At 33.5% G+C, this 144,179-nt stretch overlaps 1 protein-coding gene across 1 annotated transcript; it reads right to left on the bottom strand.

Moving 5' to 3' along the window:
* Positions 1–60,968: 60,968 nt before the first annotated feature.
* Positions 60,969–62,529, bottom strand: LOC120170104 (protein CDI-like). The gene is made up of 2 exons (XM_039178122.1): positions 62,344–62,529; positions 60,969–61,998 (listed from the first exon to the last, which is right to left on the bottom strand). The coding sequence occupies exon 2, from the start codon at positions 61,969–61,971 to the stop codon at positions 61,207–61,209; it is 765 nt and encodes a 254-aa protein (XP_039034053.1). The 5' UTR covers positions 61,972–61,998; positions 62,344–62,529; the 3' UTR covers positions 60,969–61,206.
* Positions 62,530–144,179: the final 81,650 nt, after the last annotated feature.

Genomic DNA, 144,179 nt, shown 5'->3' with positions numbered 1-144,179 from the left:
TTTAGAAATTTCTTTTATTTAATTAAGATAATTTATGTTCTTATTTTCTATGGTAAGATTTATTTTCTTTTAAATTGTGTATCTAGTATTAATTAAAAGGATACTATAGTTTTCTTTTTAGGGTTTTTTAGAGGCCTACAAATAGGTACTCATCTTTTGTAATTGAGAAGAAAAAAGAGGTAGAAAAGAAGAGCCACCAAAAAATTGTAGTTTGAAAATAGAAGCAATAAAAGATGAGTGCCTTACGAGTCCTAGATTTTGCTTTCTTTGAGGTTTCTCAATGGAAACTGATGGTAGATCTTGAAGGGGAAATGAAGTTTGTTTCTTTTTTTATTTTCCTTTTACAAGCGACTCCAGGACTTGATCTGAATCCCTTAGGAGATCTGTGAGCTTTCAGTGGGTATGGACTATTTACCATCGCAATCCTCCATATTTTACATGAAAATTCATTTTAGTCCTTTTTTTGTTTACTTTCACTCCATTTATTTTGAATTGTTTTTCTATTTAATCATTCTTTCTTTTATTTAGAATTTCTTTTTACTTTAAGCAAGTTCCTTAATTTTAATTACATCACATTTAATTTTTTTATTTCCGTTTAATTTATTTTAATTTTATTGTTCAACACGAACCAAATGACCTTAGTGGTTAAGTGATTGTTGTTATCTCTTGATGTCCTAAGTTCGAGCATCATGTATGTTAGAGGTATAAGTGTTCATTGTCAAATGGTTGAAAGTTTATGGATACATACTACCTTGTATTTACATAAATTTATAAATAAGTTTTCCGTATAATTTCTTAATTTATATTTTTTCATTCCTAATTTTATTATGATTTGAAAACTTTATTTTTCAATTGTTTTTTTTTAATTTCCTTTTTTTTCCATTTTCAGTTTACTTGAAGGCTAGAGAACGCCGGGATTTCATTTATTTTGAATTTATTATTTTATTAATTATTTTATGTTTTCTTTCTTTTTAATCAATATAATAAAATTTAATCTTTTTATTTTAAATTAATTTTATTTCATTTATTTACTTTTTAAATATTTGTATTTATGTTTTTTCATACTTATTGTGTGTGCTTTTTATATTTCGTACATTTATATTATTTTCTAATACTAATTTTATTTATGTTTTTATGTATGCTTTTTTTTTTATATTGGTACCCATGACTCTTTTATCGTGTGTTTGCATATTAGAACTAATTTTTTTAAATCCCTAATTTATTAAATTTTCAGTGATAAATTCTAAAAAGGTAAGTAATTCATATATTTTCTTTAAATTTTGACTTGAACTTTAATTTTTGCTATTAAGACAACTTATAATTGTGTTTGCATCGAAAGAGCGATGTACAGGTGTCCATCTTTTTCCACATGTAATCCACCCTCGAATACTTCCAAGTGAATCTCTTGTAAGATGCAGATTCAATAAAAAGTAAAATTTAGGTATTCGACCTTACTTAACCTAAGAATGTTGGTGACGACTCAAAAACATGAATAACTCACTTATTCCGTTAATATCCTAGGTTCCTAGGATGTATATTTAAACATAATTGATTTTTTGATCGAATATGATGGTATATTTCATTTCAATTAAATTTTTGAGTGAATATTTAATCTTTAAGATAAATTTTTTAAAATTTAAGAAATTATTAGTTATTAAAATATTCGTAAGAATGATTAAATATAGGAACATTATAAAAAATTAAAATGAAATAAAAATTAAAAGAAATAAAAAGTTATATGTCACACCCCAAAATATATCCTAAAAGTTTTGGTACATTTGGCAAAGTTTAGAACTCGTGGATTAAATTATAAAATTTAGAAAAATTTTGGTTAATTTTTTTAGTTTTAGGAATTTAAGAGACTAGATAGATAAAATTCTCAGTCTAGGATGATTAATCGTTGAAAAAATTAGAGTTAGTGCATATTTCGTGAAACTTTGTCATTCAAGAGATCGAACTCTAAAATTTTACATTTTATGATATGCTTAATAAGAAAAGACATAATAGAAATTTAGGGCCTAAAGGGATTCAAACTCCCGTCCAACTTTGGAGGACATCTTGCACGTCTTTCAACTAGTGATTGTCCTTGTGAAGGAAGAGCATTGCATGGTGGTTTTAAACATTCCTAGTTATAAAAACTCTAGCTTATATATATATATACACTTTTTAGGTAGTTAAGGGGCTTTTTAGATCCGAACATTTCCTCCTTTGCTCTAATTCATTAGAAATGTATATACGAGGGGTGTTAAAAACTCAACGCATGGATCCTCGGTTGGGAACTCAAGGTGACAACAGATTGGCTTGGAACAATCATTAGAGATCACCTTGTAAGGAGAATAATATTCTTTTCCGATATATACCAAGGATTATGAGTGTTGCTGTATAGATCTAGGCTCTTAGGCACGAAATATAACATGTTTTGAGCTTAGCATAGATAAACTAGTAACAGAAGAACCTACAATTGTTATTAGTTTAATTTCTAATTATAAACACTCTAATTTAATTTTGTGTAGATTTATTAATGATTGGATGCTCATATCCCGGGTCCAACATCAAGCCCTGTTCTACGTTTTCGAAGAGATAGTAATAGGTGTGCCGGCGCAATTCGCAAGAATGCGACCTAATTGTACAATTCCATGTTCCTTGTGTAGTTCTATTTCCAGCACTTTATTTTGTCTTGTACTAAAGCTCTTACCTAACATTCTAATGTTGTAAGAGATGATGTTGATAGATAATTGTTTCGTACTTTTCCTCAATCTATAATATTTCACTTCTATATAAAAAGAACAACATAATTTTGGCTATGTGATAGGATTGAAGTAACTAGTAACATATTTGCATTCAATACTCTATTTTGTAGATGTTCTAGAGATAGACATAGAAATGTTGAACCGTTGTTTACAATTTTAATTTATCTTAAATTTATATAATTTTGGTCACTTTTGTCAACAAATTTTATTTGTTAACGACAGGATGCGAAGATATGGTAACAAAATAAAAAATACCAAAATTTTAAACAATTTTAAAAGATAACCAAAATGAAGTTTGCCAATGTATCATTATTGTTATATGTAATTTTTATGTTAGTGTTGATCATGTTTCTCTTTCATCATCAATAAAGATGTTTGTTTGCATCTATAGCATTTTTTCAAGTAATTTGATTGAGTATCTAACTCTTTCCTTGAATTATCATATTTTATTTTTAAATGTTTAATGTGTCCTTTGATGGTCGTATGGAAAATAATTTATTGATGTAATTTAATTTATTATCATTTTATAGACTTTATTTATTGGAATCCACCGCCAAAATGGAAAGAAAAATATTATTTTTTGTGGAAAAAGATTGTTAGTAACCTATGAAGCAACAATGCGGTTGGCAAATTTCCTATCTTAGAGCTCTCTTACTTCACGTTGCCAAACATCAACCACCGCCATGTCCACACTCGCCATTGCTCTTATATTCTTCATCGAACGAAGAATTCAATTGAATCAACGTCAACAATAATTAAGAGAAGGGTCGTTTTTGTAACTCAATGAATCGAAGCGAGTCAATGGAGAAAAGAATCAGTGCTTAGAAGTATTGGTTTACAGTTTCTTTTGTTCAATGGAATTCAAGGATTAGATTTATTGAATTAATTTAAAATTAGGAGCAAATTCATAAAAAGTGTAACTAATGAGGATTAAATGTATAATTATATCAATTTTATTAAGAACCATGTCACCCCTCCGTTAAAAATTAATGACATATGGCTTGATTGGTAATAACTAAATAATTAAGTGGTCTAATTAATAAAATTAAAAGAACAATTATTAAAATAAAAAAAAACAATAATTAAATAATCATAGATATAATTTACACTAATTAAATAATCATAGATATAATTTACCCTATCTTTTTATAAATTCAGATAAAAATTATTTTATATTAATATTTACATATTTCTAATATACAAAGTCTCACTCAAGAAAAATTCATCTCAATGAACATTTGCTAGCAAAAGTTCATATCCATAACACATAACAAAGCTCTCAAGGGAGGTTAACAAACGGCGCAAAAGAATATTAATGAAGTTTTAACTATTAATAACAATTAAATTTATCGAATAAAAAAGAAAATATAAATAAATTATTGTTTTTAGTGAGTTAATAAATTATGAAATTCAATCTTATTACAATAATAAAAGTCACCCCTATTTATAGATTTTAGTAGTAATTGGATTGTTGCCACGTTAACATTTTAGCCATTTTACATTATAAATATCAAAATTCTTCTAATAGATAATTCTAGACATAATATTAAATAATACAAATATCCAAATTATTTTATGGATATTTCTAGACATCTACTCTTTCTATATTAATCTAGAATATTCTCAATATATATCTCCTAAATGACAATTATATATTTACCAAGAAGTTGTATTGGATTTCAACAACAATATTCAATCAACTTTATTTTCAACTATTTGATATTTTAGTCCCTAAATTTAACATGATCATGCCAAAATGCATTAAATATCTCATAAACTATCATATAACATGCTTAAAATGAAGTATAACATGTCTCAAATCTAAGTATATAACACATATATCCACCATGTCTCACAATATATCATCATTAAAATGTATTTCTCCAATTGTTTTAAAACTCAATTTTCATCCCTGTTTCATTCATGTCAGTAATTTTGAGTATTCAAAATTACCAATAGCTCTAGAAATTTGGGTGATAATTTTTACAGTTGCGTTAATAGAAAATTCAGAGAATGGTACACTTGTTTTTGGCTTTTTTTCCTTGTGGAACTCCTTATTCTCCCTCAGTGCTTTTTTCTAGATCCTCAATAAGCTTGTGAATTTTATCATTTGATGTCTTTTGGGAAAACTTAGAATGTATTACAACCTTATATTGTGCCACTCACACCTCTTTCAACTATCATTTGAGCCTCGTGGTTGACTTCTTCATCTTTAACTCAACATATGGAAATGTCATTATTAATTAATTCATGCTTATAGTTTCACGAATAAACTATACACACTAACAACAATTTATAAAAATAAGATATAAAAATAGATAAAATACGCATCATCAAATTAACAATATATCTTATTAATTACCTAATCCGATCTTCATGTAATTTTTTTACCAGCTCCTTAAGTTCAAGTATTTCTTACTAGGAGCGACCTTTCTAAGAAGCATCATCTTCATTTTGGCGACATATAGTTGCCTCTTTCTATCACATGAATATTATCACACACTAACACAAATCCCTACTTTACACTAAGTTCTAAAAAGAAAACACTAACCTTTAATTCAACAAACATTTCATCAGAATACGTCCCACCATTTTGTGCAAATGACAGTCAGTGGTGAAACTTAACATTATTTTTTGTGGGGTCATTTTAAAAAATTGAGCAAAATAATAATATTAATAACGCCTATGATATTTTCTTGAGAAAATAGATAATTAGAGGAATAGATTTGATATTGTTGAAAACATTTTGATGTTTCGATATAACAAATAAAGAGTAAATGAATTTTAAGATTTTATATTCAATTTCAAAATTTAATATTTGATTAATATAATTGAATATAAAAAATATTACTCCAAGTTTTCAAATGTCAATTTTAATCCTTACTTAAGTGCAAAATTGTGTTTCAATCTTAAAATTATTTTTGAAACAATTTCTACAAAGTATTTCGAACCATAATCGAGCCAAAAAGAATTTTTATAAAGGGAGGTACCGATACACTCCTAGATGTACCAATACACCCAAATTTCAAATGAAATAAGGGTAACGATACATAGCCGATGTACCGATACACTTCAGGCTCTGAAAAACATCGAATGTAGTTAGTGTACCGATACCCCTGGGAGGTACCGATACACTTGGTCAAATAACGGTCGAAATATTTGAATTTTACACTGAGTGTACCGATACCCTTTGATGATGTACCTATACACCTACACTCCCAATAGATGTTTTAAATGGAAAACAAACCACAACGGCTCTATTGACTTCACCAATGATCCCCAACGTTCAGAATCAATTCAAGGTGTATTTAAACAGGTTCTGAAGCCATTGATCAACAAGAATTAAGAGAGAATAAAAGAGAAAGCATCAAACCTCAAGTTTGAGAAATTCAAGCCTATTTTCCATTCAATATTCATTTTGTTTTCAAGAACACTATTTATGCTCAATTGTATTCATATTTGAGTGTTCTTTTCTTTGTTCTAGAATTGTGTAAACATCTTGCATGGAGCGGTTTTTTTGTAAGTTTGCGAAATTTGTAATTTTCTCTTTGGGAGAGAGTGTTCTCAAGAATTTGAGGTATAATTCTTGAGGAAGTTGTAAGTTTACTCTTTGTCCTTAAAAGAAAGACAAATTAGTGAATTTGTTGAAAATCCTTAGTGTGGATAACTAAGGTAGTGGACGTAGACTTTGGTTGATAAAGTCGAACCACTCTAAACCGCTGTGCAAATATTTTCAATTTTCTGCAAAAGTTTCCACCGAAATTTTTATTGTCAATTCACCCCCTCTTGGTTGATTCATCTGATCAATTAACTCAATAATTGGTATCAGAGCTACACTCATTTGAAGGTTTTACCACCTCTTAAGTCGATTTGGAAAGAGTTATATCAATATTCAAGTCATCAATGGCCTCTACATCAAACTTCGACTTCGTTCTTGAGTCCTTGCCCGTCAACAAGCCTCCTTTCTTTAATGGAGCTAACTATACTTATTGGAAGAATACGATGAGGTAATTCATTCAAGCTAGTGACATGAGAGCATGGAAAATTATGATGAACGGATATTCTAAACCATCCACATATCCAAATTTGTGGAGTGAAGAAGAGACAAGAATGTTCTAGCTCAACTCAAAGGCTATTCATATTCTTTTCTGCACACTTGGACCAGATGAATACGGGAGAGTTCCATCTTGTACAATAACCAATGAGATATGGGATAAACTACAAGTCACTCATGAATGCACCAACGAGGTAAAATAATCCAAAATTAGTCTTCTAACTCATAGCTTTGAAGGTTTCAGGATGAAACAGGATGAAGACATCAAAGCTATGACGTATCAATTCCCAATGATTGTCAACGGCCTTAAGGCATTTGGAGAAATCATTCCAAATGAAAAGCTTGTGAGGAAGATAATTTATTCTCTTCCAAAAGCTTGGCAATCAAAGAAGACGGCGATTATCGAAGCTAAAGACCTAAAGTCTTTAACTCTCAATGTTCTTATTGGTTCTCTTCTCACGCATGAAATGATGATTTAAGATGAGGTAGACCTCGAGATGAAGGACGAGACAAAGAAGGAGATGGAGAAAAAGAAGAACGTTGAAGTTGCTCTCAAATCCAAAAAGATGAGAGTGATTCTGATGATGATGACGATGATGAAGAAATGACATTATTTACCAAACGGTTTAGAAAATTAATGAATCCCAATAGAGGAAGAAAATTCAAATGAAATGAAGGCTTCAAAAATGAACCAAAGGAGAAGGCCTATCATTTTCTATGAATGTAAAAAGCCCGGGCATGTCAAATATGATTGCCCGCAATTAAAGAAGAAGGGTTAATCAAAGGAGAAGCACAAGGCACATGTGGCTACTTGGAGTGATGATGATGAATCATCAAATGAAGAGGAACAAGAAGTAGTGAACCTGTGCTTGATGGCCAATGGGGAAGACTCTCAGGTAACCTCTAACTCATTTGATTTAGAAGATTATTATTTTGATGAGTTATTAGAGGAATATATTGGGTTGGGTTCGGATTATGAGAAATTATTTTCAAAATATAAGAAAGATATTTCAAAATTCAAAAAAAAAATCTCATTTCCAAGACCAACAATGATCTTGAAAGTAAAATTAAAGAATTGCAAATCAAAATCAAAGATTTTGAAAGGAAAATTTCTGATTTGTATAATTTACTTTCAAGATTCAACGATGATCATCAAAAAGAAATTCATGATCTTAAAACTTCTTTCAATAAAGTTGGACCAAAACGTTTTGAAAAATGAGAAGGTTCAAAATCCAACTATATTAGAAAGATTTTTAAAAACTACAATCATAGAGGTCTCCATAGAACCTCTAATGGAAAAATCGTTAGAAGTATATGGGTCCCTAAAGGACTCAATACTACTAAAGATAAGGATATCCTAAACAAATGGATACCTAAGGGGACTATGATTTTAGATACTAATGAGTATGGACCCAAAAGAATTTGGGTACCAAATATAAAAAATTAATCTATGTTTGTAGGAAAAGGAGAATTGCTACAAGGCACAAAATACAAGTTCAAATTCATGGTTCCTTGATAGTGGATGCTCAAGACACATGACCGGAGACAAGATTCGGGTTATAGAGCTTAACGACAAAAATGGAGGAGTGGTAACATTTGGTGACAACTCAGAAGTTACATTGAAGGTATAGGTACTATAACTAATACCTCTTCCATACAAATAGAAAAAATATTATATGTGAATGGGTTAAAGCATAATCTATTGAGTATTAGTCAATTATGGGATAAAGGATACAATAAATATGACTAATTTGTGCCTAGTTGCTAAGGATGAACATGATAGTTGGTTATGGCATAGGAGACTAGAACACACTAGCATGAGTGTTTTAGAAAGACTAGTTCAAGGAGATTTAGTAAGAGGGTTGCCAAAGATAAAATTTGATAAAGATAAAATCTGTGATGCATGCTCAAAAGGAAAACAAAAGAAAGTTTCCTTTAAATACATTAATGATGTATCCACTAGTAGAGTATTACAATTGATCCATAAAGATCTTTTTGGGCCAATTAGGACTACTAGTTTGAGTGGAAAACAATATTGTTTTGTATTGGTAGATGACTATTCTAGATATACTTGGGTTCTATTCTTAAGTACTAAAGATGAAGCATTAGAAAATTTCATCACGTTTTCAAAAGTAATCCAAAGCGAAAAAGGTTACTCCATTTCTAGTGTTAGGAGTGATCATGGTACTGAATTTGAAAATCTTGGATTTACTGAGTTTTTTAATTCTAATGGAATTAGCCATAATTTTTCAACACCTAGAACCCCTCAACAAAATGGAGTTGTTGAGAAGAAAAATTGAACTTTAGAAGAAATGGCTATAACCATGCTTTGTGAAAGCAATTTGCCAAAATATTTTTGGGCGGAAGCCACAAATACCGCTTGTTATGTAATGAATCGAGTAATGATTAGGCCTATTTTGAAGAAAACTCCATATGAAATTTTCAAAAATAAAAAGCCTAACATTAGTTATTTTCATCCATTTGGATGTAAATGTTTTGTTTTAAACAACGGTAAAGACAATCTTGGCAAATTTGATGCTAAAAGTGATGAAGAATTTTTTTTGGGTTATTCCTTAAATTCTAAAGCTTATCGAGTATTTCATAAAAGAACTTTTGTGGTAGAAGAGTCTATATATGTTATTTTCGATGATAATCCCCTTACGAGAAAGGATTCTTGTGTTGATGATGACATAGGTATTGTAAATGCACATGACGTTGGAGAACCATCATCAAAGGAAGAAGTGAAAGATGAGGAAACTCAAGATGCTCTCGAGAATCCAACCATTGAAGAAAGGGAAATCACATACCCAAGAGAATTTAACTATGTCAAGGATGGTGAAATTTTAGGTGATCCATCACAAGGGGTAACTACTCGATCTTCTCTTAGGAACATATGTAATTGTGTTGCATTTATCTCATGCATAGTACCTAAGAATATTCAAGAAGCATTAGATGATGAATATTGTATTATGGCTATGCAAGAAGAGTTAAATCAAGTTGAGAGAAGTAAAGTATGAACATTAGTTGAAAGGCCTAGTAATAAATATATTGTAGGTACTAAATGGGTGTTTAAGAACAATCTAGATGAGAGTGGTAATATAGTGAGGAACAAGGCTAGACTTGTTGCTCAAAGGCTATACTTAAGAAGAGGGAATTGATTATGATGAAACATATGCTCCCGTAGCTAGGATGGAAGCAATAAGAATGTTATTAGCATTTTCATATTTCAATGAATTTAAATTATATCAAATGGACGTTAAAAGTGCATTTTTAAATAGTTTTATAAAAGAAGAAGTGTATGTGGAACAAACTTTTGGTTTTGAAGATTCAAAATTTCCAAATCATGTTTTTAAATTGACAAAAGCTCTCTATGGTTTAAAACACGCTCCTAGAGCTTGGTATGAAATATTGTCAAATTTTTTAATTGAAAAAGATTTTTTAAAAGGGAAGGTTGACACTATAGTGTTTTTAAAGCAAAAAGGTAAAGATTTATTAGTAGTTCAAATTTATGTTGATGATATAATATTTGGTTCTACTGATGATGCTCTTTGCCAAGAATTTTCTAAGCTAATGAAGAGTGAATTTGAGATGAGCATGATTGGGGAGCTTTCATTTTTCTTGGGGCTCCAAATCAAGCAAAGAAAAGATGTCATCTTCATCAATCAAGCAAAGTACATCAAGGATATGCTCAAGAAGTTTGGATTGGAAAATGTCAAACCCCAAACTACTCCAATAAGCTCATCTACAAAGTTTGAAAAAGATAAAGGAGATAAATATGTAGATGTTAAACTTTATAGGTCTATGATTGGCTCTTTGCTTTATCTAACCGCAAGTTGACCAGACATTATGTTTAGTGTTTGCTTATGTGCTAGATTTAAATCATGCCCTAAGGAATCAAATCTAAAAGCCATTAAGAGAATCTTTATATACCTTAAGGACACTCATAGTTTAGGACTTTGGTATCTTAGAGACTCAAGCTTTAGCTTGCATGCCTTCTCTAATGCGGATTATAGAGGATGCAAAATAGATAGGTAAAACACCTCCAGTACTTGTCAATTCCTAGGAAATATGCTAATTTCATGGTTTTCAAAGAAACAAAATAGTGTTGCATTATCTACCACTGAAGCGGTATGCATTTCAGCCGGTAGCTGTTGCGCACAAGTTTTATGGATGAAACAACAACTTTTAGATTATGGAATTGAAGTTTGTACCATTCCTATCAAGTGTGACAATACTAGTGCTATTTGTCTCACTAAAAATCCCATCCAGCACTCTAAAACTAAGCACATTGAAATTAGACATCATTTCATTAGAGATCATGTCACTAAAGGCGATATAGTTCTAGAATTTGTTGATACTTTTCATCAAATAGCTGATATTTTTACAAAACCTTTAGATACAGAAAGATTTTGGACACTTAGGAGAGAATTAGGTTTAAATGGCCTATCTTGACTTAGTGTTTAAAATAATTTTAGCACTTTTAATTAGCGAATGAAAAATGCTTATAAAAATAACACTTTTGATTGCATTCTTTGCTAATAGTTAGGGGGAGTTTATGATCTTTAGTGAAAATTAATAATATGTTCAAATAAAAATTTAAGGATAGATTTTATTGATTGAACGTTGTTAATTTTCGTGATATGAGTTGCCAATACCACTAGAAGTGATTAATTTTGCATGTTGAGTGTTTTAAAGCAGATTTTTGACATTTTTGGTCACCAGGTATCGATATTTGTCACCGAGGTACTGATACCCCCTTGCTATGTATCGATACACCTTGAATGTGCACCGATACATTCCTTGAATGTGTATCAATACCCCTCACGTGGGTAATGATACCCCTGTTGGGTTTAGGCTTTAAATCCCTAAAATTTCATTTTGCCAAACCCCCAAAACTAAAACTCTCATCGCCGTTCGCCCCTCAACTCACCCAAATCTCCATTTTTTCTTAAATCAATGAAATCAAGTCGGAATTAACTCAATTTTCAACTTCTAAACCTGCTACAATTATTAAAATCATGCAAACAACGTCACATTCCACTCAAATCCGGATTTTCAAAGGTAATTTTTTTAAAACCACTATTTTATTGAGTTTTGAACATAGGACTAGTTTTAGTTAGTTCTAGTTCGAAATAGATATCGAGAATTGCTTATATTTTGGTTGTAAACTAAAATCTACAACAAATTTCAACAAAAACAAAAATTTCTTCAAAAATTTTTTATTTTCGAAATAAAAAAATCGTTTTGTTTTTAAATTGTTGTTTTTGATTTAATTATGTTGTTTTGAAAACTATATAATGATTTTCAAACTTAATTTTCAAAAAGTTTTCAAAATTGCCCATTAGGATTATTTTTAGAGAACCTTGAAATATTGAGGACTCATATTGAGTTTTGGGATTGATATTATTGCATACATGTGTTTTTAAAATTGCAAGTATCATTATCCCATTCCAATTTAATCTGTCTCATTCAAAACGACCTAGGACTTCATTTAGTCGGTCAAACCAACCTCCAAACCGACCTCCTATTCCACCTCCTAATCCAAACCCAAATGATCCCGAGATGACAATTAGAAATTCCTGTTTTAACGAACCTAGTCGTTGGGCAAACCTCTACACTAGGTTTGTTGACCTATTTGAGTCATATAATATTCGGGAAGAACGTATCCCTTCTATTCAAGCTATGATCGATATGAAATTTCAATATCTTCATACCCTCAAATCTTGGAAACTTATAAACATTTTCAGCTTAAATCTATCGTTTATCACCAACTCGTCCGCATTTTCTATTCCAATGCGGTTTGTGTCCAAAACGAGTCTAAAACTGTCACTATTAGTATTCGGTCTTATCTCCTAGGCCAATACATTCATATTGAATTTGACTCAATCGCTAGGACATTTGGTCTAGATAATGATGGTTTAGATAACAAGAGAGAAGTTGTGGCTACCCGTTATAGAGCCAAGGCTAGTGCGAGTACCTTGTCAGATCACCACGAGCATTTTCTTCATTTGATAATCTCTTGGTGATTTAGACCATCCAGAGGTAGATACTCCACCCTTAGAGCTTTAGATTTATGGTGGATACATTGTATCCAACATAATAAGAAAATAAACTTGCCACAAATTATTTTTGTTGAACTAGTTGAAACCGTAAACAACGTCCCATCTAAACACGTAGAAACCTTAGTTTACGGTTGTATTCTTAGTAATTTCTTTATCAAATCCAATCTTAGGGTCCAACTTGATGTAGCCACCCCTCTTAAAAGCCAAATAAATCTCAAAACTTTAAAAAAAAATTGGGATGGTCCGGGGATAAAGATCAATGGGTTCGATCAACCCAGAAAACACCGGGCTCTAGTTCTTCATGAGTTGCACCGGCACCGGTTGCTGATGATCCAGAACTTGAAGAGCTTCTTCGGGATGTCGATGATCCCGTTAACCTAGATGAGGACGAGCTGGTCCAGCAAGATAGTCAGATGCCTCCATACTTTTGCTCATTCATGAAGACATTTGACCTAAGGTTTGCATCCATAGAGTCCCACTTAACCGCTATGAGGGTTCAACAATTGGAGAACCAACGGTAGATGTGAGCTAACCATGAAGCAATGAACGAAAGACTCAATGCGCTCACACTAGAAATGGCTACTCTACGAGCACATTTTCCTCCTCCCGACCCACCAATGGATGATTGAACCTTTTTCTTGCTTGTTTTCTTATGTTGAATTTTAACTTATTGTTAAAACATTTTGAATGTTTTGGATTTGTGTGTTTTGGATTTTGGATATGTTTGTTTGAATGGTTTGAATGTTTAATTTGAACTTCATGTTTATATTGATTTCATTGATTTTTGCATCATTTACATTTTAGTTGAAATATGACCAATTACCATTACACATTTATGAATATTGCTTATGGACTAATGGCTAACCATTCTCTTGATTGTGATCTTAGCAAGCTAATGTTATATCTATATTAATCAATTGGCTATTTGCTTTAAAACCTTGTTTAAACGTTCTTATATAGTCTTTTTGATTTAACAAAAAGAGGTAGAATATAGTAAGGAGTAGTAATTTTCAAAATTGATTTCAAAAATAATTTTCAAAAATAAAATCTTAAAATTACTAAAATGTTTTGTTATATCAAAAAGGGGGAGATTGTTAAAAACATTTTGATGTTTCGATATAACAAATAAAGAGTAAATAAATTTTAAGATTTTATATTCGATTTCAAAAATTAATATTCGATTAATATAATAGAATATCAAAAATATTACTCCAAGTTTTCAAATGTCAATTTTAATCCTTACTTAAGTGTAAAATTGTGTTTCAATCTTAAAATATTTTTGAAATAATTTTTACAAAGTATTTCGAACCATAATCGAGCCAAAAAGAATTTTTATAAAGGGAGGTACCGATACACTCCTAGATGTACCGATACACCCAAATTTCGAATGAAACAAAGGTACCAATACATAGCCGATGTACCGATACACTCTAGGCTCTGAAAAACATCGAATGTAATTAGTGTACCGATACCCCTGGGAGTACCCATACACTTGATCAAATAACGGTCGAACTATTTGAATTTTACACTGAGTGTACTGATACACCTACGCTCCCAACATATATTTTAAATGGAAAACATACCACAACGGCTCTATTGACTTCACCAAAGATCCCCAACGTTCAGAATCAATCCAAGGTGTATTTAAACAAGTTTTGAAGCCACTGATCAACAAGAATTAAGAGAGAATAAAAGAGAAAGCATCAAACCTCAAGTTTGAGAAATTCAAGCTTATTTTCCATTAAATATTCATTTTGCTTTTAAGAACACTATTTGTGCTCAATTGTATTCATATTTGAGTGTTCTTTTCTTTGTTCTAGAATTGTGCAAACATCTTGCCTTGAGAGGTTTTTCTGTAAGTTTGCGAAATTTGTAATTTTCTCTTTGGGAGAGAGTGTTCTCAAGAATTTGGGGTATAATTCTTGAGAGAGCTGTAAGGTTACTCTTTGTCCTTAAAAGAAAGACAAATTATTGAATTTGTGGAAAATCCTTAGTGTGGATAGCTAAGGTAGTGGACGTAGACTTTGGTTGATAAATTCAAACCACTATAAATCGCTGTGCAAATATTTTTAATTTCCTGCAAAAGCTTCCACCGAAATTTTTATTGCCAATTCACCCCCTCTTGGTCGATTCATCCAATCAATTAACTCAATAGATATGGACCTATATTAATTGGATATTCCTACATTAACTAACGAAACTGATGATCATGTTTTCTAAAATAAAGATTAAGGTTTTCAACCTCAACAACAGGTGACATAGGAGGAGTGTGTGTGTGAGCGTGCACGTGGATGTGTGTATGTGTAATTTTTTTAAAGATCAAAATTCATGAACCCACATAATATATATATATATCATAAATATTTATTGAATTAAAAATATTTTTAAAAAATTTATCTTCAATTGAGATGAAACACTTTATAATTTTATTGAAGTAATCAACTCAAAGAAGATGGACAATTCAAAGAAGATCAACAACCAAAGAGGGAAATATAATAATTTTTTTATTTTGAAATAAAAAAAAAGAAAAAGGAATTTAGTTATTAATTTTTTTAATAAATAATATTTAATTAGTTTCCAAATTCTAAAGTAATATACATATTGTTTTGAGGCAACTAACTTTTTTATTAAGTAGAGAGGTATTATATTTATAAAACAAATATAGAGATTAAAACACACACAAGGTGAGATAATATGAGTATAATTGACTACTCGACCAATTAATAGATCTCTAGGAGGGCCAAAATTAATATATATATATATATATATATATATATATATATATATATATATATAATATTTTTGGGGGCTACGACCTCCGCTAGTCTTAAAGGTGTTCCCAAACTTTTGGGAAAAACCTTTTACAACTAGTCTTGCATTATACCTTTGTAGATCCATCCGGTCTAAAACTTTTTTTTAAAGACCCATCTATTAGTGATAGGTTTATAACCTTTAGGCAAGTCTACTAACTCCAAAGTATGATTAGACAAAATGGATTCTAATTTATCCTTAATAGCATCTCTCTAAAAACTAGCATCAATAGAACTAATAGCTTCATCATATGTTTTTGGATCTTCATCTATTAAAAATGCATTAGTTATAGAATCACTAATTGAGTCTAAATCATCATTATCAATTATGAAAGAAGTAAGGAAGTCAGGTCCAAAACTAGTTGCTACCTTTTGTCTTTTACTTCTCCTAGGTTCATCATCATTTTGATCATCTATAGATGTTTTCCTAGAAGAAGAAACATTCTCATCTAATTTCATGTCATAATTATTGTATTTTTAAGAGGGAAAACATTTTTAAAGAATAATGTATCTCTAGATTCACATATCGAATAATCATGCAAGAGCATAAATCTGTAGCACTATTTGAAGCTTAACCAATAAACACAACAATAATAGTTTTAGACCCAATATTGTTCATTTTAAAAGCAGGCAACCATCAATTTTTCTAGGCACCCCCACAATTTTAGATAACTTAAATTAGGAGCATGAAATTTCTACAATTCATATGGGGTACAATCTAACATTTTATGAGGCATTCTATTAAGGACATGATTAGCAGAAAGTACAAAATCCCCCCACATATTATCAGATAAACCAGAGCTAAGCAAAAGAGTGTTTATCATTTATTTTAAAGTTTTATTCTTTCTTTCAGCTATACCATTTTGTTATAGAGTGTAAGGGGCAAAAAGATCATGGATAATGTCTTCTTTCTCACAAATTTATTTAAGAAGATTAACCGTATATTCTCCTCCTTATCGGATTTAATTCGTTTTATTCTTTTATCAAGTTGGTTTTCTACTTCTTCTTTATACACTAAAAAGATCTTTTCTACTTCATCTTTGGACTTCAAGAGATAAACTTTAGAAAATCTAGAGTAATCATCAACAAAAATGAAATAATATCTTTTTTTACCTTTATTTTATGTATTTTTAATCTCTTCTAAATCTATATGATCTAACTTTAAAAGTTTAGTTTGTCTAGAAGTAACAGATTTGAAGGGAGGTCTAGAATGCTTTGCTTCAACACATATTTCACATTTATTAAAATTGATTTCATCTAGATTAAGAAGCATGCTCATTTGTTTTAACATTTTTAAAGAGTGAAGGTTTACATGACCTAATCTAGCATGCCACATATCATAAGTATCAATGGTATAAGCAAAAGTAGATGTCTTATTCATAACATTAGCCATAGTTTCAATAAAAAAGAGCCCCCCACATAAATACCCTTTCCCCACATAATCACCATTACAAGATAATACAATCTTATCAGATTCAAGTACTAACTTAATTCCTACCTTATTCAAGAGTCTGCCACTAATAAGATTTCTACGTAGCGCATGAACATACAAAACATTATGTAGAGCTAGAGTTTTTCTAGAAGTAAGTTAAAGTAAGATCTTTCTTTTATCGAGTACTTCTGAACTGCTGGAGTTTCCCATGTAGACTTGTTCACATTTATCTACATCTTCAAACTCGGTGACCATTTCTTTCTTGGCATAAAAATGTTTGGAAGCAACTCACCGGGTTGTTTAACTTATGTTTGGTTCAGTAATTTTTGAATTTGGTTGTAATTTTTGAATTTGGTTGCCTTCTTTTGTTGAGAGTTACTTTTCTTCTTCGGGTTAGATGTATTCCTGAATCTGTTATGATTTGTACCATAGGAAGATTCCACGATATTAGCCTTTAAAAATAATTCATTTAAAAGAACATAATCCTTATCTTTTAGACGATTCTCTTATTCTATTTTCATGTGGCAAATAAGCTCTTCCAAGGACATGTTTTATTTCTTATGCTTCAAAATATTTTGATAGTCAAACCATAACTTGGGTAGTTTTTCGATCAACACATTCGCCTAAAGATTCTTACATATTTTCATCTGTTTAGCTATGATGTCAGAGACAAGCCTTTCATAGACATGCACGTGGTCCATGATGGGTTAATCGTCAGAAATTTGAAAATTTAACCATTCTTTGACGACATCTTCTTAATTCTGACATCATCTGCTCCATACTTCTTTTGTAGACTATCTCAGATGGACTTGGTAGATTTGTCTTTAACAAACAAGTTAAAGAGGTTGTTATCCATGTGACTAATCATATGACCTCTTATTAGTTTGTTATCCTTCTCGTGTTTGGCTTTGGTTGCATCATCTTGGGAATGGCAAGAGCTTTTTCATTTTCATCGATGGCGGGGGCATCACATAAGACATAATCAACCTCTAATTGCTCAAATAAATCATCATCCTTTGTGACCAAAGATGGTAGTTGGTTCTGTTCAACTGTTCAAGTTTGGATAAGTCAGGGATGAACTTGTTTATGAAAGCCACGTGTTTATAGTAAGTATAAATTGGTTCTATATTGTTGGGAAAATAACTTACTGCAAAATGAAAGATTAGCACTCACTGGAAAAATAAATTTGATAAATAAATAAATACCAAGTAATTCTACTGTGTCGTGTAGTCACTGCCTTAGAAACAATTTCGTCTGGACTAGCGTAATCCCTAAAATAGATGTTGCCCCCAAGGTTAACACAATTTTCAAAATTTCTTACAACCAAAATAAGGAAGTGAAACTCTGAATAGTGTTGCTCTTTTTGGAGGAAAGGAAAATATTTTATCCGGAATAAATACTATCGGAAAAAAAATATGAAAGAACATCGAAAAGAAAAAACTTCACTATGCTTGTGAAAGAGAAAATATAGAAGAAGAGAGGAGAATGAAAAAATGAGTGAGTTGAAAATAAAAGAGAGAGTCCCCTTTTATAACTAAAAATAAAGGGTATTTAGGTAAAGATGTAAAAAGAAAAATTAGCAAAAATCTCTCAAAATCTCAAAATTTAAAATTCAAATAAAATTGATTATATTTCTTTGTGACACACACTCAACAAACGTAACAAGTCACTTCTCACGTACCATTGTCAGTATTGGGAAGCCGTGGACTCCAGCTTCATCATAAACTTCTTGAATCTGCAAGTATTCAATTTGCTGAACAAAAGATTTTAACATTTCGGTCAAGGAAACCAAAAAAAGTAAATTTTTAAAATTGAGGCTAATTTTTCTCGTTATTCTCCTCAAATAATTTGATATGATTATTTTTTAAAGATATGATGATATGAAATATACACCCCTTTTTATTTTATCTTTTTAGATGTGTAATTGTTTTTTAATTATTTGAGATTTATATGTCATGACCGACATTTTTAAGAGCATATGTTACATTAAACTATTTAATAAAATTAAAAAATAGCTTAAATGAACTTTTTTTAGAAATAAGAATTTGACGAATGGATTAAACTAGAAAAAATAAATAATGCATAGACCCTACTACGTAATTTGACCAAACTAAGATAATACCATTCCAAGACTAATATACACGCACGATCACATATAAAGAAAAACCCGTCAATACCAAGGCTAAAAGCGTCATTTAACTGCTCTATTTTTTTCCCTCCCTACTCCTAAGCAATTTCCAGTCTTCCTATTGTAAAAAAACTTTCAAATAATAAAAACTTCTAAATTATACTACGCACTACTTGATCCAATGCACAGGTATTTAAATCATGGTTGTGATCACATTTTCGGTTATGTTACGGTCACATTTTCAGTTGTGATGTGTTTATTGTGATTGTAGACGTAGCGGACACTATTATGAAGATTGTAGGTATCATGATCATGCAATAACGGTATTAGATGATACAATTTTTGTTATTGCAGTCGCGGACTGCTATTTAAATACGTGTCAGTGAACATTAACAAACAACCTTCCAAAAACCACCATCACAGTCCCCCACCGCTACCGTCAGGCGACTCACTGCCGTTCTCTGCCGCCAATACCATTAGACCTCGACCTGACGATCGTGTCAGCCAAGCATATGAAAAACTTCAAATGGCAAGACAATGATCTAAAGCCCTACGCAGACTTCTCGATCGATCCATACCAATGTCTCTCGACTAGCTCCAATGATTTCGGCTCGGCCAGACAAGTCTGGAATGAGCGTTTCGGCCTTTACCTTGTTGTTCCTCTCCATGATGTCGTTTTGACACTCGAGATCTTCCACTCCAAACCAGTGTTTCAAATAGCGGGACGCAAACGAAATAGCATCTGTTATTTCACTGTCGTGCCGTCATCCGAAATCGATATTGAAGAATTTAGCGGTGGGCAACGGATTTGCATAGATAGCAGTCCGTCGCGTCCGCGATTTAACAGGTAACGGTAAATAACGCCGATAACGGAACGTTATTACTGTTTTTCAACTGTTATTGCAAAAAAAAGCTTAAAAGAGTTGGAATTCTCACCCAAAAAGCAACTGAGAAAAAAACTTACGACCGAGTTTATTGTCGCACAGTGACATCACCGAAGAATATGGTCGAGTGGACGCTCGATGAAATTCTGTGAAAATGAAAGGTTGAGAATGGAGAGATTTGGAGAATTCACAGAAAAGTTGAGAATGGGGAGATTTGGACTTGGAGAGAATTAGACGATGGAGAGAATTAGAGAGGAGAACATCTAGAATTTTCTTTTAACATGTTATGTTTGAGTTTTAACTCAAAAAACAAAAGGTAATAGTTTGGGCCGTCCACTCCCACTCTCATTTCCTCCCTTTTTTTATTTTATTTTTTAAATAATTTCTAAAATATATTTTGAAGGATATGTTAATTTGTTATATTATCTTTTAGAATTTATAATTTAATCCTTACTTTAGAATGTAAACTTTTGTTTATGCAGTTACTATTTCGAAATAAACACAAGATATTCAACACTTCACAAGCACAAAGAGCTTGGAATCAAATAAATTCGAGTAAATAAATAATTAAATTATTTACTTTATATTATTTAATTATATTATACATCTTATTTCTTTTAAATAATAATGTATTCACAATGTCATCGTTAATTAATTATATTATTATATCATCAATTTTTTAAAGTCTTCTATTTCATTAAACAATATTATATATATTCAATTTCACTTAGAAAACATTTTAAAAATCATTAAAATTAATTTCTTATAATTATAATTATTTTTATTATGTTTTAAGATAAATTGTGCGAAATTTAAAAAAATTCACGACCGCGACACCCGCAGTGAATGTGATGGCATCCGTTGTCCGAAACCGTGATAAACGCGACGCAACCGAAAACGTGACCGCGAACGCTAATTGATACCCTGCTCCAAACCATCTGATACTCTGAAGCCTTGGGTGGCTTCCCTCTGGGTCGAACTCAAGTACTTACTCGACTTGGATGACAGTTTCAAGCTCCGAATGAAACTTGGGATCCGAGAATGTCCCCTTTCTCCTCCTCACCAATTCGTTCATACTATCTATTATTACACAATTGTCCCTCCTCGACATAGATACATTTTTCCACCATAAGTTTCTCTTCCCCTGACGCATCCTCCGCTAACAATGCCTTATTCTAACCCACACCCCCCCCCCGACGGTTATTACCCCGACCATTACTACTCCGCCCCGCCCCCGCTCATACCTCAGCGTCCCTTCTTCGAACGAGCTTCCAGCTGTGGCACCCCATCGGCAATGATGATGGGTTTTTTAAGGCGATGGTGATGGTGATGAGGGTTATGATGATCATGGATTATATTAATAAATGTGTATATAATTTGTGATCTGATAATAGGATTGTGTTTTTAATGTTTGGACTAAAATGATCAAAGAAAAAGTTAACTGAGAATAACTCTGTTCAAGGGTGAACTTCTAAAATTTTAGAAAGTAACGACCTTATAAAATTTTATAAAGTGACTAAAACAGATTTTTAATAAAAAATACATAGAAAAATTTAAAATATATGGTAATAATAAATTTTCAAATGGGCATCTACCCCACCCGTCCCTAGGAATGGTGATAGGACTCGAATCCGACGGGTTTCTAATATATTTAAGAATAATTATAATGATATCACTCTATATATTATTTTTTCAATTAAATCACATTCTTTATTGAATAAAAATAATATTTTATTATTATTTCGAGTCGGGTCGGGTCGGGTGAAGGATATAAAATTTTCGGGTCGGATCGGGTTGGCCTAAACCCGACCCATGCCCGTCCCCCTCGGTCCATCCCCGACTCTGTTGATGTATATTATATTCTAATTTTTCTGCTACAAGATACTTTAAAGTCTCGACATTCGTTGTAAGTTTTATGTTTAACTTTTTGTGTTTTTGTTAGTTAATTGTTGAATGGTTTATGGCTTATTGAATATGATCGTTGGTGATTGAACTAGAAAATTAGGATTAGCACTCTGTATTTCATTAATTGCTTGCTTCATCGAGCTTTGCAGGATAATGGTTGAAAAAAATTTATCTGTATTGTTGAACCGTATGCATTTATAAGCTTATGGTAGAATGCTACATTCATGTGATTTATGTATGTTTTATACTTTAAAAATCATGCTGATAGCTTTTGTTTGGAGGGGGAAATAGGTTATTGAGCTGAATTAGGAACTATAATACTGCCCGTAACACCTTATTCGGGTTTAGTTTGCCATGTTTTTTATGTCAAACACAAAGGAGGGGTAATCTGTTCTTTTCATTCTACGTGTTGCATTCTATGCCCGTTTAACTAAGTAGGAAAGGCTGAAGGTGTTGATGCTTTTGAATGAGATGCATGGTAGTCGCTGCAGTTATTATAGAAGATAAGAAAAAACTTAAATGTGACTAATTTATATAGTAGTTAGTTTTAAATGATGCACCCAGGCACGAAGGATTATTGTAAATTAGAAGTAAGGGTCACGCGCATTTCGTAAACGAGGCGCAAATTTTCGTCTTTAAAAACTTATAAATTAATTCGGGAGAATATCCATACCCATTACCCACTGGTTTACTCCTAAAGCACTTAATCTCCTGCCCCGCACTCTATTCCTTGGCTATTTCTTGTGCCCTCCTCAAGAGTCATGACCCATTTTTACCATTCACAAAACCCTTCGCTATTGCTTGTGCCCTCGTCAAGAGTCGTGACCCATTTCTACCATTCACAAAACCCTAATTTCTAAAACATCTCAATTATATTGTTCTCGTCTTCAACATCAAAAATACCTTTGTTAAATTTGAGATTATGTGATGTAATTAAAAATGGATTTTTAATGCATCTAAAACTTGGTTTTCTAAGTAATAACCGGTTGCTTTTGTACAAATGCAATTCCGTTCTCTATGCTGGCCTTCAGTTATGGCTTAAAAGCTTCTGGTGCCTTGTCTTCATACTCAGATAACCCTATGGGGTTAGATGGAATCAAAGCTTCAACCCCATTCTTGATTCTAGATGCAAAGAATGGAAGATCGGTCAAATCTGATTGCACGAAAGAGCAATTATAGATGTCACCATCTCCTTCCAAAGTATAAATTGATGATTCAATGAATATTGTGGTTGCAAAGGCCATGGATAGGTGACAAATCTTGCACCTGCCTTTGCCTCCACAATCATAAATGGTCATCACGTGGAACAATTCTTCTAACACACAACTAAACAAAAAAATGGTGAGGGATGCTTATCCTTAAGGCGTTAGAAACAGTGCGCCTTTTCAAAAAGTTACAAAAGCACGCGCCTATGTGGGCTTTTGATTCCTTCGCTTGTTTTTCTGGAGGCATTTTTTATGGACCCACGTGCTTGCTGCGCTTTAGGTGCATCTAGGTACACTTTTTTTTAACAATTTCTACATAGGAGTAAGGGGAATTGAAATTTTATTCCTAATGAATATCGAACTCACAACTTAAGAGAGAAAAAAGTGTTTATTGAGAATTTTTAACCATTTGTTTTAGAGATTATTAACCCACTTAGAATAGTGATAGGATTCCCGGTTGACACATTCAACTTCGTCACTTGTCTCACTCCACCATGGATGGCTAGTTAACACATTCGGCTTCATTACTTGTCTCACTTCACCATGGATGCCTAATATTGAAAACCATTATTGTCCCTGTGGATGTTAGATATGGTAAAAATATCGAAAACTAATAAGGAAAAAAATACAAAATATATAATCTCTTTTTTTAGTTCACAGAATACAAAGCAATATATTAATTAAAAAAACTTTTTCTATTATAATGCGTATCAAACTCAGGACATGGATCGTCACTGGATTATTACTGGGAGTTCTTAACTAAAATAGTTAATTATAATATTACATACACATTTGGTTAATAAAAAGACTACAAAATTAAGAAGATTAAATCATATTAAGTTGGTTTATAAAGATTAAATTTCAAATGAGAGTAGTAAGGGACCAAAATCAAAATTTGTGCATGTTCAAATGAAGAATTTTATGGGTGGTGAGGTCCACAATACCCACGCTCGTTTTATTTAGTCGTTTACTCAATTTTTTTTTTTACTTATCTTTGGTTTCTCTTTTATTTTTATTATTATCAGCTAGATCTAAAACCAAATACATCAATGATATTATTGAATATGTAACAAAGAAGTTGATGAATAGCTATTCTAGAAGTGTTTCTGAAGAATTTGTCGTAATAGATGATCATAAAAAGAAGATTTTGGAGCTAATTGAGAAAAATAAAAGTCGGTTAATAGGACTATGGGGAATGGGTGGTATAGGCAAAACCACCCTTGCTGATGCTGTTTATAAGGAAGCATCTACCACGTTTGAAGGTTGTTACTTTCTTCAAAATGTTACAGAGAAAATAGAAAAACAATGGAAGGAATATGTGCGAAATGAACTTCTTTCCAAACTTTTAAAGGACAAAGAAATTTGTATAGACACCCCTTCGATTGGGTACCCCTTCGTATAGATTTCTATGCATGATATGCTTGAAGAGATGGGTAAGGACATTGTTTGTCAAGAACCAAAAGACCCTGGAAAACGCAATAGGTTATTAATTTCTAAAGACGTGTATCAAGTGCTCAAATATAATAAAGTAAGTTACTTGTATTTATATTCATTTGGCCCTTTCATATGCTTTAATGAGATGTCCTGTGGTTCAATAGCACACAAATATATATACATTGACACAGGGTTAGACTGTCGGCTAGTTGGTCCATGCAACCCTTAGTCACTTTGCTCAGTTGTTGGGCGCTAAGTCAGCCTCGAAACCTATGCGTGGTTGTTTAGTTTGTTGCAGAAGTAAACACAATGAGATATATGAACGAAAATATAAGATGCACTAGGATATTTGGTTGGAAAGTTGGGTTTTATTCACAATAAGGAATATGTACAATGAGGGTGGGGAAGCCTCCTTTTATAATGAAAATCCCCTTACAATCCATGACTAAGTCTACTTCTATTCCAACTACAAGTACATTCCTACTATAGTTGAAAGTCTAAAGTTGGAATCATACTTAAACAAGGAAGGTGACTTTGTCCCTTTTCAAGAGAGGGCTAGACTTGGCTTGGAGAGTGCCTAAGTCACAACTAGTCAGGCTTTGCCTGGTTCTAGTTCGGGCATTGGCGCGCCCCATGGTGGGTCTTAGTGCGGGCTTGGCGTGCCCCTTGGTAGGTCTTGGTGCGGGCATCTTGGTATGCCCTGGTGCGTCTTGATTTGTGTTAGTGTGGGTTGGATTCGTCCTCATGTTTGCGGTTAGTTACATTCTCCCCCACTAGTTCTAGTAACACCCTCTTCGCTTGGCTGGAATGAAATTGGTTGATCTTGTATTTGAATTGCCATAGGACTTCAGCAGGTTCTCAATTTCCCTCGCTTTTGGGAAGTCACTTCCATGGACGAGGTATTAGTGCCTTATTTTGTGACCCACTTGGTGAATGGCTTATTAGGCGTGGATGGCTTGAACTTCTTTTTTATAAGAGACTTTCATTCCAACTAGGGATCGATGTGAAATTCCTCAATCAGGATCATCCTTGTCTTGATGAAAGGGTTTAGTAGGCTCACGCGTAACACAGGGTAAGCTCTGATGGTTGGTGGTAATTCTAACCTATAGGCCATGGTCCCTACTCACTTCACGATTCAAAATGGCCCCTCGTATCTTCACATAAGTCCTTTATGTTTGTCTTGGTTGCGCAAGATGTATGTGAGTTTGGAAAGGACTAGGTGTCATTCTTGGAAATTTATGTCCCTTTAGTTTTTATCCATCCATTTCGTAGTCTGTTTCCCTAGTTTGTGTAGGCATGCTCAGGCTAAGTCATGGATGTTTTTACATTTCTTCGCAAATCGATAAGTTGATGGATTGGGTCCTTGGTACCCAGTCAAGACTGCGTTGGATATAAGTGGTTGTTGTTTGGTTACAATCTCGAATGGACTCTAGTCGATTGCTTCGCTTGTTTTCAAGTTGTAGGAGAATTGTACAACATCTAATAGCTTTTTAACCAATCATGTTGTGTAGCACTTACATAGTGCCTAAGGTAAATCTCTATGAGGGCATTTACTCTTTCAGATTGCCCATCGATTTGTGGGTGAAATTTAGTTGAAAAGTTCAAGCTTGATCCTATCAATTTAAATTGTTTGGTCCAAAATCTGCTCGTGAACTGAGTCTCTTGGTTGTTGATGTTTTTTTTTGATGCTCTAATACTTTACCACGTGTTTGAGGAACATGCAAGCTGCTTCCTCGACTGGGCATACTTTGAATGCTGGAATAAATGTTCTATACTTATAGAACTTATCAACCACCTCTATGATGCTTGATAGTCTATCTAAGTGTGGAAGTCCAACGATAAAGTCTATGGAGATACTCTCCCATGGCCGCTTGAGAATCGGCAAAGGTTGTAACAATCTTGATGGTTTCTTCATTTCTATATTGTCTTGTTGGCATACAATGCATGTTTTTACGTAGACCTTTATATCTTCGTTCAGGTGTGGCCAATAGTAATCTTCTGTTAACAAGGCCATTCTTCGATGGATCCCTAGATGTCCTACCCACTTGGAATCGTGGCATTCCATAATGAGATCTTTACGTAGCTTCCCAAACTTGGGCACAAGGAGACGGTGCCCTCGGGCGTATATCAGTTCTCCCTCGAGCCAAAACCTTCTGGTAGGCTAAAGACATAGATGTTTTTCCTTCGGCTTAAGGAATTAGCGACACAATTTACTTTTCCTGACTTGTGTTCAATGAATAAATCAAATTCGGCAAGTAATTCTTGTCAATGAGCTTGTTTAGGGGGCAACTTCTTTTTGGTCAAGAAGTAAATATTTGCTATGTTATCAGTGAACACTATGAACTTTGATCCAAGTATGTAGTGTTACAGCGGTCATCTCTTTCTCATAGACTGAGTATCTCTTCTCAGTCTCGTTGAGTCTATAACTTTCATAAACAATTGGATGTTCTTCTTGCATGAGGACTCCCCTGATGGAAACAACATATGCATCGATGTGAATCTCAAAAGGTTTGTTGTACTCTAGTAGACATAGCACTGGCTCACTCACTAGGGTGAGCTTGATCTTGTCAAAGGCCTCTTGGCACTTCTGGTCCCAAACCCATGGCTTTTCTTTCTTAAGCAATTCGGTTAAGACTGTTGCGATCGTTGAATAACCCTTAATGAATCTTCGATAGTAATTGGCCAACCCTATGAAGGATTTTAATTATGTTACCTTGGCTTGTGGCTTTAAATCTTCAATGGCTCATATCTTGCCCCTATCAATCTGGATCATACCATCTCCTATGATATGGCCTAAGAAGTGAACTTTCTTTTGGGAAAATGAGCACTTCTCTTATTTGATGAATAGTTTATTTTCTCATAGGACTTGGAATACTTGTCTCAGGTGTTGGACATATTCTTTCAGTGTCTTGTTATAGATCACAATATCATTAAGGTAGAAAACAATGAATCAATCAAGGAAAAGTTGTAGTACCTTGTTCAGGAGGGTACAAAATGTTGCAGGTGTGTTCATGAGGTCAAAGGGCATCACAAGGAATTCGTATGAGTCGTAGCGTGTGACACATGTTGTATTTGGTTCATCCCCTTCCAAAATTCTAACTTGATAATACCCTGACCTAAGGTCTAACTTGGTGAACCACCTCACATCGTTAATTTGATTGAACAAGTTTACAATGAGGGGGATCGAGTACTTATTCTTCACGGTGTGCTTGTTTAGGGCTTGGTAGTCTATACACATTCAGAGTGACCCATAATGTTCCTTTTGAAATAGTACTAGTGCTCTATAAGGTTCCTTCGAAGGTCTGATGTAGCCTGCATCAAGGAGTTCCTTCAATTTTCTACGTAACTATTCTAATTCTGGTGGAGTCATTCGATAGGTGCCTTGGCAGGTAGTTTCGCGTTTGGAAGGAGTTCTATCTTATAGTCCACTTCTCTTTTTGATGGTAATTCCTGGGTAGTTCGAGAGGCATTATGTCATTGAATTCAATCAATACTTGTCTCACTTCGCATGTGACTTCTTCGGTTACAACTTGTGTCTCACTTACTAGGGCTGCCAAGAAGGTCAACTCCTTCTTGTGCATGGTCTTAGAGAATTATATTGCGGATATAACCTTGGCTCCCACTTCGAGTTCTCGGGTAACTAGGAAAATGTCAAAATGGTCTATTCCCGAGGGGAAAAGGGGTGGTCCCACTTCAAAAATGATCTTTGGAATGACTTGTTTGTGATAAAATATGGTTCGCGTAGTCACCACCAATCCTTGATTAGGGTGTGATTGGGCACCCAAAAATATATTTTCCATTTTAATAAAATATTAATTTTAATTAAAACGACAAACTTGCGGTGTGCGTTACCAAAATTTGAGTTCAGGAGTTGGTTACTTGTGGCGAAGGATTAGCACCCCCACAACGCCCTAAATCGATACCTAGTCGATTAATTAATTGTCTTTGCAACAAAATGTACAACTTTGAGTCTAATTTAATTTAAGATCCCCTAAAATAATGTTCTTCGAAATTTTGGATGAAAGATAATAATATCAAATTATTTCCTATCGAGAAGAGCTGATCTATCATACTTCGAAGCAATAGATTCTTACTCCAATCGAAATAAAGAAATATTAAAATTCCATTCTAAATTTCAAAATAATTTTAGAGTGAAAACAATTATATTTAATTATTTCCAATCGAGAATAAATGACCTTTTGTTCATTAAAACAATCATTTATTACCCTTAATTGAAATAAAAAATATTACTATCTTGTCTTAAAACTCAATATCGATTTAAATTTTTTTATTTTGAAAACCAATTGGAAAACACATGCAAAAGTAAAACAAATTAAAATCCTATCAAGCAATTGATTAATTATTTATTTTACCAATATTTAATGAGAACAAGGATATTCAATTAATTAAATATGTCGATCCGAGACCTTAGATTCGATCTAACAGTCTTTTCTCGATGAATTTAATTAAAAGAATACGGTCTTTTCCTTAATCCTTAAATTTTAAAAAAGGATTTGATTTAATTGGTGTCACTTAAAGGGATAGACTTTCATTTTAAAATTATCGAAAGTAACTTTCTTATACGTTAAGACAGTTACTTTACGACAATATTAAAGCGATCGAATATTACCCTTAATCAATTTATATTGATTAGAGTCAAGTGATGCTGATGAGGGTATCGTGTAGGATTAATTAAGACTAAAATGAATTAAAATACAAACAACATGCAAAAATTTAAAATAAAAATAAAAGTAGGACTAAAACATAAATTATTAAATTATCATACCAAAATTGAAATAAAATAAAATATGCTAGGGAGTAAAATGAACATTAATCATATTAAATGCTAAAATTGCAAATAATAGAAATAAATAAAACAAGGGGACTATATTAAAATAAATTAAAATCATGGGGCCGAATTAAAATAAATGAAAACATATATTAAGGCTCGAAATATAAACATGCAAAAGTATAGAGGGCTACAAAGAAAATATCCCTAAAAATAAATATTAGGCATAAAAGGGTAAATTATAGAAAAATTCCCTCAAGGGACTAATATGCAAAATCACATTAAAATTATGGGGACTAAACTGATATTGGACCAAAAAAGCTAAGGCACACATAAAATGGCTAAATAGCATGTTAGGTCCCTACATGTGACCATTTTGTAAAACACACGTGAAAATGAGGGATTTATGATATAATTTACCCCGAAATTAGTCCTATGTATATACACCAATATTTTTTTTTATTTTCATCAAAACATAAAAAAAAGGAGGAAGAGAGAAAACTCTCCCAACTAGGTTCGGTCGGTCCACTGCCGGCCACCATGAACCACCGCGGCCGCCGCTCACGGTGGTCGAAAATCCCAAATCGAACCAAAATGACCCCTAAGCCTAGATCTACAACCCTAGACAAATATATAAGCCTAAAAACTACCTAAAAGACCCTATAACCCCAAAATCGAGCCTCGACCCCTAAGTTTCTCTGCTTCCGTGACCGGCGAAGTTGAATCGGCTCCCCTCCAGCTATCTCCTTAAGGTAATAAATCTTCCCTTATTCTCTCTATTTTAGTTACATGCAAGATTTTTTATTTTATTTTATTTATTATTTTCGAAACCAACCAAAAAAATAAAAGTAAATAATAATAAAAATTATACCTCACATTTTTTTATGTTATTGCTTCGTATTCTCTCTGGAAAAATAAAAAATGAGGGAACCCTATTTACATTATTTCCTTCGGGTTTTATACCCGTTTTACATTACTAAAAATAGTAATCTGACATTGCTTCTATTTTTGTGTTTGATGATGGCTGCTTCATGTGGGATGGACTGGTGGGGACGTGGAGCACTGGCAGTGGACCGTTGGAACCACTTCAGGAGATTGACACGAGCGGTGGCGCTGGTAGACTATGGCAAAGGGCTTCTAGAAACCCTAACTAGTTTGCACCCCAAACGGGTCTCAAGTTGGGTTGCTGGAATTGAGTATGGATTTGTCTTTGGGCTCCGGGTTTTGGGTTATGTTAATGGACCCGATTTTGGGCACTAGTTTGTTGGGTCGAATAAGTCTTTTTTGTAATTGGGCTCAACAGGGTTTTGTTGTAACCTATAAATGAATAATAATAATAATAATAATAAGTTAATAATAATAATAATTATTATTATTATTATTATTATAATGATATATTAAAACACGGGACGAAAAATGAGTGTCGACAGCTACCTCTCCTTGCCCATTCTTATGTCAACAAGAATATGGCAAAGACGAAAAGATAATGCATTTTTTACCCGGTTAACTTTGTGGTTTGAAATATGATAAGGGATCCATTCCGTTGTCACTTAGGGAATATCAGATCAGTGGATGTTGATCCATTCCACTGTCCTTCAGGGAAGATTAAATCAGGGTAGACTTATTCTGCTGTCACTCAGGGAATATCAAATATTCAATGAGAGGGATTTGTTCCGCTTTTTCTGAAGAAAATATCAGATTTGGGAGGAGAGGTGATTCATTCTGCCGTTCTTCAGGGAAAATTGAATCAAGGTAGACTTGTTCCGCTGTCACTCAGGGAATATCAAATCTTGGAAAATAGAGACATGTTCTGCTTACTCTGAAGGGAATATCAGATCTGGGGGAGTTGATCCATTCCGCTGTCACTCAAGGAAGATTTAATCGGGGCAGACTTGTTCCACTGTCACTCAGAGAATATCAAATCTTGGAAAAGAGAGACTTGTTACACTTACTCTGAAGGGAATATCAGATCTAGGGGAGTTGATCAATTTCGATGTCACTCAGGGAAGATTGAATCGGGGCAGACTTGTTCCATTGTCACTCAGGGAATATCAAATCTTAGAAAAGAGAGACCTGATCATTCCACTATCATTTAGGTAATATTGAATCGGGCCAGACTTCTTCCGTTGTCACTCAGGGAATATAAAATCTTATAAAAGAGAGACTTGTTCCGCTTACTCTGAAGAGAATATCAGATCTGGGGGAGTTGATTCATTCCACTGTCACTCAGGGAAGATTGAATCGGGGCAGTCACTCAGGGAATATCAAATCTTGAAAAAGATAGACATGTTCCGCTTACTCTGAAGGGAATATCAGATATGAGGGAGTTGATCCATTCCGCTGTCACTCAGGGAAGATTGAATCTTGAATGAGAGGGATTTATTTTGCTTCTTCTGAAGGGAATATCATATATGGAGGAGTTGATCCATTGAATCGGGGCAGAATTGTTCTGCTATCACTCAAGGAATATCAAATCTTGGAAAAGAGGGACATGTGAAAACATCCTATCTAAATATATTATAGATGGCCCGAAGGACCTATCATCTTACTCGAAAGACTTACAGATGACGTGAAAGATTTAAGCGTCACGCTCGAAAGACTTACTGATGGCCCGAAGGACTTATAGATTTTGGAAATAGTTTACTATGTAAGAAACCTTTCTTACTTTTCAAAAATTTCAAATCTTAGATTTAAATGAGAAACATTTCTCATATTTTGATATATATGTGAAAACATCCTACCCAAAGGTCTTATGGATGGCCCGAAAGACTTATAAATTTTGGAAATAGTTTACCAGGTAAGAAACCTTTCTTACTTATCAAAATTTTCAATTTTCAAATTTGAATGAGAAACCTTTCTCATTCCATTATTTACTTATAAAACAACTTAATGGTTGGGGAACATGCCCCACTTCAAAGTAATGTTTCCTCTGTGGATTGGGCCCACCTTGTTCTTCAGGCTCTACTTCCTTAAACATTATTCCCTGTATTTAAGATTCGAATTTTAGCTTCCATTTGTTGGGATTTTGGTATCATGAATCTTTTCTTTTCCTTGGAAGATCTGTAAAAAAAATAATACATTTATGTGTGAAATGTGAATGCAATGTAATATATTTTTTATTTTATGCAAATGATGTTCTCGTGCATGCATAAATGCTGATTCAATTTTTCTTTAACTCCAAAGTGGAAAACCAAGTCTTATTTCTCTTGATCATTCTTCTCTATGGTTTACTCAGATATCGGTGTAGCAGCTTACAACTCCTGGTGATCTACCCAATCATCTTGTCTGTAGGTCTTCTTTACCCCTCATCTGTATTAGTCTTAGAAGAGATGCTTCATTTCTTATTGTGATCAGCAATATGATCTTCAAGTCCCATTCTGACTTTTGGCTCAAAGACGCTATCAGAATTATTGTTCGGGACTCTTTCATTAATTGATGTTTGATAGATTTGCTTTACAAGGTAAGCTCTGCTCATATCCAGGGTTTTCCCCTAACGCTTCAAGTTGTGAGACACGTTCTCAATGTCTCATTAGTTTGAATCTTGTTATCTCTACGTGATTTGGGTTTCTGGTCATGCCTCAAAGTGGGTATTTTCATGGCTCCTCCCTACTTAGGTACCAAAATTCATCATTGACTAGTCGCATTCTTGCACTTTTTCTCTATGTTGGGATATGCCCTTTCAAACAAAATGATGATTTTCTTCTTGACGGGTTACCGACAATGTCAAAAGGAAGTGTTACAAGTTCTATCCTCTAGTCCTTCTGATCTCTCAGACAATTTGCTATCAAGATTGTGGAATGCTTCATGTTCTTGCATCATTTATTCTTTTTCCCCAATAGAGACAGAATGGGCCTCACATGTTTCAAGGACCTTTCACATTTGAGATTGTCCTGTTTGAATATGTTTTTCTCCTTTCCTTTTATTTTAGAAATCAAAGAATGAAATAAATTTGTAAAGGATTGTTCTTTAATTTAGGCTTACAATCGAATCAAATCATAAACATGAGTTCAATGAATATTAAACAATTCAACTACTCTTTTAATTTTTTAGAGAACAAAAAATAATAGCCCATCGGCAAGAGTCAAAATTACTAACAAATTTAAAGTATAGGTTGATTCTAAAAGGTAAGGTCTCTCAGGTTGGCCTTTTTATTATAACATATCTGGCTCTTTGGGCGTTCACTGACTCAAGGAATTGGTTGTTATGCTCATCTTCTAGATATACTCATTGGTTCCAAACTCTCGTGGACATATTTGGGATGTGCGGTGCTTCATCAAGAGGTTTGTAAGACCGCCTCTTATGTCATAGTTGCACAATTTAATATATGAGTCACCCTTTCAGGTTTTCAACACGAATCCTTCTTTGGCTTCGAGACTTTATTCAAAATTTTACGTCTTGAACCCCCCCTTTTATTATTTTTCCTATCATGCATTAAAAAATTTAGAAAACAATTTTTTTGTAAATAAAATTAACCCTAAGGTGTGGAATGAAATATGAAGATAGTCTCTCCACTTAGAAATCCATGTATGATTAGATAGGACTTTTCATGCACGTAACGTAGGATAGGGGTCACGATTATTAATGAAATGGATAAATAGGCCCAAACAAGTTTTTAAGGGTAATTGAACCCAAGATCAAATCATTCTGATGCCTTCAATTTTGTCTTGTTTGACTTGAATCTGCTTGCTACTTGTCTTTTATTTTCTTTTGTTTTTTCTAGATCCCTCTAGACTGCCCATTTTTGGGTTTTGACCCTATAGTTCATCTCCATCTTATTATATCTTTATTATTTCTCACTATTCTTGTTGGATCTGGATCTTTGAAACGTTTGCACTTAATCAACCTTGTGGCTTGAGGCTCAATGAGTCAATCATCTTGAAATACTTGATTTATTTTTCTATTTTTTCTCTTTTTCTTTTCTCTTTTTCTTTTCTTTTTTCTTCTTTTTTTCTTCTTTTATTCTTCTTTTCTTTCTTTTTCTTTTCTTTTTCTCTTTTTCCTTTTTTTATGAATTTATTGGATGAGTATAGGATTCCAATTGCTTTTAGCACCTTCTTGTCCTCTTTAATTCTTGTATTTGGGAATTCTTTCGTTATTCTCGACTGGATTTGATCTCTGAGCACTTTGTATTTGATCTACCTTGCGGTTCCTTGTTATTCCACTTTATTTCACGGAGACTTGCCCCTAAAACTGGATTGACAATCTTTACTCTTGTAAGCATATATCCTTCACATTGCCCTCCAATGTGGAGGGTGATCCTTGGTTAGGGTTGTATCAGAAGAAAAATAATTCATGATCAAATGGGGACAACAAGGGATATATTTTCTCTTTTTGTGGAGGGTAAATGAAAAAAGGTCGTTCATCATTTCATACACATAAATCTTTACAAAAAGAGGTATCCTAGGGGGATGAATATTCATGATTAACTTTTATTTACACGAAAACAATGTAATTAATGCATGATAGAATTATTTAAATCATTCCTGTTATTTCTTCTTCTTCTTGCTTCTATCCTGTCCCAATTGTTCGAGCTTCTCTTCAAAAAGTTGATCCATGATGTCCCATCTTGTCTCTTCTTGTAGGAAGATTCATGGACAAATGAAAATTTTGCACTTGAGGCCTTATGGTTTTATTGGTATAGAAATGCTGGTTTTGTATCTGAAAAGAAAAATATATGACTTTAAAGTCGTGTATATGGAGAAAGGTAGTGTTATAAAAAGATCGACTCTTCCCGAGAAGGTAAAAATATGAATTTGGTGTAAAGGTGTGACTTTGGACTGTCATATAAATGTAGTGTCAAAATTTGGTTTTGGTGGTGACCTTGAATTATTTAAGGTAAAAAAATCGAGTAATTGTATTTTTGGTTTTGGAAGGGATATGAAAGGTCTAATTCTGCCACTTGCCAAAGATCTATAATTCTTGAAAAATGAAAAGAATCCTTAATTAATTTGATAATCAATGAACTACAGATTAAAAATTTGATTCATTGCTCATAACCTTAAAAAGTAGAAAAAGTTCAATCACCATAATATTTAAAAGAAAGAAAGAACAAAAACAAACTCAAACAAGACAGTGCAAGTGAAATAGAGCTCCATGATGGATGAAATGAGCTATTCCTAATTAGGATGCCCCATTACTAATCAGTCATGTGGGTGATTGGCTAGATCTTTAGGGCTATTATAATCTAATACCCCACTGGCTCATTAAAAGACCATGTCTCTGAACAGATCAAATTCTGTAAGTTGCTCTTCAGTACCTACAGTTCTTAGTAGTATGCCTCAAACTTCATATCTACTTCTCTTCTTTAGGCACGAATGAGCTGGCTTCAATTTACCTTCAGCATTTCTGTCACAAGATTCTTCGCGAGTTACCACCAAGATCCGTGATTAATGTATATTAAGATGCAATATATATTATGCCATGTAATCTTTTTATTAATATTGATGATTTGTTAATGAATGTGAAAAAAGATGACTATTAATGAATAAAATGCAATGCGAAAAGTAAATGCGATGTTGATGCAATATAAATGCAATGCAAGGTGTTGATTCTGGAATGATTCCTTAGAACAACTTTTTATATTCGAAACGAAGTTTGATTACAAGGCTTAAACATATCATAGATAAATCTAAGTTATCTCTCCTAATTGTTGGATGTGCCTTAGTAAATCCAGGATCCTATGAGATTCTTCAGTCTCGGGCTCCAACCAAGCGCTGAGCCACTCCTTGAGCATGTTGTAGGTAGCTCGCGATAGGATCACTTTGACGGTCATTGATGTGTGTACCTAGTCAGATCTGAGCCAATCTGCAAACTGCCTCCATTTGTTAGCTGAGACTGCTCAGACCATCTCAGAACATCTGCATCGTTTTCTACCTCTTTTGAATCTTTTGTTCCATATTACTAGCCTTCTATATGGATATCAGTCAAGGATTAACACCATGGGATGAATAATGCAATGCAATGCAAAATGGTAACAAAATTAAATAAAAAGATAAGAGAAAATTAGTTAGTAATGATAAATGAATTAATCGGATATAATTATAATTTGTTAATAAAACCTACTCCACATGTGGTCTACCCAATCATGCTTTAGTAGATCCTACCTAGACACGATTTCTATCCACATGCTTTGTTTTTAGAACATCCTAACCTCATGTCATCTAGTTTGTATGCTTATTTGAGAAATTAAACCTAACCGCATGATCTCTAGTTTGCATTCATTTATTCGAGAATCAGAATTACACTAGAACAATTAAAAAGCTTAAACAAGTTTTTCCTTGTGTACTCTTCTCACGTGATCATGTGATCTGGGTAAGGCTCTATCAAGGTTCTAAGTTTACTATATGTCGGGTTCAGTTCTAAAGTAAGAGGTCATCGAATTATCCTTGTCGGTGCCCCCTTGGGCTACTGAACGTTAAATCCTGGCCCATCACAAGCTTTCAGATCAAGTTCAATTCGATGGGACACACCTACAGAGGTGAAAACCATCACGAGGACCATAACGCGTGAGCCCAGGAGCGATTCACTATCCCAAACGGAGGTGAAAACCACACAAGGGAGTAGCTTCTCACTCCTACTTAAATAGGACGGAGCAGGGTTTTAGCTCATGTTCTGCAAATGCAATTGTGCAATATGTGAAGAAAAGCAAAAACAAAGTAGACAACAATAAACAGAAAACTCAAAATCTTGAACAATTATTTACTCTGAAAACACCAACAAACAAGTTAGTACAACTATTTAGTAGTTAATCCAATTATAAGCACTCATTTAAACCAAACGGGGGATCAAAAACCAAATTAGAGCGAACTTGTAATTTTTATTTGCAAAGACAATTTATTAATCAACTAATGGCCTGACTCTCTAAAAAAGGTCCCCAGCGGAGTCGTCAAGATGTCGAAACGGTCTTTTCCTGGAGGGGAAAAAGGTGGTCCCACTTCGAAAATATCTTTGGAACAACTTATTTGTGATAAAACATGGTTCGCGGAGTCACCACCAATCCTTAATTAGGGTGTGATTAGGCACCCAAAAAATATTTGTCATTTTAATAAAATATTAATTTTAATTAAAACAACAAACTTGCGGTCTGCATTACCAAAATTTGAGTTTGGGAGTCGATTACGTGTGGGGAAGTATTAGCACCCTCACAACACCCTAAATCGATACCTAGTCGATTAATTAATTGTCTTTGCAATAAAATGTACAAGTTCGAGTCTTATTTAATTTAAAATCCCCTAAATAACGTTCTTCAAAATTTTGGATGAAAGATAATAATATTTTATTATTTCCTATCGAGAAGAACTGATCTATCGTACCTTGGAGCAATCGATTATTACTCTAATCGAAATAAAGAAATATTAAAATTTCATTCTAAATTTCAAAATAATTTTAAGAGTAAAAACAATAATATTTAATTATTTTCAATCGAGAATAAATGACCTTTTGCTCATTAAAACATTCATTTATGACCCCTAATTGAAATAAAAAATATTACCATCTCGTCTTAAAACTCAATATCGATTCAAATGTTTTTATTTTGAAAACCTATAAGAAAACACATGCAAAAGTAAAACAAATTAAAAGCCTATCAAGCAATTGATTAATTAATTATTTTACCAATATTTAGGCAGAATAAGGATATTCAATTAATTAAATATCTCGAGACGATACCTTATATTCGATCTAACAGTCTTTTCTCGATGAATTTAATTAAAAGAACACAGTCTTTTTCTCAATCCTCAAATTTTAAATATATATTTGATTTAATTGGTGTCACTTAACGGGATAGACTTTCGTTTTAAAATTATAGAAAGTAACTTTCTTATACGTTAAGACAGTTACTTTACGACAATATTAAAGCGATCAAATATTACCCTTAATCAATTTATACTGATTCAAGTCAAGTGATGCTGATGAGGGTATCATATAAGATTAATTAGGACTAAAATGAATTAAAATGAAAGTAACATGCAAAAATTTAAAATAAAAAAAAAGTAGGACTAAAACATAAATTATTAAATTATCATGCCAAAATTGAAATAAAATAAAATATGCAAGGGACTAAAATGAACATTAATCATACTAAATGCTAAAATTGCAAATAATAGAAATAAATAAAACAAGGACACTAAATTAAAAAAAATAAATCATGGGGCTGAATTAAAATAAATGAAAACATATATTAAGGCTCGAAATATAAACATGCAAATGTATAGGTGGCTACAAAGAAAATATCCCTAAAAAATAAATATAAGGCATAAAAAAGGTAAATTGCAAAAACAATCTCTGAAGGGACTAATATGAAAAAAGGTGCTAAAATTAGTGGGACTAAACTAATATTAGACCAAAAAAGCTAAGGTACGCATAAAAATGGCTAAATAGCATGTTCGGTCCCTACAGGTGACCATTTTGTAAAACATGCGTGAAATATGATGGATTTATGATGTAATTTACCCCGAAATTAGTCCTATATATACCAATAGTTTGTTTTTTCTCATTTTCATCAAAACTTAAAAAATTGAGAGAGGGAGAAAGGGAGAGAGAAAACTCTCCTAACTAAGTTTGGCCGACCCATTGTCGGCCAGCACAAACCACTGTCGGCCTCCGTCCGACCGTGATGTACGGTGGCCGAAAATCCCAAATCGAACCAAAATGACCCTTAAACCTAGATCTATAACCCTATACAAATATATAAGCCTAAAAACTACCTAAAAGACCCTAAACAGCCCCAAAATTAAGCCTCGACCCCTCAATTTCTGTGACCGGCGAAGTTGAATCGGCTCCCCTCCAACTATCTCCTTAAGGTAATAGATCTACCCTTATTCTCTCTATTTTATTTATATGCTAGCTTTTTTATTTTTTTTATTTATTATTTCCGAAACCAACCGAAAAAATAAAAGTAAATAATAAAAAAATTATACCTCAAAATTTTGATGTTATTACTTTGTTTTCTCTTTGGAAAATTCCAAAGAGGGGAACCCCATTTATATTATTTCCTCCGGGTTTTATACCCGTTTTACATTACTAAAAATAATGATCTGACATTGCTTCTATTTTTTGTGTTTGATGATGGTTGCTTCAAATGGGATGGACTGGTGGCGACGTGGAGCATTGGCAGTACCCCGTCGGAACCGCTTCAAGGGATTGGTACGAGCGGCAACACTGGCAAACTATGAAAGAGGAATTCTGGAAACCCAAACGGGTCTCGGGTTGGGTTGTTGAAATTGAGTCTGGATTTGTTTTTGGGCTTCGAGTTTTGGGTTATGTAAATGGGCTTCAGGTTTTGGGCACTGGTTTGTTAGGCTGAATGAGCCTTTTTTGTAATTGGGCTCGGTCAGGTTTTGTTGTAACCTGTAAATGAATAATAATAATAATGATAATAAGTTAATAATAATAATATTGATAATATTAATAATAATTATAATGATATATTAAAAGACGGGACAAAAAATGAATGTCGACAGACAATGCATTGATGCTTCGGATCAAAGATGCATAATTAATCGGCAAAGGAGATGGGGAAGACATTGATTCGATCGAGAAAAGTTAACTCAAGTACCACATCGAAGTAATCAAGGGGATTACTTTGATGGCTTCTTTACTAGTCCAGCTTATGATATTGATTTCAACTCCTTTTGTGACCCCAACAATTGGAACTTCCTTGACATTCACAGTTTTGATAAAGCCACTTACCACTTTCTATGTGAAGGTAAAGTCGTTTTTACGACTTGGTTGGACATTAATAGTTGTGATGAATCGGTGTCCACAAGTGCACTCAATTTTTGCCCCTTAATGGAGATGCTATGAACATCGATCTTTTTTTTCTTTCGACCCTTCTTGACTTCCATGGTGGTGATGATGGATCCAAGTTTGAGAGTCTCTGATTCTTCTTCTTCTTTTTCCCCATCGATTTTCTCGATGGCAGAAAGTTGATTTTTTGTGGGCAATCCCCAGCCAAGTACCATGGACCCTTGCAATTGTAGCATTTGATGGATTGTTTGTCCTTTTTTCCTGGTTGGGTTTTGCTGCTTGATGACTTTCCAAGGCCACTTGAGCCTTAGTCAAATTTTCCTTTGAATGACTTTTCTTTATCTCGACCATTACCTTTGGATTTATGTTTTGATTTAGAGGAATCATGTTTTCGAACCCAAGTTTTATGATGGATTCGGAACTTGTCAACGCTTTGCAGAGATCCTTAACCCCTCGATGTTCCAACTCATTCTTCGCCATCCATGAAAGTTAAGAACCCATCCTCTTTTCTTATACTCGAGACTTGTAGGCTTAACTCAACAAATTGTCAAACATGTTCCCTTAGCGTACCTTCTTATCTAAGACACCTTAACTTTGATCGTGCCTCATTCTTGGCATGAAGAGGGTAAAATTGTTCTTTAAACTCGGCTTGAAATTCTGCCCAAGTTCCAATGGTGGTGACACCACATTTCATATTGAAGCACTTACGTTGCCACCATAAGAGTGCAATATCAGTTAAGTAAATAGAAGCAATGTTTATCTTTTCAATATCGTCATCGATACCTATGGCTTGAAAGTATTGATCCATGTCCCACATAAAGTTTCCAACCTCTTTAGCCGACCTAATCCCTTTAAACTTTTATTGTTTATGGACATCGGCTTGGCCTTTGGGTGCATTGGACAACATGATTCTAGACACGACAACTTTGTTCAAGGCCACCTCGATCTTAAGTTTGCTCAATCTCCTTATCTAGGTATTAAATCTTGGTCCCAGAACCCTGGTTCCTAAGTTCCTTGACCTCTTACCTTAGAGACAGGATCTAGGCTTCAACGGCATCATCTTTATTGGGAACTCTTTGCATCGAATCCGTTAAGTGAAGCCTTAACCTCCTCCTGGATGCTCTCTAAGGTTTCAAGCTTCTCGAGATCAAGTGATCCTAGTTTTTCAAGATCAATGGATTCAAACTGATCCAATACCTCTTTGGTCTCCCTTGCGGAGTTTTGAAGTTTGGTGATCTTACCTTAGAGCGATGCGATGATATCCTTCAATGTTCCTCACTTCTTCTTTGCATTTTGAGTCACAACCCCTTTGGGTGCTACTACCTCGCTATGTTGTGGAGCCATATTGTCCATTCACGAACTCATTCTGATACCACTTGACACGAAGCTGGTCCGTACAACCCTTAGTTGCTTTGCTCGGTTACTAGGTGTTAAGTCAGGCCCAAACCCTAAGTGTAGTTACTTAGTTTGTTGCGGAAGTAAACATAATGAGATATATGATTGAAAATATAAGATGCACGAAGATATTTGACTGGAAAGCTGAATTTATTCACAATAAGGCATATGTACAATGAGGGTGGGGAGGCCTCATTTTATAATAAAAATCCTCTTATAATTCATGACTAAGTCTACTTCTATTCTAGCTACAAGTACATTCCTACTCTAGTTGAAAGTCAAAAGATGGAATCCTACTTAAACAAAGAATGTGGCTTTGTCCCTTTTCAAGGGAGGGTCGGACTTGGCTTGGAGAGGGCCCAAGTCACGGTCGATCAGGCTTTGGTCGGTTCCTGTGCGGGCTTGGGGCGCCCCCTGGGGGGTCTTGGTGCGGGCTTAGCGCACCCCCTAGGGCATATTGGTGTGCCTTGGTTGACCTTGATGTGCGCTAGTGTGGATTATTCTCGCTCTTATGGTATTGGGACCATCGGCGCACCCCATGGCGCAGCGGAAACAAAACTCAACGGTCTCACCAGTGATCCAAGTAAGAAAAATTGAAATCGGGAGGAAGGGATGGGAATACTTACAGTGGATTCCTTGAAAAATAGCAATGACAACAACGAATACTGGTGGTGTAGATCGGTTCGAATCGTAAGCCTCCACGAAATCACGTCTCGACCTCTACTCAGTTCACCCGATTGAGAGCAATAATTTTCTTCCCCAAAACCGTTTTGAGAGAAAAACGGTTAAAAGTTTTGTGTGTGTGTTCTAAAATGGATGCTAGACCTAACATACCCTTTTATAGCCAAGTTACTCTAATCATATTAGGGTTTTATTATTTCAAATTAATTAAATCTATATTTAATTAATTGGAATTTAATAATCCTTTTATATCCAAGTTATCCTAAACATATTAGAGATTTTATTATTTCAAATTAATTAAATTTATATTTAATTAATTGAAATTAAATATTCAGGATTATTAAAACATATATCTAATTAACTCTAGATATATATTTAAGTAACGTACAACAAATTGTGCATCTTTGCTCGTTTCATTCCTAGGGTGTGACCCTGTAGGTTCTTGTAACGTTAGCAGTAATTATTAGAATAATTCTAGTATTACATACAATGAGTGACATCTAGCAATATATCATTATCACCTAAGTTATAAGAAAATATGATTCGACATATCATCTTGGTGATTAACACTTTTATGTATTACATCATTATGTCCTTTATATCTAGAATAGGCACAAGTCTTGGAATAGTTACACTTGTATAGCCCATCTATTGTTTCTTGATATCTAGAGTATACTTTAATTAACGAATAGTTTATGATATCTCATATCAACTTATTCGAGCATGGCCATGCGTTTCTAGTCTTACTCAATCAAGTGGCATGTGATATATTTCCTATTATGTACGAAGGACAAATTCTATCTTAATCATACATACCCACTACATATATTGAGATATATTCAATAACAGTCTTTATAGAGCAACCAGTTACGGAGCTTGTTTAGCTGCATCAAAACATACAACAATATATGTTGGGATAGTATTGATCTCAAGTCTGAGGATCATACATATAGTCATCACCATGAGCAATGTTATGACTGTCATATAATAATCCAAGACATATGCTCATGGTGGGTCTGTCTAATACATTGTTCTCTAACAATATAATCATGTATCAATTTTGACATCTCTATGTCAATGACAACTCGTTGTCATCAATCAATAACATGTTAGTCTTAACGTATTATTATTGTCCATGCCCATAATAACACTTGACTAGGGATCTTTTAATAATAACAATTATGTCATTATATGGACTTTATTATCTTCCAGTTTATGTTAAACACATATATATAACTGAAAATAATAGTGGCAATGCCTTTATTCAATAAAATCGATAAATACAAGTATTATTACAATCATCATATGATTGGTCTTTGGGCATACTCTAACAATCTCCCACTAGCACTAAGACTAATCACTCACATATTTAATACCGAGTGACTCAGTGTGACGATCATGCCTCTGTTATGTAAGAGGCTTCGTCAAGGGATCAACAATGTTGTCATCCATATATACAAGACATATTTCCACATCTCCTCGATAAATGATCTCTCAAATGAGATGAAAGCGCCTAAGAATATGTTTGGATCATTGATGAGATCTTGGTTCCTTTTCTTGTGCAATGGCTCTATTATTGTCACAACGGAGTTCTACAGCATCTGATATGCTAGGAACAACCCCTAATTCTGATATGAACTTCTTGATCCAAACAACCTCTTTTGCTGCTTCACTGGCTGCAATGTATTCAGCCTCTTTTGTAGAATCAGCTACTGTGTCTTGCTTCGAACATTTCCAGCTCACAGCACCTCCATTAAGACAAAACACAAAACCCGATTGTGATCGTGAGTCATCCTTGTCAGTTTGGAAGCTGGAATCAGTATAACCTTTTATACTAAGCTCTTCCTCCCCTCCATAGACAAGAAATTTATCCTTAGTTATTCTTAAGTACTTAAGGATATTTTTAACCGCAACCCAGTGATTTTCACAAGGGTTTGTTTGATACTGACTTGTCATGCTTAGAGCATACGATACATCTGGTCAAGTACATATCATGGCATACATTATAGAACCAATAGCCGAAGCATATGTAATCTTATTCATTCGTTCTCTTTCTAGTGGAGTTGAAGGACACATTTCTTTAGAAAGAGAAATGTCATGTCTCATAGGCAAAAAATCCTTTCTTGGATTCTTTCATACTGAACCTTTTTAGCACTTTGTCTATATATGTACTTTGGCTCAGACCTAGAAGTCGTCTTGATCTATCTCTATAGATCTTAACTCCTAAGATATACGCTACCTCACCCAAATCTTTTATAGAAAAATAACTACTTAACCAAGTCTTAACAAACTGTAAAGTAGCTATATCATTTCCTATGATGAGTATGTCGTCTACATACAAGATTAAGAAAGAAACAATGCTCCCACTAGCCTTCTTATAAACACAAGGCTCATCTTCATTTCTGATAAAACCAAACTCTTTGATTGCATCATTGAAACGAAGATTCCAGCTTCGAGAAGCTTGATTTAGTCCATAAATAAACCTTTGTAGCTTAAAAACCTTTCCAGTATTTCCTGGAAAGACAAAACCTTCTCGTTGTGTCATATACACATCCTCTTCAAGTTTTCCGTTAAGGAAAGCGGTTTTGACATCCATTTGATAGATTTCATAATCATGGAATGCAGCTATTGCGATCAAGATCTGGATAGACTTAAACATAGCTACAGGGGAGAATGTTTCGTCATAGTCTATACCATGAACTTATTCAAAACCTTTAGCAACTAATCGCCCCTTGTATGTTTGTACATTACCATCTATGTCGGTTTTCTTCTTGAAAACCCATTTACACCTTATAGGTTTGACCCCTTCAGGTGGTTCAACCAAAGTCCATACTTGGTTTACTGACATGGAATCCATCTCAGATCTCATGGCTGCAAGCCATTTCTCAGAGTCTGGGCTAGAAGTTGCCTCTTGATAAGTTCTAAGCTCATCTTGATCCATAAGAAGAACATCTCCATGTGTCGTAATGACAAATCATAATCTCTCAGGTGCATGATGTTCTATTGTGGATCTACGTAGTGGTTGTGTTTCTAAATATGTTGAATGCTCCTTAACAACTTGTGAAACATGGTCAACTTCAGGTTCATTTATCTGTTTCTCTTGAACTTCTCCAAGTTCAATATTTCTACCCTTCCCTTTCTTTGAGAGAAATTCTCTTTTGAGAAAAACTCCTGTTCGAGCAACAAAAACTTTGTTCTCGTTAGGGTTGAAGAAATAGTATCCCTTAGTTTCTTTAGGATATCCAACAAATATACACTTATGAGATTTAGGTTCGAGCTTTGTAGACATCTGATGTTTTACATAGGCTTCACAACCCTAAATCTTCATAAAAGACATACTGGGACGTTTCCCAGCCCATCTCTCGTATGGTGTCTTTTGAACCAATTTAGATGGAACATGATTTAGTGTGAAAGCGGTTGTTTCAAGTGCATGTCCCCAAAAAAAAGTTAGAAGATCACTATGACTCATCATCGATCGAACCATGTCTAACAGTGTTCGATTCCTTCTTTCAAAAACTCCATTCCACTGCGGTGTACCAGGTGGTGTAAGCTGTGAGACAATCCCACATTCTTTTAGGAGTTCATCAAACTATATGCTAAAGTATTATCCACCTCGATCTGATCGAAGTGCCTTAATGCTCTTTCCTAGTTGATTTTGTACTTCATTTTTAAATTCCTTAAACTTTTCAAAGGCTTCAGATTTATGGAACATAAGATAAATATACCCATACCAACTGAAGTCATTGATAAAAGTAATGAAGTAATGGAATCCACCTCTGGATTGTGTATTCAATTGTCCACATACATCACTATGTATCAACCCCAATAAATCACTTGCTCGCTCACCTTTACTATTAAAATGAGCTTTAGTCATTTTACCCAACAAGCAAGATTCGCATACATCATATTGTTCAAAAACAAATGAATCTAAGAATCCATCTTTATGGAGTTTTGATATGCGTTTCTCACTTATATGGCCTAAACGACAATGCCAAAGATAAGTTTGATTCGAGTCATTTGTTTTTGATCTATTAGTATTTATGTTATAAATGGTGTTTTCTTGATCCAAAATATAGAGACCATTAACCAATTGTGCCAAACCATAAAAAACACTATTGAGATAAAAAAAACAACAACAATTATTCTTAATAATAATCTCAAAACCAATCTTGTCTAAACAAGAAATAGAAACAATGTTCTTTGTCAAACTAGGCACATAATAACAATCCTCTAAATTTAAATCAAGTTCACTAGGCAAAGATAAAACATATGTCCCTATACATAATACAGCAACTCTTGCTCCATTTCTCAATCGTAGGTCCACGTCTCCTTTAGCCAGATTTCTTCTCTTTTACAGTCCCTGTATAGAAGTACAAATATGAGAACCATAACCGGTATCTAATACCCAAGAAGTATATGTTGACAAATTAACATCAAAACATAAATACCTGAAACAAAAGTTTCGTTTGCTTTTGCCTTCTTGACCTCTTCAAGGTAAATAAGACAGTTTCTCTTCCAGTGTCCGATCTTATCGCAATGGAAACATTTTCCTTCTTTGCTAACTCCCCCTTTGGGTTTCAATGCATTTTTCCCTTTTGGTTTGGTCTTACCATTACCCTTAGACTTTTCCACTATCTTTTTCTTTCCCTTTCCTTTATCCTTGTGGACCATCAGAATGGGCTTAGGTCCAACTTTTTCATGTTACTTTCAGCAGTTCGTAACATGCCAAGTAACTATGGTAAAGTCTTGTTAATTTCATTCATGTTGAAATTAAGGACAAATTGGCTAAAGCTATCTGGCAACGATTGTAGGATAACATCGGTAGCTAATTCATCTTTGAGAGAAAATCCCAGCTTTTCCAATGTTTAGATGTAGCCCATCATCTTGATGACATGAGCTCCTACAAGATTTCCCTCTGCCATTTTGCATTGAAATAGAGCTTTAGAGGTCTCATATATTCCTTGACGTGCTTGCCCTTCATATATTTCTTTGAGATTTTGAATCATCTCATATACAACCATGTCCTCATGTTGCTTCTGAAGCTCAAGAGTCATGGTGGCAAGCATTAGACATCCAACATCTAACATATCATCCATATGTTTCTTGAATTTGTCTTTGTAAGCTTTTGAAGCATTAGATGTCGGTTCATCAGGAACAGGTTCCTCAATGACATATTTCTTCCTTTCCTATTTGAGAACAATTCTCAAATTATGAAACCAGTCAAGGAAGTTTATACCATTAAATTTATCCTTCTCAAGGAGTGATCACAGTGATAAAGTATTGTTTGCCATTAAATCTACAACAATGGAATTTTAAAGTAAGTAAATTTACCGAATTAAAATTTATAAATAGGACTTTATTTACAAATTACTCCCACTATTTTATTCAAAATTAAAAACCCTCTTTGTTTTAATTTCGGAAAAATTCAACGAAAATGTTTCTAGTGGGTGAGGATCCATAATACATCAATTTCCTAAATTAGCTTTGGCTTTTCTTTTAGGATAGTGATTATTTAGATAAGTAACACTTGACTAGTTACATCTCATGTAACTCCTCATTTTGATGAACAACTTTTGTTCAAGTCATCACATGACTTATCCAAATATTTAACCTCTAGGTTTCTAATAATATTAGAATAACCTAGCTAAGTTATTACCAATATTTCAACCGGTGAATATCACTTGCTTATTCTTTGCGTTTAACCAAGATAGATTTATGTGCCAATGCTTTGGCAAAGCCCACACAATATCGATCAAAGCCTTAACGAGGGTAAATATTGGATGGTTAAGTTAACTTAGATTATAAAGAGGGATTTGCGTAATTATCTCATCATTGTTCATTTTAATATTAGGCCCTTTTTAATCTCATCAATACTTATTTTTATTTTATCATTTGATGCATTGCATACATAACAAATATAGTAATAAATAAGATGCAATGGTTATAGCCCAAAATAATGACTAAGGTGGCCCATCCCAAGCCAATGGGCATCTTCTCGCCATTCTTCTGCTCCTTGTGAATCTTCATAGGTTTACAATTTTAAAATAAACTCGTTTTACATACGAGGGAGTAAGATGAGAAGAGAAATACAAAAGAGATATAGAAAGGCACGGCTCACAGACTGTATTTCAAATAAAACCATTATAAAGTGAACAAGGGCTACAACATGCATGTCAAACACCTTGCAAAACAAACATATCATATATATATATATATACACGTTCTTACGCCTTTGTTCAAAAAAACTTTTAATAAGGGCCTTCAATTTGTACTTCTGTTTCCATGGAAAAACTTCACAATTTGATAACAGTTATCAACAGAATCGTGCTTTTGGGATTTTCAATCTCGAAGGTTTTTTGCATCGGAACAACCATTGTTCCACTTCCAAACGCGATCTGCTATCGCACTCCCACAGATCATCCAACAACAAATCGATTGAAAAACATATTAACAAATTAACATATTAATCTTTGCGGTTATCGATTCGAACAATAATATCAGCATATTTACCGAAATCGATAAAACTAGAACATGCATCTCATACATATCGCATCAACCAAATATTTAACCCAAATTCAGATCGTACAAGTGGCTTCGATGCCACTGTTGGGACCGTCGGCGCACCCCATGGCGCAGCGGAAACAAAACTCGACGGTCTCACCAGCAATCCAAGTACGAAAAACTGAAATCGGGAGGAAAGGATGCGAATACTTACAGCGGGTTCCTTGAAAAACAACAAGGACAACAGTGAATACTTGTGGTGTAGATCGGTTCGAATCGTAAGCCTCCACGAAATCACGTCCCGGCCTCTACTCAATTCACCCGATTTAGAGCAATAATTTTCTTCCCCAAAACCGTTTTGAGAGAAAAACAGCTAAAGGTTTTGTGTGTGTGTTCTAAAACAGCTATTAGACCTAACATTCCCTTTTATAGCCAAGTTACCCTAATCATATTAGGGTTTTATTATTTCAAATTAATTAAATCTATATTTAATTAATTGGAGTTTAATAATCCTTTTATATTCAAGTTACCCTAATCATATTAGGGATTTTATTATTTCAAATTAATTAAATCTATATTTAATTAATTGAATATTCAGGATTATTAAAACATATATTTAATTAACTCTAGATATATATTTTAGTAACGTACAACAAATTGTACATCTTTGCTGGTTTCAATCCTAGGGTGTGACCCTGTAGGTTCTTGTAACGTTAGCAGTAATTATTAGAACAATTCTAATATTACATACAATGAGTGACATCTAGCAATATATCATTGTCACCTAAGTTACAAGAAAATATGATTCGACATATCATCTTGGTGATTAACTCTTTTATGTATTACATCCTTATGTCCTTTATATCTAGAATAGGCACAAGTCTTGGAATAGTCACACTTGTATAGCCCATCTATTGTTTCTTGATATCTAGAGTAGACTTTAATTAACGAATAGTTTATGATATCTCATATCAACTTATTCGAGCATGGCCATGTGTTTCTAGTCTTACTCAATCAAGTGGCATGTGATATATTTCCTATTATGTAGGAAGGACAAATCCTATATTAATCATACACACCCACTACATATATTGAGATATATTCAATAACAGTATTTATAGAGCAACCAGTTACGGAGCTTGTTTAGCTGCATCAAAACATACAACAATATATGTTGGGATAGTATTGATCTCAAGTCTGAGGATCATACATATAGTCATCACCATGAGCAATGTTATGAATGTCACATAATAATCCAAGACATATGCTCATGGTGGGTCAATCCAATACATTGTTCTCTAACAATATAATCATGTATCAATTTTGACATCTCTATGTCAATGACAACTCGTTGTCATCAATCAATAGCATGTTAGTCTTAACGTATTATTATTGTCCATGCCCATAATAATACTTGACTAGGGATCTTTTAATAATAACATTTATGTCACTATATGGACTTTATTATCTTCCAGTTTATGTTAAAAACATATATATAACTGAAAATAATAGCGGCAATGCCTTTATTCAATAAAATCGATAAATAAAAGTATTATTACAATCATCATATGATTGGTCTTTGGGCATACTCTATGGTTGCAGTCTGTGACACTATACACTTGATATTATATCAAGTACTAACGTTTATAATAATTATTTTTTAAAAATAAAATTTTATTTACTTATCCTACACAACCAATGTCTTTTGATATAGCATAAGATCTCATTAAGAGTTTATCATGTTAGTCACATATCTAATGCACTGCTTTTATATAAAAAGACTGAAAACAAACACTTTAAAAGTCTAAAAATTCATGTGAATAAAAGGTATGCCCAATTAGTCCAAGCTTTTCTTAATATAATTATATTTTATTTATGATTTAATTGGAATGCCCATAAATTTCTTTACACTAATACTCTGGTAAATTGTATTTTTTTTTTTGTACTTCAGGGACTGACATAATTAAAGAAATAAAGTAAGACATGTCTTAAATTGATAAATTATAGTTATATTTGTTTGGTGAATTTACACACAATACATCAAATGTATATATTTCTAAGCATTTGGTGTGAAAGTTAGGTTGAACTTCCTTGCCTCGATCATTTGACATCTCTAGAAACTCTTCAACTTTCTAGTTGCATAAATTTAAGAAAAATTCCTAATCTATTAGGAGCCATCAACCTCAAAATGTTTGACTGTAACGACTGTGAAAGTTTGGTTGAACTATCTTTCCTCAATCATTTGGAATCTCTTGAAACTCTTCAATTTTCTGGTTGTGTAAATTTAAGGGGAATCCCTAATCTATTAAGAGCCATCAACCTCAAAATCCTTGACTGTAAACGTTGTGACAGTTTGGTTGAACTATCTTGCCTCAATCATTTGATATCACTTGAAAAGCTTCACCTTTCTGATTGTAAGAATTTAAGGAAGAGCCCTAAGTTATTAGGAGCCATCAACATCAAAATGCTTGACTGTAACGACTATGAAAAGTTTGGTTAACTATCTTACCTCAATTATTTGGAATCTCTTGAAACTCTTCAATTTTCTAGTTGCATAAATTCAAGAAAGATTCCTAATCTATTAGGAGCCATCAACCTCAAAATGCTTGACTATAACGACTGTGAAAGTTTGGTTGAACTATCTTGCCTCAATCATTTGGAATCCCTTGAAACTCATCAACTTTTTGGTTGCATAAATTTAAGAGAATCCGTATCTATTAAGAGCCATCAACCTCAAAATCCTTGACTGTAAACGTTGTGACAGTTTGGTTGAACTATCTTTCCTCATTCATTTGATATCACTTGAAAAGCTTCACCTTTCTTATTGTAAGAATTTAAGGAAGATCCCTAATCTATTAGGAGCCATTAACCTCAAAATTCTTAACTGTAGAGACTGAAATTTTGAATGAACTTCCTTGTCTCAGTCATTTGATATCATTTGAAAGGCTTGTTCTTGTTTGATGTTTTAAACTCAATAAGTTTTCTCAAATAACTTTTCTCTTGAAAAGCTTGTTCTTGATGGATGCTATAAACTCAAGAAGTTTCCTAAGCTCTCAAATTTCTAGTTGCATAAATTTAAGAAAGATTCCTAATCTATTAGGAGCCATCAACCTCAAAATGTTTGACTGTAACGACTGTGAAAGTTTGGTTGAACTATCTTTCCTCAATCATTTGGAATCTCTTGAAACTCTTCAATTTTCTGGTTGTGTAAATTTAAGGGGAATCCCTAATCTATTAAGAGATATCAACCTCAAAATCCTTGACTGTAAACGTTGTGACAGTTTGGTTGAACTATCTTGCCTCAATCATTTGATATCACTTGAAAAGCTTCACCTTTCTGATTGTAAGAATTTAAGGAAGAGCCCTAAGTTATTAGGAGCCATCAACATCAAAATGCTTGACTGTAACGACTATGAAAAGTTTGGTTAACTATCTTACCTCAATTATTTGGAATCTCTTGAAACTCTTCAATTTTCTAGTTGCATAAATTCAAGAAAGATTCCTAATCTATTAGGAGCCATCAACCTCAAAATGCTTGACTATAACGACTGTGAAAGTTTGGTTGAACTATCTTGCCTCAATCATTTGGAATCCCTTGAAACTCATCAACTTTTTGGTTGCATAAATTTAAGAGAATCCGTATCTATTAAGAGCCATCAACCTCAAAATCCTTGACTGTAAACGTTGTGACAGTTTGGTTGAACTATCTTGCCTCATTCATTTGATATCACTTGAAAAGCTCCACCTTTCTTATTGTAAGAATTTAAGGAAGATCCCTAATCTATTAGGAGCCATTAACCTCAAAATTCTTAACTGTAGAGACTGAAATTTTGAATGAACTTCCTTGTCTCAGTCATTTGATATCATTTGAAAGGCTTGTTCTTGTTTGATGTTTTAAACTCAATAAGTTTTCTGAGCTCTCAAATAACTTTTCTCTTGAAAAGCTTGTTCTTGATGGATGCTATAAACTCAAGAAGTTTCCTAAGCTCTCAAATTGCTTTTCTTAGTTGGATTTATCAAAGACTGAAATAGAAGAAGTGTCTAATTCAATTGAGCTTGTCCTCAAACTTAATTCACAAAATTTAAGTATCTTAAACGTCAAAAAGGTATCCAACAATATTTCAAAGTTTGAATACCTCCAAAAGCTAAAGCTTGGTTATTGCGGGAGCCTTAAATCACTCCCAAAGCTTCCACCATATGTGTGGTGGTTGGATGCACGAGAAAATGTAGATTTAGAAAAAGTATCATTCATAAATCATAATTAATATCAACCTGATTCTTTAGATGATGATGATGATAAACAAGTCTTCTTTCCATTCTCGAATTGCTTAAGCTTGAATCGATTTTCGATTACAAACATCGAAGCAAATGCCATGCTTCAAATTCAATCCCTAGCAAAGAAATAAATGAGGGAACAGAGACTGGTAAGGGATGGGAGCAGATTATTGGCATTTACTATCTGCCTTGTCCCTGAACTCATCCACTACATTCACCTCAAAGGCTTTGAATTTAACTATAAACACCTATTGACAACCACCATGTTGGATCATAAACTTGATCCATTATGGGAGCCTAAACCCAAATCCAAATTAAATTGATGTCATTGCTTACATCAATTAGGTGAAGATGTCATTGCTTACATCAATTTAGTTAGGTGAAAGTTAGGCATGTCTCATTTTTTAATGGTTTAAATTAGTTTATTTGTGTGGTGTAGGATTGTTCTTAAGTAGTATAAATACCCCTCCCCATTTTAGTTTAAACATCAAGAAAAATTAAGAGATTCTAAGTGAGTGAAGAAGCAAAGTCTCATAAGAGTGAGTTGTAGTTTTTGAGTAAGAGTGCTCTTGTAAAATTTGTTTGAGTTTCAGTAAAAGTTGTTTCTGTGAGTGTTTAATTTCCAACACGCCAGTGGTGAAGAGTTCAGAAGTGAGTGCATGTTTTCAAATAGACACGGCTTAACTCTGTTAGTCATGTGTTCATTCTATTTGGTGAAGGTATGATTGTAAAAGACGATAATTATAAGAAGGCATCATTTTGTTTCAACATCAACAAGTGTTACTTTAAACAAAAAATTGCAGTTAAGGTGAAGAAATGTGGTGTTCAAATGTTTTACGTGGAATCGGAGAGTTATATCGCTCCTAGTGCTGTAAAAATTATAAAATTTAACTATATTGATGGTGAAGAAGATGAGGGAGGGGCTGAAAGATTGAAACACTTCCTTTCCATTTAATATTTTGGTTTGCTTTTGAAGAGATGCAACTTCTGTTTAATAGAGATATAGTTATAAAAGACAAGGATTACAAGTTAGCTAAAATCAAGAGATTGAGCTTTGACTTATTTTAATTTGTTGTTTAAGTTTTTCTTTTGTCAGAACTTCTGGAGATTCTGAAAGTTTGTTCCGACAAGGCATGTTGTGGACAACTTGTGTACAGATTAGTGAAGTGTTACTTGTAATTGTATAATGATTCAATGTCTTTTTGTCAAATTCCTACAATACTTTTTCTTAGTTCGCTCGCTCTAGTTGTAGAAAATATCCTATCAAGAAATAAAGCCCATGTATCAATAGAACCAAGAGATAAATAAAATAATCAATATTTCGCCGAATCAGCTAAGGGAAAAGGAAAAGTGCGAAATTTAATTTGACCTTCAGAAACTCCCTATGGTTTCATACTCAAGCAGACCATATGAAACTCTTTCAGATGTTTATGTGGATTCTTATTTTGCAAACCGTGGAAGGTCAGCAAAAGATGGATTAAACTCATTTTTAACTCGAACGATGTTTTGCCATTCGAGAATGTGATACAAGGCGGTTGTTGTTCATCAGGTGCCACAGCAAACTCTCGGATCGTTGAATCAACCATATTCTTCGTCTTTGTACGTGAATAAAGCTTCGATGTAAGAGAGTTCTTCAAACTCAGGATCTGGTTTTGGTTGATGTTGTTGTTGTCTCCTTCGTCGAAGAGTTTCTCCACGTAATCTATAGGAAAGTGCTTTGATTTCAAGTTCGTAATTTATTAATTCTTCCAGAAGCGACATGGTCATATATCAAAACAAGAAACAATATGAGTACTTTTTTCGAATTTTCCAACAACGGAACCAATTTGACAAGCATTAAAATTGTCAAATAAAAATATTCTAATCTCAAATAAATAATGAAAATAGTATAGAAAAGTAGAGTCAGTTCACTTGAACTAAGGAATTCTAAATAATTTTCTTGTTTAGATCCTAGGATGTTAACTGTAAAAGTAAAATTGGGGATTTAGAAATAACGAAAGTAATAAAATAATAAAAATAAATAATTAATGAAAAAGTAAATAAGGTAGAAAAATTCAATTGATATGAAATAGCCTTAAATTTTGCTTAGCTTTTATTTCGATTGATCATCGAAATAGATTTTCTCTCCTTCAAGCACGTTGATTACAATCAACAAGGCTTTGCCTTGCAGCTAAATTTTGTTTTTTAATTATTTTCCTTTTGAATTTATCTTAACTCTCAATTTATTTAATTTACTTTTATTTCTACTTTAATACTCGGTTGCCTTTCTATTCCTTTTAATTTATTATGTTTTTCTCTTTTTTATTATATTTTGTTTATTTTTTGAATTATTTTATTTATTTCCTTCAATCCCCCATTTTACATTTTTAAAGTTATTTTTATTTCTATTTATCTTTATTGTGATTATTTTTTTTATTTCACTCTAATTTGATTTATTTTCATTTTACATCTTTTATTTTAAATACTCGTTATATTAATGGCCTTTAACTTTGAACTTTTTATCTAGATCCAATGCATAATTTAGTTCTTTTTTAATTTCAGTTTTTAATTCATTGATTGTTTGATTTTAGCCTTAAATTAGGTTACTTGACATAGATTAAACCTTTAGGTTTTATTTCTTTTAATTTGGTCCTCATTTAGATTAATTAGAAGAAATTTTAAAATAGTCTCCTCTTATGCTCGGGATACTATTTTAATCATTCAATTAAAGTTTTAATATTTTTATTAGGATTAATATTTAGAGCCTTGATTTTAGATATATTTTTAATTAGGTCTTTTTAATAAACAATTTATTCTTGTCTTAGATAAAACCTTAATTTTAGGTTTAGTCTTTTAAATCTTTAAATAGCTTAATTATGAGGATATTTAAAATAATCTTTGCTTATGCTTGGGGTTCTATTTTTATTATTCGACTAAATATTTTAAAACTTATTAGGGTTTAATATTAACGCCTATACTTTAAGAGTTCTATTAAGTTTCTTAAAATTTATAATTTTGCACTTTAGTTAGATGAAGCCTTAATTAACTCACTTAGTATAATCAGGTTCAATAATTTGTTGATTGATTGCGAAATTCAATTTAAAAAAATAAGGCAATGTTCATTTATTTAAGGAGTATCCTCCGCTTATGCATTGGATGACCGTTATTATTTCCCAAATAAATCAACATCTTTTTAAATTTGTGAATCATGATTTCAACATTATTAAGGCAATGCTTAATTTATTAGGATTGATTATAAAATCTCCACTAATGCTCGAAGGGTTTTTTTTTGTTAATTTCTAAATAAATTAATATCCTTTTCAAATTGGCATACATAGCGGGTCATGAATAAATATAACATTGAACTCGTAATTTCCAATTTTAAAATAATGGGTAATCGACTAGGTACCAATTTTGGTTAGGGATGGCAAACGGGTACAGTTTCGTGGATTCCGCACCGCATCCGCTCCAATTGGAGCGAGGATGGGTATAATTTTAGCGGGTAGTGGGCGGGTGTGGATTTATAAAGTGGTACCCGTCGTGGGTGGTGGGCGGGTAATGGGTTTGAGACATTACCCACCCCGCATCCGCCCGCCCCGCATCCGCCCGCCCCACATCCGCCCGCCCAGCTAAATATCTATTAAATTTTGGATCATTATGAATTTAGGTGTAGTTTTAGAGACTAATTTATAAATTTTAATATTATATATTATATAATATATAACATATAATTTAACTAAATATTAAGGATATTTAGTCTTTAATCTGGTATTTAATTAGGAAAATATTCGGCTCTTTGATTAAACCCATAATCTCACTAACCACGTCACTTTCCATGTTCTTTAGCCCATGCTGCCCATCCAAACACAAATTAGCCGTACTATAAGCATTAACATCAAAAGCAGTAGTTTCCATGTTCTTTAGCCCCTCAAAACCCATATTAGGCGCACTATGAGCATTAACATCGAAAGCAATACAACAATCCAGCTCTGCGACTACATGCTCCCTACAATATGTCTCCATAACATTCGTAGAGCCACTCATCTGACAAATTAAAGCATGCGTTGCTACCCCATCACGAACTGTCTGCGAACCAACTCCAACATCTCATTAGTTTGTTGTCAGACGGGTCTAGATGGGTATGTCGCTAGTGGGTAGTGGGTGTGGGGATGGATTTGAAAATGTACCCGCGTGGGCGGGTGTGGATTTAAAAATTTGTACTCATCATGGGTGGTGGACGGGTGGTGGATTGAAAAATAGTAGGTGGATATGGGGATGGGGGAAGGGGTATCCGCACCCGACCCGCCCGTTTGCCATCCCTAATTTTGGTCATTACGGGTACTAGTCTTTTCTCTTATGTAATTGACTCTCGAACCTATTTTACGATTTCACATACCAAAATCGGTATTCTAGTAAAATTATTTTTTATTAAAATTACTTAATTTTATGCGGTACAATCCCACTTAGAAAATGATTTGTGAAGACTTCCATTTTTACAACATTTCAAAACCCGTCGTCGGCCTGAAAAAATGTTATGACATGAGTTGAAAAAGAAGAAGAGGTAAGGACCGGTCAAAATATACTCATGTGGTCAAATGATGCTAAAAAAACAAAACAACGTGTCAAATTAGCATTTTGTTACTCTAGTAACGGTTGTTAACATCAAATGATAAATTTATTATAAATTGATAACGTTAGTGACCAAATTATTACTTTTGAAACATAAGTAGTATAAAGAGTAACTTACTCAAATATTAATAACTATTTATATACTTTACCGTTTATTATTTTACGATCTCTTCCTGTTGAAGCTAGGAAAATCAGAAAAAATCATGATAATAATATTTTTTAAATTTGGTATCTAATATTATAGTGGTTTTATTCTATGATTTTAATCAAAATTAATTTTTATTTAATATTAAATATAGTAAAAATTTAAATATATATAATATTAAATAACTTTTGTTTAATATTATATTTAAAAATATAATACTGTCAACAATAAAAATAGTGGACTAAATTATAAAAAAATTAAAAATAAAATTAGAACTCGTTTCGGTTTAAATATTTTTAGAGACTAAAGTAAATAAAAATGTTGTAATATTAAAAATATTATAATGAGTTATAAAATTTTGAAACAAATAGGAGTTAATTTTAAATTAAAAAGTGTTTATAGACTAAACTGAATAAAAATAAAAAGTGAGAAATTTAACATGTCATTTACCCTTGTAAAGGAGGCCGTCAGATGTGTCATGAAACACGATCTTATTAGCCAAAGATTTTTTTAAATGATTTTAGTTGATAGATAAAAAATACCTTTATAAATACCTTTAAAACACACCTTTAAGTCAAATATAATCATAACAAAATTATTTTTTGCTCACATTTAGTTGATAGATAAAATTATATTTCACAGATACAATCATTAATCTTAAAATAAACTTAAAATTTTATAAAAAATATAATCTATTAAGTACACAAAAAGTTTAATAATTATACTAAAATTTAAAAATATTATTACTACAATCAATATAATAACTGTATAAAATATTTATCAAAAATTAAATATTAATTAAAATACTTAAGTCCTATCAATATAATAATTCATTAAATTAAAATAGTAATTAAATAAAAGAATTATAAAATTAAATAATATAAAAGCATACTAAAAATACTAACAATTTTCAACTCCAAATTTTCTCAAAAGTTCATTTAAATTTAAGGAAAAACTACCCTTTAAACTTTGTCCGTTAACTTGTTTATATCATTGAATTTTTAATATTGTCAATTATAATATTAAATTTTAGTTTTACATTCAATTAGACTAACTCTAGTACATATCTAAAGTAGATAAAATCTCCACTTTGGAGATGAATTTCCACTCCAACTCATCTCTAGAGTAGAGTATGGAATGTAGAGATGCTATAGTGATACTCTACATCTGGCGCAACACTGTAGTTGCACTACATAATATTTTTTTTTTATTTTTCTGATTTTTTGTTTTTGTTTTTTTTTTACTTTCTTTTGTTATTTTCTTTTTCTTTTCCTTTTCTTTGTTACATTATTTTCTCTTATTCTATCTTTTATGTTTTTTATTGTAATTTCTACACAGTAAAATAAAAATTAAACATAATATAATAAATTCAAGTAGATTAAATTACAAGATAGAAAAAATACATTGAAATTAGATAAATAAACATACTAATAGTTAAATATTGTGAATAAAGTAGAGTAGGTGGTAATGTAGAGATAGTGTTGGAGATGAATTATTGTTTCATCTTTAGAGTAGAGATAGAGATGTTGTAGAGTGGAGATGAGGGCTCAAGATGGCCTTATACTACTATGTTGTTATCAGTAATGAGATGATAACATGGCTAACGATTGCTAATGAAGTCTGCTACACCAAAACGATGTCATTTTATACAATAAATTTTATGAGTGCATCGATTTTGCCACAAAACTTTTAAATATTTTTCTTCTTTAGCACTCCATTTTTCGACCGTCGCTCACAGCCAAGCATCACCCGTCATCAATCATATTTCATGTCAAGATTGGTATCAAAACATTTGTATTTCAATCCTCTTTCTTCTTCTAGGATTGATTTTTCATGAAACACACTCAAACTTTACCGTTCTATGAGGCAAGATCAATATCAAAATGGTTTGACTTGTTAATACTCTGATATTTTTCAATGACCGTCTGATGAGGCTGGTTTTGAGGTATGTTGTTTGTTTTCTCGAAATAATGCTCTTTACCATTCAGACTTTGAACAAACAACTCAAATCTCATAAATCTAAGAAAGATTCTAAACATATAAAATATGGTAGATTTTTTTGTTTAATTTTGTCGATTTTGAGTGGTTTCCTAAAAAAAACAAATCATGTGAGAAGAATGAGTGAAATGCAAATATTTTGATACTAATTTTGATGCAAAAGACAATCGATCACAGGCAGTGAGTGATTAACTCGGAAAGTGTGATACCAAAAAAGTAATATATTTAAAAGTACAGTGGCGAAATCAATATATCCCTAGAGTTCAATTTCTAAAACGATGTCGTTTTAGGTATTAGAACAACTGCACTAAGACGACGCCATTTTGGTGTGGCATGCTATGTTAGTAATCGTTAGTCAATTCTCATTAGTGACTTAACAACAAAGTGACATAGTTGAATGTAAAACTAAACTTAAGTGTTATAATTAATAAAATTGAAAGTTCAGTGTTATAAGCGAATCAACAATCAAAGTTTAATAATCTTTACAATAATTTTCTCTAAATTTAAAATCTTAAAAGATCATATTTGATCAACGATCTTTAATGTGAATCAAAATATTTATTAACTGGATTATCATCCTAAATAAAAACGTTCTTTTATACATCTTTAGGAAACGCTCGACAGAACACCACTGTTACCTCCTCATGTAATAAAAATGTGTGTACACTTTCGCTAAGAAAGTTCATGAATAGGAATCCATCTCATAACTTCAGTAGTTAAACAGAAGTGTTTGTTTTCTAAGAAGTCCTAAATTCGAGTAATTGCATATGTATGTAAGGTGTGTATATATTATCAATGATTAATAAAGATTCTGAACAAATACCACCTTATAATCACTCTAAACTATTAAAAAAATTATGAACATATATTATTTTATAATCACCGTAAATTATTAAAAAAATCGTAGAAATGATTATATAAATAGTTTATAAAACCGACTTATTTGAATAATAAAGCCACCTCATGCACCAGAGCTACTATTTGAAGTAAACAAAATTTTGAAACGTTTGCAAACTAACAAGCATATGATCCATTCACCATTACCAACCAAAAATAGCAAATGGCCACACAATTATCAAATAAGAAAGATAAAAAATCCAAATAACATAACATATGACCATGGATGACACTGCATAACATACCAAGGGATCATGTCATTGGTCAGATGAACAAATAAATAATTGAAAAAATACATCTATTAGGCATTGATATATAGCCTGCAAAAACACTTATTGGATAGACTATCATAGAGAAAATCAACTCTTCCCTAAAGCATATTTAGTTCTAGGATTCACAATACAAATTCAATATCTGGAATCATAATAATAATACTGCAACAAGAATTAATGGCTTTGTAGTTTAAAAGATACTAGAAAATACCACTGAACCATGTCCAGTTTTCAATTAACTCGCATTTGATTTCTTTTCTTTCATGCACTCTTCCATCTCTTTCAGCCAAAGATCAGCAAACTCACAATTCTTCCATGCCTCAAACCATGGTCCTCCGCGAGTATAATGTATGGCTTTCGGAAACGTTTTGGGGTCATTCTCATCAACCTTGTTATGCCCCTCCAGGAAATTCCAAACAAACAAGACTGACCCGATTTCGTCGTCTTCAAGCCACTGGAACCTGTGAAGAAAAGCGCCGGTTTGGTTGTTCACAACCTCTGGTGTCAACCCTTTGTTCTTTGGATGACCACAATTATATAGCACCATAGAAGACCAATTCTTCCTGGGATAAACAGTCTGCACAGCACCATCCATTTTTGTTTTCTCTTTCGGGGAATAATCATGATGAACACACATGACCGCATATTTGTCATCAACCAAATCCTTTAACTCCTTGATATCAGCTAAGTAAAGGAAATCACAGTCAACAAACATTGCCCAGCCTTCATAATTAGCCAAGTAGGGTGTTAGGAACCGCGAAAAGGAGAACTCGGTGCTCTCGAACTGATCCCTTTTACGCCAATAAAGGCCTTTCTGCCTAAGATCTGATTGAACAAGAGGTAAGATCTCAACAGGAATGGAAGTGCGTTTCAGAATAGAATGGCGACAGACCTCATATGCTACATCTTCACGCGGATCATAACCAATGAAGATCTTGAAGGGTTTGCTTGCATCGCCATTGTTGACCACCTGTGGAGCATTACCATTAGCCGTAGCCATAGATGCAGCAGGTTCAACAACAAAGATCTGCACAATTTTCAAAATCTTTAATCAAACTGCAGTTAATACAGTAATTCCCCTAAACTCGTATACTAAACAATTTCAAGCAAGGAAAATTTCAAGAATTGCTCTTTCATTTAAAAGAACACCAAACGCGTAAATCTAAAGTACAAATAAGGAAAACCCAAAAAATAAGAGATTCAAATGCAATCAATCCAGTGTTTCCATTCAATTAAACAACCAAAAACAAATAAAAACATAGAAGAGTTGAAATTAAGTAGAAATGTCCATATAATCGAAGAAAATGTGATACGATGAGCAAGAAAACCATCAGATCAGTAACACTAAAAAAGAAAAAGGAGAGAGATTGACCTGAAAAGAGAAAAGGGAACGCGGATATCGAAAGTTCTTGGCAATGAAGAGAGAATGAGAAAAGCTTCAAAAGAAGATGGATTTACTTGGTGTTTGATTCAGGGAAGAATTTAAAGAAATAGGAATTCAAAGAAAATCATAAAAATTGGAAATCCACCGCGGATTTTTGTGTTTTTGGGTGTCGGTGCGAGGATTTAGCGTTGAAACGAGTTTTTGGTGGTTTTATATATAGGAAGAGGGCAGGAAACCACCCAAGCAAAATTCAATTATTTGCCATAGAAATCGACTATTTTAGTTTTGTTTTTTGTTTTTTAATTTTAGGGTAAAATATACAAATAGTCTTCTGACTATAGGATACTGCTTTATTGAGTTCCTTGATTATTTAAAGTTACAAAATAGTCTCCGATTATAGAGAGTTGTTGATTGAGATATGATAAAATATGATCTCAAAATCTCAAATGATTATTACATCTCAATTAGTAGTTTGACATCCAGCTCAGACTTTCATTAATTTTTTAATAAAAAAATGACAAGTTTGAAACATAATGAATAGTCAGATGACCATTTTGTAATTTTTAATAGTCAATGTACTCAACAAAACAATTCATATAGTGAAAAGACTATTTTGTAACTTTAATAGTCAATGGATTCAATAAATCAATTGAGATCATTATTTGTGTATTTTACCCTTATTTTTGGCAAAAATTACAAGTAAAATTATTTATGTTTTTCTTTACTTCGAAGATTGAAGCATGCTTTTCAAAATTAACATTTTTCTTACCTCTCCAACAAAATTAACATTTTACATATTAAACAAATTCTCTTTAACTAAATTTATCATATTGATAAAAAAAATTTTGGATAAACTACACCTTTAATATCTAAACTATTATTTTTATTTCATTTTGGTACCTAAACTTTATTTTTTTTAAATCATGTTTAATGTTTAGTTTGGTGATGTTGACGTATCTATAAGAAAATGACACGTCATCATTGAAAAAATGTTACATCAGTAATTCTATTATTTTTTAACGGCATGATACCAAATTGAAACTTAAGCTAAAAGCTAAGTATGATTTTGAAAAAAAAAGTTTAAATACCAAAATAAAATAAAATTAATAGTTTAGGTACTAAACATCTATTTTATCCTAAAGATTCCCAGAATTAACAAAATAAAATTTTAAAGACAAATGAGTTTAGCGTATGATGATGATTGATGTGTTTAAGTACTAAATTGATTAATTTTTTAATATAAAAGATTAAATTTATCAAATTGTTTTAAATTGAGATTAAATTAATATAATATATAAATTTTAATAATTAAAATTATTATTACACCAAATTACATCATTATTTTCATAAAATGATCAAAATTATTTTAATGATTATTGTTCAAAATAAAATGAGAGTATAATATTAGTGACCTAATTGTTAAATTATTTATTTAACATTCTAATTAAAATTAATTATAAAATTTAATAACTGAAGAGAATTTACCCTTACTTTATTTTTATTTTATATTGTGAAGAAAAACCAACGAATTATTTTGACAGTGGACTTAACATTGTTGCGCCCAAGGATTTGCGAGTTCCACAGAATTTTGTTGCTAGCCAAACCGTAGCTGTACGAGTATCCTCTCTTTTATTTTTAGGGTAAATTATCTATTTGGTACTCCTATTACTTAGTTTCTTTTTTCATTTAATCATTATTTTTTAAAAATATCATACCAAATGTTTATGTTTTGGTAACTCACCGTTAAAAAATTAATAGTGATGTTGATGTGATATTTATTTAATTATTTTCCATATTGATGCAGTATTATTTTATAGTGACACTTTAACATCGTCGTTATTTTTTAACGAGCATGATCAAAACAAGGTGGATGCACTTAGCCCCTAGGGTGCCAAGTTCATTCCCATTATTTTTGAAATATGGTTAAATTTAGCTTAATGTGTTAAGGAAAAAATAAAAAAAATAAAAAAAAATTGCATACCATTATTTTTAAGAAAAGAATATTAAAATTTTGGACCCCTATTCTTAAATTTCTAGATCTGCCACTGGATCAAAATATAATTAATATATAATATTAGGTATGATTTTGAAAAAGGTAATAATGAAAGGATCAAAACAAAATTTAAGTAATAGGTGGATGATCAAATAAGTAGTTTACCCTTATTTTATTTTGTGAAGAAAACTTTAGCTGTCCTTTTGTTATTTCCATTTATAGGTCAGGACAGAGTTAGGTCAAATGTTCAGCATAAGTGTGTATAGCAGGGATGATCGAAGGAGACTCAACTAGATATATTTTAAATTAGTATATATTTTAAATATTTTTTTATATTTTTAATTAATAATTTATTTTTGTATTTTAAAATTTTATGAGTTTATTTCTCTTAAAATTTTAGAAGTCGGCCCTCTTAATGTAATATCTTGTATTCATCATTATATATATATATATATATATATATTAGGGGTGAATGCACGCTCCCTACGGGATCAAATGTATCTCCATTATCTTGAAAAAATGGTTAAATGTAGTTTAATGTGTTAAGGAAAAAAATTGTATATTCATTATTTTTAAGAAAAGAATATTAAAATTTTGGATCTCATTATTAAATTTATAGATCTTCCACTAATATCAATATATATATATATATATACTTGATTATTTAATTAAATTTGATATTTCATTATTTTAAAAATATATATAAACGTTTAATTAAATTTGGTATTTTATATTTTTAGGAAAAAGAAAACAAGAACTGTGATTAAAGAAAATAGTAACATAATTAGTAACTGAGCCTAAAATTTTGAGCAACATTTAATTTTATTAATTTTAAAATTAATATAAACTAAAAATATAATTTAATTAAAAATTTTGGAAATAATTTAATTTTATTGATTTTTGAAATTAGGACATAAAATATAATTTATTCACAAAAATTATGGGAGATAAGAACATTGATTTCGAAAGGAATAATATAAAAATTTTCTAAACTATACCTTTTTTTCTCATTTTGGTGCCTAAATATTTTCAGTTAATTTAGATATCAAACATTATAAAAGTTATCATTTTAGGTATCTCAACTGTAACAGACGTTAAAAAAGTCCGTTAAATGACATATATCACATTCATTTTGAGAATCTGTGTACTTTACCCTATTTTGGGTAAAGTACACAATGATCTCCTGACTATAGTATATTACTTTGTTGTGTCTCATGACTATTAAAAGTTATGAAATAGTCCCACAAGTATATGAAGTTTCTTTATTGAGTCGCTTGAGTATTGAAAGTTACAAAATGATCACTCTATTATTCATTATGTTTCAAACTCGTTATTTTTTGTTAAAAATTAACAGTAGTTGTTTGCGTTGGACGTTAACTTGCTGATTGAGATATGATAAAATCAAATATCATAATCTCAAACGACTATCGTATATGAGGCATCATGTTGACGTCCAATTCAAACGACCGTTAATTTTTTAATAGAAAAGGATGAGTTTGGAAAATAATGAATTGTTGGGTGATAATTTTGTAACTTTTATTAGTCGAGGGACTCAACAAAGTAACTCCCTATAGTCAGGGGATCATTTTGTAACTTTTAATAGTTGAAGGACTCAACAAAGTAGCATCCTATAGTCGGGAGATCATTCGTGTACTTTATCCTATTTTTTAAAAAATAAAAAATATTACTATTAAAAAACCCAAAATACACCCAAAAAATTAATTCTAAAATCAATTTTACCACCTACCACATCATTTCTAACCACCATCACCACCGGCAATCAACCACATTCCATGGGTTAATAGTTAAAATTTTGTGCAATTTACATGAAATTGATTTAAACCCAACTAATTGGATTATTCGGTTTGCAATTTACGTCAAAAAGCGGTGAGAGATGGAGCCAACGCACTGGCAGGGGGATTTAGGAATCATCGGACCACGCTTGCACCGTTCCTATGTCATTTGAATTGTGCAATTGATTATAGAAGCCCAATCAACCACTGAACCCCAACCTCGGCAACATCGGTGATGGTTTTAGGAATTGAAATGGAATTTAGGGATTTAATGTTTATGGATTTAAGAGCCACGACGATGTAATGGCCGACAGTGAAGTTTGACTATCAGTGGATAAACAGTCGGTGACAATGGTAGCGGTAAGAGTGACCGACGACAGAATTTATGCTTTGAGTTTATAAATTCTAGGATTTTTTTATATTTAGTAAAGTTTGGAGGTTATTTTTGAAAAACAATAATAATTATTAGTTTTCTTTAAATAAAAATTTCAATAAAATTATAAATGTGTCACATGCCATATTTTTAGTGATTGATAAACTTTTTTTAGCGATCGTGATGGATTAGACACTTAAAATAGTAACATTAGACACTTATATTAATAAAAAAAATTAGACACCTAAATAAAGAAAGATGTATAGTTTGGGGATTTTTTTATATTAAACCATCTTAAAAATAGAAAAGCTTTAATTATAAGGGTAAGTTATACCAATAACCACTTAATTATTGTCTCATTTTACTTTAATCGTCGATCTTTTAATTTTGTCAATCAGACCACCTGCCTATTTAATTGTTTTCAATCAACCCACTAACCGTAGTTAACGGAAATACTGATGTGATAGTTAAAAAACTGACATAATTATAAATTTAGCCTTTAATATTTATATATTCTATCAATTTGGTCCTAACTTACAAAATTATTTAAATAAATTAACCATGGAGCCATCCTCAACATATTTTTTATAGAATACACAATAATATATATTGATACCATAGTTAGTGTCACCCTCAAGATTTGAATTTAAGATTTGTATATTTTTTAAATTAAATTTAATATTTCTTTATTTCACCTTTGTAATTTAATGATTATATATATACTCAAATTTTATTTTTTTTCTAAAAATATATAGTAAATATAAATGATTCAATTTATAATTAAATGTACGAATCATTTATATTTTTTGTGCATTTTATTTATCTTGTATAAACTAGTATTTAAAATATATTTACATTTTAATAAAAATATTTAATTGTAAAACTAAAAATATATTTTTGTATTGAAATGTATAAATAAAAATATATTTATATATTTAAATGTATGAATCATTTATATTTTCTGTATATTTTATTTTTAATAAAAAAATAAAATTATTAGTGCACGAACCAAGTGGCTTCTATGGTAAATGAATTGTTGATATTCTTGAAACCCGGATTTGAGCACCATATATGTCAGGGGTGTGAGCGTTTTATATCAAGAGGTTGAGAATTATATTTGAGCATATACTGCATTGTATTACTCTAGATTAATAAAAAAATAAAATAAAAGTATTGGTTACATTAAAACTCAATTTAAGGTTATATATATAATCATTGAATTATAAATGTGAAAAATAGAAATATTGAATTTAATTTTAAAAATATAAAAAATTTAAATTTAGTTTTTTAGTCTTGTATCAACTAATATTTAAAATATTTATGAAATATATCCAATTATTATCCAAATATAAGATTTTCTTCTATCGTTTAGGGGTGATTCTGCTGAACGGCGCCTAAAAAACGGCTAAAAATGGCGTGACTTGTTAAACAAGTGACCGATTAAAATTTAGATCAGTTATGTTATATCATTTAACCGGAAATATTAAAGTACAATAATATATTAGGTAGCGCTTATATAATGTAATAGGTAGCGCTTATATTGACCTATTTTCTAACTAAACAGGTATATTTAAACCGGTAACATTACAAATTTACCTATTACATTATAATTATCGGTTTTGATGTTTTTGGGAATGATACAATTTTAAATGTATCGACACTTTATGCGTGCACCTCGTTGTGCTTTCATTTTGGGGAAAAAGTATCGACACATATTTAAAGAGTATATCATAAGTTTTTGTTTCTGGGTTTTTGTTCTTTAAGGAACTAATAACATGGTGGGTTTCCCAATATTATTCTTTTGTTACTGTAAAGTTTTTATTATTTTCTTACTTGGTTTTGCTTAAAATATCTAACTTTTTGTATTAAAAAATGAAAATTCTGAAATAAAAATGATCACACAAGCACACTTTTTCACTAACGGTTTTGTCATTTCGAGATCGATTTTGTCATATTTTTACCTGTTATATTGTTATGGATCGATACATTTTTATAAAGTATCGACACTTTATTGACGCTATAACTTCTTTTCTTTTAAATTCCAAAAGTGTCGATACTTATAATAAAGTATCGACACTATCAACATATCCGGTAGCTCTTTACCGGTTTTGTCATTTCAAGACCGATTTTGTCATATTTTTACCTGTTATATTGTTATGGATCGATACATTTTTATAAAGTATCGACATTTTATTAGCGCTATAACTTATTCTCTTTTAAATTTCAAAAGTGTCGATACTTATAATAAAGTTTCGACACTATCAACATATCTGGTAGCGCTTTACTTGTTTTATCATTTATAGACCGATTTTTTCATTTTTTTTACCTGTTTTATTGTTATGGATCGATATATTTTTATAAAGTATCGACACTATCAACATATCCGGTAGCGCTTTACTTGTTTTTTCATTTATAGATCGGTTTTGTCATATTTTTACCTGTTATATTGTTATGGATCGATACATTTTTATAAAGTATCGACACTTTATTAGCGCTATAACTTATTCTCTTTTAAATTCTAAAAGTGTCGATACTTATAATAAAGTATCGACACTATCAACATATCCGGTAGCGCTTTACCTGTTTTGTCATTTATAGATTGATTTTGTCATTTTTTTTATCTGTTTTATTGTTATGGATCGATACATTTTTATAAAGTATCGACACTATCAACATATCCGGTAGCGCTTTACCTGTTTTGTCATTTATAGACCAGTTTTGTCATTTTTTTACCTGTTATATTATTATGGATCAATACATTTTTATAAAGTATCGACACTTTCAATATATCTGGTAGTGCTTTACCTGTTTTGTCATTTATATACCGGTTTTGTCATTTTTTTACCTGTTATATTGTTATGGATCGATACATTTTTATAAAGTATCGACACTTTCAATATATCCGGTAGCGCTTTACCTGTTTTGTCATTTATAGACCGGTTTTGTCATTTTTACCTGTTATATTGTTATGGATAGATATATTTTTATAAAGTATCGACACTTTCAATATATCCGGTAGCGCTTTACCTGTTTTGCCATTTATAGACCGGTTTTGTCATTTTTTTACTTGTTATATTGTTATGGATCAATATATTTTTATAAAGCATCGACACAAACCAACAAACTAAGTTTGCTGGTTGCCAAATTTTTTAATATTTCTTCATGATTTCCACCTATTACATTATTATTACTCGATATTTCCGGTAGCTCTAAACCAAATTTATCAAATATCTTTTAATGTATCCAATAATACTATATATTAACCGTATATTAATCTGTATTTCCGAAGACAATCCCATCGTTTAGTGCTTTCAAGTTTTTTATTTGGCTTTGAATCCATCATTTCCATTTTCCTTCCCATTTTTATTTTCTCTGGCGTTAATTATAGTATCAATATATATATTATTGTTTATTCCTTAATCCAAATGGTGAGGGTTGCTTAGTGACTAAAGTGTGCATGTTGTTTCCCTAGGACCTAGGTTTGGGTCCACCAAATCCCTTCCATTTAACTTTTTTTTTTAACTTTTTTCTCTAATAAGATGATGTCATATATTATCATTTTACTGAATATAAAATTTATTTAATTAAATAAATATTAATAAAAAAAATTTAAATCAGATGGTGACATGTGTCATTAACGACACATTTCATTATTATGTGTTGACACATGTTACATCTTGATTGAATAGTTAATTTATTAAATTAAATTTAAATTAGAATCAAATTAATAGAATGTATAAATATTAAGGACTAAATGTATAATTATACAAATTTTTAACTATTACATCAGCATTTCTATTAACTGTTAATGACTAGTGGCTTGTTTAACAATAATTAAATAATTAAGTGGTCTAATTGATAAAATTAAAATATCGATGGTTAAAGTAAATGAGACAATAATTAAGTAGTTATTAGTATAGTTTACCCAAATTATAATATTTTTATTAATATATGGTATGTACAATGTGGTATCTGTTTAAAAATAATTCTTAACTATTTGACATTAAACTCTCACACTCTTAATATTTATAGTGTTTAAACTCAAAAACTCAAAAAATAATAACAATTTTTTATCACCTAACTCGCTTAGTTCGTGCACCCAAATTATAATTTACCAACAAGAGTTGGGGGCGATGGCCACCCACCATAAGTGTAGTTCCGTCATTGTTTACAGGAGAGAGTACGTTTAGTTCAAATAATATAATATTATTTATGGGAATAAAATTATAATAATTTAAAATTCTTGTGATATCTTTTTGGGTAAAGTACACAAATGGTCCCTTGGCTATATGATATGTTTTGTTGATTCCGTTAACTATTATAAGTTATAAAATAATCGCTTGACTATATGGAGTTGTTTTGTTGAGTCCCTCGACTATTAAAAGTTACAAAATGGTCACCCGACTATTCCTTATATTCCAAATTCGTCATTTTCCATTAAAAAATTAAAAGTCATTCGGAGTTGGATGTTAATATGCTGACTGAAATATGATAAAATATAATCTCACTACCACTTCTCAGTCAATATTTTAACGTCCAGGTCAAACGATCGTTATATTTTAACAAAAAAATATGAGTTTGAAACATAATGAATAGTCGAGTGACCATTTTGTAACTTTTAATAGTCGAGGTACTCAACAAAGTAATTCCTTATCGTCAGGGAACCATTTTGTATCTTTTGATAGTCGCAAGACTCAACAACGTAGTATCCTATAGTTGGGGGACCATTTTTGTACTTTATCCTAAATTTTTTAAATAAAATTAACTTTCAATACTTTGGTTGAATAGGATTAACCTTTAATATTTTCTTTTTGAATAAGAAAGAACATAGCATACTAGCAGAAACTAGACTTCAACATGGCGATGAAAAGTCAGCATCCTGTTGGAAAAATTCTTCGATCTCATTTGGAGGAAAATGGAATGATCTGAAACCGAATGAAGCTATCTAAGAAAGTTTAGCCATCCCATCTGTAACTTTATTGCATTCTCGAGGAATATGTTTGAGCACTAGACGCCAATTAAGCTTGATAAGGTCAATGATATGAGGCACCATCGACGAACCACCCTACGTATTAGCGTCCCAATCCAGTACGGAGATCACCTCTCTACTATACGTCTCCACTACAATCGCTGGAAGTTGCATTTTCCAAGCTAATCGTAGTCCTTCAAATAAACCTCATAACTTCTCGTCAAATACAGAACATATGCCAATGGATTTAGCGTACCCCATAATTCACCTACCGGTATGATATCGGACAACACCTCCACAAGTGGCTAAACCTGTATTTTTTTGTCTCGCCCCGTTCGAATTCAATTTAACCCACCGCAGAGGTAGTGTAGTTCAAAGGGGTTGAGAATACCTGGCCTACCATTGCTGCCTCTGCTTCAGTTCCTCCAACTCCACAGCCACCAATTCCTAATCCATTTATCATTGATGTGTGAACCACAGAATAAAGAAATAGTATTTCGACATTGTTAAAGACAACACGCATGTGCATGTGCATGTGTATGTGCATGTGTATGTGTATGTGTATGTGGATGTGCATGTGCATGTGCATGTGGATGTGCATGTGCATGTGCATGTGGATGTGCATGTGCATGTGCATGTGCATGTGCATGTGCATGTGTATGTGTATGTGTATGTGTATGTATCTTTACCTGGTTAAGAATTCTAGAACTAGGAGGAATAACTAGCATGTTTCCGACGATAGACGAATCCGCCATTTATTGAAAGCATTTTCAGATCTTTTAACATTAAGCTGTACTGAATGATCAACAAAAAAATCCATAGAGTCTTGGATGCTAAAATGAATGAGCGATTACATACTCTGGTAAATCCATAGGGCTCATATTTGTTAGAAAATTCTACTATTTTCTTCATGTTGTCAATCTATGTTTCAGCTTGGCCTGCTTCAAGTACCTCCTAAATTTACATACATGTCTAATAGAAAAGATAATCCCTGCTTATCATGAGACGAAACAGGGAGATAGAGATTTTGACTAATAGAATATAATTTTGACTTAAGAGATGAAAATATTATAAATGCTTGACAATGAGAGGCCCAATACAATACACTTATATAGGTAAATGCAAACTAAGCCAACTAATCTAAAACAAAATAGAAACTGTTTTAACAACATGCCAGCTAAGCAAAGCATAAGATTTATATCACCAGCTTAAGCACTTATATTATGATACTCTATACTTTACTTCTTTCTCAACACCCCTAAGTCTCATATCAGGAGAAACAATACCAAGTTTGTCTCGCATAAAAGCAAAAGTTGCAGGAGGAATAGGCTTTGTAAGGAGATCAACTACTTGTTCTGCAGAGGGGAGAAAATTCACAACAAGCTGCCCAACAAGAATTCGTTCTCGAACAAAATGCACATCAATATCAATATGTTTTATTAGAGCATGATGGCTAGGATTAGTAGCCATGGATATTGTAGAAGTATTATCACACCAAACAAAAGGCTTGCCTTGCACCGAAATACCAATTTCAGTTAAGAGCTACTCAACCCAAATCAACTCAGCAGCTGCATTAGCTAGACTCCTGTACTCAGCTTCAGTGGAGGATCTGGAAACGACAGATTGTTTCTTAGAACACTAAGTGATATGATTTCCTCTAAGATACATGCAATACCCTATCATAGAGCGACGATCTTCAATAGAGGCAGCCTAATATGCATCAGTGTAGCACATAAGAGAGAAGCTGCCAGACGTTTTGTAAGATAAGCCATAGTCGATAGTACCAGAAAGGTTTCTAAGTATCCGCTTCACAACCTTCCAATGAATGTCTAAAGGACTATTTATATATTGACTGACCTTATTAACGGTATATGCAATGTCTGAACTAGTTAAACAGACGTACTACAGCCTCCTACAATGCTTCGATAAAGATGACCATCAACAAAAAAACCCTTCATCAGAACGAAACTTAAAGGGACACCACCATAGGAGTTGGAGCAACAACACAAGCATATTAGCTTTAATTAACAAATCCACAATATACTTACGTTGGCTCAAAGTAAGGCAAAAAGGGCTCTGTTGAATATCCATCCCCAAGAAAAATTCAATCTAGCCTAAGTCCTTTAGAAGAAATTTTGCATTTATTTGTCGAACAACCTCATCCACTTCTTCCACATTACTGCCAGTGATCATAATATCATCAACATACATCATTAATAACAATTTGGAAGTAGCAGTATTACAGATGAACAGGTATGAATCTGCCCTTGAAGCAACAAAACCAAGCTTTGAGATAAGAAAAGACCAAGCTTTGAGATAAGAAAAGACTTTATTGTATCAAACCATGCCCGAGGTGCTTGTCGAAGCCCATAAAGAGTTCCTTGAGATGACAAAACATCTCCTTGCCATTGGGACCACGTTGCTCAAACCCTGGTGGTTATATATATATATCTTTAGTCACTGCACCATTTAAAAATGCATTATTAATGTCTATCTTTCGGACAGTCCAAGCATTCAACACAGTAGCTAGTACAGTCTGAATAGTCGAGGACCGGACCACAAGACTAAATGTCTCCCGAAAGTCACTACCAAACACTTGAGAATAGCCTTTAGAAACAAGGCGGGCCTTGAACCGATCAAAACTGCCATCAGACCTTCGTTTCATTTTGAAAAGCCACTTGCATCCGATTGGTTTACGAGAGGGCGGCAGTGGACAAAGATCCCATGTTCCATTTGCCAACAAGGCTGAGTACTCTCAGCATGAACAGAAGCACTTCATCCCGAATGCTTAAGAGCGTCATGAACATTAGTTGGCTCAGACTCATCTTTCTCCAAAAGATGAGTTTAGGTTTAAAGATGTCAGTCTTCCCCCTTGTAACCATAGAATGATTATTTCGAACTAAAGGTGGTGATTCGTGTGGAAGTGAAAGAAGTGTACACGGAGGTAGATAATGCGGAGATGAAGATAGATGTGGAGGCGTGGATGGGTATGAGTGAAGCGTAGATGAAGATGGATATCATGAGATGAAGACAGATGTGGAGACGTGATTGGAGGTGAAGGAAGTGTAGATGAAGGTGAAAGTTGTGGAAAAGAAGACTGTTGTGGGGAAGTGGATGGAGATAAGTGTAGTGTAGATGGAGATGGAAGCCGGGGAGATGAAGATAGATGTGGGGATGTGAGTGGAGACGAGTGTAGTGTAAATGGATATGGAAGTTTGGGGAGATGAAATTAATTGGGGAGATGAAGATTGAGAGGGTTGAGCCTTAGGTGATGAAGAGTGAAGCGAGGAAATAGACTTATTTTTAGAGACCAAACAATTTCGAAAAGGAACAGGGGGAATGATACAAACTTAAAAGGAACCGGAGTGAAGATCTCTCTCACAAAGAACTTGAAAGAACTTAATGATGCAGAAAATTCGAAGGCACAAATAAATCAATATTTGCAAAAATGAACTTTCGTTGTATTATATTCAAGAAAAAAGATGTCATTACAATGGTGGGAGGAGCCTCCTCTATATAGGGTGGAGTCATTGTTATAACATGACTAATGAATAAAGATAATGTTTCGATTTTATTCTAATTCCTAATAAAATAATAATAAACTAAGAATAATATTTTAACTCGATCTTAATTCCTAATAAAAATAATAAATCTAATTCTAAAAGATAATTAATCATCCTGTATTAAATTATATTACAAATAATCAATAAAAATATTGAAAATTCATAATATTTACAAAATCTCGTATTAATCCCGTATAAGAATTTCTGCATTCGCTATCTTCGCTACAATGGACGTATCTTGAGTTATCGACATTGGATTGATGCGATTCAAGTATCGTTGGAAACATAAGAGATAAACAGTTGTATCTCTAGAAGACATGTTGACAAAATAACACCTGGATACCATTCAAAAAGTAGTCACAAGTCTGCTGCTATTCTGGTCTTCTTAATCAAGGCTTGGACGTGTGGGTCATTTGGAAGAGTTAGTCCATCTTCTTTTGATGTGAGCCTTGTGATGCATGTATCATCCTCATTCTCTTCAAAAAGATTAAATCTCAAATCTGAAACATCAAAAAGAGACATGTTAGAACCTTTTGATGATTCACTCACATTATACTTACCGAATAGATAAGTTTTGAATCTTCGAGACTCTGTTCTTCTAATAGGTTCGAGTAGAAACATTAGTCTAAAGAAGCATTCATTGTCATCATTATGGATTTTGGAGCATGAATCATTCTCCCTCTCCTCAAAAGGATTCGTCCATACATCTAAAAATCAAAGAGAAAGAGTATTAGATGTGTGAAAAGGAAAGCTCGTGAAATACTTAGATCAATGTGATGTGTTTTTATGCACTTTAGCAGGGTTTCTTCTTTGTTGTAATTGATTCATTGTTTTTTTAAATCCTCCTTTGTGCACATGTTCTATAATCCGTTGTCTAGAAATGTGACTCCGACCACGATTGGTTTTGCTTGTGATTGTTTCATATATTCGTGTCATGGTTTTACTCGTGTGGTCCAAATAAGTGTGTAAAATCCTTGTCGAGTGGTTTGCTAAAGTAATCCATTAAGTCTCCTGAATGATGTTCACGAAATAAGAAATCTCGCTAGGAGCTTTGTGAAATGCATAATTTGTTCATTTGTAAATGAAACCCATAGCATTCGTTTAACCACTTAAAGAATTCGTGGTTACTATGAATGATAACTTCAAGAGCCTTACCCTGTAAAATAGAAAATAAGTAGGTTAGAATATCATTAAAATGATGAATACCATACTTACCTTTGGACTCTTGTAAATCGTGATTCATCACTGATATGACACAATGATTGATGCTTTTTGGTGGTAACCTGTCAAGTGGGTCACTTAATACCATTTGACAACTCTATAAAAGATGAACCTTTGTAAGACTCTTTGTAAAGGAGGTTCTCTCTTAATTCTTTTGTGCTCATAGATGTGTAAGTCTCGAACTTGGCAATAAGAGCGATAAAATTCAAGCGAGACTTGATTATCCTGTGTGAACTTAGAAATAGAAATTAAATTTTTAGTAATTTCTGGTCCACATAAGACATTTTTTTAAGTGTAAAGACCTACAAGCAGTTAACAAACTAGATTGAGTAAAACATGCAATAGACAATCGATTACCATTCCCAACGTGTACATTACCTGAATTAGGATAGGTAGAACCTGACTGCAAATTATTTGAACTTTTTGTAATATGGTGAGAGGCTCCTGAATCTGGATACCAGGCGTTATCATCTACTACTTCCGAAGTGGCAAAGTGAACTTGAGGCAGGGACTACATTTGAGAAACCGATTGAGGAGAAAGAGCCAAACTCGTAGCAAATTGAGGGACTAATTGATTGGAATAGAGTAGTTGTAGTTGTTGGCTATATATATATATAATAATGCAAAGAAATATAATTAATTTTATTTCAATTTAAAATTTAAAATTAATTCAAATTCAACGGTTGAGATAATGGGAAGAGTTGAGATTTTGAAAGATTTTTGTTGGCTTTTCTCTTTACATTTTTACCTAAATATCCTTAATTTTTAGCTATAAAAAGAGGTCCTCTCCTTCATTTTTCAACTCACTCATTTTTTTCATTCTCTTCTTCTTCTATATTTTCTCTCTTCAAGAGCATAAAGAAGTTTTTCTTTTTCGGTAACCTTTGATATTTTTTATTCTGATAGTTTTTATTTCCACTTCCTTATTTCGGGTGTACCGAATTCGGAAGACTGTGTTAACATTGGGGAAATGTTCATTTTAGGGATTACACCAGTTCGAGCGAAATTGTTTCTAAGGCAATAACTACACGACACGGTAAAATTACTTGGTATTCATTTATTTGTCTTATTTATTTTTCCAGTCAGTTCTAATATTTCATTTTGCCGTAAGCTATTTTTCCAACAGCGGTTGTACCTGTGATGGAGTAAAATATGCAACAGTGTTATAATGATGCAGCATATTATTATTATAAGCCCCATAAGTGCATAGGTATTCTTGTAGGTCATTTCAAGACGATAATAGCATCTATCAACTAGATTCCCCATCCTTCCACATAACTGACATTGGGGTCTAGAGGAATTTCGACCTCGCCCTCTGCCCCTATTACTATTATTATATCCATAACCAGGATTATCAACTGCAAGAGTAGTTGAAGAGACAACATTCGTATGTGAAACAGGTAGAGCAGAAGTATTAGCAAAATTTTGTTGAGCTGTAACATAAGCAACCGTTTAACATGACTAGGCAGATTTAATTGCCTCGAATCAGCATCAAGAAGAATAGTGCACACAAAAGACAAATAAAAGGAAGTAGAATTAACATTAATAACAATAATTATAGAATCATACTCAGCAGGCAAACCATTGAGAATAGCAATAACATGTTCATGTTCTTAGATAATCTCTCCACAGTTGGCAAGGTTATCACAAATATACTTGATTTTTATTAAGAAATCTTTCATGCTAAGATCACATTCTTTTGAGAATGACGCAACCTTCTGTAAGACATAAGCCTAGAAGTAGTCTTGCCACTGTACAGCCTATGTAGTGTATTCCAAATATCATATGCAGTGGAGGTCTGATTATTGAAAGGATGAGGCGCATTATGATTATCAGAAGCTTGAGTGGTCATGTCAGGATCGGTAACATTTACCATGACAGCAGAGAAAAGCAATAACTAAGCACAAAAAGATGGAAAAACAGAAAGGAGAACAGATACAAGAAGCAACGAGCACACAAATACCAACCAAAACTTATAGAGAATAATCAAAGGTACAGATCACCAGATAAATTGAAACAACAAAGCAGAGAAGACAGCAAAGTCTGATAGCCACATCTAAAGCCTCAACATGATAAACCGAGATTTGAGAGGTCCTTAGCATCACGAGCAAAAACCATTATGTTGACAAATCTAAAACAAGAACAACAAAGCACATCACAAAATCAACATCACGAAAAATCAAAATGAGTAAACCAATCGCCGAGGAAAAAGGAAGATAACAACAGCTCCAGCCATAACAACAACAATGGCAAGCAAAGAAGATGAGAAAGACACACCAGTGGAAGGAAAAAGAAACGCCTCAATATCAATTAGCGAATGATACCATAATAGAAAAGATAATCCCCGCTTATCATGAAGAAGACGAAACAAGGAGATAGAGATTTTGACTAATAGAATATAATTTTGACTTAAGAAAAGAGATGAAAATATTATTAAAGCTTGATCTTCAGAGGCCTAATACAATACACTTATATAGGTAAACAGAAACTAAGCCAACTAATCTAAAACACAATAGAAACTGTTTTAACAACCTACCAGGTAAGCAAAGCTTAAGATTTACATCACCAGCTTAAGCACTTATATTATGATACTATATCATGTCCTACTTCGAGTACATCCTGCAAGAAAAAAAGAGAGGTCGAGATCTAAATTCAAAAGAATATGCTTATGTATCGTAGTTTACAAAAACTACTTTTTCAAATTAAAAGAACTCTAGTTTCTAACGAAAATGCTTACCTAATGATTCTGAAACACTAATTCTGATGGAGTCACCTTGATCTTCCTCTATTTCGTTTCTCATACTTTCTGAAACTTGTAAACCCATTTGTTTTCCAACTCGTTCAGCACCGTATATCCAATGCATATCCCATCGACCAAACCACTACCATAGCCTACCCAAGCAATTTACAAGTAGACATTGCATCTAACCATGGATCTTCTTCGTGTTCCCCTGGAGGATGTGGCATTGGAAAACCACTTTTTGTATTGAATTCTGTTTTTGTATCATAAAACATGTTTGCTCGTAGAATGAGAACCTTCAAGGACGGTAACTTCACCAACCAGACGGAAAATGTATCATGAACCATATTGTTTCCAATGTCCAAAGCCTCGAGTTTTGAGCAATTGGCTAATGATCTTGGTAGCCTTCCCTTCCAATTTGTTCCCACCGATCTTGAGCAACCTCAGTTGAGTAGCATGAAAGTAATCAATGGATAATTCACCAGAAAACTCGTTATAAGCAATATCCATCACATCCAAAGTTGGGAAAACAATTTTATTTTTGAAATGTTTAGTTTCACCATAAAATATATTTTCCCACAATACTAGGACAGTCAATGCAGGCAATTTCTCCGACCAAACAGGGAATATTCCGCGTAACATGCTTCCCACATTCAGATACTCCAAATGTTGCAACTTTCTAAAGTCTTTTGAAATGGAGCCTGTCAAGATATTCGTTGAAAGATCGATTTGAATCAAATTCGATGCATTTACGATTTTGGGAATGTCATCGAACAACATGTTCTAGAAGAGATAAACATAAGTTAGATTCTTCAAGGAAAATAGCCTGCTGGGAATGGGGCCTTCCATATTATTTACAGCCAAGTCCAAGTGCTCTAGATTGGAAAGATTGTAAAAAATTTTAGGGATTTCACCGATCAAATCGGTTTTCATCATCCATAAGTACCACAACTTGCTTATATGACCAAATTCTTGAGGTGTTTTCATGGGGACAAACTCATTATAAGCCATTGCTAGAACCTCAAGACGGGACAGGTTACCAATTTCCTTAGGATATGTCCCATTGACCAGATTTTGGACAATAAGGTGTTCAACACCCGTAATCTTCCAATACTTGGTGGAATGTTACCAGAAAAGTTTTTGGCACTAATACACAAGTAAACCAGAGTCGACAATCGGTCTATTTCATCGGGATCAAACCGATGAAATAGTTCTAGGAAAGTCTAAGATTTGAAGCTTTGAACAATTGTATAGTATTAGGAACTCTCCGTGAATAGAATTGTAGAAAAGGTCAAGGTAAGTGAGGTTTTTAAAGTCACATATAGTGTGAAGAAAATTACCGTGATGTTTTTGTCCAGCAGATGAACTTCGGTAACGAAATCGGTGGTGCAGTTGATCTCCAACCAATTGCACGGCAAAGAAGATGAGTTCTAGTGTGAAATGGATGGCGTGCTGCCGAGCTGTTATTTGAGTTGGAGAAGAACATTTCGTTCGACATTAATATTTTGAGAAATGGCTTTCAATGGTAAGGAGATGAAGTGGAGGAAGAAAAATAATAACATTAGTTGAGATATTTTTTCTGCATGAAAAATGATGTTCAATTAATTTGATTAATTACATAATATGAGAAATCACTTTTTATAGTCATCAATATTATGTTTATTTATTGATTAATTTAGATCAAATAATACTGATTTTAAAATATTTTTGTTCGACCCCATCATTAATAGTGCAAGAAAACAATATTTAACTACTTTGTTTTATGTCAAGTAACTAGAAATGAGAGACAAATATATTGAATGATATAATGGCCATGGCAATAATTATAAAAATATAAGTTTAAATATGTTTAAATATAAATATTTTTTAATTTAAAAAGTTTAGAGAAAGGGTTATATGTAGTTATATATTGTATGATACAACTAATTAAAGTGTCACGCTCTTGGAACTTCAACACCTAGAACATGCGACCTTAGTCGCTTTCTCTGTGATAGAGGTTAAGTTAGCCTGAAAACAATCCAAGCAAGGATACTTAGATTCCCAACAGAAGAAAAGAACAAGAGAACTTGGCAAGCACAAGCACAAAGACAATAAGGAGTTTGAGAGAATGCTTTGTGATTTCTCAAAATGAAGAAGTGAGTACAAATAAGGAGGAGATGCCTCTATTTGTAGTGGAAGTTCACCTCAATGAACGACTAAGATATAAGTACATCGATGATCCAGATCTATACAATCCTACAATATAGGGGAATCATATCTAAACAATCTCTCTATCTAAGGAAAATACACCAAGTTATTGATAATATGGGCTTAAATAGAAAATTACAAGGATTATGGAAAGAATTAGGATGATCATGCATTAACCAGATGATCTACTTGCCATAATTGTGCCAAGCTCTTTATCTTCATGGATTGGGCTAGTCTAGATGAATGTGGGAAGGCTCAAAATGTCAACCAAGTAGTATTGGGCTCCTTGTGTTACGGCGACCTCGACCATGGCCTCGTGGTGCGTGACATTCTCCCCCATTGGTTCTGGTGACACCCTCATCACTCACCTCAAATGATATTGTTCTATCATGGGTCTGAATTACCAAAGTCCCTCGGCATGTTCCCAACTCCCTTCACTCTCAGGAAGTCCCTTCCACAAAACAAAATACTCATACCTTGGACGATGTATTGGGCATTAAATCACTCTTTCTGCCTAGATGTCTTCAATCTCCTTGTCATAGGAGACTTTCACTCTGATTGGCGCTCGACGTGACTTGCCTTGGTCGGGATCCTCCTCATCCTAATGGTACGACTTGAGTAAGCTAACATGGAGCACGAGCTACCCGCTTCACAACTCAGAACGGACCCTCATGCCTCCACACAAGCCCATTGTGCACACTTGGGTTGCACAAAACATTCACCAACTTGGCAAGGACTATATCACCAACTTCAAAGTTCACGTCCTTACACTTTCAGTCAGCCCACTTCTTGGTCCGCTTCCCCGCCTTGCGCAAACAAGCACGGGCTAAGTCATGATGCTATTGTCACTCCTTGGAAAACTTGTGTGCTTCTAGATTCGACTTATCATACTTGGTAACAACCTATTAGGTGTCAACGATTATTTCCCTATCATGATCTCGAACAGACTTTGGTTTGTCACCTCGCCCATTTGCAAGTTGTAGGAAAACTAAGCCACATCCAACAACTTCGGCCAGACACGTTTGGCGAAACTCACATAGTGCCTCAAATAAATCTCCAAAAGAGCATTCACTCGCTCGGTTTGCCCATTGGTTTGGGGATGAACTACTATGGAAAAGTTCAAGCTTGATCCTATCAACTTGAACAACTTGGTACAAAATCTTCTAGTGAATCATGTGTCCTGCTCACTAACAATGATTTTCGATAATCCCCAATACATCACCACGTGCTTGAGGAAAACTCGAGTCGTTTCCTTGGCTGGACATACCTTGGATGCTGGAATGAACGTCACATACTTCGGAAACCTGTCCACCACCACCATGATGCTTGAAAGCCCATCAATCTTCGGCAAACCGACTATGAAATCCATGAAACACCTTCCCATGATCGCTCCGGAATGGGAAAAGGTTGCAACAATCCCGCTGGTTTCTTCATCTCAACCTTGTCTTATTGGTACACAATGCAAGTCTTCACATAGGCATGTACATCTTCAACCATGTGCGACCCAATAATACTTCTTTGCAAGTAGTGACATAGTCTGATCATTTCCTAGATGTCCCGCCCACTTGGAGTCATGACACTCCTTTATGAGCTCCTTGCTCAACTTTCTATACTAAGGCATAAAAAACAATGCCCTCAAGTATAAAGTAACTCTCATTCGAGCCAAAAATCCTGAGTTCGCCCCTCATTGACTCCATCAATTATCCTTTTTTCCACAGGATAATGGGGTATCCCTTCTTTGATCCTATCGAGCAAAGGACCCTTCACTGTCTCGATGGTATACCTTCAGCTTAAGTCGTCCGCAACGCAGTTCACATTTCCCTGCTTGTACTCCATAAAAAAGTTGAACTCAGCAAGAAAATCTTGCCAACGAGTTTTCTTGGGAAAAAGCTTCTTTTGAGTGAGGAAGTAGCTATTTGTAACATTGTCAATGAAAACAACAAACTTGGATCCAAGCAAATAGTGCATTCAAATGCGTAAGCAATGCACCACCGCGATCATCTCTTTCTCATGAACCGAGTACCTCCTCTCGATATCATTGAGTTTTCGACTCTTATATGGAATCGGATTTCCTTCTTACGTAAGAACCCCACCAATGGTAACGTCGGATGCATCGGTGTACACATCTAATGGTTTGGTGTAATATGGCAACACCGACTCACTCACCATGGCTTCCTTGATCTTCTTAAAATTTTCCTGACACTCCATGTTCCATTCGCACACCTTATCCTTCTTGAGCAACTCGATCAAAGGTGTGGTGATCTTGGAATAGCCTTTCACGAACCGTCGGTAATAGTTGGCTAATCCCAGGAAAGCTCTCAACTCGGTCACCTTGGTGGGTGGTTTCCATTCATCAATGGCTCGAATATTGTCCCTATCTATTTAGAGCATGCCTCCTCCAACAATATGGCCTAATAACAGGACCTCCTTATGCATAAATGAGCATTTTTCCTCATTGACAAAGAGCTCATTCTCCTGTAAGACTTGGAACACCTTCCTCAAGTGCTCAACGTGTTCCTCCAAAGTCTTAATATATATCATAATATCATCGAGGCATACTATAATGAACCGATCAAGAAAGAGTTGTAGTACTTTTTTCATCAATTTGCTGAAGGTTGTGGGGGCGTTCGTAAGGCCAAAAGGAATAACAAGGAACTTATATAAACCAAGTTGTATTTAGTTCATCACCCTCGACTATCTTGACTTGGTAATATCCAGACCGTAAATCCAACTTGGTGAACCACCTTGCACTACCAAGTTAATCAAACAAGTCAGTTATCAAAGGAATCGGGTACTTGTTATTCATTGTGAGCTTGTTCAAAGCTCGATAATCGATGCACATCCTAAGAGAGCCATCGTTCTTCTTTTGGAACAACACCGGTGCACCAAAGGATACATTAAACAGTCACATATACCCGACATCTAGGAGCTCTTTCAATTGTCTGCGAAGCTCCTCTAACTCAGGCGAGGCCATTAGGTAAGATGCACTAGCGAACGGGTCTACGTTTCGCACAAGCGCGATGTTATGGTTCACCTCCCTCTTAGGTGGCAATGACTTTGACAACTTTGTTGGCATCATATCTTTGAACTCTGCCAACACTTTCTCCTTGAATATTGTGGGCTCATCTCCCACTAATTTTGCCAAAAATGTGGGTTCCTCCTTGCGCACCCCCTTTGCGAATTGGATTGCTGACAAAACCTTTGACTCAACTCTAGCCTCTCGATTCAGCGGAACAATGGATTGATGCCTCATATCACATATGCACAAGCAGTTAGAAAATGAATCAAGGAATACACTAATCCGATCAAGGAAACTAAGCCCCAAAAAAGTCAATGTCATAGAGTAGGACTACCTTCAAAGTTTCCTTGTCATTTCACCCTCTAATTTCAAGAACAACTCCTCTTACAACCCCTGTATTTGAATCCTCCTTAGAATTGAAGGTCTTGATGAAGTCTCTTGCTTTCTCCACATGAAGGCAAGTTTCTTGGCAACTTGTTTAGACATGAACAACTCGGATGCACCAGTGTCGATTAGTGCACTCATCTTGTGGCCTACCATAGTGATGTCTACAAATATTAGTCCCTTATTTTATCCTCTTTGATGGTAGCAAAATGGATCCAATCTTCAAGGTCTCATTCTCTTACCCATTATCCTCCTTGATGGTAGCAAATTTCTCAAGATGGGGGCAATCCTATTTTATGTGTCTTCCCCCACAATTGAAACAAGATAAGTCGTTCTTCTCCCATGGATTAGAAATTATCTTGGGTCGGTCACTTGGCTTCATATTGCTTCTAGATGGCATATTGGTCCACCTTTGACCTTCTCTCCCCCACCATTGCTCTTAGGCTTTGGCTTTGGCCTAAGAGATTCTGTCTTCTTTACTTCAAATGGGGCAATGGCCTTAACTGTATCTAATGCTTTAGAGAGTTCAGTTACTCCCCTCCTCTGGGTCTCCATGTTGGCCCAACGTTGATGTCCATCCATGAAGGCAAAATAACCTTCCGATTCCCCAAAATCTGGAATTTACATCTTGATCTCGGTGAAGTTCTTGACATAATCCAAGAGAAATCAGTCATGCTTCAACTGTTTTAACTTTTCTCGAGCCTCGAGCTGAGCATTATTGTGATAGAATTACTTTTTGAGTTCCCCCACGAACTCCTTCCATGCCCTGATCAGAATTGATTTTTCCTTATTCTCATAACACCTACGTCGCCACCATAAGAGAGCGACATTGGACAAATAGTTGGAAGCAACATTTACGTTGGATACATCATTTTCCACACCTATGGATCAAAAGAATTGCTCAATTCTCCAGATGAAATTCTCTACATCTTGGAAAATTCGAGTCCCCTTGAACTCATTCGGCTTAGGGACATCGGTCTTGGGTCTCGTTGTTGACGCCTCCCAAGTCACCCCATTTAGCACAACAACCTTGTAGACCAATAACTCCTTTTGAGCTCCTTTATATCCCAAATCATTTTCACTTTCATGGCTAAGATCATGCTCCCAAGACCCTTGGTCCACTCATTCACCTTTTCGACCATATCATCGAGGATTCCCTAAGTCTCCTGGCTGAGCCCTTCCTCCAAGAACTCCACCTTGTTCAGACAGAACTCGATCAAATCTTGAGTCTTTTTGACCCTATTGAATAGGTTCTCAAGCCTGCCAACCCTTCGCTGAAATGATGCCATGACATCCTTCAAGCTAGAACGCTTCTTTGTCGCATCAAAACGAGTCTATATCACTTCGGGGGATGCTAGGGCCTAGTCTTGGTTTTGTGGTGCCATCTCTCGCAAAACTAGCTCTGATGCAACTTGTCACACCCTTGGAACTTCAATACCTAGAACATACGACTTTAGTCACTTTCTCTGTGACAGTGGCTAATTCAGACTAAAAACAATCCAAGCAAAGATGCTTAGATTCCCAACGAAAGCAAAGAACAAGAGAACTTGGCAAGCACAAGAACAAAGACAAGAGAGAGTTTGGCAGAATGCTTTGTGAATTTTCAAAATGAAGAAGTAAGTAAAAATAAGAATGAGAGGCCTCTATTTATAGTGGAAGCTCCCATCAATAAATGACTAATATCTAAGTACCTCAACGGTCCAGATCTATACAATCCCACAATCTAGGTTAATCATATCTACACAATCTCTCTATCTAAGGAAATTTTCAAGCTATTGAGAATATGCCTTAAATAGAAGATTACAAGGATTATGAAAAAAATCATTATGATCATGCATTAACCAAGTGATCTACTTGCCATAATCGCGTCAAGCTCTTCATCTTCATTGAATGAGCAGTCTGAATGGATGTAGGAAGGCCCAAAACGCCAACCAAGTAGTCTTGGGCTTCTTGTGTTGCATCAACCTTGGCAATGGGCTCGCGGTCCGTGACATTAGCAAATGATGGACTTGATAAATGGTTATTTAATTTTGGGTTAGTTATTTAAATTATTCAAGTTTAAAAAGTTATGTTATAATTAATAATGTTATTGATTTATAATAAAATGATCATGAGTAAACATACACAAATAGTCCCTCGACCATTAAAAGTTACAAAATGATCATTTAGTCATTGATTTAGCACCCTTTGTCTATATTTTTTTAATGAACTATTGTATCTAATATATTGATTGGTTAATTCATATAATGTTATATAGAGATTAATTATGGGAACGATCCTCCCAACTTAGTTTGCTTCATCCGCAATCGTCAAGATTCGAACCTCTGACCTTATTTAAAGAATTTAGTACATCATCCCATGAGACTAACTAGTTGTTGATTGCATCCTTGTCCACATTGATCTCACATTGAACAATCCTTTGACACGAAGGTAATATTATGATATGGTATTATCATTTAGTTCATTTATAATACATATAACTATATACCATCATTACGTGGTTTTATATCATTTTTCCCTTTAGTTCAGTTCTCTCACATTTTTTTGCCTAATATAAAAATAAGTGCCCAAATTCTGATTCAAAACACATTTTAGTGCATAAAGAATTTCTCACTAAAAATAGGTTTCTAACGTTTTCTTCGTTACCATTTTAGGTGCCCGGACGTTAACCATCGTTAACGTGTATTAAGCAAAAAATTGATATAAAACCCAATGACGTTAATCGGCTGAACACCCAATGACATTTTCTCCATTTTCTTCATTAGCCAGACTTTAATTTTAATTCCTTTTCCATTGTCGCCGCCACCACCTCTGTTAATTGGTTGAACAACCAATGATGTGTGACTGGTCAACCACTCACGACAAAAACCTCCATACTTTCATAACTGATCAAACACCCAAAAATGGTGTAAATCAAACCCCGTTTGAAAACTAAAGAAAACCCTAAAATCCCTTAGTCCCCTTTAGCCCCCTTTAGCCCTTCGCCCATCAAGAGCATCGTCGTTACCTCGCAATCCAACCCCGATCAACCAACCACCCAAATCGGCCACCGTTTGCCTGCGTCGTGAAAGAAACTGTTCGTTTTCCCCCTCGTCAATCCCGTCCACCGCTCGTCGGTGAGTGTCACCGCCACCACCAAAAGGAACGCCACCCCTTCTGATCAAAACCCCTTCGGTCTCTCGTCTTAAGCTACCGTTGAACACCATGGAGAGCTCATCGAAGCTTCACCGTAAATTTTTAAAAATTACCAGAACATGACACGCTTCACTTAACAAGGGTTTTTAACAGCGGTTAACACCCTAACACCTAAAATTGTAATGGAGAAAATGTTAGACACATATTTTTAGAAAAACAATTGTTTAAACACTAAAATATTTTTCGAGGCATAGTTTAGAAATAAATACTTGAAGACATCTTATATAACTTATGTTCTTAAATTTAACTGACATTGCATAAAATAGTTTAGAAACATTATTTAACTTATTTAATTGAGAAAGGGAGTTATTTCCTTAATAATGCTTAAACATTTATTCCTCTAGTTGTAAAAGTAAATTACATGATGTAAGAGAGGTCCAAAAATCATTATAATTTGACAAAATTAAAAATTTTCAAAACAAATACTTTATGTATATATGTTATTAACAGTTGTAAGGGATGGTTTAATTAGAAATTACAACTGCGAGGGGAAAGTGTTTTTAACATTAATTATATATATGAATATTTAATTTTCTATTCATTTCAATTGTGTTCATCGTTCAAAACAAATAGTTATACCAAAGAAGCGAACGGAGGAGCAGAAGAGGGCCGAGCCAAAATGTCGAAGCCAGAAAGAGTAGTGCGGCGGAGAACAAGAGCAGCATGTCCCCGGGCTCACCGGCGATGGCTACGGTGAACTGCACAAATAAAATGGGGGCCAAGAACTTCTACATTGTTTCAGTCAAAGGGATCAAAGGGCGTGTCAATAGGCTCCCATCAGCTTCCGTGGGTGACATGGTCATGGCCGACGTCAAAAAGGAAAAGCCGAATCCATGGAAAAAAGTGTTGCCGGCTGTCATCGTCAGACGACGTGACCCTTCGTGTAGAAAGGACGGTGACATCCACACATACTTCGAATATAATGTTGGTATCATTGTTAAGCGCAAGAGGGAAAGGAAAAGGTATCTATCACTGGTCCTGTGGGAACAGAGTGTAATTTTAAATCATGATCGCAAAGTAATGTAACAGTTCATCGAAACGAGAAAACTAACTAAATTTTTCAATGAAAACTCTTGATGTTTTTGTCACTAACTGCTTCATGGTTCTAGCACTAAATAAAATTAGATGACGTGCACGAAATAGATAGTAATATATGCAAAATCATGCAACCTCAAACATGTTTCAGCAGCAGCACACAAAAATTACTTCTAAATGGTTAGAAAAATAGAACTGATGTGAAATAGTATAGTTAGAATTGACTAGCAAATGATAATAAAATATAAAAGAAAATAAGATGATTTATTATGTGGTGTAGAAGTTATTGTCTTAGAAATAATTTCGTTTAGATTAGTGTAAACTCGAAAGTGGACATTGTCCTCAAGATTAACACAACTTTCTAGACTTCATATACAATTGGAATTCACTTGTGTTGCTCTCTTGGAAAAAAAAAATTCTGAGAAGAAAAGAAAGTAACAATCAATTTGTATGTCCAATTACGGAGAGGGACTATTCTTTCTTGTAGGAGTAATAGACGAATAAATTTGTCAAATGATAACTACCTACTTTAACAACTCCCTAAATATGGGTAACCCACCCCTAAATTTAGCCCCCACTATTTGCATTACTCACATGAAGAACATTTTCGGATATGTTTTTATCCGGCAGATGAACTTCAGTAACGAAAATGACAATGCAATTGATCTTCGGCCAGTCTTACGACGAATAGAATGAATTTAAATATTGAAGTCTTAAGAAAATGTTATTATAATTTCTTTTGCGTACATTATTAATTCATTAAATATAGACTCAATTAGAAATATTATTTCTAATTGATACATGACTTTGCATAACTTTTTCTTATATTTTAGTTTAATTCTCTCATTTTTTTATATTAAGAAAGAAAGAAATAGTTTAAGACATCTCAATACAACTATGTACTTATATTTAACTGTCATTACATAAAATATTTAACATATGAACTGTAAAAACGGATTTTCTGACATTATTTAACTTATGGATAAATTATAAATTTGATAAATGATCTTTATTCTCTCTCCTATTTCACTCATTGTACTTTAAGTCTTTTTAATTTCCTAACTGAACTTAATACATTTGGTTTTTTGGTCAGTCGGTCGTTTTCTCCCTAATGTCGTTATAAATGGATTGTTATATAGATGCAAAACGATGTTGTTTTGGTGAATTTTTTTTAAAACGAAATTGTTTTTGTAACCCCCTCAGATCGATGTGGATAGCCCGATCCGATCTGGAGGGTCACATTAGGGCCACCATAGCGACCCACTGTAAAAACTTCAGAAAATTTAAAACTTTTATTAAAACATGTTACTCATAATTGCTTTATCAACATTCAGATATAAAATAGATTTTTAGACTCATATATAAAACAAAATACAATTACATGCCCCCTAATCACATGTACCATACTCTGCAAGCAACACTGGAAGAACTCCTTTACTGATGTCGATAGCTGCACTGGTACAATTCTTTTAACCTGCAATGGTGAGTAATAGAGTGAGATTCGGAAAGCTCAGTAATACATAACTATCAGGTGATGCTATAGGACATGCAGATAAATGGAAAGCCATATAATTTCCTTATTGAATCATATGTATACCGGTTTTCAGAATAATATGGGGTTCCACTGGTAGTTCATCGAGTAGAAGCCATGAAGATCTTAGGTCATAGGAAGCATTCATAGTATGACATTTTCAGGAGATCGAATAGGATGTCTAGTGTGTTCCAATAGTACAATAAAATCATAATAGGTACACTAATCAAATGATAGTTCAATAAATCTCATAAATCATACTGTACTAGAGTTTTTTAAACTCGTATTTTAAAACCATCATATAAAGAGTTAACCTAAGGGAACATCTTAGGGCCTGAGAGCCTACCCAAGAAAGTTCGGGGCCATGGGGCCTACCTAAAAACACATCTTAGGGCCGCAGGGCCTACCCGAGAATGATCTCAGGGCCGCAGAGCCTACCTAAGAGTCACATTAGGTCCATAAAAATTTTCCAGCTTGATCAGAGCTGTGCTTTACAAATCTGTATCTCCAAGATACAATTTATACAGTGATACAATTCCATAAACCATCACCGTTAAGTCGGTACATCCATAAATCAGTAGCCATAGATTTCAGTGTACCACATGTTAAAACAATAAAACATTTAAGTAATATATAGGGAACACACTAGAGAATCCAAGTATTTTTCAGAGGCATTTTATAGTCATCAGAATGAATAACAAAAAACTTCAGCAATTTGATCGGATTCCATGAACGAGGTCCTATTAAAGAGAATCGATTACTAACTGATCTAATCAGACATTTAAGATTGATACTTTAAAATTCCGCTATGATTCATGTGCATCAGGAAAGCGTTCAGGAACATTTATACAGAATAATTCTAAATTCAGATTTACTGAGAGTGATTCCATTGCCCAATCAATCAGGGGTATTCATGAATATACTTTGAATTCATATGTTTTCATCCCAATTGAACCAAATGGAGTATTCAGAACCTTTTCCTTCTGCGTTACTTGCGTGTTCAGACATGACCGAAGTGATTTAAGATGCAAATATAAAAACAAAGATTCAAGACATTTATAATTTATGTCGATCGATCAAATTATCGAATAATTCGAACTGAACAACTCTTAAAACTAATGCATGTCGACCCGTCAAATTGGTTGCCTTTCCAGGGTATTCACTCTTTAATATTAACAATTCTTGTCCATAAATCATCTTCGTAATAATCACTAAATAGATTTTCCAATTGTCTTTATTCCATTTCCACGCTTCAACAATATTAGGAAATACAGACGTACTTAATTCATGGTTCATGACCCATATAGACATTTCAACCTATAAGTTCAACAGTGTTTTCAAACTCATCCAAATCACTTATTTCATCATCAGTCATTAAGGTTACTTAGTTTATTTAGCAATCAAGCCATTCATGGTTACTTCGGAGTTTTCCAGAGTAATTTAGACATTTTTGAATTCCAATTACTTATTGTACTTCTGATCAGTTCAATTTCGTCCTATAATAAAGTCATTTTGGTATTTGTAGTTGATTTACCAAACGAATATTCATTTCTTACTATCGAAAGCGCTCTAGCGTTGAGCTAAATACTTCCATAATTATCCTCAATCCAAATTTGAGGAAACGAACTAGCATTCAAGTGTTACCTATGTCATTCAAGTACTGATATAACACTAGCATTGGTTGACCGACTTAAGTTGTTCTATAACTTTTAAGAGCAATACAACATCTATGCTTATTTGAATTTCTTAATTAATTCAAGACATTTACTTAGTCTAGGCCATAAGGGCATTTTGGTCATTTTGATGCCCAACATTTTTCTATTCATTTCAAAGCTTGAGGATATCCATTCAATCCTGGGCTTGATGATATTCTTGATTCATTTCCATTACAAGGTATTTTGGTTATTTTACAGATCTAGGGTATTTCAATCATTTCCTTCCATATGATATTGTTATTTAATTCAAACTTATCATTTATTTCAGTCCTTTCAAATAATTCTGTCAAAATAGCACCATCGATAAATTATTCTTCAGGTATTTTACTCATAACTCGGAGATTTACAGATTATCAAGAATTTTCTGCATAAACGCATAACTTAACGATGAAACTAGTAATTCATCGATTTAGGCATGACTTTTTGAGTAATTTTCCATTCGGGGTCAATTCAACTACTTTTCCCTCTCAAGGGTAATTTCGTAATTTCTTAACTATATAATTTCGATGTAAAACTCTTAACAAAGATAATTATAATTTAGGGATTCTAGGGTTAATTGCTTTTCCGGATAATCTATAAACTTTAAATTATTCCTTATCAAACTTCTAGTATCTTGTACAAGTCATCTTGGATTTAGAAATCGGTTATCCAAATTTTCTAAGCAAACTAGCATTTCTTATGCACTTTTGTAGTTTTATCAGATCAACAAATCTTTTCAGAGTTATTAATCAACTTCTAGGGACAATTCTTGTTATTTTACAACATAGGGGTATTTTCGTAATTTATCACTTAAACCGTATTTGGTTCGAATCCATCCATAATCAAACAAGCATAAAAGACCAATCATATATATATATATATATCCATGCATTTATCCATTATTAACATGCTCCATAAAGCATAAAGAGGTAGTAATATATTATCTCAATTTTTGTGCCATACTGATCGACCATTAAATTCCATTCGAACGTTATCGATCTTTAATTCAACTTCCTATAATTCCTCAAATACATAACAATATAAATTTCATAAAAAACGGAGCTTAATTATGAAGAACGGATCGAATCGGGTGATAAATAAGTGAAAACAGCTTACCGGGTTCGAATTTGGCAAAACATACATCAAAATCGAAACATCAACAAAACCCAAAATATTAGTCTTAACTTCCAGCTCACCAACTTGATTTATAACTTCCAATCTTTTCTAACGAACACAGATAATTTATCGTACAAATACGACTTCCAATAATTTTCCTTGTCATAAAAAAATAATTTATTAGAATCTAATTAATAATTTGGAAACCCAATTTGCATAACTAAAAACTTGAAGAGCTAGTAATATTTAATTACTAACATCATGGACTAAATTGATCTTGTAAAAACTATTATGTCATAAATATAACCACTTGGAAACTAAGAGACAAGGTAAAGATCTCACCAAACTTGGATGACATACCTTGTGGTTACCCCTTTTTGCATGTTATCTACAATTCCCCAACAAGTCATTTGATCATGTTCCTGTCCTATTAAACTAAAGAAAGCAAATTGCAGATGCCCACGTGATCATGATCATGGTCTCCACGATCCCATGCTACCGCCGCTTTGCAAGTGATGATTTTCCCTGACTGGAGCGACGAATAGCTTCAGCTTCAAAACTTTTAGAGAGATTAGCCATAAAAAAAACCTACGCTTACGATTCTTGACGATCGAACAAAGTTTCCTCCATCTTTCCAAAGCTTCTTCCGACGAATTCTTCGGCTTCACTTCTCCAAAGTTTTCGTTCAAGTAACTCTCCATTTGACAAGCGGCGGTTAAAACATAAGGTATCCATAAACAATTATAAAAAACAAGTTCCCAAGGGTCGTGGTGGTGTAGGTAAGAACCCATAGGTCTGTTCACACAATTCCTCGGCTGAAACTGGAGGTTTGAATAGGAGGTACGACGGGTTTTTGATGGTGGATATTCGTAGGAAACGAGATCGGTCAGAGATGAACAGTCTGCGATGAAACGCGCATTCGATGAAGAAGAAGAGAGATATGGAGGAAGAAGATGAAAAGGAGCAATAAACGTTGTGGAACCATTTTTTTTCTTTTGTCAACAAATTAAGCTGTGAATCAACAAGTATGAAATAAAATAAAATTTCTTCTAAGCTGGAAAGCAATAGATTCAATGGTGGCAATGTATTATCCTTAATTTATTCTCATCTCACCCAACAATTTGTCCACTTCTACCACTCTATCATCCTCATTCACAATTTTCTTTTTAAAATTAATTTTCCCCATAATTGGGGTGTGATAGTTTTAATGCCGTTAATTATTTAACAACGGAGTGACGAAAAAATATAATGTATTAAGTTCAGTGAGGAAATTGAAAACTATGAAAATTCTGTGAGCAAAATAAAAGAGAGAGTAAAGTTTAGTGATGAAATTTGTAATTTACCCTTAACTTATTTAACTAGAGAAAGGGAGTTATTTCCTTGACAATACTTTACTTTTATTTTTCAAGTCGTAAAAGTAAATTACAGGATGTAAAGCAGGACAAAAAATATTTAGAATTTAATAAAATTATATTTTTTCAAAACAAATACTATATATATACTAAGTCATCAAATGAGTTTGATAACGTTAAATGAGGGGACATTTGGATCACTAAATATAAATTATCTTTGGGAATAAGATTATTGGAATTTAACATTACTCTAAAAATATTATATTACCTTGTTTAATTTGTTTAGCATGAATGTAAGATTACAGAGGTTGGTTGGACGAATATAATATCACTTACTGCATATTTTATCAAATTACCCTTGTGATACATGTTCTTTTTAACCAATTAAATTTTAATATTAAATTAAAAATATTTGAATCAAAATTCATTAAAATATTTTAATCGTTACATTATCTAATTTTTGAGGGGAAAACATTTAACACATAATTAATATAATTAGTATATCAAACTTGTGTTTTTAAATATTTTTTATAGGTATCATATTTATTTTTATTAAATATAATATAATATAAAAATTATATTGTGATCTCGAGTGGATAAATATGATGTTTTCAATGCATAAGATCTATTTTTAATGGCTTAAAATTATATATTACTTTAAATAATTACATTTTTTACAATAATGTCATTTTTCACCTCATAAAATTATAAATAATATATTAAATATTAAAAATAATTTTAACCACTCAAATTTATTAATATTTTACTAAATCAGACTCTTTGTATATTATTATTGTTTTTATAATTTTGAGAAAAACACAAAGAATAAGAATTGAGAAGAATTCATATGAAAATAACTCATTATTTTATATATATTATTATCCAAAATGACATGAATTATATAATACCTAAAAATTTGAAAGTAATAATATTCTCATTATTTTAATTAAAATATTACTATTGTTAATAATAAATTATTACATGTTGACGATCTTTTTTGCAAACTAAATATAAAAATACATTTGGAAAAAAATATTTTCTCTGATAATATCTTTTTCATCAACTAAACACCTCATAAAGGTATTGGTAATGGAAGTGAAGCGGCGATACCAACGTGGGTGTTGGAACCATATCATTGCATAAGAAAGCAGACAGGATTCATTTGTGGTCCATTTTACCATTACAAAACCTAAAAACTAAAAAAAATGATATTATCACATTTATATATTTTACCATTTTAAATTAAAAAGTGAAACCCTATGTTTGGTGTAATTAAGAAAATGAATTCGAATTCAAACTACAAGATTAGTAATGTTGTGTGTAAAAATCATGTTAAAATATTTATAAGAGAAAAAAGTAATTTATGTGTGATATATTATCCTCTGATTTGAGGATTAAATTTATTGAATTAAATTAAAATCATGACTAAATTAATATAATGTATAAATATTATAAATCAAATATATAATTATATCAACTTTATTAATTATTATATAGTATTTTCATTCAATGTTAATAACATGTGACTTGATTGTCGGACTTAAATAATTTAATTGACAGATATTCAAAATTAATATCAAAATAAAAAAAATAATTAAGTGATCAAACAAATAATTTAGGGTAAAGTACACAAATGATTCCCTAACTATAGGATAATGTTTTTTTATTGAATCTCTTGACTATCAAAAGTTATAAAATGATCCCCAAATTATTGTGAGTTGTTTTATTGAGTCCCTCAACTATTAAAAGTTACAAAATGGTCACCAAACTATTCATCATATTCTAAACTCATCATTTTCCGTTAAAAAATAACAATAGTATGAGTTGGACGTCAACATTTTGATTGAGATATGATAAAATCTAATCTTATAATTTCAAACGACTATCATATCTCAGTCAGTATGTTAACGTCCAACTTAGACGATCTTTAATTTTTAATGAAAAATGACGAGTTTGGAATATAAAGAATAATCAAGTGACCATTTTCTAACTTTTAATAGTCGAGAGACTCAAAAAAGCAACTCCCTATAATCAATGAATCATTTTATAACTTTTAATAATCTATAAATTCAATAAAATAATATTTTATAATCGACAAACTACTTCGCTCAATAATTTATAGTAACAAAACAAACTTCGCAAGAAGTTATTGTTTTGTCAATTTTATGAGAGTACGTGTCAAGTCTTGAGGTCGGGGAGGAAACTGACCTCCAGGGGGTGTTCTTCGTGTATTATTTTAAAATTATACAATTTATATTTGGGAAAATATAATTTTAATATTTTTATTAAATTTATATATTTTTTATTGTTATTATAAGAAAATATTATTATTATTTAAATATTATATTAATTTGGTATTATTTAAAAAATTCAATACATATTTTATGTCAAAATACTTGAATAATGGAATGAGAACAAAATGCTTATATAAAGTGCAATAGAAATTATTTTTTGAATGTCTTGACAACATTATTTTGTGGAAGTCATTAGTATTATACGACGATTTCCGGAAGTTATCAAAACTACAAAATGATTTTTCGAAGTTTTTAAGATTACACGACGACCTTTGGAAGTCGTCAAGACTACACATCGATTTTTCATATATGCGATGCAAAGAAGTATGATTTTAAGCATAAGTCATTGTGTAGTCTTGATAATTTAAAAAAATAGTTGTGTAATCCTGACGATTTTCATCGAATATTGTAGCAAAGACCCTAATTCAAAAATCTAATTTATGCTACATCTTATATGAGCCAATTTTTTTCTCACGCCATTATTCAAATAAAATTGCCCATATTTTATATATTCAGTAAATATTATTAAATGAATTTATTATTTTTTAAAAGTATATTTAAATCAATATAATGCGTAAATATTAAAATAAATTTAATACTATATCAATAAAATTTATGTAAAACTGTAAAAAAAATATTAACATTGTGAGTAATTATCCTTAATTGATTACTTTAAAATTACCAAAGATTAAATCATTTATATTTTTATGAATGATTAATTTGCTCAATTTCAAATTAAGAAGAGATATTTCTACCATTTATATTATAGATTATTAAACTTAAAATTAAGTTTTATGAGTTAAAGTCTATTACACTTCTTTGCACTACATTTTAAACTTCATTTTACCCATCTATGAATACATTTTAGTCCATGTACTGTACCTAAAATTCATTTTAGTCCATATAGTATAAAAAGGAACAATTTAGTCCTTGTATGTTTGATAAGTTGACATTTTAGTTCAAAACGTTTAAGTTATTATCAGTTGACTTAAATATTTTAGTTTAAAAACTCTTTAGGCCCCTTTCAATTTTAAATTCGAGCAAATGAATCATTTTTCAAAACATTTTTAAAATAATTTTTACATAAAACTTTTAAAGACTTATGTAATCTAAATGCAAAATTAATTCTTATTCTAACTTCAAATTTTCTTGTCTTCACTTAAAATAATATTAAAATATAACCCAAAATATGGAAAAATTATTTTTCAAACAAAAAATGTTGAGTATGATAAATAAGTTATTATTTAATGTAGAAAATATGGTGTTGATCCTATTTTTTAAAAACTATATTTGAAATAATTTATATTTTTATAAAAATGGGATATTAAAATGATTATATTTAACTTATTGAACAATTTTATGATAGATAAATGATTAACATTTAATAACATGAATAAAATTAATAAATAATTTTGGACCTAAACTTAATCCAAGCCCAATTCTAAATTGAGCATAATATCCGACTTGAATTGGCCCCGATCCAGAGTCAACATGAATACCCAAAAAGTTATACTAGAGCTTTTCTGATAGTCGATGACCGAAAATTATTTTCATATTTTTAATTTCTGAAAAGAGGATTAGTTTATTGAATAAATAGGATTAAAAATATGAATTTCCTTGAAACTGTTAGGACTAAATATGATAAATGAAGAATAAAATGGCTAAAGTGAAAAAGGAAAACTTGGATGCTCAAGTGAACACAAAGGAAAGGATGAATGCTTAGGAGACAATTTAACCATGTAATGAAAAGATGAAGGATTTGTTCTATGATTTTATCATTTTCTTTTTGATGAACAAGCTACTAAAGTGGCCATATTTTATATACATTTGATTCTAGAAAATATTTTTTGTTTTTATTTTCAGAAAAAAATTATTTTTAATTTTTTAAAATTAGAAAATATGTTTGGTTAATATAAATGAAAATATGAATCCAAAAACAAAACAGTAAAAATGTATTTAGTATCTAATTTTTAAAAATAGAAATAAATAAATAATTATTTAAAAAAAATTAAACTATAACTATTAAAAACATCATTACATTAATTTAAAACGTGAGTTATGTAAATATAAAATAATAAAGTTAATAAAAAATTCCATAGCATAAAATTTATTTTAATTTATAATAAGAATATAATGTTATTGTATATTGTACAACAATTAAATTTTAAAAATACACAAAAATGTTATAAGCAAGAGCACATAAAAGTGTAATTTAAATAAAATTATGTTTAATGGTAATTGAGGCCCTCAACTTCCTGAACGTTTTTTACACTGAAAAAATTAATCTAACCATTTGAAGAACGAAATCAAATGTTGAATGTCGCAATGCTTAAATGACAATTCACAAATATACATGACAATCTATAATATTGATGTAACACTTTACGACACTGTTGCGGTAGTACACAACGAATGATGATATGGTAGATGGGCTTAATTGCTATTGTTGCTAAGTTTAATGGTGTAACTGATTTTTTTAGAAAGTTTGAGGAGTTATTTATTTTTTAAAAATATATATATATATATATATATATATATATAAATTAAAGATATAAAATATATACAATTATTAAAAAAATTCAATACATTAAACATAAAAATACTATAAAATTAAATTATTAAAAATATTTCAATTTAAGGATTATATTGAGTGTAAAAAAATCAGGGACCATAATGATTTTTTTATAGAAGTTTGAGGGTTTCATATATCATTAAGTCAAAAAATTATTGTTAGAATGATTTGAATTCGTGTAAGTTAAGTTAAAAATCTAGATCTCATATTATCTTATTTTGAAATTTCCAAAATAATTTTAATGAAAATACTGAAAACATTTTTTTATGTTTTCATATTTTAACTTATTTTTGTCTTTATTTTCCATAAATCATTTTTTAATTTTATAATCAAATATAATTTTGTCAACTTTTTTATTTTCTAAGAAAATAAAAATAAAAATAACCTATATTTTTTAAAATCAAATGTGACCTAAATTGTCTATTTTCTTTAAATTAGTTTTGTAGTCACTCATTTTCGCCCGAGGTTCTATTTAATATATCACCAGAGAAGATCGAGCAAAACCATTCGAAACACTAAGCAAGAAAACTTCAAAAAAGCAGTAAAGAAAGTCGTAAGGAAACAACCAAGCAAGCCTTGGTTTTGGTAGGCAGAAGAAATCACAAACGGCGGAGAACCAACAGTCACTGGGAAAAGGCAAAGAAACGTCAAAAAGGTATAACCCGAAAACTTTTGGTTTAGATCTAAGCCGATTCAGTTTGTTTTAGGATGATCTGGCTTTGGATTTGTTATCACGGGATCGGGGAGAATATTTTGAGGTAGTTTGATTTTTTTTCGGCCACCAGAGGCGGTGGTCGGAGCGGTGGTCGACGCAGCGGGGCATCGCTGGAGTGTGATCGGCGCTAGGCCGGTTAAAGGGAGATGGGAGAGTGTTTTGAGGGGTTTTTGTTTTTTTTTGGGTGAAAGGTAAAATGATATTTTTTTGGGTTTTTGGATATTTATAACAGAGGGACCTTTGTGTAAATATAAGATTTTTAAATTATTTCTGCAGTCCCTTTAAGTTTGAAGTATAATTCATTTTTGTTGTAATGCCCCAAATATTGAATTATGGACTTTATTGAAAGGATTTAAAATTTGGGAATCTATTTGATTAATTGATAAAAGATGAGAATGATTTGGGAATAGTAGTTTAGACTAAATTGTAGTAATGGAGGATTAAAATGGCATTTTGGTCATTTAGAATAAAATGAATTAAAAATTCATTCTTTATAGTATATTAAAGTAAAGAAATAGGGGAAAAGGGATTTAGCTTGGTCAATTCTTTTCTTCTTCTTCTTTCACGTGGGAAGCTCTCCTCTATAGCTAAAGGTGAGATTTCAATTGGATGGTTTATTCTTTCATTTTTGGTTGGTTTTTGAAGCATTAAGTATGATAGAAACTTAAGGAAGGATTAAATGGGATCAAAACTAAGAGATGAATGAAATATTGGAGATCTAAGGAAATATGTTTTTGAATGATATGTTAGAATATGAGTTTTTATTGATGTTTATTAGTATATTTAACATGTCAAAGATGTAAATAAGAGATTAGAAGCATTGAATGAGATTAAGAACATGTTAGAAAAAGAGGTGTGATTCATAGATTTACATGTTCTTGGAAGAGGTTAGATGTTATAAGTAGCTAAATGAAGGAAAATTAGTTGGGATAAGTAAAAAAGAGTTTGATAGTATTGTGGGAGGTAAACATAACAAAATTTGATCCCATTTGAGTAATAATCGGGTTGAAAATTGGAAAATATGGGCACGAGTATCGGTACTGATAGAACATTACCAATACTATAGGCTAAAATGGGATGAATCAGTTGGGTAGTATCTATACTGATGCAATCAGTATCGATACCGAAAGGGAGGTATCAATATCGAAGGAAAGGTATCGATACCATTCATAACATAATGCAAAAATGGTATCAATACCATAATAGAGTATCGGTACCATAAAATAGTAGTATTGATACCAAGGTAGGGGTATCGATACTAAGGAGCCAGAAATTTTAAGATAGACTGATATTGTTGTAGAAAAGTTAATAATAGGTACTCTTGAGTAATGTTTAAGTGTAATTGTTAGGAAATATACTAACAATTGATATTGTACATGTATTTAATGAATATTGAATAGATCAAAATCAAGCTCATGAGTCAAGCAAAGCAAAAGGCAAAGGCCAAGTTCCGGAGTAATCAGTTTTTTCTTTTTTGGATATCAAAGCGAGGCAAGCCAGGTGATTGCATTTAATTATGTACGTATATGTTACGGTAGTCATAGATATATGATTGATTGATATATGTATGATGATTACCAAATGGCACTAAGTGTGCAAAAACTTAAGAAATTCATTCTAAGTGGATGAATTTCTGTATGGGCACTTTATGTGTAAACTTAAGAAATTCATACCAAGTGGATGAATTTTTCTATGGACACTTTATGTGTAAACTTAAGAAATTCATACTAAGTGGATGAATTTCCGTATGGGCACTTTATGTGTAAACTTAAAAAAATCATACTAAGTGGATGAATTTCTGTATGGGCACTTTATGTGTAAACTTAAGAAATTCATACTAAGTGGATGAATTTCCGTATGGGCACCATGTGTGTAAACTTAAGAAATTCATACTAAGTGGATGAATTTCTGTATGGGCACTTTATGTGTAAACTTAAGAAATTCATTCTAAGTAGATGAATTTCCATATGGGCACCTTGTGTGTAAACTTAAGAAATTCATACTAAGTAAACGAATTTCTGTATGGGCACTTTATGTGAAAACTTAAGAAATTCATTCTAAGTGGATGAATTTCCGTATGGGCACCTTGTGTGTAAACTTAAGGAATTCATACTAAGTGGATGAATTTCTGTATGGGCACTTCATGTGAAAAACTAGGAAATTCATACTAAATGTATAAATTTTCGTTTTGGTATTGGGTGTACAATCCATGTACACTAGAGTAATGATCGAGAAATGACTGTATTAGTATTATAGAAGTAAACTATCGAATGTTTAATGAATTGAAATAAGTATTGGAATTTAGAATTTTCATAATATACTTGTACGTAAAATTTTGCTTATGATTATTTTTGCATCACTAAGAATTCTCTTAGCGTGTGTCAATTTCACGCGTAGGTTTTTACATAAGCGGAGTAAAGAGATCAGCGGACATCAAAGCAAGAGTCGCCTCATCAGTAACAATATGACATACATGTCTATTTTGATGTAATTAGTTGGAATGTAATAGACTTAGTCAAAACACTTTGAAAAGTATTTGATTTACCTAAATGTAAAATGATGAAATGTTTGAACATTGTTTTTTGTTTATTTACGTAAGTTTAATTAATGTTTTATTATTACTAAATTTTAAAATTGTTTTATAAAAAGAAACAAAATTTTACGTGTTTTCAAATAGTAAAATGTTTTAAAAGTAATGTGACATATGTATCTCGTGTACTGTAAGGTATACGGGAAATGTGTGTTATATTTATTGGTATCAGAGATACAAGTTTAGCTGATTCTAGATCGAAAACGAGTGTATTTTGATGTAAAAAGAGATTATATGCCACTAAGATGTCAAGTTATTGATAGGGTATAGAAAGAATATGATAGAAGTCTCTCCTTACTGATTGATTTATTGAGGGTCTAAGGTCAAAGTTGAAAGAGATGATGATGGTTTTAAATATGCCTAGCCTGCAAGAAGTGATAAACAGAGCGAAAGATATTGAAAGAGCTCAAGAGAAGACTTTAACAGCGGAACAGAGTATGTAGACGGGAAAAAGGATTGGGATGTCTTCATCTTCACATTATGCTAAGAGGGGCAAGGGCTCAGGTTCTCGATACATTGACAGAGTTGATTATGTTGCAGCTTCACGGAAAACTAAGCATTCTCATTCCTACGCTGCTAGCTAGGGTAAGGCTTATAGAGAGAGACCTCTATGTCATACATGCAGTAGGTCACATGGGGGAATATGCATATTGCTCTCCGATGCTTGTTTTCATTGTGGTGAATCTGGTCACTTTGCTCGGAATTGCCCAAAGAAGTTGGGAGATAGACCAACACAAGCTGAGAGATCAGTAGCCACACCAAGAAGAAGTAGAGAAAGAGGAAGATCAGGTGGTCAATATGAGACTAGCCAGAGACAAGAGACTCAGGGCGTGACCCGAGTTTATAATATAAAGACCAGTGAAGATAGGGATGATCCAGATATCATAATAGGTACATTTCACCTTTTTGATCAGCCTGTTTTTGTTATAGTTGATCATGGTTCTACGCACTCATATATTAGTAAAAAGTTGGTTAGAACTAGAGGAATTCTTTTAGAACCAATTTCCTGTGAAATGATAGAGGTGAACCATGTGGGTCATAGTGCAAGGGTAGCATGGGTGTGTAGAAAATGTCCAATTAAGATTCAAGGGATTGTGTTTTTGGAAAACTTGATGGAGTTGCCCTTCGATAAGTTTGAAATCATTTTGGGCATGAATTGGTTGTCTCCACACCATGGATGGGTAGATTATTATCGAAAGTGATTATTCTTAAAGGATACGGAAGGCTCCAAAATTATAGTGATATGTGAGAAAGCGAAATCCCTATCCAATGTGATATCGACCATGACCGCCAAGAAAATGATGTGAAAAGGATGTATAGCTTTTCTAGCTAATGTGATAGACACTCGAGGGTTGGAAGTGAGATTACATGATATCCTCACAGTTAGAGATTTTCTAGAGGTTTTTCCGTAAGAGTTACCGAGTTTACCTCCAGATCACGAAGTAGAATTTAGAATTGAGGTTTATCCGGGTACCGAACCTGTTTCTATGACTCCGTATCGGATGGCTCCAACGGAGTTAAGGGAATTAAAGTCACAATTGCAAGAACTACTCGATTAAGGATTTATCAGACCCAGTGTTTTTCCTTGGGGAGCACTTGTGCTATTTGTGAAAAAGAATGACAGATCTATGCGGTTATGTATTGACTATCGTCAATTAAATAAAGTAACGATAAAGAACAAATATCATCTTCATAGGATTGATGATATGTTTGATCAATTGAAAGACGCAATATTGTTCTCTAAGATAGATCTGAGGTCGGGTTACCATCAGTTAAAGATCGAAAAGGAGGATATTTCCAAGATGACTTTTCGGACTCGGTACGAACAATATGAATTTGTGGTAATGCCATTTAGATTGACTAATGCTCCTGCAACATTCATGGACTTGATGAACAGAGTATTCCAGCCTTACTTGGATCAGTTCGTGGTGATATATATAGATGATATATTAGTATACTCCAAGTCAAAATAAGATCATGATGCTCATATTCAAGTGGTTCTACAAATACTACGTGAAAAGAAGTTGTATGAAAAATTGTCTAAATATGAGTTTTGGTTGGCGGAGATTGCTTTACTTGGTCATATAATCACTACAGAAGGCATAAGAGTGGATCCCAAAAAGATTCAAGCCATAGTTGATTGGAAATCCCCAAAGAATATTATGAAAGTTCGGAGTTTCTTGGGGCTTGCTGGTTATTATAGGTGATTCGTAAAGAACTTCTCAATGTTAGCTCTGTCGCTAACTAAGTTTTTACGAAAGGATGTTCCTTTTGTTTGGTCGGATAAATGCCAAGAAAATTTTGTAATGCTAAAGAAAATAGTAACCGAGGCCCTGGTGCTTGTGTAACCTGAGTCAGATAAAGATTATGTTGTTTACAATGATGCATCTCATAATGGGTTGGGTTGTGTACTGATGCAAGAGAGGAAAGTTGTGGCTTATGCCTCAAGATAGCTGAAGAATCATGAGAGAAGTTACCCAACACATGATTTAGAATTGGCAGCAGTAGTATTTGCTTTAAAAATCCATCGCCATTATTTGTATGGTTAGCGTTGCTATGTTTACACGGATCATAAAAGTCTAAAATATTTGCTGACTCAGAAAGAGATGAATTTGAGGCAGAGAAGATGGATTGAGCTCTTAAAAGACTATGATTTGGTTATTGACTATCATCCGGGAAAAGCTAATGTGGTAGTAGATGTGCTCAATCGAAAGACTTTTGCGACTTTAAGGGCTTTAGATGCACATATGTCTTTAAAGGAGTATAATGTTGTGATTGCTGAATTAAAGTTAAAGCCGATGCTTTTGGATATGGTAAAAGATCTGCAAGGTTGAGATGAGAAATGCTTGAGGAGATTTATGCAAGTCAAGAAAGAGAAGGCCAAAGGTTTCGAAATAAGAGAGAATTGATGTTTATATTACTGTAGAAGACATTGTATTCCCGATGATGATGAATTCAGGAAAGATATTCTTTGCGAGGCACATTATAACCCTTTGAAATGGACCCAGGAGGGAATAAGATGTATCCGAACTTGAAGATTCGGCTCATCAGCAGCAGACCCGACCCAACAACCCGAACCGACCCGAGATCCAGGCCCACTATCCAGCCCAGAACACTTAGGGTTTCTGGTGAGTTACCAACGCCGCTGCCTGTAGAATCTGGAAATGTCCATCAGTGCGTGCGATGCACGCGCTCCTGCAAGTCGGAACGTAAGCCACCGTCGAGTATTCTCGAGGCTTCTTGAAGCCTCCGTCATCATCACCTACATCATCACACAACAAGTGAATATTATTTTATGTTAAATCTATGTAAATATGGGGCTATAAAACCCTTCGACTCTTGGGTTTCCTTTCATTCCGGCCACCGAGGATCGGCCTACTCTCTCCTTACAAGGTAAATACTTGATCCCCCTTTTTTTCTTTCCTTATTTACTTAAATAAACTCAGTTTATATATATATATATATATTGCCTTTGTATTTCGAAAAGGAAAAAAAATAAACTTGTTTTATTTCGAACAAAAAAATAGAATACTCGAAATACCTTGAAGATTGCTTGTATTTTCTTTAAAAAAACTCGAGAGGAAAGTTCTTCTTTTATCTTACATTTTTAGGGTTTGATAACCCCATATTTACATAGATTTAACATAAAAATAATATCCACTTACTGTGTGATGATGACGGTGACTTCAAGAAGGCTTGAGAACACTCGGCGGCTGCTCACGCGGCTGCTCACGCGGCAACTTGCAGGAGCTCGTGCATTGCACGCGTCGATGGACGTTTCCAGATTCTTCTGGCAGCGGCATTGGTAACTCACTAGAAACCCTAAGGGTTCTGGGCTGGATAGTGGGCCTGGATCTCGGGTATGTTCGGGTTGTTGGGTCGGGTCTGATGCTGATGGGTTTGTTGATGGGAGAACCCTAAACATATATTTCTATAAACCATATCAGTTAATACATCCTTAGAAATAATATCGGGACAAACCGAGTCAAAATACAAAAAAACGACCTGAACTAAGAAGCCAACTCATGGGCTACAATATTACAATTACGAGGGATAAACCTAACAACATAACCGTTATACTAACTCAATCTAAACAGTTTCTCGCAAATGGAAACCCAAAGTAGACATATCATCCCTATGATGCTCCACCTTGTTAACCAACATTGCCGAGTCCATCTCAAAGATCACCTATCGCCACTCCCTCTCTCGGGAAAGCTGCAGACCTACCATAAATCCATGAATTTCAGCAAGCCCTGCTTCACCACATCCTGGGGCCGTCGTCGCAAGTCCGCCTAACACCTGGCCAGTAGAATCATGAGCTACCACTCCTACAGCCGCTAATCAAGAGGCAAAATCAAAGGCTCCATCAACATTCACCTTAACTATCCCCTAGTCAGGAGGTCTCCAGGAGACTGCCACAGGAATAGCAGGATGGGTTACCTGGCCAGCATAGACATTATACATGTTGCTATCGGCACCAAGAACTCGGGCTTTGGAAAATTCTTCCTATAAAAGTTTCGTATTCATAGCTGTCACCTAGGGAGGTTGGAATGTGTTCATATGCACCTTTGCATTCCTACCATTCCATATATTCCAAAGTACAAAAAAAAAAAAAAAATTGAGCGAAGGTCTCTAAATCCAATGCAAACATCACATTCTTAAACCAGGCAAGCAGGGAGGACTCTGGACATGTCACAACGGTTCCAGTGAAACCAGTTGCCTTGAGAGCATCTCGAGCGTACCAACAATCTCTTAAAGCATGCACCATAGTTTCCTCTTCCTGTCGACACATGGGGCAAATGTCATCGTCGATCCTCCCCAGATGAAGTCAGGAGCCAACAAGAAGACCACCATGAGTTGCACACCAAGCAATGATCCGTATCTTAGGCAAAACAAGCAATTTCGCAATTAGCCTCCATACTCTGGGGGACTATGCCAACTGTGGGGTATTGCGTTGAAGCCACCAGTACCCTGATCAAACCGAATAACAACCAGAATCATGATATCCCCAAATTAAAGGCTCATCTATCATGAGGCTTAATTTTCGTCGCAAGAATAAGGTCAACATCAGTACTAGTAAAGTGATCACGCACCTTATTCATATTCTACGTGGGGAGTTCGAAAACATAAACTCCCGACCACACAAATGACTATTAGAACTATCAGAGTAGTCACCTGTTAGAGTGATCCTCTTAGACCCCCGATTTATCTCTAAGTAAGTTCAAAGAGATATCAATACCAATGCGCCGAAAGAGGCTTCCAGAGAGTGCTTGAATAGTTTTATGGATCCTTTTCCAAGCATAAGATCTATTACAGTGCAGTTTTGCTTCCAGTAGATTTCCATCAGGAAAATATTTCGCTCGTAAAACTCGAGTCAACAAATAAGAGTGGTTTGTTGCGAGATGCAATACTTGTTTACCAATCAAGGCCATATTGAATGGGGCAAAATCCTGAATCCCCAGGCCACCATGGCCCTTAGGCGTACAAATAGTAGATCAGACTATCATGGGCTAACCACATCTTGAGGCAATTCCAGACCACCAATAGCGACGCATAGCTATCGTCATCTCATCAAGGAGACTCGGTGGTAACAAATAACAAGATATAGAGTATTAAGGTAAAGCTTGTGCTACAGACTTTAGGAAGACTTCACGTCCCCCATAAGATAACAACCGTTTTGTCCAGCCAGTAATTTAAGTCAACAGCTTGTCACGTAGGTAACCAAATGTCTGGGTCTTGTTTTTGCCAATATGAAGGGGTAAGCCTAAACAGTAACCCAAGGAGTTGACTGCTCGAATACCAAATAGATCCGTCATCTGTTTTCGATGAGCATCAGCCGTAGACGGACCAAAATAGATGATGGATTTATCCAAAGTAATGTTCTGCCCAGAAACAACAGCATAAATCGAAAGAATCCCTTTGATGTCTCTTTCCTCTGACATAGAATTCTTCAAAAAGATAAGATTATCATCAGAAAAAAGTAAATGGGAAACCCTAGGACCATTTTGACTAGCCCTAATTCCTTTAATAAGCCCATCAGATTGCACCTTGTGGAATAAAGCCGACATCCCTTGCATGACAAAGAGAAACAGAAAGGGGGATAAAGGATCCCCCTGCCGAAGCCCCCTATGAGGTTGAAATTCGCGAATAAGGGAACCATTGACCCATGCTGTAAAGGTCACAATCGTAACACACGTCATGATCAATGCATCAATTTAGAATTAAATTCGAGTTTGAGCATCATGCTATGGAGGAATCCCATTCAACCCTATCATACGCTTTTTCGATATCCATTTTCAGTGTCGCACCTTTATTAGCTCCTTTTTAGGAGAGTTCATATAATACAGAAGCTCATGTGCAACCAAAATATTATCAGCTATTTGATGCCCCAGTAGAAACATTGTCTGATTATCACTTCTACATGTTGCCATAATTGGTTTCAAACGATTCATAAGAACTTTAGACAGAACTTTGTATACCATAGTACAAAGACTAATCGGCCTTATTTGGCGCATATGTTTTGGGTCAGCAACTTTAAGGATCAATATCAATACTGTTTTATTAATGGATGACATATCCAATTGGGCCCTAAGTAATTGTAGACAAAGTTGGATTAAATATGAACCTACTAAAGCCCAATTTTTCCAGTAAAAATTGGCAGACAACCTATCATGTCCTGGTGCCTTTCATGGGTGGATATCCCTAAAGGCAAGCAGGACCTCTTCCTATGTAAACGGCTTGGCAAGGTTAGCATTTATATAAGGGGTAACTCTCCTTTACAGCTTGGAGAATTCGATCCGGATCCGCTGAAAAAGAGGAGGAAAACAAGTGAGAAAAATATTCTACAACTGTCTCCTTCATTTTCAGCAAAGTGTCATGCCAGACATCTCTTTTATCATAAAGGCCTTTAAGCCTATTTTTCGATCGACATCTCCCGCGGGAATCCGTTAGACTTAAAAAAAATTAGTTTCGGGGAAGGCGATGAAATTTAAATTTTAAAACAATTTGATTTTGAAGTCGCCACCAACATTTAAGTTAGGCAGGTTGAAAACCTTAAACATCATTTTAATGAGTTAGAAAAATCATTAAAAGACGAAAAATGGTATGCGTTTTACCACAACGCCCAAATTTTGGTACCTAAACGATTTTATGTTGTTTAAATATTGGAAATTACAAACTTCGAAAATATAGTTAAATTATGATTCTTCTATTTATTCAAATTTATTTAAATAAGTGTCAATTAAAAAAACAACTTAAAATAAGGAATGTAATGGATCAAAAAGATTAAATAGCCCAAAAAATATTTTTTATAGAATAAAAATATTGTAATTATTTTTATAAGATAAAATACACCATTTTGTACGAACAATCCTTAAAAATGCACTTCTTTTATAGTTAAGAGACTTTTTCATAGATTCCCCTCACAAAAGACGTTATTTCGCAAATTTTCGCAATTTTTCTCAAAGATGAAATAAAATAAAATAAAATAAAATAAAACAAAATAAAAATGAAAAGAGGTGAAAAATAATCAAAATAAATAAACGTGGAACAAAGAAAATTATCGAATAAAAAACATTTATGCGAAAGATCCTTGAAAAGACACTTTCCCTTGTTCCCTTGTAGTTGGGAGATGTCCTCGTAGATTTCCCTCACAATGGAATTTTCCCATTTACACATTTTAGAAAATGAAATGGAATATAAAAAATTAGGTGGAAGTGATAATACCGATATGCACATAAATAATGGATCAACCTACAAAATTTCTAAACCAACCATCCAGATTAAAATATCATACAAGTAAGATGGTAAATAAATAAAACTAAAACATAAATATTAAAAATTATAGGCACGAAACATAAATATACCATTAGCAAGCTTAGGGACTAAAATAAAATAACATAAAATAAAGTGCCAAAATCAGAAATAAATAAAACAGGAAATATGACATATCAGTGACTAAATTGAAAATAATAAAACTAAAGCGCTAAAAATAAAATAAATAAAAACATAGGGACTCAGGGACTAAAATGTAAAATATGGCAAGATATAAGGGACCTGGAAGAAAATAATCCAAAAAAGTTAGTGTTGAGAAGTAAAAAAGAAAAATCACTAAATCAGTCCCTAAGTATTAAAAATAATTTAAACAGTCACTACACTTGACCAAAATGCAAAACACGCCTAAAAGTGCAGGGACTAACATAAATTAAACCAAAAATATATAACATGCATAAAAAAATGGGTAAACTACAAAAACAATCCCTTCAGGTGACCATTTTACAAAACACCCTAACTTAGGGGGACCTAAGTGTAATTTCTCCCTAAGGTTTTCTATAAATATCAACATTTTTCTTTCTTTTTATTTTTTTTCATTTAAAATAGGTTTGAGAGAGAGAGGGTCTCCCCTCTCTCTAGAAAATCAGTGATCGCCGGTAGCTTACCACCCGTCGGCCATTGTGCCATCCACCGTCGGCCGTCGTGCCACCGCCATCGACGGTGGTCGTCGACCACCAAATTTCACCCAGAGATCTGTCTCGGTTTCCCCATCTTGGATCCAGGGTCTGTTTTGCGAGAAGAAGCGCCGTTTATCGTGAAATAGCTAAAACCATTCAGTTTTCCTCTCTCTGATCTGTCGCCGTCCACCGATAGATCGCCACCATTTTCTGATATGTTTTTCTACGTCGTTTTCTCTTCCTGCTCAACAATAAGATTTATAAATCGAGCCCTCTAACGCCATGAGCGTCACCGGTCGAATGGGTAAGAATCCCTTATCTCATTTTTTCTTTGTTTCGAAATAGAAAAAAATTTGTTTGAACTTTTGTTTTTTATTGCTGATAAAATTGTTACATTGTTCTTGTTTTACGTGGGTTTTATACCCTTACATAAAAATGCTACTGATTTTTGATTTAGTGGTGTCATGATTTGGAGGAGCTGGTGACCTTACTGCTGTTGTCAGGTATGGCGTTGTCAGTAGTTGGTCTGGAGGCATGGGGCTACAGTGGAGCAGGGTATGGGTGGTGGCAGCAGCTAAACGGGTCAGTCAACCGGGTCAGATCTCAGGCCGGGTTCGATGTAGTCAGGTCCTCGGGTTGGCTTGATTTGTAATTTGGGCTCAGGGTGAGAGCCTGCCATATGTAAATCAATTCTTAATAATAAAATAATAATAATATTAATAATTAATAATAATATTTTTTGACCCGGATAAAAACGGGTGTCTACTGCTACCCATTTTTGCACATTCTTATGTTAACAAGAATAGGGCAAAGACGAAAAAGATAACCAATTTTTTGTTCGGTTCTCTATTTTTACTTTGAAATTTGATATGTTTTTTGTTGGGGACGACACTGCTCATATGTGATGAAGAGTTCTGGTCGTCTAAGGGGACATGGCTCCTATATGACGAGGAGATCTGATTGGTAGATGACACAGTTCCTACGTGATGAGGACGGCTGATTATCTAGGGGTGACACGGTTCCTACGTGATGAGGACGGCTGGTCGGTGGATGACACAATTCCTACACGATGAGGATGACATGCCATCTTTGGGAATGATAATATGGTTCCTACGTGATGAGGACGACTGGTTATCTAGGGGTGACACGGTTCCTACGTGATAAGGACGACTAGCCATCTTTAGGGATTTGTTTCAAGAGAAACTGTCTCAAGAGAGACAAAATTTGTTTCAAGGGAAACCGTCTCAAGAGAGACCAAATTTTTTCAAGGGAAACGATCTCAAAGATGATGTTTCAAGAGAAACTATCTCAAGAGAGACAAAAATTATTTCAAGAGAAACTGTCTCAAGAGAGACAAAACTTGTTTCAAGAGAAACAATCTCAAAGGTTTTATCAATTTTGTTTCCAGTGAAACAATTTCAAAATTTGGATTTAAAGGGGAAACGGTCTCAAGCGAGACGAATCTGTTTTGAAAAAACAACCTCAAGTGAGATTAATTTTGTTTTAAGTAAAACAACTTTGAAATTTGTGCTCCGAGGAAAACTATCTCAAATGAGACAAAATTTGCTTTGAGTAAAAATAATATCAAATGTTTGTCCCTTAAGGAATACTATCTCAAGTGAGACAAAGTTTGTTTTAAGAAAAAAAAAAACAATATCAAGTGAGATCAACTTTGTTTCAAGTGAAACAAATTCAAAATTTGCATTTCAAAGGAAAAATGTCTCAAATGATACGAAATTTATTTTGAGAGAAATTGTCTCAAGTGAGACAAAATTTGTTTTTAGAGAAAACTATCTCAAGTGAGATAAAATTTTTTTTTTAAGAAAATTTGTCTCTAGCGAGACGAAATTTGTTTTCAGAAAAACAATCTCATAGGCTTATAGACTGTCTATTTGTTCCTGCATGTTGAGGACATGCCCCTGGGAGATCTGATAGTTCTATTTAGGATGTTGAATCTATAGATGGCAATGTTTCTTCATGTTAAAGACATCTAGTCATTTTCGAACTTTTATTCCCTGAAAAATCAATAAATGATGCATTTATGAATGACTATCTTGGATGTTTATGGGTGTCATAATGAAGTTTGTTTTATGTGATTGATTTGATGAATTTTCTAATTTGTCCTCATGAGAGGGAAAAATCAAAGTCTTTATTGCACATAATGATGAATGTTTGATGCAAAAGATGCAAATTTCATGTATGTATGTGTTGATGTATGTTTTCTTGATCAATGGTGGGAATGATTGCATGAGAGATCATCATTCTATGTTTGCATCAGCGTGCATCTGGAAAATCTTGACTTGTGACAATTTCTTTTTGTCCCAACAAATTTTGCCCCTGATGAACTTGCTTCCTTTATCTGGACTTGTATAGAAATCCAGTAGAGCTTCCCTCATGATACCATCATCATCTCTTCCAGATGGTTTGAATAGAGAATCTATCGTTTCAATCTTTGAATATTGTGTATGTACAACTGCCCTATAGCGGGAAATCAAAGACCACTGCCTGGAGTTAACCACCACAGTAATTGATGGGCTGTCGGACTGCCCTGGAGAACTAAGGGACACATCTATGCCAAGGATGATACTTGGACCCTTAGAAACAACTGGATTTGAAGATGTTTGCCCAATTGCTGACATCGAAGTTAGTCTTCCAAGCTTTGCATTGATTTTTAGAAGCAAATTTGAAGGTACAGATCATTGATCCTAGCTAGAGCCATACACTTGTATGACTAGGCCAAGCTCGACAAGATGCATAAAGATCATAATTTTCTTATCAAGTAAAGCACAAAAGAGAAACTGTGGAGCTCCAGGAAATTTGGATGTTCTCAAACATTTGGCAACTTGTTCATCATTTCCTGTAGCTTATGTCTAGATTTTTTCAAATAGGGAAGCTCTTTGCATGATATTCAAGGCTTCTGTATAGCGTTGGAAGGACACCAAAGAACAAATCTCAGTAGGAATATAAGTGGGATGCTTTGGCTTACCAACATTGATGCTTGGGAGATCACCAGAACAATGCAGCTGTCTGTTGCGACAACGACCAAAACATACATATAGTAAGCTCCACTTATCTCTACTTCACCGTTTTCATTCTTCTCACATTTTTCTGACTCATTGATGTCCGCTCAATTTCATGATGTTGTACTCATGGATGATATGAGCCTCCAAAGATGCCCCAACATTCATCATTTCTTTCTTCAGCACCGATTCTGAGTTGTGTCCTAGAGTTACATGTCAACTACCAATATCCACTCCAGAGAGATTGTCTTGTTTGAAAAACGTTTTTTTATTCTTCTTTAATTTTCCAAAAGTCTGAAAATATCAATTAAAAGGATGTTGAAAAATGGTAAATCAAAAGTTTGAAAATATTGCCCCTTTCTAGGTTTCACAATTGAGACAAATCATAAAATAAGACTTCATTGGATATCAAAGAATTAATTATACTTTTAATCATTCAGTAAATTATAGCTATCTGATAAGTTTCATGATCAATTCTATCTTTGAGGTATGGTTAAGTAAGGAAATGATAAAAAATCTTAGGTTATTGTCTTTGGTTAAAGGTTTGGCATTCTTATTTCTTTGATGTTCACTGATCTGATGGAGTAGCTTTTATGCTCATTTATCGCCTTCTATGCAACAGCTACACAGTTTTTATTCGAGCCACCTTTTCAGGTTTTCAACTCGAATCCTCCTTTGGTTTCAAGATGTTATTCAGAATTTACATCTTGAACCCTTTTTTTATTTTTCTCTATCATGGATTAAAGATTTTAGAAAACCTTTTGTAAATAAAAGATTAATCCTGATGGGCGGGATGAAATCTGAAGATAGTCTCTTCTGTTTAGAAATCCATGTATGATTAGAAGGGACTTTTTAGGCTTGTAATGTAGGCTATGGTTCATGGTTATGAAAGAAAATGATAAAAGACCCAAACAAGTGTTTAAGGATAATTGAACCAAGGATCAATTCATTCTGATGCTTTCAATCTTGCCTTGCTCAATTTGGATATGCTCGTATGTGTCTTTTTATCTTCTTTTGATGTTCTATGATCTTCTAGTAAAGTGATTCTTGAATGATTGTGCTTGATCAATCTTATGGTTTGAAGCTAGATGTGTTATTTAACTCGAGGGAATTTTTGCATGTGCTTCTTATCTTCATTTTCTTTTGTTTTTTTTTTCTATTTGCTTCTTTTCTCTTTGTTATGATTGGATCTTTGCACTTTGTATTTGGTTCACCTTTCAGTATCTCATCTAAATCGATGGTGTTCACTCATGCAAGCAGATTTCCTTCACCATGGCCCCCAGTGGGGAGAGTGATCCTTGGTTAGGTTTGAATTAGAAAAAAATATAATTCAGGCTCAAATGGGGACACAAGTGATATATATTTTCTCCTTTTGTGAAGGGATAATGAAAGAAAGTCGTTCATCATTTCATACACATAAGTTCTTGCATAAGAGGTATCCCTAGGGGGATAGATTTTCAGGATTAATTTTATTCACGTGAAAACAATGTAATTAATGCATGATAGAATTATTTTGAATTAATTTCCTTTTTCTGCTTCTTGCTCTCAGCATGTCTCAATTTCTCAGGCTCATCCTCAAAAAATTGCTTCGAGATGCCCCACATTGTTTCCTTGTAAGAAGGTTCATGTTCAAGTGAACATCTTGTACTCAATGTCTTCAGTTTTTATTGGTAGAAGAAAATGTCGGTTTTGCGTCTAAGAAGACGATGGTATGATTTTATTGGTTCAAGGAAAGGTATATGTATGACTTTTGGGTCTCAAAAAAATAAAGGTAATATTTCAAAGTCTCAAAGATGGATAATATCAAAATTTAGTTTTTAGGTAAGGATCATGAATTATTTCGGGTAAAAAATCGAGAGATTTTATTTCTGGTTTTGGATGGTATAAGAAATGTCTAATCTTGCCATATGTCAAAAATCTCTAATTCTTGAAGAATTAAGAGAATCCGTAATTTATTTGATATTTGAAGAAATAAAGATTAAAATTCGTTCAATTATTCAACCTTAGAAGGTAGCATAAGTTCAATCATTAAAATATTAAGAAAATATGAAAGTCAGAACAAAAATGAGTTTAAACAAAACAATGCTCTCAATGAAAGTGATAGATGCAATGCCCTCATCCTTCTTCGATTGTCCATGCCCCTGAATCCATCAAGTTTTGGATCTTGCGCTTCAGTACCTTACAGTTCTCAGCGGAATGTCCTGAGCTTCCTATGTGATAGTTGTATACAATATCAACATCATAGACCTCAGGATATGGGGACTCTTTGGGCTTGGATCATTTTGGATGGCTCAACCCTGAACAGGCTCCCACCATACTAATTTTAGCTTATTCTTTTAATTTTTCAAATCTTGCTTCTATTCTCAATGTGGTGTCACATGAACATGACCACTATCATTAAAACCTCCACTAAATAATTCCATGTTTTCATGAATGATGCATGTGAAAATGTTTAAATAAATGCAGTGTAGAATGTAAATGCAAAAGATATCGATTTCCAAAAGTAACCATTCTTAGAAAGAGTTCCATTCATCCAAAAGAGTTTTCATATTCACAAGAGAGATCAATCTACGAATACGGTTTGGCCCTTTATTTAGCTCCATGATCTCAGTCATGATCCCAACAACTTTCTCTTCTTTCTAGAATTGACTTTGAATCCAGAGGTGAGTAGTTGAGAGCAACCTCTGAATCAACTTCCCTTCAATCTATGACAATTATTTAAGGATCAGAAAGTCTCTTTCAAGACAACCGATGCAGGATTTATACCTCTCTCCAATCTGTCAAAGAAATATGCAACTACATCCTCCACGTGGAACAAAGTCTTTGAGAATATCACCAAACCATATATAGCCAGAGCAAAGATGTCTAATACCTTATCTTCATCTATGTGTTCGAGTATCACCTTCTTGAGACAATGTCATGAAAAACATTCGCTTTCTCCCCTTTGTTGGATATGCTCTACTATCCAATTTTTACCTCTACCAGTAATCTTCACAAGTCTGCTTTTGAAGGATTGAACTTTCAGAAATCTGGAATAAGTTCTATCCACCTGGAGGCTCTTGAAGTTGAATAGAGATGCATACTCTTCCATTGTTGGCGTCAAATCTTGTCTATTGAATGTGAAGCAGTTGCAAGCAGGATTCCAGAATCGGACCAAAGCTTTAAGCAAAAGTTCATCTATCTTTATATAAAGGAGGTAAGCTATGTCACCATATTTCTTGTGAAACTTCTCCTTGGTAACTACTCTCCAACTCTCCCAAATCTCTATCTACTTTTGTAAATTGTTCTGCTTAAAATTAACATTGATATCTGTGGACGTATGTGATATATAATCTCCATGAAAATTTTCTCCTCTTGACCTTTATGTTTTTTAGACCAAGTTTGGACCGCTGGATTGGGTTCTTTCTTGTTATGAAAACTATTTTCCATCTAAATGATTCGCTCTTCTACTCTGATGATTACTTGGTTAATCAACACCTTTCTTTTATTTATGATGATTATGCAAAATACCAAATAATAAACAATCAAACATAGAAAATATGTTAGTATAAAAAAATTCAAATATTAAACAAATATTATTGAAAGGTAATTGCAACACCTACCCACATACTTTTCTACCCTTATTAGGTTAAATTCTACCCAAAACATGATTTCTACCCCCATGCTTTGTTCGAAAGTAAAACATAACCACAAGTTTTTCAAGTTCACATGCTTTATTCGAAAGAAAAAAGGTTTAGTATCGTTTCTCCTTTGTGTACACTTATTAGAGTACCTAACAACGGACAGAGTTTCGGCATGAATTTTATTGGGGTGGGTTACTAGAGTATTGGGTTCTAAGAAAAATGTACTCGAATTGTCCATGTTGGTGCCTCCTTAGGCGACCAAACCCTCAATCCTGACCCATTACAGGCTCGTGCGGATTGAGTTCAATTCAAGAGGATACATTCCCTTATGTCCATGCAGAGAAACAATTTATCTCACGCAGATATAAGATATATGAACCCCAAAGGTTACTTGCTAAAACCCATGTGGAGAAACAAATTATCTCACGTAGGCTGAGCTTTCACCTCAACTTAAAAGGGACTAAGCTTGAAAGTGATCTTATGGTATGTAAATGCACGTGTTGTGTGTGAGGAGAAACTCACAAACCTTTAAAACACGCCAAAAGACAACACTTTCACAAGTTCAAAAATCTGTTCAAATCTGAAGACCACTGAAATAAAAAATCAATTAGTTAAAAATAGAATAATGCATGATATGTTGAAAATCAAAATTAACAAAAAAATCATAAATTAAATACAATTTAAGTTTGTAATTATAAAGAATAAAAACAATGTATAATCGTTTATGGTCTGACTCTCTAAGTCCCCAACGGAGTAGCCAAGCTGTCATAACGTCTCCCAAGGGAATCCGTTAGACTTAAAAAAATTAGTTTTGGGGAAGGCGATGAAATTCAATTTTTAAAACCATTTGATTTTGGATTCGCCACCAACATTTAAGTTAGGTAGGTTGGAAACCTTAAAGATCATTTTAATGAGTTAGAAAAATATTAAAAGACGAAAAATAGTATGCGTTTGAGTTCGGGAGTCGATTACGTGTGGGGAAGGGTGAGCACCCCCACAACGCCCAAATTTGGATACCTAACCGATTATATGTTGTTTACATATTGGGAATTGCAAACTTTGAAAATATATTTAAATTTTGATCCTTATATTTATTCAAATTTATTTAAATAAGTGTCAATTAAAAGAACAACTTAAAATGAGGAATGCAATGGATCAAAATGATTAAATAGCCAAAAAATATTTTTTATAGAATAAAAAATATTATAATTATTTTCATAAGAGAAAATGCGTCATTTTGTACGAACAATCCTTGAAAATGCATTTCCTTTATAGTTAGGAGACTTTTTCATAAATTCCCCTCACAAAAGACATTATTTTACAATTGTTTTTGCAAAGATGAAATAAAATAAAATAAAAATGAAAAGAGGTGAAAAAATAATCAAAATAAATAAATGTGGAACAAAGAAAATTATCGAATAAAAAAACATTTATGCGAAAAATCTTTGAAAAGACACCTTCCCTTGTAGTTGGGAGATGTCCTCGTAGATTTCCCTCACAATGGAATTTTCCCATTTACTCATTTTACAAAACGAATTGGAATATAAAAAAATAAGGTGGAAGTGATAATACCGATATGCACATAAATAAGGGATCAACCTACAAAATTTCTAAACCAACCATTCAGATTAAAATATCATACAAGTAAGATGGTAAATAAATAAAACAGAAACATAAATATTAAACATTATAGGCACGAAACATAAATATGCCATTAGCAAGCTCAGGGACTAAAATAAAATAACAGAAAATAATGTACCAAAATCATAAATAAATAAAACATGAAATATGACATATTAGTGACTAAATTGAAAGTAATAAAACTAAAGTGCTAAAAATAAAATAAATAAAAATGTAGGGACTTAGGAACTAAAATGTAAAATATGGCAAAATATAAGGATCCTGGAAGAAAATAAACCAAAACAGTTAGTGCTGAAAAGTAAAAAAAGAAAATCACTAAATCAGTCGTATTAAAAATAATTTATACAGTCACTACACATGACCAAAATGTAAAACACGCCTAAAAGTACAGGGACTAAACAGAAATTAAACCAAAAATATATAATATGCATCAGAAATGGGTGAACTACAATAATAGTCTCTTTAAGTGACCATTTTGCAAAACACACCTAACTTAGGTGGACCTAAGTGTAATTTCCCCTAAAGTTTTCTATAAATATCAACATTTTCATTTTTTTTCATTTTTTCATTTAAAATACATTTTAGAGAGAGAGGGTCTCCCATCTCTAGAAAACTGATGATCGCCGGTAGCTTACCACCCGTTGATCGACGTGCCGTCTGCCGTCGTGCCGCCACTGTCGACGGTGGTCATTGGCAACCAAATTACATTTGGAGATCCGTCTTGGCCTCTTCATCTTGGATCCAGGGTCTGTTTTGCAAGAAGAGGCATTGTTTGTCGTAAAATAGTTGAAGATCCTTCACTTTTCCTCTCTCCGATCCACCGTCATCCACTATTGGTTCACCGCCATTATCAGATTTGTTGTATTATGTTGTCTTCTATTAATGCTCAATGGTCGGATTCACAAATTGAGCCCTCCAACGCCATGAACGTCGCCGGCCGAATGGGTAAGAATCCATTCTCTCATTTTTTCTTTGTTTCGAAATAGAAAAAAATTGTTTGAACTTTTGTTTTTTTTATTGCTGATAAAATTACTACATTGTTCTTGTTTTTCATGGGTTTTATACCCTTACATAAAAATGCTGCTGATTGTTGATTTGGTGGTACCGTGATTTGAGGAAGCTAGTGACCTTTTTGCTGCTGTCGGGTATGGAGTTGTCAACAGGTGGTGTGGAGGCATGGGGATATAATGGAGCAGGGTATGGGTGGTGGCAGCAGCTAAACGAGTCAGTCAACCAGGTCAGTTCTCGAGTCGGATCTCGGGTCCTCGGGTTGGCTTGATTTGTAATTTGGGCTCAGGTTGAGTGTTTCATAACGTCTCCCTCGGGGATCTGTTAGACTTAAAAAATTTAGTTCGGGGAAAGCGATGAAATTCAATTTTGAAAAACACACTGATTTTGGAGTCGCCACCAACCTTTAAGTTAGGTAGGTTGGAAACCTTAAACGAAAAAAATATTTTTTGTTTTACCAAAGATTCATTTTAAGAGTTTGGGAGTCGGTTAAGTGTGGAGAAGGGTGAGCATCCCACAAAGCCCAAATTTTGGTACCCAAACGATTAAATGTTTTTGAAATATGGGGAATTACAAACTCGAAAAAATATATTGAAATTATGATCCTTCTATTTATTCAAAATTTTATAAGTGTCAATTTAGAAAAAAATACAAATTAAAATAAGGAATGCAATGGATCAAAAAGATTAAATAGCCCAAAAGATATTTTTATAGAATAAAAAATATTATAATTATTTTTATAAGAGAAAATGCATCATTTTGTACGAACAATCCTTGAAAATGCACTTCCTTTAAAGTTAGGAGACTTTTTCATGTATTCCCCTCACAAAAGACGTTATTTCGTAATTTTTCGAAAAGATAAAACAAAATAACAGTGAAAAGAGGTGAAAATAATAAAACGTGGAACAAAGAAAATTATCGAAATAAAAAACATTTGTGCGAAAAATCCTCGAAAAGATACATTCCCTTATAGTCAGGAGATGTCTTCGTAAATTTCCTGCACAATGAAATTTTCTCGTATTAACAATTAAAAAACCATGGTAATTTATAAAACAAGGTGGAAACAACAATATCGATGTGCACATAAATAAGGGTCAAAATATGAAAAAATAGCAATTCAAAATTAAAAGAAAGAAAATTATCAAACATGGATTAAATCAAATACAAATATAAAAGCGCGATTGAACATCAAATAAAATTTATCTTAGGAATAAGTCGAAAGAAAAAACATGTTCAATTTAAAAAAGATAAATAAATATCTACAACTAACAAAGGACCAAATTGTAACAAATAAGAAAAGCAGTACCAAATAAGGAATAAATAATGACTAAAATAAAATAACAAAAAATCAAGTGTCCAAATTAGAAATAAATAAAACATGAAATAAGACATATAAATGACTAAATTGAAATTAATAAAACTAAAGTGCTAAAAATAAAATAAATAAAACATAAGGATTCGGGGACCAAAATGTAAAACACGCCTAAAAGTATAGGGACTAAATAGAAATTAAACCAAAAATATATAACATGCATCAGAAATGGGTAAACTACAAAAACGGTCCCTACAGGTGACCATTTTACAAAACACACCAACCTTAGGGGATTTAAAGTGCAATTTCCCCCTAAAGTTTTCTATAAATATAATTTTTTTCTTTTTTTATTTCTTTTCATTTTTTAAATATTTTTAGAGAGAGGGTTACCTCCGCCGGCTCTGTCGTCGTCGGTGGTCGATGATCACCAAATTTCACCAGGTGGTTCGCCTTGACCTCATTGTCACCGATCTGACCTCCGTTTCACGAGACTTGACTCCATTCATCGTAAAAAGCCAAAAACCGTTCGACATTATTCTCTCCGATCCGTCGCCGCCCACCGTCTGATCGGTACAATTTTTAGATGTGGTATTCTTCATCATCAGCTAAGCATCTTCACCGTTCAGATTTACAAGATGACCCTCTGAATGTCGGTGAAGGACTCCGGCCGAGTGGTTAATGCACTCTCTTTCTTTTCGTTTCAGTTTGTTTTTTTCACTCTCCTTTCTCTCCAATTTTGCAGGTTCGACATAAGGCCTCACTGGAATTTCGTTCGGAACTAAGGCAAATGTAGATAAAAAATGACGGAAAGTTTTTGAAAAAAAAACTCTTTTATTTATTCTTGATTTGCAGGTTACAATTGTTGCCCTTTTCCCCTTTTTTCTGTTCGATTCACTCCTCACTATACTCACTGATTTTCTTTTTGGTTCCCCTCGTATATTCTGCCCCTACATTGTTTACAATACATATTCCTCTCAAAAAAGACGTTATTTCGTAATTTTTCGAAAAGATAAAATAAAACAAAACAAAATAACAGTGAAAAGAGGTGAAATATAATCAAACATGGAACAAAAAAATTATCGAAATAAAAAAACATTTGTGCGAAAAATCCTTCCAAAATATATCTTCCCTTATAGTCGGGAGATGTCTTCATAAATTTCCCGCACAATGAAATTTTCTCATATTAACAATTAAAAAACCATGGTAATTTATAAAATAAGGTGGAAACAACAATATCGATGGGCATATAAATAAGGGTAAAAATATTTAAAAATAGAAATTCAAAATTAAAAGAAAGAAAATTATCAAACATGGATGCAATCGAATACAAATATAAATGCACGATCGAACATCAAATAAAATTTTATCTTAGGAATAAGTAGACAGAAAAAACATGTTCAATTTGAAGAAGATAAATAAATATCTACAATTAACAACATACCAAAATATATGTCAACCAAAAATTGAAGCACGAATCATAAATATGAACAAATTCAATAATGTGCTAACTAGGGCTAAAATAGAAAGATACAAAATACTAAGCTCAAAATAAGAAGCCTGAAAATATACGAGTAAATGTTGAAAATTACAATTAAATAAAAAGACATTTAAATAAATACATACATATGATACATACACATAAAATACATTAGAATATGAAACATACACATATATTAAAATACAAGGACCAAAATACAACAAATAAGAAACGCAATACCAAATCAGGAATAAATAGTGACTAAAATAAAATAACAGAAACTCAAGTGTCAAAATTAGAAATAAATAAAACATGAAATATGACATATAAGTGACTAAATTTAAATTAATAAAACTAAAGTGCTAAAAATAAAATAAATAAAACATAAGGATTCGGGGACAAAAATATAAAACACGCCTAGAAGTATAGGGAGTAAGCAGAAATTAAACTAAAAATACATAACATGCATCAGAAATGGGTTAACTATAAAAACAATCCCTGCATGTACCATTTTACAAAAAACGCCAAACTTAATGGATTTTAAGTGCAATTTCCCCCTAAAGTTTTATATAAATATCATCTTTTTTCTTTTTTTGGTTTTATTTCATTTTTTAAATTTTTTAGAGATAGAGGGTTTCCCCTCTCTCTATAAAATCGACAAGTAGCCGGTGGGTTACCTCCACCAGTCGCCGACCTCGCCTTCATCGCTCGCCATCGCATCGCTGCATTGTTGGTGGTCGATGGTCACCAAATTTCAGTAGGAGGTTTGCATTGACCTCCTCGTCGCTGATCTGACCTCCATTTCGCGAGACTCGACTCCATTCGTTGAAAAAAGTCAAAAACCGTTTGGCATTCTTCTCTCCTATCCATCGTCGTCCGATCGGTGCCATTTTCAGATATGTTATTCTCGATCATCTCCTCAGGGGCTTCACCGTTCAGATTTGCAAGACGACCCTCCGAACGCCGGTGGAGGGCTCCGGCTGAGAGGTTAGTGCACTTTCTCTCTTTTCATTTCGATTTTTTTCACTCTCTTTCTCTCTCGTTTTGTAGGGTCGGCGTAAGGCCTCACTGGAATTTCGTTCGGAACTAAGGTAAATGTAGATAAAAAATGACGGAAAGTTTTTAAAATAAAAACTCTTTTATTTATTCTTGATTTGCAGGTTACAATTGTTGCCCTTTTCCCCTTTTTTTTCTTGTTAGATTCTCTCCTCACTATACTCACTGATTTGTTTTGGTACCCCGCGTATATTCTGCCCCTACATTGTTTCCATTACATATTTCCCTCACAAAATATGTTATTTCATAATTTTTCGAAAAGATAAAATAAAATCAATCAAAATAACAGTGAAAAGAGGTGAAAAATAATCAAACGTAGAACAAAGAAAATTATTAACATAAAAAACATTTGTAAGAAAAATCCTCGAAAAGATACCTTCCCTCATAGTCGGAGATGTCTTCTTAAATTTCCCGTACAATGAATTTTTCTCATATTAACAATTAAAAAATCATGGTAATTTATAAAATAAGGGGGAAACAACAATATCGATGGGCACATAAATAAGGGTCAAATTATGAAAAATAGCAATTCAAAATTAAAAGAAAGAAAATTATCAAACATGGATTAAATCGAATACAAATATAAATGAGCGATCGAACATTAAATAAAACTTTATCTTAGGAATAAGTCGACATAAAAAAAACAAGTTCAATTTGAAGAAGATAAATAAATATTTACAACTAACAACAAACCAAAATATAAGTCAACCAAAAATTGAAGCACAAATCATAAATATTGACAAATACAATAATGTTCTAACTAGGGCTAAAATAGAAAGATACAAAATACTAAGCTCAAAAATAAGAAACCTGAAAATATACGAGTAAATGTTGAAAATTACTATTAAATACAAAGGCTTTTAAATAAATACATACATATGGTACATACACATAAAATACATGAGAATATGAAACATACACATATATTAAAATACAATAACATGCATCAGAAATGGGTTAACTACAAAAGCGATCCCTGCAGGTGATCATTTTACATAACACGCCAATCTTAGGGGATTTAAAGTGCAATTTACCCCTAAAGTTTTCGATAAATATTATCTTTTTTATTTCATTTCATTTTTAAAATAATTTTAGAGAGAAAGGGCTTACCTACGCCGACCGCCGGCCTTACCGTCGTCGGTCGTCACCGCATCGTAGCGTCGCCGCTGTCGATGGCCGATGGTCACCAAATTTCACCAGGAGGTTTGCCTTGACCTCCTCGTCGCCGATCCGACCCCCGTTTCCTGAGACTCGACTCCATTCATCGTAAAAAAACAAAAAACATTAGGATTCTTACTCCGATCTATCTCCATCTGTCGTCCGATCGGCGCCATTTTCATATATGTTATTATCCATCATCTCCTCAGCATCTTTACCGTTCATATTTACAAGACAACCCTCTGAACTCCAGTGAAGGGCTCCGACAGAGAGGTTAGTGTATTTTTTCTCTTTTCGTTTCGGTTTGTTTTTTTCACTCTCCTTTCTCTCCCGTTTTGCAGGTTCGGTGTAAGGCCTCACTGGAATTTCGTTCGGAACTAAGGCAAATGTAGATAAAAAAATGACGAGAAGTTTTTGAAATAAAAAAAACTCTTTTATTTATTATTGATTTGCATGTTACAATTGTTGCCCTTTTCTCCTTTTTCTGTTAGATTCGCTCCTCACTATACTCACTGTTTTTTTCATTTTGGTTCCCCTCGTATATTCTGCCCCTACATTGTTTCCATTAAATATTCCTCTCTCAAAAGACGTCATTTCGTAATTTTTTGAAAAGATAAAATAAAATGAAACAAAATAACAGTGAAAAGAGGTGAAAAATAATCAAACATGGAACAAAGAAAATTATCAAAATAAAAAATATTTGTGTGAAAAATCCTCGAAATGATACATTCTTTTATAGTAGGGAGATATCTTTGTCTATTTCCCGCACAATGAAATTTTCTCATATTAACAATTAAAAAACATGGTAATTTATAAAACAAGGTGGAAACAACAATATCGATGGGCACATAAATAAGGGTCAAAATATGCAAAAATAACAATTCAAAATTAAAAAAAAAAAGAAAATTATCAAACATGGATTAAATCAAATACAAATATAAATGCGCGATCGAACATCAAATAAAAATTTATCTTCGGAATAAGGCGACAGAAAAAAACATGTTCAATTTGAAGAAGATAAATAAATATCTACAACTAACAAAGGACCAAAATATAAGTCAACCAAAAAATTAAGCATGAATCATAAATGTTAACAAACACAATAATGTGCTAACTAGGTCTAAAATAGAAAGATACAAAATACTACGCTCAAAATAAGAAACTTGAAAATACACGAGTAAATATTGAAAATTACTATTAAATATAAAGACATTTAAATAAATACATACATATGGTACATACACATAAAATACATGAGAATATGAAGCATACACATATAATAAAATACATGAGAATATGAAGCATACACATATAATAAAATACAAGGACCAAAATGCAACAAATAAGAAAAGCAGTACCAAATCAGGAATAAATAGTGAGTAAAATATTATAACAGAAAATCAAGTGTCAAAATTAGAAATAAATAAAACATGAAATATGACATATAAGTGACTAAATTGAAAATAATAAAACTAAAGTGCTAAAAACAAAATGAATAAAACATAAGGATTCGAGGACCAAAATGCAAAACACACCTAAGAGTATAGGGACTATACAAAAATTAAACCAAAAACACATAACACGCATCAGAAATGGGTAAACTATAAAAACGGTCCCTGTAGGTGACCATTTTACAAAGCACGCCAAAATTAGGGGATTTAAAGTGCAATTTCCCCATAAAGTTTTCTATAAATATCATATTTTTTCTTTTTTTATTTCATTCCATTTTCTTAAATATTTTTTGAGAGAGGGTCTCCCATCTCTTTAGAAAATCGGCGAGTAGACGGTGGGTTACCTCCGTCGGCCGTCGGCCTTACTGTCGCCACCGCTACCAGTGGCTGATGATCACCAAATTTCACTAGGAGGTTCACCATGACCTCCTCGTCGCCGATCTGACCTCCGTTTCACGAGACTCGACTCTATTCATCACAAAAAAGTTGAAAATCGTTCAACATTCTTATCTCCGATCTGTTGACGCCCGCCGTCGGTTCTGCGCCATTCTCAGATATATTATTCTCTATCATCTCCTTAGCATCTTCACTATTAAGATCGACCCTCCGAACGCCGGTTAAGGGCTCCGTCCGAGAGGTTAGTGCATTTTTCTATTTCGTTTCAGTTTGTTTTTTTCACTCTCTTTTCTCTCCCATTTTATAGGTTCGGCGTAAGGCCTCACTGGAATTTTGTTCAAAACTAAGGAAAACGTAGATAAAAAAATGACAGAAAGTTTTTGAAATAAAAAGCTCTTTTATTTATTCTTGATTTGCAGGTTACAATTGTTACCCCTTTCCCATTTTTCTGTTCAATTCGCTCCTCACTATATTCATTGTTTTTTCTTTTTGGTTCCCCTCGTATATTCTGCCCCTACATTGTTTTCATTACGTCCCATTATATCCCTTAATTGGTTACTGATTTGGTGATGAAATGAGGTTTGACAGAGGTGTTTGGTGAAGTTTGTTGTTGGCAGAGATGGTGTAGAGGATAAATGACAAGGCATGGTGCAGGCGTAGGGCATGGTGTACTGCAGCTAAACGGGTCAGTCCACCGGGTCGAATCTCGGGTCAGACCTTGGGTCTGATACTAGGCTTCAGGTGGGTCCTTTGTTGGGCCTACAAAATAACAATGTAAAATATGTAATAAAAATAAATGTAATAATAATAATATAAATAATATTTTTGTAGACCCGGACAAAAATGGGTGTCTACAGCTGCACCTCTTTGCATATTTTTGTGTTAACAAGAATAGGACAAAGACGAAAAAGACAACCAGTTTTTGTCCGATTCTCTTTTTTTTTTATTTTGAAATTTGATAGTGTTTGTTGTTGGGGACAACACTGCTCATACGTGATGAAGAGTTCTGGTCGTCTAAGGGTGACACGGCTCCTACGTGATGAGGAGATCTGGTCGGTGGATGACATTGTTCTTACGTGATGAGGACGTCTTAGCCATCTTTAGGGAGGGTGATAACGCGGTTCTTACGCGATGAGCACGACTGGTTATCTAGAGTTGACACGGCTCCTACGTGATGAGGAGGTCTGGTCAGGGGATGACACGATTCCTATGCGACGAGGACAGTAGGTTATCTTTAGTGATGATAACACGGTTCCTACGTGATGAGAACGACTGGTCATCTGAGGGTGACACGGTTCCTACGTGATGAGGAGGTATGGTCGGGGGATGACACGATTCCTATGTGATGAAGACGGTTGGCCATCTTTAGGGATTTGTTTCAAGAGAAACAAACTCAAAGATGATGCTTCAAGAGAAGTTGTCTCAAGAGAGACAAAATTCGTTTCAAGGGAAACGATCTCAAAGATGGGTGTTTCAAGAGAAATTGTCTCAAGGGAGACAAAACTTATTTTAAGGGAAATAATCTCAAAGGTTGGTGTTTCATGGGGAACTGTCTCAAGGGAGACAAAATTTTGTTTCAAGGGAAACAATCTCAAAGGTTGGTGTTTCATGGGAAACTGTCTCAAGGGAGACAAAATTTTGTTTCAAGGGAAACAAACTCAAAGATTTTTGTTTCAAAGAAAAAATGTATCAAGTGAGACAAAAGTTGTTTTGATAGAAATTGTCTCAAGCGAGACAAAATTTTGTTTTTCAAGAAAAGTGGTTCTAGCGAGATGACATTTTGTTTCAAGAGAAACAATCTATGAGACGACAGATAGTCTGCTTGTTCCTTCTGGTAGAGGAAAGGCCTTCAGAATATCTGATCATTCACTTCAGGATGTTGAATCTCCAAAGATGCCCCAACATTCGATGTTCTTGCTTCAGCACTGATTCTAAGCATGATCTTTGTGTCTGAAAGCCACATATCAACTACCAAGATCAACTCCAGAGAGATTGTCTTGTTTGAAATTGTTTTTCTTCTTCTTTCACTTTCAAAACTCTGAAAATATCAATTGAAGGAGTTTTGAAAATTTTTAATAAAATATTTTGAAAATATTACCCCTTTCTAGGTTTCACAATTGAGGTAAATCTTAAAACAAGAGTTCATTAGATATCAAAGAATTAATTACACTTTTAATCATTCAAAAAATTATAGTTATTTGAAAAGTGTCAAGATTATTGCTATCTTTGAGGTATGGTTAAGTAGGGAGAGGATAAAATGTTTCAAGTTATTATTTTTGGTCAAAGGTATGGCATTCTCGCTTCTTTGATGTTCATTGATATGATGGAAAAGCTTCTATGCTCATCTAATGGAAGTGTTCTCCGACTCCCAGCTCTCATGACCACACTCGGGTTGTGCGATGCCTTATCAAGGGATTTGTGTGATCGCCTCCTATGCAATAGTTGTACAGTCTTCATATTCGAGCCGCCTTTTCAGGTTTTCAACTCGAATCCTGCTTTGCTTTCAAGACGTTATTCGAAATTTACATCTTGAACCCCATTTGTTATTTTTCTCTATCATGCATTAAAGATTTTAGAAAACCTTTTTTTAATATAAGATTAATCCTGATGGGCAGGATGAGATATGAAGATAGTCTCTTATGTTTAGAAATCCATGTATAATTAGAAGGGACTTTTAAGGCACGTAATGTAGGTTGTGGTTCATGGTTATGAAAGAAAGGGATAAATAGGCCCAAACAAGTGTTTAAGGGTAATTAAACCAAGGATCAATTCATTCTGATGCCTTCAATATTATCTTGCTCGATTTTAATATGCTCGTATGCGTCCTTTATGATCTTCTGGTGATCTGATTATCTGGTGAACTAATTCTGGAATGATTATGCTTGATCAATCTCATGGTTTGAAGCTTGATACATCATTTGACTCGAGGGACTCTTTACATGTGCTTCTTGTCTTCTATTTTCTCTTTGCTTTTTCTTTTGTTTTTTCTTTTTGCTTCTTTTTCTTTCTTTTTCTTTCTTTTTTCTCTCTTTGTTTTGATTTGATCTTTGTACTCTGCATTTGGTTCACCTTTCGGTATCTTATCTGGATTGATGATCTTCACTCATACGAGTAGATTTCCTTCACCTTGCCCCCCAGTGTGGAGGGTGATCCTTGGTTAGGATTGAATTAGAAGAAAATATCATTCAGGTCAAATGGGGACACAAGGGATATATTTTCTCCTTTTGTGAAGTGATAATGAAAGAAAGTCGTTCATCATTTCATATATAGAAGTCCTTACAGAAGAGGTATCCCCAGGGGGATAGATTTTCAGGATTAATTTTTATTCACATGAAAACAATGTAATTAATACATGATAAAATTATTTTGAATTAATTTCCCTCTTTTTTTTTGCTTCTAGCGTGTCTCAATTGTTTTGGTTATTTTTCAAAAAATTGATTCGAGATGCCCCACGTTGTGTTTTATTGTAAGAAGGTTCATGTTTAAATGAACATATTGTACTCAATGTCTTTAGGTTTTATTGGTAGAAGTAAATGTCGGTTTTGCGTCTAAGAAGACGATGGTGTGACTTTATTTCCTCAAGGAAAGGTATGTGTATGACTTTTGGGTCTCAAAAAAGATAAAGGTATTATTTCAAAGTCTTAAAGAAGAATAATGTCAAAATTTGGTCTTTAGATAGTGACCATGAATTATTTCGGGTAAAAAAATTGAGATATTTTATTTCTGGTTTTGGATGGTATAAGAAAGGTCTGATTTTTCCATATGTCAAAAACTATAATTCTTGAAGAATTAAGAGAATCCGTAATTCATTTGATATTCGAAGAACTAAAGATTAAAATTCGTTTAATTATTCAACCTTAGAAGGTAGCATAAGTTCAATCATTAAAAGATTAAGCAAATATGAAAGACATAACAAAAACGAGTTTAAACAAAACAATGCTCTCAATGCAAGTGGTAGATGCAATGCCCCCATCATTTTTCGATTGTCCATGCCCCTGAATCCATCAGGTTCTAGATCTTGCGTTTCAGTGCCTTACAGTTCTTAGCGGAATGTCCTGAGATTCCTATGTGATAGTTGCATACAATATCAACATCATAGACCTCAGGATATGGGGACTCTTTGGGCTTGGATCATTGTGGAAGGCTCAAACCTACAACTAGCTTAACAGGCTCCCACCGTACTGATTTTAGCTTATTCTTTTAATTGTTCAAATCTTGCTTCTTGATAACTCCGTAAAAAGGTCATATTTGGGACCATTTTACTTAAGTTATTGAATGTCTAAGAGCCCATTTAAAACCATATAGATGCATTTAGAAGCATATAGTTGCATGTGGTGGAATTTTGTTTGTCGCGATATTTTATTTTGTAAACAGTTGCTTTATGGGGAGGGTGTTTGTTTGATGATGTGCAGGATTTGAGAGCAAGGAAAAGAAAGAGGGAAATGTCGTGATATGAGGAGATTGCTGAGAAGAATGAAAATGCTGACTTGGGTGGCATTTCGAGAGCGAACAAAAAGAAAGAAGATATTTTTGGAGCCAGCTGTCCATATTTTCACATTATCTCTAACCATGACCGAGAAATCCACCTGGATCAGCGCTGCTACAGCCGATCTTACTGAACCACACCTCACTGCTGTAGATCCTTACTTGCAGCAGGATCCTGTAGGGTGCTCAGCCAGCCACCCAGGCTGGACCATTGCCAGCTGCCTAGGGGGACCAGTGCCAGCTCTGCCCGATCCTCACTTGAATTAAGCATGATTTGAGGTATCTTTGGAATTTTGACATAAACCTTTAGGGTTTTTCTTCCCTTATAAATAGAGGATGAAGCCACAATGTTAGAGACTTTGGTTTCACGTTGAATTAACCTTAAAAGTTAGAGAGAGAAGGTCTTGATTTTCTCTTTCAATCCTACTTGCCATGGAATTTCTCCTCTGACAAGCTAGAGGGAGTGGCGTTCTAAGCGTCCAAGAGGAGCTAGTTCGCTAGGGCCAGTTCATGGTGGTCGAGGGAAGCTCCGGCAGTGCACGTCGAAGGTTTTTCCTCCTTCCCTTTGCTCTTTGCTTTCATATTTTATCATTTGGGTTGTAAAGAACGGATAAACTTGCTTTGTGCTTGCTTATTTCAAACCCCACCATGAACTAATCCTATTTGGTGGGAGTTCATTTTGGATATTTAAGTTTTATTTCAATGAATGGTTGTTTTTCTATACTATAATATGTTTTGTTTATGAAGCTTAGTGACTTAAGGTTGTAGGAGCTTTAAGAGTAGCCATTCCTTAGGAGATTACTTAGGGTTTGAGAGAATATCTAGGTAGCACATCCTTAGTGCTCGAGAGAAATTAGGGAGGAACCACATAAGCAAGGGGTTCTAGATAGTAACTAGGCCTAATCCACCTTAGAGATAAGGCTAGGATTTCATTCGACTAATAGGAGTTATGCATGAACGATAGGTTAGATGTTAATGTTGCCGCAAACAGGGACTTAGACATTCCTTAGTGACTCCTATCACTCATTCCTATAGTAGCTTGTCATGTGAGAAAGAAAAAGTCCTATCAGTTAAATCGTATATTTACATTTCATTTTGCCTTGACATTTCCATTTGTTTGCACTCAACAAAATTCAATTTGCCAAGACATTTCCATCCACTTTACCACGACATATCCATTTGCTACCACACTACCATCATTCCATTTCCACAACATCCATCTCATTTTTCCAAATCATTCTCATTTGTACATACCATCACTAACTTTACTTAGGTGACAGAGTAAAGTGCTTTAACCGAACCTATTACATTTCCTCCAATCCCTGTGGAGACGATACTCACTTATCACTGTATTACTTGTTCGATTGTGTATACTTGCACATATTTTCGCATCCATATATAGTACTCAGACTGAGCGAACAAGTTTTTGGCGCCGTTGCCGGGGATTGACAACTGGAAGTTAATTTGTTTTGTCATAGCATTTGTATTTTACTTATTTATTTCTTTTATAGTTTTACTTGTTATTTTCCTTGTCTTTTTCAGGTTTTTATTTAATGTCCTCAACGTACTCAAGAAAATATGTATCAGATCAAAAATCAAGGAATTGGTCAAGAGGAATATAAGAATCCCGAGGCAATGCCGAATTATGGGAATACAGCTAGGCCTCGTAGTATTAGAGATCATTTAAACCCTATCATGGATGGCCTAAATCCTGGAATTGTGGCACCCATGATTATAGCAACCCACTTTGAGCTCAAACTGGTTATGTTCCACATGTTGGACTTTATTGGATAGTTTGGTGGTGCTCCTCATGAGGATGCAAGGCAATATGTTCGGGCATTTTTAGAGGTCTGTGTCTCCTTTCGACAACAAGGTGCACATGAAGATGTGTTGAAATTGAAGTTATTTCCATATTCTTTGAAAGATCACATCAGGGCATGGCTCAATGGATTACCTTTCGGATCGATAAGGTGTTGGGATGACTAGTGCAAAATTTTTTTGCTACGACATAATCAACCCAATATGAACAACCATCTTAGAAATGCCATAACATCTTTTCACCAAGGCAATGAAGAGTATATGTATGAATGCTGGGACCGATACAAAAGTTTGCTTCGCAAGTACCCCAATCATGGATTCCACGATTGGACTCAAGTTGTGATGTTCTACAACGGAGTCAATGCACCCACGAGGATGATGCTAGATGCCTTGACAAATGGGACATTGCTCGATAAATCACCTGTAGAGGCATTCAACATTCTAGATAGGATTGCCAACAATGATTATCAGTTTTCATCTTCAAGGCTTAAAATCGGGTGAAAAGTGCTTGGGACATTTGAGTTGGATACTACGGATTCCGTGTCTGCCCAACTTTCTCTCATCACCAATATGTTGAAGAATTTGCAACCATCAAGTGAGGTGAAAGAAGTGAAGACATCAAACTCAGCATGTCTATTATGCCATGGCAATCACAATGAGAGCGAGTGTCCGATTAATCAGAAATCTATAAACTATGTAGAGAACTACAATTGAGGCAACAACAACCCCTATTCTAACAATCTTGGATGGTGTCAACGTCCAAACTTCTCTTGGGGAAATCAAGAAACCATCAATCCTAGGCAACATAACTTCAATGACTCCCAAGGTTTTCGAACGAATATACCATGACATAATTCTAACAAGGGAGTGCCATCTTCATCTAACACAAACTCTTTGGAGGACACGATGTAAGATTTTATAGCAACCACGAAGACCATGCTACATGACCATGCAACCTCTATAAAAAGTCAAGAAGCTTTGCTTCAAAGCCATAGCTCGTCTTTGAGGGCCTTGGAGGGTCAGGTTGGTCAAATTGCTACGACATTACAGTCTCGCCCATATGGCAGTCTTCCTAGTGATACTAAAGTCACTAAGGCTCAAGACAAGGAGCACTGTGGTATATTCACCTTAAGGAGTGGCACCAAAATCTACAAAGATGCTAAGTTTGGGGGGAAAACACTCGGAGAGCTCGGTCATGAGATTGTGCATAAAGATCCGAAGGTGTAAGAAAATTCACATTCGCTGGAAAACAAGGATAAGGGTTCGAAGAGTGCAGCGAATGAAGAGAAGAAAAAAAATTCACGGCAAAAGAAAAAACCCATCAGTAGGAGTTGATGACCAAAGGAAAGCTGCAGAATTTTACCGCAACAAATTTTTATGCACTGATAATCACTTAAAGGAGCTCGAGGATATTCCAAAGGAGATGATTTAGTCTAGCTTACCCATACTTAGACCAGGTATGAAATTTGAACCTTTGGATTCTATTGAACTCAGTCGTCCTAAACCCCAAGTGATTGATCATCTATCTAGGCTAGAAATTATAAATGAATTACGGAATGAAATGGAGATTAAGGAAAAATTCCATAATGAGAAATTATTATTTGCCGCGACAATTTTGTGGCATGCTAACATTGTCAATTTTCTCATTAGTGTTGTTTTGATTCCTTACTTGACTAGCCTAGGAAAGAACAATGTCATACACGATGGTGGCTACTGGCATAGGGATAACCTCGACCTCTCCAACGACTTTGTTGCCCAAATGATTTCAAGTTGCCACAGCAAAAAGGAGCGAAAAGATATCTTATTCCACTACCATTCAACTTCAGGAAAAGAACACTTTGAAAAAGAGAGGACTACTGCAAAGGTCCTACAATTCAGATGTGAAAGATACGAAATGCCAGGGTAAAATATATTGAAGGTGGAACTGTTATATGTGTGGGGTATTTTGGTCTACACTGGTGCTCCAATTGAACAAGACAAAAATGCCATAATAATTTGAGATATTTCGAAAAGCACATACTCCCAAACATGTGGACAAAGGTAAACCCCTACAGAAGCTGCACCCACTTAGAAAGAAGACTCAATTGGTTTTGGCACAAATGATGACATTACTGATGATGTTCACCCATCTGCACAAATGCCACTGTAAATTGCAATACTTCTAGCTAAGTAGACCCAGGACCAAGTGGCAAATCTGACCAACAACCTGACGACCTTCATTACCTATGTCAAGCAAAGGGAAGAGGTTGTGGAAATAGCCTTCATGGAGCTCCTTCCGCATGTAGCTCTTGATCTTTCAATCTTCCCTGTACACTGTTGCGTGCATCTATGGATGCCATGACATCAGTAAAAGCTCCCCAGCCAGCTAATGAGAAGAACCTGGAAGATGTTGACCGAATTCACACCATGCCTACAACCGAGCGACAAGAGACTGAGCCCTAACTACCAACTCTGACAGCACTACCGCAGCTCACGGAGTCACACAATGCAGCATAATCGGAAATATCGCAGTAATTTTCTTTGCACATGAGTCGATGTCATTTCAAAAAGTATCTAAGCGCAAGGAGCCCCAGTTGTCAACAGTCCCAGAAGGCCCCAGTACTCCCCCTACTGCGCCATCATCCGACTCTGAACACTCCAGCCCACACAATTACGAAAGCGCACACGTCCCACGACTGACGCACCTCCACCATCAAAAAAATCAAGGTACCTTGTATTACATTGCATTGCATAGCATATAGTCTAGTTTTAACTTAATTTTTATTTAGCATTGAGGACAATGCTTCTCTCAAGTTTGGGGGAAGTAGGGTTCTCAAATCATTGCATGATAGTATTAGTAAAATAAATATGTCATGACATTAGTAAGTGTTTGAATAGTTCTCTGGAATAAGTCAAGGATGCCCGATGATGATGAATTCTTGATGGCCATGATAGAATGTACATGACTAGTTGAGGATGATAGAACCAACTCTAAGACTTGCTTCTTTGAAATCTTTGAATACACGATTGTATGTTTTCCATGGTTGAGAAACTTAGAAATTTTTTATAAGAGAATTCTTGAATGTCGTGGCATAAAACTTTGAATGATGAAACCCACTATAAAAAATATTATAAATTTTATGTTGTGAATAAATGCCTCGGCATATCTGTAGAGGGACACTCCGTTATTCCAAGGCATATGAGTGAATGAAAGTAGTCACGGGATGACTCTACTTGACTAGCTCGGGGGTGGAAGGTATGCTCCCTTTCACCTAGAGTGTGAGATGGTAGAGTGATAGGTTGACTCCCCTCGTAGCTGAATTAATAAAAGAAAAGAAAACAAGGTGGGAGTAAAAATTGCAAATGTCATGGCAAATTAAGAAAGGTTGCTTAGAAATTTTTTAGGTTTGTTAAGTATGGACTGGATACAAACACGCACAAACCCACACAAAGAATCTTTCCCTAGGGGATAGTACTTGATTTCTCAAACTAGTCTAGCATATTAAAGCCAAATACTGAGGGCTGAGATTTTATCTTATATAACTGTTATGCTTCTGAACTTGCCATGGTATTTTTATTTTTCTTAATACTATTCATTGCTTGAGGACAAATAATAGCTTAAGTTTAGGGGTGTGATAACTCCGTAAAAAGGTCATATTTGGGACCTTTTTACTTAAGTTATTGAATGTCTAAGAGCCCATTTAGAACCATAGAGATGCATTTAGAAGCATATAGTTGCATGTGGTAGAATTCTGTTTGCCGCGACATTTTATTTTGTAATCAGTGCTGCTTTATGGGGAATGTGTAACATTCTCAATACCGGGTTAGTGATCAAATTGTAAAGTTTCAGAATTTGGTGACTAGAGTAGAACCATGGATTAGTTCAATGATTTATTCAGAAATAAATCATAAAAGTTGTTAGTAATTATAAGATGAATTGAAGGGAAAAAAGGTCATTTGACAAGGAAGATTTTTTTTTTATTTTTCCTTATAAGATAAGGAAATCACGTGGGAAGAGAGAAAAGGTTCCAGAGTTCTCTTCTTTTATCTTCTTCTTTCTTCATACGTGAAGGCTTGACTCAAAGGTGAGTTTATTTTTTGTTGATTAATTATTGATTTTAAGGTTGGGTTATGATCATTAGATGATAATTAAGCTTAAGGAAAGCTTAATTTGTTCTAAAACAACAAGATGAAAGTTATATAAGAGATTAAAGAAAATGAGTTTTTAGATGAATTTTTGGAAAAGAGTTAATAAGTGAAATTTGAGAAGGAATTTGACTTGTCATCACTAAGAATAAGAGATATATGAAGTTAGAAAGGATTAATAACAAAGTTGAAAGTTTAGTAAGATTCTTAAATTTTAAGAATCATGATGAGATATGGAAGATAAAAATGGTTTACATGGATATAAGTTGGTTTAAGTAATGGTAGTAGAATTTAATGACATAATAGGGGCTTAAATAGAAGATTTGAAGGAAGAATTGATGATTTTCGGGCTTAAAAATGAATTATGGGCTATGTGAATCGCTGCACATTCAATGTGCACCGATGCATCAAGGGTAAATCTCCAAAAATTGTTCAGTGTGTATCGATGCACAAGAAGTGTATCGATGCACCTCTTAAAAATGGAAACATCGAATACAATTAATGCATCGATGCATAAGGAGTGCATCGATGCACACGTTAAGGGATGCATCGATACACGGTAGGATGCATCGATGTACTTCAAGAGGAAATAGAAATAAACCTTTCTTTTGGTTTAATAAATGATATATTAGCGTATATCAATTGAATACTGATATGTATCAATGTATGATTATATAGATATTGAGCACGAACAAGTTCCAGAACGATTATCAAGTTAAGATTCGATCTAAAGAGATGAAAGCATAAAAGTGGATTGAATATTAATATGATTTTATGAATATTAATATGGGTGATATGATTATTATTTATGCATGAATATAGTCATAAGTGTTATATGTGAACATGTGAATTATATGAAAAGTGATATGAATTACATGAAAAGAAGCTATATGTCTACATGTATATGTGAAAGAAGCTATAAGCTTATATGAACAGGTGATATGAAAATGTATATGTGAAATGATATGAGTGAAAATGCCCATGTTATGTGTAAATAGAGCTAGAGGTATAGTTGTCATGCCAAGAGTCGAGGGTTCTACGTGGTCTTTCGGGACATATATGTATTCTTTGGAACATTTACAGGGTCTTGTGAGACACATATGTGATCCATTGAAATAAGTATATGGTTCTTAAGGAGTGGTCCTTCGGCACAAATACAGTACATAGGTCCTTCGGGACAAAATTCATAGCCCCTAGTGGGACCCCATACGAGCTGTGGTGACAGCATAGTGCACAACCTCAATAGACTCACATATCTACAGTTCTCATAGATGTACATGGGCTAACAAAGAGATAACAATAAAAATATATTACATGTAAAGTATATGCTTTTGTGATATGAATTGTATTATATGATTGATATGATTAATGATGTGTACATTTGATTAAATGAAATGATATATTATTTTGTGTGATAGCATGACATGATATGATATGATATGTTCATGGATGATTAAGTAGTTAGAATTATTTTAATGTGTTTAATGCCTCTCTAAGTCATAAACTTAGCGTGTGAGTGTTTCACACATAGGTTCTGGAAAGCAAGAAGAGAAGTTTAGAGGAGCAAAACAGGTCAGATTCCCCTTTCCACAATTCAGATCAGAAATAGGTTTAAATTATGCATTTTGTCATATGAAATGTAGTTGGCATGTAAGATAAAAGATTTGTACTGGAAACGCTCTGATCAATTTGTAAAACTATACGTTTTATACTATAGACATTATTTGGGTTTTATTAGAAATGTCTAACGGAATTTCATTGGATTTTGTCAAAGTAAACGCTTTGAACGGTCAATGTGACACCTCGAACTCGTATTCGGGTCAGGTACAGGTTGGGGTGTTACATTTATTGGTATTAGAGCTAAGGTTTAGCCGATTCTAGCTTAAACCAAAGTCAAATGAGGTTTAAAAATGTGTACATGCCAACTAAAAGTGAAAATTTCTGATATGATAGTGTAAGGAGTATGCTGTCTTGCTAATAGAATAAGATTTGTATGATGTAGTAGGAATTGATTATAGAAATTTTCAAAGTAAAGTAAATCGATAGCTGACAAATCTGATAGTGATAGCAATTCACCTACCCTGGCCAGACAAGATGAAGAGCGGAAGCCTCAGAAAATGACTTATAAGATTAAATGTTGATTTCAGAAAGTTGAAATCATATTAGAATAGTGATAGAAGATCTTTATTGTTTTGAATCGGAAAAACGATATGGATTAGTTTTGTTAGTATGTGGATAAGATAGAATATGGTGAACAAGTGTCACCATAAGAACGTTAAAAAGATCAAATGATGTGGTGAGTACTTATAGAAGAGCTCAAGGATAATTGAATCAGCGACAAGCGTATAAGATGTATAAAGTCAGAGCTTATGAGTTTGAAACGAAGTGATAGTATTGAGCATAAACAAGAGTATGTTTATGATAGGGGTTTGCAGTTAAGATGGAAAGAGTTAACGTTGGCTAACCAGAGTATGTGATAAAAATGTACTGTAATTATAAGATTATAAGATATTGTCAGGTTATGATAACCAAATATGAAATCGATCTGGATACAGTTGTATATTTGGATCATAATAATGTGGTATAGTAAAGGAAAATGAAGTAAAGATTAGTATATTTAAGTAAAGCTGAGGATTGATAAAAAGAGTTTAAGAATGAGTATATCGATGATTAGATTATAAGACAAAGGAAGTCAGAATGTTGAGTTTGAGCAACGGAAATTACAGGATGTATATGATTGGTTGATTAGGGCTTATACCCTAGATTGGACAGATGTTTTTGTCTAGTTGACAGAGTAAAAGTGATAGAGTTATAAGATTGAAGGAAAAAATAAAGTTGAGTTAATCTATTATGATGTGAATATGAATATAGTTGTGTATTCTGATAAGATATCTATGATGTAGAAATGAGATAAGTGTTTGTATGGAACCTTAAGGAAGAAAAATACAAGTATAGGAAATGATAAAGAATGAAGTTTTGCATAAGTAAATTGGGTTATCAAAGTTATGAGGATGTAATGAAGATTGGTACATAGAGATGAGTATAGATGATAAGACAAGAGTATGTGAACATGAAAGGAAATATATGATTTGTATATAAGGAATAAATAAAGGAATAATGGAATAAAGAAATGAAAAGGATTGAATTAAAGGATCAGATACGATAAATGTTATATGGAAGTGTAGATGATAATTTTGATATAGAAGTAAGAAAAGTGTGCAAGGTGATGTGAAAAGATTCTTTAAAGTGTATGTTGAATCGCATTTAAAGAAGATTTAAGGTCGTGTTCTTGGTTAAGTGATGATGTAAAACGAATTTGGTTATTATAAGGTGGCTAGAGATGGATTTATGATGTTGAGTGATGAAAATGAACGATATTGTCTATATAATGAGTGACATTATATGGATTTTAGAAATGTCAAAGGAAAATGCAGAATCGAATGGATTGAGGTTATGGGTTACTGTGTATATGATAAGTGACAGTAGATAAATATATAAAGGAAATCGGCAATTGAAGAAATAAATGAAGGAAAGATTATGTAAAGGAAGTAGCATGAGAACATTAGAAGATATGTTCTTATTGATATGTTCAGTGAAAATTCAAGGACGAATTTTCTTTAAAGGAGGGAAGATTTGTAACATCCTCAATACCGGTTAGTGATCAAATTGTAAAGTTTCAGAATTTGGTGACTAGAGTAGAACCATGGATTAGTTCAATGATTTATTTGGAAATAAATCATAAAAGTTGTTAGTAATTATAAGATGAATTGAAGGGCAAAAGGGTCATTTGACAAGGAAGATTTTTTTATTTTTCCTTATAAGATAAGGAAATCACGTGGGAAGAGATAAAAGGTTCCAGAGTTCTCTTCTCTTATATTCTTCATTCTTCATACGTGAAGGCTTGACTCAAAGGTGAGTTTCTTTGTTTGTTGATTAATTATTGATTTTAAGGTTGGGTTATGATCATTAGATGATAATTAAGCTTAAGGAAAGCTTAATTTGTTCTAAAACAACAAGATGAAAGATATAGAAGAGATTAAAGAAAATGAGTTTTTAGATGAATTTTTGGAAAAGAGTTAATAAGTGAAATTTGAGAAGGAATTTGACTTGTCATCACTAAGAATAAGAGATATATAAAGTTAGAAAGGATTAATAACAAAGTTGAAAGTTTAGTAAGATTCTTAAATTTTAAGAATCATGATGAGATATGGAAGATAAAGATGGTTTACATGGATATAAGTTGGTTTAAGTAATGGTAGTGGAATTTAATGACATAATAGGGGCTTAAATAGAAGATTTCAATGAAGAATTGATGATTTTCGGGCTTAAAAATGAATTATGGGCTATGTGCATCGATGCACATTCAATTTGCACCGATGCATCAAGGGTAAATCTCCAGAAATTGTTCAGTGTGTATCGATGCACAGGAAGTGCATCGATGCACCTCTTAAAAATGAAAACATCGAATGCAATTAATGCATCGATGCATAAGGAGTGCATCGATGCACACGTTAAGGGATGCATCGATACACGGTAGGATGCATCGATGCACTTCAAGGGGAAATAGAAATAAACCTTTCTTTTGGTCTAAGAAATGATAGATTAGCGTATATCAATTGAATACTGATATGTATCAATGTATGATTATATAGATATCGAGCACGAACTAGTTCCAGAACGATTATCAAATTAAGATTCGATCGAAAGAGATGAAAGCATAAAAGTGGATTGAAACTTAGTAAGGCCAAGGTGAGTGCAGATGCATTTGTATATGATGTGGGTGGAAAAGACTCGCGATGAGTCTACTTCCAACATTTGATTACATGATTTTATGAATATTAATATGGGTGATATGATTATTATTTATGCATGAATATAGTCATAGGTGTTATATGTGAACATGTGAATTATATGAAAAGTGATATGAATTACATGAAAAGAAGCTATATGTCTACATGTATATGTGAAAGAAGCTATGAGCTTATATGAACATGTGATATGAAAATGTATACGTGAAATGATATAAGTGAAAATGCCCATCTTATGTGTAAAGAGAGCTAGAGGTATAGTTGGCATGCCAAGAGTCGAGGGTTCTACATGGTCCTTCGGGACATATATGTATTCTTTGGAATATTTACAGCGTCTTGTGAGACACATATGTGATCCATTGAAATATGTATATGGTTCTTAAGGAGTGGTCATTTGGGACAAATACAATACATAGGTCCTTCGGGACAAAATTCATAGCCCCTAGTGGGACCCCATACGAGCTGTGGTGACAGCATAGAGCACAACCTCAATAGACTCACATATCTACAGTTCTCACGATGTACATGGGCTAACAAAGAGATAACAATAAAAATATATTACATGTAAAGTATATGCTTTTGTGATATGAATTGTATTATATGATTGATATGATGAATGATGTGTACATTTGATTAAATGAAATGATATATTATTTTGTGTGATAGCATGACATGATATGATATTATATGTTCATGCATGATTAAGTAGTTATAATTATTTTAATGTGTTTAATGCCTCACTAAGTCATAGACTTAGCGTGCGAGTGTTTCACACGTTGGTTCTGGAAAGCAAGAAGAGAAGTTTAGAGGAGCAAAACAGGTCAGATTCTCCTTTCCACAATTCAGATCAGAAATAGGTTTAAATTATGCATTTTTTCATATGAAATGTAGTTGGCATGTAAGATAAAAGATTTGTACTGGAAACGCTCTGATCAATTTGTAAAACCATACATTTTATACTATAGACATTATTTGGGTTTTATTGGAAATGTCTAACATAATTTCATTGAATTTTGTCAAAGTAAACGTTTTGAACGGTCAATGTGACACCTCGGACGCGTATTCGGGTCGGGTACAGGTTGGGGGTGTTACATAAGGTGTTTGTTTGATGATGTGCAGGATTTGAGAGCAAGGAAAAGAAAGAGGGAAATGTCGTGACATAAGGAGATTGCTGAGCAGAATGAAAATGCCGACTTGGGTGGTATTTCGAGAGTGAACAAAACGAAAGAAGATATTTTTAGAGCTAGTTGTCCATATTTTCACGTGATCTCTGACCATGACCGAGAAATCCGCCTGGATCAGCGCTGCTACAACCGATCTTACTGAACCACGCCGCCCTACTGCATATCCTTACCTGCTGCAGCAGGATCCTGTCGGGTGCTCAGCCAGCCACCTAGGCTGGACCATTTTCAACTGCCCAGGGGGGCCAGTGCCAACTCTGCCCGATCCTCACGTGAATTAAGCATGATTTGGGGTATCTTTGGAATTTTTACATAAACCTTTAGGTTTTTTCTTCCCTTATAAATAGAGGATGAAGTGACAATGTTAGAGACTTTGGTTCCACGCTGATTTGAGCTTAAAATTTAGAGAGATAAGGTCTTGCTTTTCTCCATCAATCCTACTTGTTGTGGCATTTCTCCTCTGACAAGCTAGAGGGAGT

The sequence above is a fragment of the Hibiscus syriacus genome, unplaced genomic scaffold (genome assembly GCF_006381635.1).
Source record: "Hibiscus syriacus cultivar Baekdansim isolate YM2019G1 unplaced genomic scaffold, ASM638163v2 tig00111772_pilon, whole genome shotgun sequence".
NCBI lineage: Eukaryota > Viridiplantae > Streptophyta > Magnoliopsida > Malvales > Malvaceae > Hibiscus > Hibiscus syriacus.
The sequence above is the reverse complement of the archived record's forward strand: the minus strand, read 5'-3'. Positions and strand labels throughout refer to the sequence as shown.

What these genes read in the sequence shown, in the direction of transcription:
- LOC120170104 (XM_039178122.1), bottom strand. Translation starts at nt 61,971, where the DNA reads ATGGCTACGGCTAATGGTAATGCTCCACAGGTGGTCAACAATGGCGAT.